At 43.0% G+C, this 128,751-nt stretch overlaps 3 protein-coding genes and 1 non-coding gene across 6 annotated transcripts; 2 read left to right on the top strand and 2 right to left on the bottom strand.

Moving 5' to 3' along the window:
* Nucleotides 1–9,702: 9,702 nt before the first annotated feature.
* On the bottom strand, nt 9,703–9,806 carry LOC123460427. Its single transcript, XR_006636991.1, has one exon. It is a non-coding gene; the product is annotated as a U6 spliceosomal RNA (small nuclear RNA).
* Nucleotides 9,807–12,515: 2,709 nt separating this feature from the next.
* Nucleotides 12,516–36,346, top strand: Coq10b (coenzyme Q10B). Its single transcript, XM_004653609.2, has 5 exons — nt 12,516–12,627; nt 20,384–20,533; nt 23,465–23,657; nt 29,037–29,138; nt 35,318–36,346. Exons 1-5 carry the CDS (start codon nt 12,533–12,535, stop codon nt 35,483–35,485), a joined length of 708 nt encoding a protein of 235 aa, XP_004653666.2. The 5' UTR covers nt 12,516–12,532; the 3' UTR covers nt 35,486–36,346.
* A 13,360-nt stretch (nt 36,347–49,706) lies between these two features.
* On the bottom strand, nt 49,707–63,458 carry Hspd1 (heat shock protein family D (Hsp60) member 1). The gene is made up of 12 exons (XM_045148178.1): nt 63,350–63,458; nt 62,216–62,391; nt 59,536–59,788; nt 58,726–58,808; nt 56,321–56,416; nt 55,362–55,455; nt 55,038–55,206; nt 53,415–53,514; nt 52,728–52,973; nt 51,178–51,352; nt 50,428–50,606; nt 49,707–50,332 (listed from the first exon to the last, which is right to left on the bottom strand). The coding sequence occupies exons 2-12, from the start codon at nt 62,387–62,389 to the stop codon at nt 50,180–50,182; spliced, it is 1,722 nt and encodes a 573-aa protein (XP_045004113.1). The 5' UTR covers nt 62,390–62,391; nt 63,350–63,458; the 3' UTR covers nt 49,707–50,179.
* Nucleotides 63,459–63,894: 436 nt separating this feature from the next.
* On the top strand, nt 63,895–127,491 carry Hspe1 (heat shock protein family E (Hsp10) member 1). 3 transcript variants are annotated; one of them, XM_045147680.1, is made up of 9 exons: nt 63,895–64,010; nt 64,584–64,748; nt 85,518–85,580; nt 104,649–104,749; nt 111,377–111,419; nt 111,617–111,703; nt 119,855–119,934; nt 125,217–125,328; nt 125,448–127,491. In XM_045147680.1, exons 1-9 carry the CDS (start codon nt 64,008–64,010, stop codon nt 125,577–125,579), a joined length of 786 nt encoding a protein of 261 aa, XP_045003615.1. In that variant the 5' UTR covers nt 63,895–64,007; the 3' UTR covers nt 125,580–127,491. The 3 variants fall into 3 exon arrangements, with proteins under 3 accessions (XP_045003615.1, XP_045003614.1, XP_004653664.1); XM_004653607.3 differs by lacking the exons at nt 63,895–64,010; nt 64,584–64,748 and adding an exon at nt 78,706–78,845; XM_045147679.1 differs by lacking the exons at nt 85,518–85,580; nt 104,649–104,749; nt 111,377–111,419; ... (2 more) ...; nt 125,217–125,328; nt 125,448–127,491 and adding exons at nt 66,434–66,523; nt 66,605–66,838.
* The last annotated feature ends 1,260 nt before the right edge of the window (nt 127,492–128,751 follow it).

The following is a 128,751-nucleotide window of genomic DNA, read 5'->3' as shown; positions in this document are numbered from 1 at the left end:
AATCTGAAACTTTATTCCTGGCCCAGAATTTTTTTCTTTTTTTTAGAACCAGGGCCTCACACATTGCATGCAAGCAAATGACCTATCAAATGAGCTACATCTTCAGCAGTGGTTTTTTTGGACCAGGGCTGGTAGGCCAGACTGGCCTTTAACTTCCTGTGTAGCCAAAGATAACCTTGAATTTCTGATTCTCCTGAAATTCTGATTCTCCTGAAAATAGGCATGTGCCAGCAGGCCCAGCTCTAAAACCTCACACTTAAATCAATATTTTAACATATATTTTGCAAATAGAGAAAGAGAATGGGCATGTCAAGGGCTCATGCCATTGCAAACAAACTCCAGACCCATTCTCCAGCTTATGTTTCTGGCTTTACATGGGTAGTGGGAAATTGAACCTGGGTCCTTAGGCTTTGCAAGCAAGCGCCTTAATTGCCGAACTTTCCAGCCCCATCTTATTTTTTGAGACAGGATATCACTGAACTTGGAGCTTACTGATTAAGGTAGACTATGTAGTGAGCTAGATCCTCCTGTCTTCCCTCTTCCCCCAACTCTGGAATTACAGGCACACACCACACACCTGACATTTTCAGACTTTGCTTTGAGTTAGCATACACCTTTTGTGAAAGATATATGTAGGAAATGATTTCTGAAGAAAAGCAAATATAGTAGTGTCCTTGCCTTAAATTTTTTATGGTACATGAGTCATTGCTTTTAACTCTGTGGTCATTGTGTCACCATAAAATGTGAAGTAGCTACAGTAAGTCTCCAATATTAAGCTTTCAGGGCAGATCTTAGTTTTATTTCTTTCATTTCTGACTTTTGAAATTTATTCATTTGCTAGAAGAGAGACAGAGAAAGAATGGATGTGCCAGGGTCTCCAGCCTCTGCAAATGCATGCATCACTTTGTGCATTTGGTTTTACATGAGTACTGGGGAACCAAACTTGGGTGGTTAGGCTTTGCAAGCAAGAGCCTTAACCACTAAGCCATCTCTCCAGTTCCCTTTTTTAAGACAAATAAAGCTGTAATTTTTTATGAATAGTTTTTCTGAGATTTTATTTTTATGTATTTATTAGTGACACAGAGAGAGAATGGGCATGCCAGAGCCTCCAGCCACTGCAAACGAACTCCAGACGCGTGCGCCCCCTTGTGCATCTGGCTAACGTGGGTCCTGGGTAATCGAGCCTCGCACCGGGGTCCTTAGGCTTCACAGGCAAGTGCTTAACTACTAAGCCATCTCTCCAGCCCAAAAGTGAAATTTTATATAATTTTTTTTTATTTTTTTGAGACGGGGAGGGGGGAGAACGAGCATGCTCGGGACTCCAGCCATTGCAAACCAACTCCAGCCATTGCATGCCACTTTGTGTATCTTGCTTTATGTGGGTACTGGGGAACAGAACTTGGGTCCTTAGGCTTTTCAGCCAGGCACCTTAACCACTAAGCCATCTCCCCAGCCCCCAAAGTGAATTTTTATTTATTTGCAAGCAGATAGAGGAGAGACAGAGAGAGAATGGGCATGCCAGGACCTCTAGCAAACAAATTCCAGATGCATGTGCCCCTTGTGCATCTGGTTTATGTGGGTCCTGGGGAATTGAACTTTGACCTTTGGCTTCACAGGCAAATGCCTTAACCACTAAGCCATCTCTCCAGCCCTCCAAAGTGAATTTTTTAAAATTTTTATTAGCATTATCCATGATTATAAAAAAAATCCCATGTTCCAAAGTGAATTTTTAAAAGCACAGATTATGTCACATTTCTTTTCTGCTCCTATCCATCTAAGCTTAAAAAAAAAAACAAAACAAAACAAGAACTTGGGAGAAAGAAGGAAGAATAGAGAGTACAGAAAGCGCTTGCCCATAGGAAGGCAGAAGTGAAAGATCAGCCAGACAGGTTTCTGGGTGGTGTCTCAAGAATTGAAATCTTCCAGAAAGGGTGTAGTCTTCTCCAAAGAGGACAACACAGCCATGTTTTTGGATACAAATCTTACTGTGTAGTCCAAGATGGCCTTGAGCTCATAGCAATCCAACTCCAGCCACTCAAGTTCTGCTGAGATTCCAAGCATGAAACACCACACCCAGTTCAGATCTCCTTACAGGGGAGCGCCCCTGGAAACACTGCAGAACAATACTGTGGGCTCTCCATCCTATGGCAAGTTTTGTTTTTCCAGTGGAAAAGTAGGCTCAGTAAATAGTCATTATAACAAAGACGTTTAGGCCTTGACTTTTTTTTCTTTAGATAGATAGATAGATAGATAGATAGATAGATAGATAGATAGATAGATAGATAGATAGATGGGCTGACCTGGCACTCATTCTGTAGTCCCAGGCTGGCCTCAAACTCATGGCGATACTCCTACCTCTGCCTCCCAACTGCTGTGATTAAAGGCATGCACCACTACACCCAGCCTATCTTTTCCCTTTTTTAGTACATTATTTATTTATTTGAGAGAGAATGTGTGAAAGAGGCAGAGAGGGAAAGAGTATGAGCATGCTAAGGTTTCTAGCCGCGGCAAATGAACTCCAGCTGCACATACTACCTTGCGTATCTGGCTTTACCTGGTTACTAGGGAATCAAATCTGAATCCTTAGGATTCACAGGCAAGCTCCTTAACTGCTAAGTCATCTCTCTAGCCCTCTCCCCCTTTTTTCTGACTAGCCTTGAACTCATGGCGATCCTCCTACCTCTGCCTCCTAAGTGCTAGGATTAAAGGTGTGCACCACTATGCCCAGCCCTAAAAGTATTTTTAAAATAACTTTTAAATATTTAAAAGAGCTGGATGTGTGCCTTGAGTTCAAGGCCACCCTGAGACTACATAGGGAATTCCAGGTCAGCCTGAGGTAGAATGAAACCCTACCTCGAAAAACCAAAATAAATAAATAGAGAAAAAGAGTCCAGATGCGATGGTACATGCCTTTAATCCCAGCACTTGGGAGGCAGAGGTAGGAGGATCACTGTGAATTCAAGGCTACCCTGAGACTACACAGTGAATTCCAGGTCAGCCTGAGCTACAGTGAGATCCTACCTCGATAAACCAAATATGTATATTTAAGACAGAATGAATATCCATGTCGGGAACTCTTGTCACTGCAAACTACAGATGCATGTACCACTTTGTGCTTCTGGCTTTACATGGATACTACAGAACTGAACCCAGGTTGACAGGCTTTGTAAGTAAGTGCCTCTGTGGTGATTTGAATTAGGTGTCCTCCATAAACTCATGTGTTCTGGAAGCTTGATTCCAGCTGATGGCAATTTGGGAGGTGGAGTCGTGCGGGAGGAGGTGTGCTGCAGCGCTGGACCCTTGCTTACCAGTTTCCCTTTGGTTCACTATCCTGTTCGCTCCCTGCTATGTCAAGGAATGCGTAGTCCAGTCTCTGCTCTGCCATCTTCCCCTGACATCATGGAGCTTCCCCTTGAGACTGTAACCCTAACAACTTTACTCCCTCTTGCTTTTTCTTTTCCTCCACTTGCTTTTCATTGGGTGCTTTGCACCTGAGAAGGTAACAACAGCCTTTAACTACTGTACTAACATTTATTAACCTTCCTGACACCCCTGTGAGGTAAGAAAACATATCCTATACAGTAGAAAACTGAGGGGAGGGGTGGTGAAAATTGAGGAAAAAATCAAGTAAACTTGCCCAAACTTGCTTGAGCTCACAAAAGCAGCTGGTAGAGGGCTGGACGTGAATTCAGAAGCAAGGGCTCTTGGTCCTCCATCCACACACTGGTGGACATTGCATGGATTATTTTATACAGTAAAGATCACTTACATGCAGGATAAAACAGAAAAATGAGTAACTCTGAAGAACATGTGAATGAAATAGAACATTAACTATCAAATGAGGGAGGCAAGAGCACAGACAGATGTGAAAGGTTGAAGTTAACATGAATGGCAATAAGCCAGACCAAGCAATCTTCGCATCAGTTTGGAAAAATGTAAACAGACAAGGAATCCTACCTCAAAACAAACAAAAGAATGCCAGAAGATGGGCTGGAGAGATGGTTCAGTGGTTAAGGCACTTGCCTGCAAAACCTAAGGATCCAGGCTCAATTCCCCAGTGCCCGTGTAAAACCAGATGTACAAGGTGGCACATGCATCTGGAGTTCATTTGCAGTGGCTAAAGGCCCTGGCACAACCATTTTCTCTCTATATTTCCTCTCTCTCTTATAAATAAATAAATAAAATGTTTCTTTTAATATTTTATTTACTTGAGAGAGGGAAAGAGGCAAAGTGAGAGAGAGAGACAGAGAAAAAGAGAGAATGTGTGCGCCAAGCCTTCCAGCCACTGCAAATGAACTCCAGATGCATGTGTCATCTTGTGCATCCGGTTTATATGGGTCCTGGGGAATTGAACCTAGGTCCTTTGGCTTTGCAGGCAAGTGCCTTAGCCACTAAGCCATCTCTCCAGCTCCCAAATAAAATATTTTTTTAAATTTTTATTTATTTATTTGAGAGCGACAGACACAGAGAGAAAGACAGATAGAGGGAGAGAGAGAGAATGGGCGTGCCAGGGCTTCCAGCCTCTGCAAACGAACTCCAGACGCGTGCGCCCCCTTGTGCATCTGGCTAACGTGGGACCTGGGGAACCGAGCCTCGAACCGGGGTCCTTAGGCTTCACAGGCAAGCGCTTAACCGCTAAGCCATCTTTCCAGCCCCCAAATAAAATATTTTTAAGGCCAGCAGATGTACGAGGCTTCTGTAATCCAAGGCACTATGCTGAGAAAGACAGAGGCAGGAGAATTTTCTAGAACCTCTGAAGCAGTTATGAACAAGGAGAGACCCTACCTCAAATGAGGTAGAAGACAAGGTTGTCGTCGGACCTCCACATGTATGCCATGGCACTTGCACACCCACACTTACACACACCAACACTAAAGGCAATGTCAGGGAACGTTAGGGAAGATGGGGCCGAAAGCACGAACGAACTACACAATTCAAAGGCAGGCTCTGGGTCGCTGTCCTCCTGGCATGAACCTGCTGGTGCATGATGACCCGGCAGTGTTTTCTGGTACCCTCACAAGGCCTGCACTGTTCTGAGCCCATCAACATTTTATTTTAATATATTTATTTTGGCTCTTCAAGGTAAGGTCTCACTCCAGTCCAGGCTGACCTGGAATTCACTACATAGTCTCAGGGTGGCCTTGAACCCATGGTGATCCTCCTACCTCTGCCTCTCAAGTGCTGGGATTAAGAGCATGTGCCACCACGCCCGGCCTTATTTATTTATTTATTTATTTTTATTTGAGAGCGACAGACACAGAGAGAAAGACAGATAGAGGGAGAGAGAGAGAATGGGCGCGCCAAGGCTTCCAACCTCTGCAAACGAACTCCAGACGCGTGCGCCCCCTTGTGCATCTGGCTAACGTGGGACCTGGGGAACCGAGCCTCGAACCGGGGTCCTTAGGCTTCACAAGCAAGCACTTAACCGCTAAGCCATCTCCCCAGCCCTTATTTATTTATTTACTAGAGAAAGAGAGAGAGGGAGAAAGAGCACGGGACAGGGCCTCAGACACTGCAAACGGACACTGCAGACGCATGTGCCACCTTGTGCATCTAGCTTATGTGGATTCTGGGAAATCGAACCTGGGTCCTTAGTCTTCACAGGCAAGTGCCTTAACTGCTAAGCCATCTGTCCAGCTTCCCTCATTAACATTTTAACATGGAGAATGGAGAAGGACAAAAAGGATGAAGACAGCCAGGCATGGTGGCACATGCCTTTAATTCCAGCACTCGGGAGGCAGCGGTAGGAGGATCACCATGAAGTCAAGACCACCCTAAGACTCTGTAGTAAATTCCAGGTCAGCCTGGGTTAGAGTAAGACCCTACATTAAAAAAAAAAAAAAAAGGAAGAACTACCTTGAAAGAAGAGGGGGAAAAAGAGGTAACTAGATGGGATCACAGTCAAATTCTAGTATGTTCATATGTGAAAGCAGAATTCAAGTTATCAGTTTAACACTTCTTGACCATGTACTTGAGGTCATGTTAATCTCTTTGGATACCACATGTGGCACAGCAAAGCAACCGAGGGCACTACTTGCATGAGTTTGTGACTGCTCACTAGCATCCTTCATGCTCTGTGTAGCATGATAGATAAATTTTGTGTGGATATGTTGAGTACCACCACCTCTGCACTCTACATCTTTTTTTTTTACAGAAAGACAGATTTTGGCTTGCCAGGGCGTCAGCCACTGTATTTAAACGCCAGACACTTGCGCCACCTAGTGGGCCTGTGCAACTTTGCTCTTGCCTCATCTTGTGCATCTGGCTTAAATGGGATCTAGAGAGTCTAACAGGCAAGCATCTTAACTGCTAAGCCATCTCTCTAGCCTAAGATAATGTGTCCTTGATTTCTCTTCTCTAGATTGAACAACATTTTTGCTTCTAAGAACACTCTGCTGGTGCATAGATTCTCCATAGATTCCTGCAGGTCTTCGTGTCTTGGTAGACAGAAGCACAAAGTGGCACATGCATCTGGAGTTTGTTTGCAGTGGCTGAAGGCCATGGTGTCCCCATTGTCTCTCTCTGTCTCTGCTTGCAAATTATATACATACATACACACATACATACATACATTCTCCTTTATCCTTGACAGCCACAGCTCTTAAAAAAAAAAAAGTTTCAATTAGAAATTGGGAGATAAGAAGTTTCTTCTTGGGCTGGAGAGATGGCTTAGTGGTTAAGGTGCATGCCTGCGAAGCCTAAGGTCCTAGGTTGGATTCTGCAGGTCCCACATAAGCCAGATGTACATGGTGGTGCATGCATCTGGAGTTCGTTTGCAGTGGCTACAGGCTCTGGCATGCCCATTCTCACCCTCTCTCCCTCCCTCTCTCTCCCTCTCTCTCTCTCTCTCTCTCTCTCCCTCCTTGTCCTGCTCTAATAAATAAAATAAATCTTTTGAAAAATTTTTTAAAAAGTTCCTTCTTTTTGCTTCTGTTTTTAAATTTTATTTTGTTTTTGAAATTTTCATATATATGTGTACATATATAATGCATTTTACCATATTTACCCACTTATTCTCTTGTATCCCTTCTCATTCTTGATAAAACTCTTCTTCCCAATTAGTACCATCCCACTTTCATGTATTTTTCTTTTTTGTGTGTTTGTTTTGTTTTGTTTTTTGAGGTAGGGTCTCACTCTGGCTCAGGCTGACCCGGAATTAACTATGTAGTCTCATAGTGGCCTCAAACTCACTGCGATCCTCCTACCTCTGCCTCCTGAGTGCTGGGATTAAAGGCATGCACCACTACACCCAGCTTTCATGTATTTTTCTATTTATTTGTGTGTATATGGGCATGCCAAGATTTCTTGCCATTGCAAATGGCTTTATGTGGGTGGTTGAGGAATTGAACCCCAGCCCACAGGCTTTAAAACAAGTGCCTGTAATTGCTGAGCCATCTCCCTAGCCCCTTATTTATGTTTTTCTGTGACCCACTGAGTTTAATTAGGGTTGTTTGTATGAACATGAGTGAGGGCAGCATGAGCAATTTACCAGTGGCTATACCACTGAGGAACATGACTCTTTCTCCGTCAACAACCATTAACTGTCAATAGCTCCTCTGAAAGGGATAGGAGGACCTCATGAGCCCCTCCCTTTTAACCTAGCTTTAACCCTTTCCAGTTGTGGTGATTTAATTCAGATGTCCCCCCTAAACTTAATTCCCAGCTGATGGAGATTTGGGAATTAATGCCTCCCGGAGGCAGTGTATTGTTGGGGGCGGGCTTATGGGTGTTATAGCCATATAGTGCCTCCTTGCTAGTGTTTGGCACACTCTCCTGTTGCTATTGTCCACCTTATGTTTGCCAGAGGGTGATGTCCACCCTGTGCTCATGCCATCATTTCCCCCTGCCATCACGGAGCTTCCCCTTGAGTCTGTATGCTTTTCCCCAAAAGCTGCTCTTGGTTGGGTGATTTCTGCCAGCAATGCGAACCTGACTGCACCACCAGTCTTGCTGGTTAGCTGTTCATGTCTGGCTACCTGCACTATAAGTGGAGCCTGTTGTCTAGGTCTTTCATCTTCTTTGAGTTGGCCCTTTCCTCCCTTAGCAAGGGCAGGGTTTGCCAGGCTAAGTGATGAATGACTTCACCCTAGTTGTTGATCTGGTGCCCAGAAGGAAAGGGAAGGAAAGTTCTTTCATGAAACACCTCTTGTCTTACAAGACAGAAGTGTCTGCATCTTTAAGAAAAGGGAGAGGCTGGAGAGATACTTAGTGGTTAAGGCATTTGCAGGAAAAGCAAAAGGACTGAAGTTTGATTTCCCCAGTACCCACATAAAGCCAGATGCACAAGGTTGTTCTAGTGGCTAGAGACCCTTGCATGCCCATTCTATCTGCCTCTCTCAAATAACTAAATAAAAGTTAAAAAAAAAATAGCCAGGTGTGGTGGTGCATGCCTTTAATTCCAGCACTTGGGGGGCAGAAGTAGGAGGATCACTGTGAGTCTGAGGCCAACTTGAGACTACAGACTGAATTCTAGATCATCCTGACCTAGAGTGAAATCCTACTTTGAAAAACCAAAAAATAAAATAAATAAATAAAATTAAAATGGGGGAGGGATACTAGCCTTTATAAATTTTTTAAACTTTTTTTTTTCCCCTCAAAGTAGGGTCTCACTGTAGCTCAGGCTGACCTGAAATTCACTATGTAGTCTCAGAATGGCCTTGAACCTCACGGCGATCCTCCTACCTCTGCCTTCCAAGTGCTGGTATTAAAGGCGTGCAACACCATGCCCGGTTTGGAATTTTTTATTTTAATATTTTTATTTATGTATTTGCAAGTAGAGAGAGAGAGAGAAGAGATAGAAGAATGGGTGCTGTAGGGCTTCCAGCAGCTGCAAACAAACTCCAGATGCATGTACCACTTTGGGCATCTGGCTTTATGTGGGTACTGAGGAACTGAACCTGAGTCATTAGACTTTGCAGGCAAGCACCTTAACCATTGAACCACCTCTCCAGCCCATCTCTCTTTAATTTTGATGTTATCATTTTTTCCTCCTATTATGAGGGTCTTGATTCTAGCTTTTTATCAAGGAAGACTGGCCCACTTCTATACAGGATTCAGGAGACTCTAGACAGTTATGTCCTTCCCAATCAGGACAGTCATTCTGTGTAACAGATATGCAGAAGCTGCAAGTTTCTACTTCTAAAGCTATGTTAATATTAAGTCCTGGATCCACCCACCAGCCTTTCCTGCACTGTAAGACTCTATATACTTCCAAGGACGCCCGGCAGCTCTTCCATTTAAGCTTTAATTGGTGATTAGTCACTTCTGGTCTTTCATTATGTTTCTCCAGTAGTTCAACAGAAGCTATTAGTGCTTCACACAGCACTGCCAGCTAGATGGCAAGTGACCGACGTCTAGACATCTCATTTCAGAGTCCACTTTCTCTGTATAATGTTTTGTTTATTTATTCATTTGTGAGCAGAGAGAGATATTGATAGATATAATGGACATACCAGAGCCAATTGCTGTTGCAAACAAACTCCCAGATGTATGTGCCACTTTGTGCATCTGGCTTGATGTACTGGGAAACTAGACACAGACTTGTAAGCTTGGTAAGCAAGCGACTTTAGCCACTGAACCATCCTCCCCAGCCTCAGACTCTATTTTCTTGGATCACTCCCGGAACCCAAGGTCTCAAATGTTGCCTTCCCTGTGAACCAGCATCTTTCTTCTTTCCTCCTCCCCTTCTTCCTCCTATTTTTTTATAATATGGAATACTTCACGAATTTGCATTTCATCCTTGCACAAGGGCCATGCTAATCTCTGTATCATTCCGATTTTAGCATATGTGCTACCTAAGTAAGCACTCCCCCGCTTTAAAAAAAAACAAAACAACTTTTATTTATTTATTTATTTGAGAGAGAGAGAAAGAGGCAGGGAGAGAGAGAATGGGTGTGCCAGGGCCCCAGCCACTGCAAACAAACTCCAGACACGTGCGCCCCCTTGTGCATCTGGCTAATGTGGGTCCTGGGGAATTGAATCAAGGTCCTTTGGCTTTGCAGGCAAATGCCTTAACCGCTAAGCCATCTCTCCAGCCCCTCCACCTCTTTTTATGAAGGCAATGACTTATTCTAGCCCAGGCTGACCTTAAACTCACTCTGTGGGCCCAGCTGGCCTTGAATTTACTGCAATCTTCCTACCCCAGCTTCCTGAGAACTGGGATTAAAGGTGAGTACTGGGTCTAAAGGCATGCAACCATATGCCCCACCATTTGACCTTTTCTTTTGTAGCACTGAAGATTAAACTCAGGGCCTCACTCATGCTAGACAAGTAAAATCTCATTTTCTCTCCTATGCAGTGAGGGTTGAACTCACATTTCCGCTTGTTTTTTTTTTTTTTTTTTTTTTTTTTTTTTTTTTTTTGAGAGTGAGAGAAAGAGAGAAAGATTGGGCACACTAGAGCTTCCAGCCACTGCAAACGAACTCCAGATGCATGTGCCCCCTTGTGCATCTGGCTATCGTGGGTTCTGGGGAAAAGAGCCTCAAACCAAGGTCCTTAGGCTTCACAGGCAAGTGACTAACCACAAAGCCATCTCTCTAGCCCTTGTTTTGGTTTTTTGAGGTAGGGTCTCACTCTGGCCCAGGCTGACTTGGAATTAACTATGTAGTCTCAGGGTGACCTCAAACTCATAGCAATACTCCTACCTCTGCCTCCAGAGTGCTGTGATTAAAGGTGTGTGCCACCACACCTGGCTTTTTTATTTAACATTTTATTTATTTCAGAGAGAGAGAGTTAAAGAGACAGTAGAGAAAGAATGAAAGAATGGGCGCATCAGGGTCTTCATCCACTGCAAACGAACTCCAGAACAGGTACCACCTTGTGCATCTGGCTTTATGTGTGTACTGGGGAATTGAACCTGGGTCCTTTGGCTTTGCAGGCAAGTGCCTTAACCACTAAACCATCTCTCTAGGCATGTTTGTTTGCTTTAACTTTTTCAAGCAGAGAAGTGAGAGAGAGAGAGACAGAGAAAAGAGAAGACAGATTGCAGGGTCTTCCATTGCAAACCAACTCCAGACATATGTACCACTTTGTGCATCTGGCTTTTCATGGGTACTGGGGAATTGAACACATGCCATGAAGCTTTGCAACCAAGTACCTTTAACCACTGAGTCATCTCTCCAGCCCCTCAGCCTTTTTAGATTGCACAATTCAGTAGTACTAATTATATTCAACAATTATCACTATCACCCCAGACAGACTCTGTGACTATTAAATATTAACTCATTTTGTTTTTATTGAAACAGGGTCCCAAGCTGGCATCAAACTCCTGATCCACTTGCCTCCACCTCCCAAATTCTGAAAATACAGGTATATGCCACAATACCTGGCAAAAATACACATATTAAAAAAAAAATATATATATATATATATATATATATATATATTAAAGGCATGTGCCACCACGCCGGGCTGTTTTGTTGCTTTTTGAGGTAGGACCTCACTTTAGCCCAGCTGACTTGGAATTCACTATGTAATCTCAGGATGAAGGAACTCACCGCCATCCTCCTACCTCTGCCTCCCAAGAGCTGTGTCTCAAAGTTGTGCCATACACACACACACACACACACACACACACACACACACACAGAGAGGGGGGGGTGTCATGTAGCCCAGGCTGGCCTTGAACTCCTTCCTGATCCTCCACAGGTGTGCATTACCACATTGGGTTTACGTAGTGCTTGGAATCAAATCCAGGTCTTATATGCTAGGCAAGCACTCTATCACCAGAATTACATCTTCAGCCCAACCCTCAAATATTTGTTGACTGTATTTAACCAACAATCTCACTTCTCAAAACTCAGATCATCACTATCTTTCTTTACAGGAACCTATAGCTTACAAAGGTTAAATACGAACCTGGGAATAAAAGTCTAGACTTAATCGATCCCTCAAAAAAGTGAGTCAAAGCAAATATGCGGAGGAGGATTTGTATGGAATAAGGGAAACAAAAACTATAAACCAACATCACATCAAATGGAAGGAGGGACTTGAGTTCACTTGATGTCTTCCCTGGTGGCACGACCTCGTGGTGCCCTCAGACAACCCCAAGGAGTAAGCACAGCACGAACCGTATTAAACAGTCATTACCCGGCAGGACTGTGCCAGGCTTGCCAGGCAGGTGCCACAGCGTGTGGGCCCAGCCTGGCGGGTGGGACAGTTACATAACGAGTCACCCAGGGCTTTCCTCCCGCCGCAGGGCGGGGCTCACGTGCCGCGCCTCGAGACCCGCACCAGCTCTCAGGAAAACCCCGGCAGTTGGTGCACGCTGGAGGGAAGAGTTCCAGCGCGCGGGAATTACATAAGTGCGCACGCGTGTGGAGACCTGCGCCCCTCTGATTGGCCAGCAAGGAGGGAGAGGCGTCCGTCTGGGAAGTTTGCGTCTGCTTGACGTAATCGGGAAAAGGGGCGTGTCTCACTGCTCACTGAGCTTGCTGATTGGCTGGCAGGCGCCGGAGCCCGCCAGTCCGGTCGGCCTGAGGGCGGTGCCCCGGAGTCTAGTCCCGGGGGTAGGACCGGCTTCCGAGAGAGGATCATGGCAGCTCGGAGTGGTCAGAGAGCGCTGGTGAGGGTGGTCTCGGGATGCCGGCCGAAGTCGACGACCGTGGGCGAAGCCCCGCGCCACGTCAGGTAAGAAGCGACCCTGGCAGCTCCGGGAGAGGGATTTTCCCCCAGCCCGGCGGCCCCGCACCGGGGGTTCCCTTCGCTGGGCGCTCGAGGACCCCGCGGCATCGCGCGCTTGGCCGGCGCCGTCCTGGGGTTGGCGTCGCCGCCCTTGCGACCGAGGAGGACGATGAGTCAGTGCGAGCGAAGCGGCTCTGCGAGCTGCCGATAACGTAGCGCCGCCGCGGGCGAGTGACCGGGCGGGTTCTTCCGGTCTCCGCCGATGGACGGACCGACGGCCTGGGGCCGGTGGAAAGTTTTTTTAACTCTGCGAGGAAGGGTGGCCGGCTCTGTGGGGCACGGGAGGGGTGGCCCGTCGGGTGAGCCGCCCTCCGGGCCTCGTGCGTGCCAGATGGTCAGGCGCCTCCCCACTTTCTGCTGGAGTTCTTTGACCCCGGCCATTGGATGCTTGCAAAACTGAACGTAACCGGCAAAGAGGACCTGGGTTTTGTTGTCACTCCCAGTGTAACTTTCGAGGCCTTGCCTGTAACCTTCAGCTAGATTCAGCCTTCCTGGTTGTTCCTTCAGGAGGTTTGCTAATGGAGATGGAGGTAGAGAAATAAAGGATGTTATACTTTTACTATTTTGTTTCCTGTAATCATTCTGGAAAAAAAGTATTTATAATGAATCCATATGTATACAACACAGGGTAGAGAGGAAAGACATAGATCTGTCTGAGCCCAGGACAGAAGTATCAACACTTCAGTTCTGAATCTTTAGACAAATATTAGATGAAATTTAAACCAGATATAAAAGAAAGGACCTAGCCGGGCGTGGTGGCGCACGCCTTTAATCCCAGCACTTGGGAGGCAGAGGTAGGAGGATCGCCGTGAGTTCCAGGCCACCCTGAGACACCATAGTGAATTCCAGGTCAGCCTGGGCTTGAGTGAGACCCTACCTCGAAAAAAAAAAAAAAAAGAAAAAAGAAAGGACCTCAAAAGGTATAATCGCAAAGGTGGTTTTCCTAGGGCGAGGCTTATTATCCATTGTACTCCATATGTGCTGACCCCTTGCAAGCTCCCCAAATGCGGGAAAGTACATAATTTGTGGTAGTGGGCGACTGCGTTCAGAACACAGCCCCATCATATTTTTTTTAGTTTAGCGAAATGTTATTAGATTAGGGATAGTACTTAAAAGAAGTAGGAGGCAGTTTCTCCAAAAACGGAAAGCCCTCCCTTCTTATTTTAGATTGCTTATACTACCTTGTTAAATGTTGTTTTGCTTCAAGCTACTTAGGAGGCTGAGGCAAGAGGATCACTTGAGCCCAGGAATCCCAGACCAGCTTGGACAACATTGAGAGACCTGTTGTAAAAACAAAAACAAAAAACCCGTAACAACAAAAATGGTTTGATTTTTAAAATACATCCTCAGTGTGTCCAAATATTCATTTCATGGTTTAACTATATACAACTAAGTGTATGGCTCCACATGTTTCTGAAAGTCTTGCTAGAGTGAACCCAGGGCCTTGTACATGTTAAGCATGAATTCTACCACCATACTCTATCTCTAGCCCTTTACTAGTGATAACGTGTAAAAAAGAGATATGCATTGGACTGGCAAGATGGCTTATCTGTTACAGGTGCTTGCTTACAAAAGCCTGTCAGCCTGGGTTCGAGTCCCAACACACCCACGTAAAAAGCCACATGAAGAAAGTGGCACAAGTGTCTGGCATTTCAGTTACAGTGTGGCTCGCGCGCGCGCGCACACATGCCCGCGTGGATATACATGCAAATACATTTTTAAAAATCAGTGCTGTCCAGGACACTATAACCATAACATTCACACTGACCTGCTGTGTTTGTTTAAACACATACAGTTCCTTAAGATTATAACCAGATTATATAATCTTAGGGAACCAATATATGAATCTGTTACAAAATTTAATTCTGAGCTGGTTGTGGTGGCACACGACTTTAATCCCAGCACTCGGGAGGCAGAGGTAGGAGGATCGCCAGGAGTTCGAGGCCACCCTTAGACTACATAGTGAATTCCAGGAGAGCCTGAGCTACAGTAAAACCCTACCTCGAAAAACCAAAAAAAAGAGAAAAGTAAGTTTCCTAGCCAATTTGGCACCCAGTTCACTATATTGGGCGAAGGCTTCATGGTGGCGGGGGGCGTATGCACATTTTTTGGTTACATAAATTAACCCATTTATTGCAGGCTTCTACTGGTCCTTCAGTCTTCTTTTTTTTTCAATTTTTTTTAATTTTTAATTTTAATTTTTGTTTATTTATTTGAGAGTGACAAGACAGAGAGAGAAAGAGGGATAGAGAGAGAATGGGCACGCCAGGGCCTCTAGCCACTGCAAACAAACTCCAGATGCTTGTGCCCCCTGTGCATCTGGCTAATGTGGGTCCTGGGGAATCGAGCCTCGAACCGGAGTCCTTAGGCTTCACAGGCAAGTGCTTAACTGCTAAGCCATTTCTCCAGCCCTTTTGTTTTTTCAATTTTTATTAACATCTTCCATGCTTATAAAAAATATCCCATGGTAATATCCTCCCTCCCCCACTTTCCCCTTTTAAATTCCATTCTCCATCATGTCCTTCAGTCTTCTAGTGGCAGTCTTAACTGTGACAGCGAGGGCATGTTGTAGGTCCAGGTCCCACCAGCAACTTCCATGATTATAAAAAATACCCCATGGTGACACCCACCCTCCCCCATTTACCCCTCTGAAACTCCACTCTCCATCATATCCCCTTCCCATCTCAGTCTCTCTTTTACTTTTGATGTCTTGATCTTTTCCTCCTCTTATGATGGTCTTATCAGGTAGTTCCAGGCACTGTGAGGCCATGGATATCCAGGCCATTTTGTGTCTGGAGAGAACATGTTGTATGGAGTTCTGTCCTTTGGCTCTTACATTCTTTCTACCACCTCTTTCGCATTAGACCCTGAGCCTTGGCAGGTGTGATACAGATACTGCAGCTCTGAGCACAGCAGTCATTTCTTTCTATGATACCTTCTGAGTCATCCCAAGGTCACTGCTATCTGAAAAGAAAAGATTCTGAACCAAAAGTGAGAGTAGTATTAATATAAGGGTGTGAACATTAACAGAAGTGCTTACTGGGCAGTTTGATAAGCATAGTATATACATTTGGCCAAACACCAGCAACCCCTAGGGCTCATGACTACCCCTGTTTTACGTTTTCAATATCAGGGATGTATTCCCTTCCCATGGAGCAGGCCTCCAGTCCAATTAGAGGGCAGTTGGTTTCCCCCACAACAGACATGCCACTATTGCACCCATTGGCTCATTTGGCCTGCCTCCACCAGCCACCGTTTTCATGCAGGAGCCACAGTGCTTCACCTTGGTTTTGCCACAGAAGGAGCAAGTATATTTGGCATGCTGGCTGATTTCAATTTAAGGGGGAAATTAAAATAACTAATTATTTGATAAAGGAGAATAATGATCACTTTTATTGGCATAATCCTACTTGAGCAAATTCAGTAGGTAAGTAGGCTTGGGTGGGTCTGGAGAGATGGTTCAGCAGTTACGATGCTTGCCTGCAAAGCCTAACCAGGTTCAATCTCTAGTACCCTCACAAAGCCAGATGCACAAAATGGCTCATGCATTGCATCTGGAGCTTGTTTACAATGGCTGAAGGTCCTGGCATGCCCATTCTCCCTGTCTGTCTCTGTCCTCCCTCTGCTTGCAAATAAATAAATGATCAATTTAAAAAAAAAAAAAAAGGGCTGGAGAGATGGCTTAGTGGTTAAGGCATTTTCCTGCAAAGACAAAGAATCCCAGTTTGATTCTCCAGGACCCATGTAAGCTAGATGCACAAGGGGGTACAACCATCTGGAGTTTATTTGCAGTTGGCTGGAGACCATAGGGTGTCCATTCTCTTTCTCTGTCTCTTTCTCTCAAATAAATAATTTTTTTTAAGATTAAAAAAGGAGGCTTATTTACACATAACCAACCATATTTTTTTGTTTTGAGGCAAGGTCTCACTCTAGCCCATGCTGATTGGAACTCACCCTGTAGGGCCTCATACAACCATCCTCCTACCTCACCTTCCTGATTAGTGGGATTATATGAGGGATGTACTTTTTAATTTTTATTTAATTTTTTTGTTGTTGTTTTTTTCAAGGTATAGTCTTACTGTAGCCCAGGCTGATCTGGAATTCACTATGTAGTCTCAAGGTGACCTCGAACTCACAGTGATCCTCCTATTTCTGCCTCCCAAGTGCCGGGATTAAAGGTGTGTGCCATCATGCCCAGCCTGGCTTAGTTTTGAGGGAAAGTTTCATCGAGGTGGGGAAAATAATGACAGGAATTGACAGCTGGATGTCACATGTCCAGAGCATCAGAGAGGAAGTAGAGTGAACTGAGTGTGGAAAGAAGGGCTAGACTAAAATACTCCCAAGGCCTGCCACCTGCGACACACCTTCTCCAGCAAGGCTTCACTCCACAAAGCTCTACCAGTTGGGGCTGAGGTATAAAGGGTAAACATATGAGGCCGTGGGGGACATCTTACATTCAAACCATATTTGGCCCCTGGCTCCCATAGATTCATTGCCATCTCGCGGTGCAAAATGCATTCCATCCAATTTAAAAGTCTCCATACTCTTATCATTCCCAACACTGTTCAAAAGTCCATTCTCAAGCCGGGCGTGGTGGCGCACACCTTTAATCCCAGCACTTGGGAGGCTGAGGTAGGAGGATTGCCATGAGTTCGAGGCCATCCTGAGACTACATAGTGAATTCCAGGTCAGCCTGGGCTACAGCAAGACCCTACCTCGAAAAACCAAAAAAACAAAACAAAACAAAAAGTCCATTCTCTGCAGGCGTGGTGGTGCACGCCTTTAATCCCAGCACTCGGGAGGCAGAGGTAGGAGGACTGCTGTGAGTTTGAGGCCAGCCTGAGACTACATACTGAGTTCCAGGTCAGCCTGGGCCAGAGTGAGACCCTCGAAAAAAAAAGTTTATTCTCATCTGAAACTCAAAATATTCTCTTAACTGAGCCTTGGAAAATTAAAACAAGTTGCATACTTCAAACACATAATGACACAAAGTAAATATTCTTACTCCATAAAGGTGGAATGGGGCATGGCAAGGAAAGATTTGACCAATGCAAGATCAAAAACAAGCAGGGCAAACATCAAATCCTGGATTTGTAGCGTCATGTCTGGCACCTAGGATTATTGAATAAATCCTTTAGGCTCCAGAAAGCTTTAGCAGCTCTGCCCCACCAGCTGTGCTGCTTACTTCCAGGGCAGAATCCATCCCAAGCCAGCATCTTTTCTTGGCAGTCATCCTGTCTCTGGCATCCCTGCTATCTTGAGTTTTCTGTCAAACTGTAGTTCTTCCCCCCACCCCTTGGTTTTTCGAGGTAAGGTTTCACTCTAGCTCAGGCTGTCCTGGAATTCTCAGTGATCCTCCTACCTCTGTGCACCACCTCGCCCAGCTCCATAGTTTTTCACAGCTTTGCACAATTCCTTCACAGGACCATCTTGCAGGTTCTTGAACCCTCCTTCATACTGCTTTAGCAGCTCTCCAGGACCTTTGTGTCTCTTCATGGGCTTTCAAGATTTGCAAGCAAGCACTTTTTTTGGGGGGGGGCGGGTTTGCAAGGTAGGATCTCACTCTGGCCCAGGCTGACCTGGAATTCACTATGTAGTCTCAGAGTGGCCTTGAACTCAGCGATCCTCCTAACTCTGCCTCTCGAGTGGATTGAAGGCATGCGCCACCACACCCAGCTTGCAAGCAAGCACTGTTAACTGCTGAGCCAGCTCTCCAGTCCCAATACATCTAAATCTAACTTTGCTCAAATTCTCAGGACACAGAATGCAGCCCGCCCCCTTGCTGGAATACCACACGAACTACTAGGCCAGTTCCCAACAAAATACCTTTTTGCTCCTCTGAAACTTGAGCCTTCACAGTCCACATTTCTGTTAGCATTTTGGTCTTTCCAACTCTCACCAGAATGACCCTATAAGGTCTGCTTATAGTATTGTAAAGCTTCCAAAACCAGTTCCAAAAGACTAAAAGCCACATACTGAGTTAATCACAGCAGTGGCCTCATAACTCTACCTGGTACAAGTGAGGGTAGGTTATTAACACCCCAAGGCTGTTCCTCCAGTGACACAACTCCTTCAGAAGGGCTCCACCCACCAAAGGCTCTACCAGCTGGGGATTAAGTATGAGGCCTAATCATGAGCACATGAGGCTATGGAGGATATTTTATATTCAAACCACCACTGGGCTAATTTATTCATAAATCTTTGCTGATTTGCATTATAAATGGATATATATATATATGTATTTGTATGTGTAGTTGTGTGTATGTTTTTTATTTTTTGTTTATTTACAAGATAGAATGGGCACTCCAGGTTCCTCCAGCCATTGCAAATGAACTCCAGAAACATGTGCCACCATGTACATCTAGCTTATGTAGGTTCTGGGGAGTAAAACGTGGGTCCTTAGGCTTTGCAAGCAAGTGCATTAACTGCCAAGCCATCTCACCAGCCCTGTTTACCCCCCCCCCCAAGTTAGGGTTTCACTTTAGCTCAGGCTAACCTGGAATTCACTATGTCAGGGTGGCCTCAAACTCATGGCTTTCCTTCTGCCTCTGCCTCCCAGTGCTGGGATTAAAGATTTGCACCACCACACCCAGCTAGCCCTGTTTACTTTAAAAACTATTTTTTTTTCTTCCTTTTTGAAGTAGGGTCTCGCTCTTACCCAAGCTGGCCTGGAACTCACAACAATTCTACCTCTACCTCCTTAGTGCTGGGAATAAAAGAGTGCACCACCACACCTGGCTTTATTTTTTTTAGTTTTTATTTATTTGCAAGCAAAAAGTGGGCATGCCAGGGTCTCCTTCCACTAAACGAACGAACTTGATGCATGTGTCACTTTGTGCATCTGGCTCTACATGGGCACTAGGGAATTGAACTGGGACCATCAGGGTTTGCAAGCAAGTGTTCTTAACCACTGATCCATCTGTCCAGCACCCATGGAATTTTGTTGTAGATAAGGTTGGCTTTAAACACACAATGATCCTCCTATCATTCTGCCTGGCAGATAGTCTTTTTTTTTTTTTTTTAAGTGTTTCAAGGTAGGATCTCACTCTAGCTCAGGCTGACCTGGAATTCACTGTGTTGTCTCAGAGTGGCCTGGAACTCATGGTAGTCCCCTTACTTCTGCCTCCCAAGTGCTGGGATTAAGGTGTGAGCCACAACACCCAGCCTGGAACCCTTGTAAATCAGATGCACAAGGTGGCACATGTGTCAAGTTTGTTTACAGCAGCTTAAGGTGCTGGCACGCCCATTCTTTTTTTAAAATTTTTATTTATTTATTTATTTGAGAGCGACAGACACAGAGAGAAAGACAGGTAGAGGGGGAGAGAGAGAATGGGCGCGCCAGGGCTTCCAGCCTCTGCAAACGAACTCCAGATGCGTGCGCCCCTTGTGCATCTGGCTAATGTGGGACCTGGGGAACCGAGCCTTGAACCGGGGTCCTTAGGATTCACAGGCAAGCGCTTAACCGCTAAGCCATCTCTCCAGCCCGACGCCCATTCTTTTTATCTGCCTCTTTCTCCCTCTCTCAAATAAATAATAACAAAAATAAAAATATTTTTCTGTATCTGGTATGTCTTGTGTATATTTTCAGCAACATTGCAAAATTGCAAACCCCTCTAATTTATCCCTTTATGTAATATCTACATATTTGTGCTTTCTCTTAAGTTTTTAGTCACTCTGAATGTGGTCATTTTTCTCATTTTAGATATTTAGCTTCCTGCGGTATACTGATGAGCAGAACCCTTCCACTGCATTCCTCGGTTTTGCCTAAAGAGATAAATGCAAGAACTTTCTTCAAAATCACAGCACCATTAACAAACAAAAGAAAAGAATATTCAGAGAGAAGAATTATAGGGTTTGTATATAATAGTGATTTCATTAAAAGAGTACATTCATCATTTCCTGTAGACTATTGCATTATCTTCTTCCAGATCAAATTGCTTTTCCTAGGTTAGCCTTTCCATAGCTCTTGCTATTTTCTTTATAAATATTGTTGAATGAATATAGTTATATGTTCACTGTATAAGTAGATTTAACCTTGACATACAAAAGGAATAATTTATGACATGTATTTTTTTTTCAAGGTAGGGTCTTCCTCTAGCCCAATTTGACCCGGAATTCACTTTGTAATCTCAGGGTGGCCTCAAACTCACACTGATACTCCAACTTCTGCCTCCCGAGTGCCAGGATTAAAGGTGTGTGCTGCCACGCCCAGCTGACAAGTATTTTTTTACATGATTATATATGTGTGAGTGCACATGTGCATGGGTGCACATGCATGTGTGTGGAGACCAGAGGCTGATGTTGGCTGCCGTTCTTAATTGCTGATTTACTGAAGGTGGTTCTCTCACTTGAACTGAGGGCTCGCCCATTCTGCTGGTCTAGCTAGCTTGCGTTGGGGATCCCGTCTCCACCTCCTGAGCTATGAGCCACCAGGATTGATGAGCATTCTGGAGATCTGCACTGCAGTCTGCATGTTTGCTTGGCAAGTGCTTTATCCCTGCAGGATGAGCCATTGCCCCAGCCCTACGACATGCGTTGTCATTCTTGATTTTAATGACTAGTTAAAACATCTATAAATGTACTAATTCTATTGTATTCCAAAAATATCCTTTGGTAATTTAGCGTATGATTACGTAAATTAGTATATAATTTTGTGGTGAATCATACTTGAACTTCTTGAACTTACATTCAGTATCTATTTGTGTGTGTGTGTGTGTGTGTGTGTGTGTGTGTGTGTGTGTGTTTTAATGTGGCACTGGCTGGCCTGGTGCTTGCTGTTTAGTTCAGTCTGACCTCTGATCTCTTGACAGTCTTCCCACTACCTCAGACTCCTGAGTGCTAAGATTACAGACAGCCAAGAAAAGTATATATCTTATTCTCATTGTTCAAATTGACTTCTGTGTATGTAAAGCTTTGTCTTGTTTTTGTTCATTTTTTGTTTATTCATTTAAGCCCTGAAGCTTACTGATTTTTATTGTTTTTTTTGCGGGGGGGGGGGGGTTCAAGGTAGAGTCTCACTGTAGCCCAGGTCTAACTTGGAATTCACTATGTAGTCATAGGCTGGCCTCTAACTCACAGAGATCCTCCTACCTCTCCTGAGTGGTGGGATTAAAGGCATGGGCCAACATGCCCAGCCTATTTTACATTTTTGTGTATAGGAAAGCTGTTGATCTTTATGTATTTCATAATATGCCACCTTACTGGATTCTGAATTGACAATCATATCTACATATCTTTCGTATTTTCTGCTTCAATTTTAATACTTTCAGAACAGAGTTATATAGCATAGTGACATCTTAGTGGTATTTCTTGCTCTGATGGGAATACTTCTGGTATTTCATCATCCATAGAGAGAATTACTCCATTTCTCCTTTTATTGCTAGTTAATATGGTTATAATAATACATTGTTAGTATTAAGCCATCTGTATATCCATGTTGGAGTGCTCAGTTTATACAGTGGTGGAAATTGACCCAGAGCTTCATGCATGCTGACAAGCATTCTACCCTCTAAGCTACGTCCCCCGCCCAGCGCTTGTGTGTTTGTGCTTAATGGGGTCTTGGTCTGTGGTCCAGGTTGGTCCTTTCAGATGTGAATATTTATTCACTCAATTTTTGGGGTATATGGTGTATGCACATTTAAGTAAATATTCATGCATCATGTCAGGGTCTTACCTGTGGCAGCCACAGGAAAATATATCAGGCCCCTCTCCAGCGCTTACCTGCCTCTTAACTAGTTGGAACAGAGCTTACTGATTCTGGAGCTTACCACTGGTGAGCCCTAGTGATTTCCACTTTGTCCCATAGGACTGGGGCTAAGAGACATACGGGCCATGTAGACATAGCTATTTGCATAGTTTCTGGATATTCAGACTCAGGAGGTCTTAGGCCCTCATGCCTGCACAATAAACATACTGTGAGCCATATTGCTAGCCCTTGGGATTTTTTGTTGTTGTTTAAAATATTTTATTTATTTGTTTATTTTAGAGAGAGAAAGAAAGAGTAGCCCTAGGTTTTGATTTTCCAGACAAGGCCTCACTAGGTAGTCCAGGCTGACTGGAATTTTTGTTGTTATTTATTTAAGTTGATTTGAGGTACTGTCTTATTCTACCTGCCCTGTAACTGAACTGTAACTCATTCTGTAGTTCAAGCTGTCCTCAAAGTCATGGTGATCTTCCTACCTCAGCCTCACAAGTACTGGGATTAAAGGCATGTACCACCATGCAGGACTTTAAACTCTTTTTTTTTTTTTTTAATTTTTATTAACATTTTCCATGATTATAAAATATATCCCATGGTAATTCCCTCCCTCTTAAACTCTTTATTTTTCTTTCATTTCTTTTTTTTTTTTTTTTTTTTTGGTTTTTTGAGGTAGGGTCTCACTCTAGCTCAGGCTGACCTGGAATTCACTGTATAGTCTCAGGGTGGCCTTGAACTCACGGCAATCCTCCTACCTCTGCCTCCCGGCTGCTGGAATTAAAGGGGTACTCCACCATGCCTGGCTTCTTCCTTCCTTTCCCTTCCTTTCCCTTCCTTCTCCTCCCTTTCCCCTCCTTCCCCTCTTCCACACCTGTATGTCATATCCAACCATAATGGGCTTCAAAATTAAGACCTCTAATATATCTCTACTGCCCTTTTACTTTCTGTGTTGGCTTGAACCCATTCATTCCATCATGTGAGTCAATATGTGTACCAAATAATTTACAATTCGGTTTTATTTGTATTCATTTTCAAGCACATATTTCAGAATTAGTTGTTAACAATGTTCATCTTTCCATTTTTAAGGTATTCAATGCAGGAAATGTATGATGTAGTATCAGGAATGGAGGACTACAAGCATTTTGTTCCTTGGTGCAAAAAATCTGACATACTATCAAGGAGATCTGGATATTGTAAAACACAATTACAGATTGGGTTTCCACCTGTTTTGGAGCAATATACATCTGTAGTAACCTTGGTAAAACCACATTTGGTAAAGGTAATAATTTTTTTTCTAAGTATTTCTCAAATATTAATTATGTTCCAAATATCAATTATATTAAATGGGTTAAATAACATGTAAAAACTTAGAAAGATATCTCTACACCTGAGCATGGTGGCACACACCTTTAGTAGAGGAAGGAAATGGGAAATATTTCTTCTTTTTTGTAAGTATTTTGTATGAGAGAGAGACAGAGAGAGAATGGGAGTGCCTGGGCCTCCAGCCACTGCACACAGACAGACAAATGCACCACTTTGTGCATCTGGCTTACGTGGGTCCTGGGGAATTGAACCTGGGTCCATAGGCTTTACAGGCAAGTGCATTAACCACTAAACCGTATCTCCAGCCTGCCTTTTTTTTTTCTTTTCTTTTCTTTTTTTTTTTTTTTTGAGGTAGGGTCTCACTCTAGCCTAGGCTGATCTGGAATTCACTGTTTTCTCAGGGTGACCTCAAACTCATGGTGATCCTCCTACATCTGCCAAGTGCTGGGATTAAAGGCATGTGCCACCACAACTGGCCCTATTTTATTTTATTATTTTTTGTTTATTTATTTATTTGAGAGCAACAGACACAGAGAGAGAATGGGTGCTCCAGGGCCTTCAGATAATGAACTGCAAATGAACTCCATATGCATGTGCATCTGGTTTATGTGGGTACTGGGGAATCGAGCCTCAAACCAGGGTCCTTAGGCTTCACAGGCAAGTGCTTAGCTGCCAAGCCATCTCTCCAGCCCCTATTTTATTTTATTTTTTATTTATTTATTTATTTTGGTTTTTCGAGGTAGGGTCTCACTCTAGGTCAGGCTGTCCTGGAATTCACTCTGCATTCTCAGGGTGGCCTCGAACTCATGGCAATCCTCTTACCTCTACTTCTGCCTCCTGAGTGCTGGGATTAAAGGCGTGTGTCACCACACCTGGCTCCTATTTTATTTCTTAATTGTGTTATTTTATACAATTGTTCTATCTAAATAGAAGTTAGAATATGAATGGAGCCAGGCACGTTGGCACATGGTTTTAATCCTAGCACTTGGGACGCAGAGGTAGGAGGACTGCCACCCTGAGACTACCTAATGAATTCCATGTGAGCCTGAGCTAGAATAAGATGCTAACTTGAAAAACTAAAAAAAAAAAAAAAAAAAAAAAAGAATAGGAAATGGGAAACTTTCTTTTCTTCCCCTTCTCCCCTTTTGCTGAGGCCTATTGAACCACAGGAAATATCACTTGGGCCACACAAGTTTGAACAGTTTTCATCTTTTTTGTTCTCGAGTTTTTCATCTTTGAACTATTTAAAAAATATACTAAGAACCAAACAAAATGAAATTGGTGGCTGGGAAGCAGACGCAGGAGGATCTCTGTGAGTTATAGGCCAGTCTGAGACTACATAGTGAATTCCAGGTCAGCCTGAGCTAGAGTGAGACCCTACCTCAAAAAAAACACAGAAAATGCTGGGCATGGTAGTGCATACCTTTAAACCCAGCACTGGAGAGGCAGAGGTAGGAGGGGCATTGCTGTGAGTTTGAAGTCAGCCTGAGACTAATTCCAGGTCATCCTGGGCTAGCGTAAGACCCTAACTCAAAAAAAAAAAAAAGAGTAATAGAACAACATATGTTTAGTTTTTGATTGCCTCTAGGTTCTATATTTATTTATTTGTGTTTTTTTTTTTCTTTATATATAAGCAGAGAGGGAGAATGGGGTGAGCCATTCCAGGTACATGCACCACTGCATCTGACTTACCTGGGGTGTGTGGCTTCACAGTCAGGCACCTTAACCACTAAGCCATCACTCCAGCCCTTGCTTTCTTTACCCAGTAAGCCATCTTGGTCCACCATAAAATATAATAAAATCAGTGTATTCAATGGAACAGCAAAAGCCATATGGAATTTTCCATGAATGATTAGCTACCTGGAATGTACCCATGACTTAATATGTCAACAATTCTAGTCTGTCTAATCTCTAAGGGGCAGAAGGCCTTGAGAATTTTCAGTAGATACCATTTCAATGAATCTTTTTGTCTTTTGTTTTGCTTAGTGTCTCAATACATAGATAGGAACAAGATGCTAACTTGAAAAACCAAAAAAAAAAAAAACAAAACTCAACTATGTAGACCAGGCTGGCCTAGAACATACTATCCTTCTGTTTCAGGCTCCTGAATGCTGGGGAGACAGAGTTCAATAAATCTTTTTGTTAGTTTTATTTTGTTTTTAGAGTCTCATTCTAGCCCACACTGACCTGGAATTCACTGTATAGTCTCAGAGTGGCCTGAACTCATGGTTATCCTCTTATTTTTGCCTCCTGCATGCTGGAATTAAAGGCATGAGCCACCATACCCTGCTCAGTAAATCTTTATTGCCTAATTCCTAGTAGAAACACATGCTAGTTTACTTGGATGAGTAGAGTCATTTTATCTAGAACAGCCAGAAGGGTCAGTCCAAATAGTTTTCACTGTGTACTGTATCTTTGTTGTTAGCAGTAAGGGGTTTGGCAGTGAACAGACCATAAAGAAATCATGTGTCCTTGGACTAGGTCATCTAGGACTACTGCTGTGGTGCAGCTCTGTGAAAATAGTCAGAGGGAGGTGTTACAATATTTCGAACATCTATTTCTCCTTTAGTGTTAAATTTCCTATAGGCTTCTAATGTGATTACAAAGGGCATAATATGTTAATGTGAAAATTGGCCCTTAGCATGTGTGAGGCCCTGGGTTCAATCCCCAGCACTTTTTTTGTTGTTGTTTTTGAGGTAACATCTCACTCTAGCTCAGGCTGTCCTGGAATTCACTGTGTAGGCTCAGGGTGGCCTAGAACTCATGGTGATCCTTCTACCTCTGCCTCCTGAGTGCTGAGATTTAAAGGCATGTACCATCTCACCCAGTTGACCCCCCCCATAAAAAATAAATATGAGGGCTGGAGAGATGGCTTAGCCATTAAGGTGCTTGCCTGCAAAGCCCAAGGACCCAGGTACAGTTCCCCATTACCCACGTAAAGCCAGGTATACAAGATGGCACATATGTCTGGAGTTCATTAGTGGCTAGAGGCACTGGTGCGCCCATTCTGTCTATCTGCTTCTTTTTCTCTCAAATAAATAAATAGATAAAAGCTTTATTGAACTATACTTATAAAACAGAACATTTTCCCTTCTTGTTTGTTTTTGAGGCAGGGTTTTACTATGGTTTTTTGTTTTGTTTTGTTTTGTTTTTTTTACTAGGGTTTTACCATGCTGTCCTAGAACCCACAGTGTAGGTGAAGCTGGCCTGGAACTTGCTTCTATTCTACTGCCTCTGCCTCCTGAGTGATGAGATCCAGAAATTAGTCCAGAAAAAGGCCCTGTGTTTTATGTTTAGGGAGGTCTCAGCTAAAAAGAAAAGGGATTTTACTTGGAGAAAAACTAGTTTGCCTATTCAGGTCTTTATTTGGGTAGTGTTGGTAGTGATTAAAGCCACAAAGGGAAAATGTAATCTCTTTAGGTGAATAAGTTATCAAAGAAGCCAGGCATGGTTGTGCCCACCTTTAAAGTAGGAGTATCGCTGTGAGTTCAAGGCCACCCTCAGACTACATAGAGAATTCGAAGTCAGTTTGAGCTAGAGTGAGAGACCTTGCCTCAAAAAACAAACAACAAATAGGTTGATATTGTATATATGTAATTACAATGATTGTAATGGGGAGGTAATATGATGGAGAATGGAATTTCAAATGGGTAAGTGTGGGGGTGGGGAGGGAGGGAATTACCATGGGATATATTTTATAATCATGGAAAATGTTAATAAAAATTTTTAATTAAAAAAGAAAAACAACAAAGCCGGGCATGGTGGCACATGCCTTTAATCCCAGCACTCAGGAGGCAGAAGTAGGAGGATTGCCGTGAGTTCGAGGCCACTCTGAGACTCCATAGTGAATTCCAGGTCAGCCTGGGCTAGAGTGAGACCCTACCTCGGAAAACCAAAAAAAAAAAAAAAAGTTATCAAAGTAAAGGAATAGCCTTGAGTGTCTCAGTATATGCATAAAGAGTTAAAAACTAGCCTGCTATGGTGGCACACCTCTTTAATCCCAGTACTTGGAAGGCAGAGGTAGAAGAATCACAGTGAGCCCAAGGCCACTCTGAAACTACATAGTGAATTCCAAGTCAGCAGGGGCTAGAGTAAGACCCTACCTCAAACCTCTCCCCCCCCCCAAAAAAAAAAAAAAAAAGCTAAAAGCTTAATGCTTAATTTAGGAGGAATTTGTAGACTTGGAACATCCCAGAGTTTCATGCATGCTGGGCAAGTGTTTTACCTCTGACCTACCTGTCCATCTTTATACAAAAATTTTAAATGGCCGTTGAGGGAAGTTTGTAGATACTATTCTTTATTTTTATTTTTATTTTTTTTTAGATACTATTCTTGAGGTCAGTTGTCTGCTAGTATAGTGTTGCCCATATAATACCTGAGGATAAACTCAAGTCTAGGTCATAACTATGGTCTGGATACCCTTTTTCACATTTTACACGTTTCAGTCTTTTTTTTGAGGTAGGATCCTACTCTGGTCCAGGCTGACCTGGAATATTACTATGGAGTCTTAGGGTGGCCTCACAGCAGTCCTCCTACCTCTGCCTCCCAAGTGCTAGCACTAAAGGTGTGCTCCACCACACCTGGCTCAGTCATTTTTTGAATGATTTACAGTAATAATGAGTAAGATGGACTGCACATAATTATGGCTAAATATTGTGTTTCAAGGTATACACACATACACACACATATAAAGTTTGGCTGTAGTGGTAGTGCACACCTTTAATCCCAGAGGTAGAAAAATCACTGTGTTTGAGGCCAGCTTGGAGCTATAGAGTGAATTCTAGGTTAGCCTGAGCTACAGTGAAACTCTACCTGAAAAAAAAAAAAAAGAATAAAAATTTAAAGAAAAAAACACATAACAAAGAAGAGGTCAGAAAGAAATGGGTCATGCTGAGGATATGAACTAGATACTGTAAAACCTGTCCACCACTTCAGAGTAATAATATAAAATGGGTTACTTTACTACTTAAGGAAATACAGTGCAGTGGCTTAATTCATTTAGTATGATATGTAAGTAGCAGAACTTGAAATGTTTTCATTAAGTGCCACATGCTAATTGATTGTGCCACTGGAGCTCCTTGAAATATGTTTTCAGATGAGAGAAATTTAAGTAGTGCCGTGAGTGAGAGAGTGGAAAGGAGTACAGTTGGCAGTGTTGGGAATCACAGAACAAAAGATAATGTCTCCTTTTGTTAGGAGGTTACTGTTATCTTCATCTCCTGTGGTCTGACTTATAGACATCATTACTTTTAAGAGAGAAAAGCCTCAGTTGAAGCCGGTTCTTGTCAAAGGCATTTAACAGTTTTTTGGTTTTTTTTTTTTCATTTTGTTCTAGGCATCATGCACTGATGGGAAACTTTTCAATCACTTGGAGACTATTTGGCGTTTTAGCCCAGGTCTTCCTGGCTACCCAAGAACTTGTACCTTGGATTTTTCAGTAAGTAACTATGAAGTTTTGCTGTTTCACATACAAAATTGGTGAGCTGGTTTAGTGGTTAAGGCATTTGTGTACAAAGCCAAAGGACCCAGGTTCTATTCCCCAGGACCCAGATAAGCCAGATAGATGCACAAGGTGGCACATGCATCTGGAGTTTGTTTACAGCAGCTGGAGGCCCTGACACACCCATGTTTCCTCTCTGTCTCTTTCTCTCTGTCAAATAAATAAATAAAATTAATATAAAGTGAACTTGGTAATGAATAAGTAATAATTCAGCCTGGTACAGTGGCACATACCTATAAACCCCAAATTGGAGAGGCTGAGCCTGAAGGATTGCTGCTACAAGCTTGAGGCCAACCTGGGCTACGTAGTGAGTTCCAGATCAACCTAGGCTCATTCTCCAGAAAAAAAGGGGAAAAAAGCCAAGCATGGCAGCGCATACCTTTAATCCCAGCACTCAGGAGTTAGGAGGGTCACTGTGAGTTTGAGGCCAACCTGAGACTACATAGTAAATTCCAGGATAGCCTAGGCTAGAGGGAAACCCTACCTCAAAAAAAAAAAAAAAAAAAAAAAAGGAATAAAAGAAAAAGAAAATACATTTTTGTTGATTGGTTAATTTGAATGTGTGTGTGTTTGTTTATTTATTTATTTATTTTTGAGTTAAGGTTTCACTCTAGCTCAGGCTGACCTGGAATTCACTATGTAGTCTCAGGGTGGCCTTGAACTCATGGCGATCCTCCAACCTCTGCCTCCCAAGTGCTGGGATTAAAGGCATGCACCACCACACCTGGCCCTATTTTTAACTTTTCTTGTGTTATAATGTATATATTTTTGCATCTTGGATTAAGTTAATGCTCGGATTTTCTAGCTAGCTGTGTATTCAATTGATTTAATGTAATATATTTTCAGGGTAGGACCTTAAGGTGTTAGGTGTGGCTCTTAAGACTCTCAGAGTATCTACAAAGATGTTCTTAGGGGTTGAGTTTCCCTGCTATAGGAGTATTCAAGCAGGCTGAGTGGAATAAAATACAGGTAGATTCTAAAATTTAACTAAACACTGTATACATTCAATCAAAAACAGCCCCAAGTATGTATACAAGAGTAGTTATTATAACGACCAGATCCTCTATCAACAAAGAGGTTAAGATTTCTGGTCTGTTGAGGGATCCAAGTCAGCTTGCGACCAAGTGAGACCCTTCCCTGGTGCAATCCCAGTTGCCTTGAATGATTTTGGTCTCAGTCAAGTTGCTGCCTGGGCCGTCGGCTGCTGTTCTTCTTTCTGGAGCTGGGCACTTGCTTTTCCTGCGGGGCAAACCGAGCCTGGCAAGTGTGGCCCTGCAGATCAGCACCCCTGCTGCTGGAACTGCTGCTGCTCAAGCTGCCCCTGCTGGGACTGTAGCCACTGCTGCTGAAGGTGTTGCTGCTGGACCCACCGCTGCTGCTGCCTCTGCTGCTGCTGTAGCTGCCACTGCTGGAGCCACCACTGCTGCTGAAGCTGCTGCTGCTGTGTCCACTGCCGCTGCTCCCCCTGAAGCTGCTGCTGCCGAGTCTGCCGCTGCTGCCACTTCTGGGTCTGCTGCTGCTGGGGCCGCTGATGTTGCTGCCGAACTCTGCTCCTGCTTGGGTCCCGCTGTTGGCGTGGCCGGGTCCTGGGCCGCTGCTCTGTTCCCGGAGCTGGGCTCAGGCAGTGGGGGTGGGGAGGGAGCCGCAGCTGCTCTGGTTCTCTCGCTGCTCCAAGCGTTCTTCTACATCACGGTCTGCTCCTCCGTTGCTCGCTGCCGCTCTCCCCTCACGTTTCCCGAGTTGCGGAGAGCGCGGTGTGAGGGGAAGCGCCCGCACCTGGCTTTTCCTGCGGCTCGAGCCGAGTCTGGCGGCTTTCTGGTGCGCCATGGCCACGGCGGTTGGCCGAGCTGCCGGAGCCGCTTTTCCCGCCTGTGCAGGCTCTGGATGCTCTGGAACTCTTCTACTTCTCCGCTGCCACTTCAATTTCCTATACACCTCACTTTTTAGTAAAAGTGTGTATTTTGCTGAGATTTTTTGGTCTTTTTCCCCCCTAGGCTGCTTTGGCGTGGTACCTATGCTGCCATCTTCCATGAGCCCACTTATTATTTTTAACTTTTCAAAATATTTTTATTTATTTATTTGACAGAGAGAGAGAGAGAGAAAATGGGCATCATGCCAGAGCCTCCAGCCACTGCAGACAAACTCCAGACACATGGGCCCCCTTGTGCATCTGGCTAATATGGGTCCTGGGGAAACGAACCAAGGTCCTTTGGCTTTGCAGGCAAACGCCTTAACTGCTAAGCCATTCCTCTAGCCCTTATTTCTTTTTTTGAGGTAGGATCTCTTTATAGCCCAGGCTGACCTGGAATTTACAGGGATCTTCCTACCTCTGTCACTCAAGTGCTAGGATTAAAGGTGTGCACTACCAGGCATGGCCAATTTTCTTATTAAAAAAAATTTTTAGGCCAGGTAGTTGGTGGTACACACCTTTAATCCTAGCATTCAAGAGGCAGAGGTAGGAGGATCACTGAGAGTTTGAGGCCACCCCTGAGACTACATAGTGAATTCCAGGTCAGCCTGGGCTAGAGTGAAATTCTACCATGAAAAACAAAAACAAACAAACAAAAAATTTATTGGGCTGGAGAGGGGGTTTTTTGGGTTTTTTTTTGTTGTTGTTGTTGTTTTGTTTTTCAAGGTAGGGTCTCACTCTAGCTCAGGCTGACCTGGAATTCACTATGTATTCTCAGGGTGTCCTCAGTCTCATCGTAATCCTCCTACCTCCCAGGTGTTGGGACTAAAGGTGTGTGCCACCATGCCTGACTTGGGCAGGAGAGATGGCTTAGATGCACAAGGTGACTCGTGTCTGGATTTCATTTGCAGTGGCTAGAGGCCCTGCTAGGCCCATTTTCTCTTGCCTGTTTCTCTCAGAAATAAATAAAATATTTTAAAAGCATATATAATAAAAATATTTTTAGTCATTTGACAGAGTCAGAGTATGGTCACAGCAAGGCCTCCTGTAACTGTACTACATGAACTCCAGGTGCATGTGCTAACTTTGTCCATCTAGCTTATGTGTTTACTGGGGAATTAAACCTGGCCCATCAGGCTTTGCGAGCAAGGGCCTTTAACTACTGAGTTATTTCTCCAGCCCATTTCTGAATATTTTTACACACTAGTGCTTGAACTTTTTTTTCTGTTCTGTTTCTTGTAGCAGTGAATATTCGTTCCTCTTTATGTTTTTACTTTTTGTGGGGATGTAACTCAGTGGTAAAGTATCTCCTTTAGGGGCCTTGAGGCCCTGGGCTTCATCTTCAGTAGGGGGGAAAAAAAAGGATACATGTCCCATGTCACAATTCTATTACCAGCCTAATATTTAAACTTTTAATATTTAAATTTTTTTGTTTTGTTTTTCCATCTCATTCTAGCCCAGGCTGACCTGGAATTCACTATGCATTCTCAGGTTGACCTCAAACTCACTGCATCCTCCATCCTCAGCCTTCCCGATGCTGGGACTAAAGGCGTGTGCCACTATGCCTGGTGATATTTGAATTTTAAAATAAATTTTATTTATTTATTGGAGAGAGAGACAAATAGGTAGAATGGGTGTGCCAGGGCCTCTAGGCAGTGCATATGAACTCCAGACGCATGAGCCACCTTGTGCATCTGGCTTACATGAGTACTGGGGAGTTTTGAATCTGAGTCCTTAGGCTTCACAGGCAAGTACCTTAGCCACTAATCCATCTCTCCAGCCCTAAAGATTAACCTTATTAAGACTTTTTCCTTTTATAAGAGAGGGAGCGAGAGAATTGGTGTGCCAAGCCCTCTAGCCACTGCAATTAAAATCCAAGCTTATGGTTTACTTGGTGCATGTGTGAGACCTTGTGAGTTTGTGTCACCTTGTACATCTGCCTTACATGGGACCTGGAGAGTCGAATATGGGTCCTTAGGCTTGACAGTCAAATGCCTTAACTGTTAAGCCCTTAGTAAGACACTTAAACTTAGTAAGATGGTATGCATCTGGAATTTGTTTGCAACAAGAGGTCCTGATGTACCCATTCTCATTCTGCTTATAAGTAAATAGTAAAAGTTAAAAAAAGAACTTAGTTTTTTGTGTTTAAAATTAACATCAAAATAAGTCTATACATTGTATGTTAGATGCAGAAATAAAATTCAAGGGAGAAATGATTTTAGAATCTTAGGAACTCATAACTTCATGTTCATAGCAGCTTAGCTTTAACTTAAAGCCACTTCTGTTTTGCCAACAGGTAATGAGTTCTCCGTGCTTGCAGTTCAGATTTTGAATCTTAAAAGACAGTGGTCATGGGGCTGGGTGAGGTGGCACACGCCTATAATCCCAGCACTCAGGAGGCAGCGGTAGGAGGATCATTGTGAGTTTGAGGTCACCCTGAGACTATATAGTGAATTCCAGGTCAGCCTGGCCTAGAGTGAGACCCTACCTTGAAAAAACAAACAAACAAAAGAAAATGGTCATGTGGTTAAAAGCTTTATGCTTGTTTCAGATCTTGAGTTGATTCCATTGACAACCTTGAGCTAGGCATGGTGGTGCCTGCCTGTAACACCAGCACTTGCTTTAACATGCATACAGCCCTGGTTCAATTTCCAGCACCTTGGGACAGAGGAATTCTTTGTTCTTGATTCCTCCATATAGGACAGTGTTCATGCTGGAAACTGGGTATTTCAGGTGGAGCTGGGTGGGTTCATCTACATGAGGTTTGGGCACCTGTCAGAAGAGGGGATCTTTCCTGCTGTGTGCCCATCCTCTGCTGTCACAGTAAATCCAAGGAATCTTATTTTAAGGCAGAGAGCCTTGTTTGTTTCTATAGTAAGTTTAAGAAAACTGTTAACATTGTGAATACATTAATCATTCTGATGTGGTTGTTTTTGTAGCTCTACCATTTAACTAAATCTCCAGCCTACTTTTAATTTTTTTTGATATATTTTGTTTATTTGAGAGAAAGAGGCAGAGAGGGAAAGAATGAGCACACCAGGGCCTCCAGTCACTGCAAATGAACTTCAGATGCATGCGCCATCCTTATGTATCTACCTTACATGGGTCCTGGAGAATTGAACCTTGATCCTTTGGCTTTGCAGGCAAACACCTTAACTGCTAAGCCATCTCTCCAGTCCCCACTTTTAATTTTGAGAAAGTCTCACAAAATGACCCATGCTGTCTTTAGCCAAGGCTAGGCCAGCCTTAACTTGGATCTTTTGCCTCAGTCTTTGACCAAGTAGCAGACACCAGGACTAGCTAGCTTAGCTCTTTTAAGCCCTTGATTTTTTTTTAATTTTTTTTTGTTCATTTTTTATTTATTTATTTATTTGAGAACAACAGACATAGAGAGAAAGACAGATAGAGGGAGAGAGAGAATGGGCGCGCCAGGGCTTCCAGCCTCTGCAAACGAACTCCAGACGCGTGCGCCCCCTTGTGCATCTGGCTAACGTGGGACCTGGGGAACCAAGCCTCGAACCAGGGTCCTTAGGCTTCACAGGCAAGTGCTTAACCGCTAAGCCATCTCTCCAGCCCCTTGATTTTTTTTTTTTTTTGATTTAAAATTATGTTTTAGCTGAGCATGGTAGTGCACACCTTTGATCCCAGCACTCAGGAGGCAGAGGTAGGAGGATCACCATGAGTTCAAGGCCACCCTGAGACTACATAGTGAATTCCAGGTTAGCCTGAGCTAGAGTGAGTCCCTACCTTGAAAAAATAAAATAATTGTTTTCATTTATTTATTCATGATAGAGAGAATGGGCATGCTGGAGCCTCTAGCTACTGCAAACTAAGTCCAGACATATGTGCCACCACATGCGGGCTCTGGGAAATAGTACTTGAGTCCTTAGGTATTGCAGGCAAATGCCTTGACTTCTAAGCCATCTCTCCAGCCCTGTGTTTGGTTTGTCTAGTTGGGTTTTCACTCGAGGCTAGGCTGATCTGGAATTCACTCTCTAGTCTCAGAGTGGCCTCAAATTCATGGCAATCCTACCTCTCCCTCCCAGGTGCTAGCATTAAGGCACCCTTGGTTTTTTGAGATAGAGTCTCACTATGTAGCTCAGCTAGCCTCAAACCCCCAGTCCTCTAAAGTACTGGGATTACAGCTGTGTGCCACCATGTTCAACACAGAAGGATTTTACTAAAATAATTTTTAACATTTTTCTAGATTTCTTTTGAATTCCGCTCACTTCTGCACTCTCAGCTGGCTACACTGTTTTTCGATGAAGTGGTAAAGCAGATGGTAGCGGCCTTTGAAAGAAGAGCATGTAAGCTATACGGTCCAGAAACAAGCATACCTCGGGAGTTAATGTTTCACGAAGTTCATCACACATAAAGGAAGAACTGCAGTCACCACCCTTTGACTTGGGTTTACTCACTTTTAGGAGGTGCTTTCATGGTTCATTTTTAGAAGTCAGAAAGCACTTGTTAAACCCAGCTTTGATTATTAACCTGCTGTGTTGAAACTTTGCACATAGAATATGGACCCATTTGTATATAGAATTATTTCTTCAATCAAGTGTAATTCAAAGCATGTGTGTATTAGCAGGTTCCGCCTTAATAATGGGATGTCATCTTTATTGCTAGAATTCTATACCACTCTTTGAAGAGCACGGGTTGGAACTGTAATTTAAACCTTTATCACTTAACTTGAAGTTAGCTGAGATAGTCCCACGATGTGTTATTTTAGCCATATCATGTTTAAGTTATTAAGCTCAGAGTATTTGTAACTTATTGTTTTAGGGCCTTCCACATGTCTTAGAATATTTCAGTAATCACATATTTAACATTAACACATTGAAAGTACTGTTAATGAAGGTTTCCTGGCACTTTTGATATTTTCAAGTTGTTCTTGTGGATAGTAGTAGGTAATTCAGTGCTGGAGTGAGGTTACCTCGTAGATACATTGAATGGTTTACTTTTGTTGTTTTTCTAATAAGTGGTCCAGAGCTTTAAGCTATGTTTCCAGCCATTACAACCTTCTCCCAGGTGCATTACCTACTCTTAATAATGCTGATGACATGTCAAATCTTGGCTACCACAGTAGGCAGCAGATCAAGTCTTTAGCAATATGCCTCCCTATTTTCTATTTATTGTATATATTCACTTTCAATAATATATTCTTGACTGATATTTTTTTAAAAACAAATCAATGTAAGGGCTGAAGTAGTAACTTTAAATAAAGTTAATTTGTTTACTTCTTGTACAGTTACTTTGGTTGTTGAAATCTTGTGTATTGTTCTCATGTGTTTTAGGTAAAAATCAAGTGCTTATAATATTTTATGTCTTACAAGTACTTTTATAGGGCAAGGCCCAACCTGGGTTTGGTCCCCACCGCTGGGGAGGAAAGCCTTTCATAGAAACAGACTGATGCATCTGGACAAAATTCAATTTCCTTTAATCAGTATTGATCCTCTTCCCACTTTATACTCAATAATTTTTTGGCATGAAGTTTTCAATCATAGTGCTGTCCTCACATCAGCAAGGGACCTTAGTAATTCTCCATGTAACGTAGTATATACATATGAAAGAATTTGTTCAATAAATTTCTTTTGAGGATTGTATTCATTACTTCTTTCATTGTTGTGATAAAATTTCTGACAACTGCAACCTAAGAAAGGAAGATTTTTTTGTTGTTGTTTTTTCTTTTGCTCACTGAGGATACAGTCTGCAATGTCAGGGAAGTTATAATGTCAGGGCTTGACAGCTGGTCATATCTGTTCCACAGCAAGGAAACCAAGAGAACGCTGGCGCTCCGGTCACTTTTTCCTTTTTATTAAATCCAAAATGCCAGCACATGGAGTGAGGTCACTTGCATTTAAGGTGGATCTTCCCAATCCCATTAACCTTTTCTAGAAAATCCCTCATAAACAGGCCGAGATTTGTCTCTAAGGTGACTGTAGATCCCATCAAGTTGAAAATATTATCTATCACAAGAAGCTACCTGTTTTCTCTAAGATACTGGCTCTCCAATGGTGGTAAACTCACATGGAAATTGGTGCATTTTCACAAGTCAATCTCTTCATACTTATAGATAAGGTATGTGTCCAGAGCATAAGTAATCTACAAGGATTATGTGTCTTTAAGTGACAGAGGTTTTGGTGTTTTGTTTTGGCTTTCTCACACTAGCCCAGGCTGGTTTGGAATGCAATATGTAGCACAAACTGGTCAGGAACTTCTGTAATCCTCATGTCTTGGTCTTTGCCCAGAGCTAGGAATACAGGTATGGGTTTGTTATTTTGGTATTTGAGGGAAAGTGTCATGCAATATAGGCTGGCCTCAGAACTCATTATGTAGCCATGAATTCTGACCTTTAACCTTCTACCTTCCAAATGCTAAGAATACAGGTATATGCCACCATATCTAGTTTGTGGCTTTGGCATTTTTGTCTGTCTTTTTTTTCTTCCTTCCTTCCTTTCCTTATTTATTTATATATTATTGACGACATTCATGGTTATAAACAATATCCCATGATAATTCCCTCCCTCCCCCAACTTTCCCTTTTGAAACTCCACTCTCCATCATATCCCCTCCCCCTCCCAATCAGTCTCTTTTATTTTGATGTCATGATCTTTTACCTCCTCTTAAGATGATCTGGTGTAGGTAGTGTCAGGCACTGTGAGGTCATGGATATCCAGGCCATTTTGTGTCTGGAGGAGCATGCTGTAAGGAGTCCTACCCTTCCTCTGGCGCTTACATTCTTTTTTTGCTGTTTTGTTTTGTTTTTATTTTTTTCTCAATTTTTATTAACATATTCCATGATTATAAAAAATATCCCATGGGAATACCTTCCCTCCCCTCCTTTCCCCTTTGAAATTCCATTCTCCATCATATCCCCTCCCCATTTCAATCATCCTACTTACATATATACAATACCAACCTATTAAGTACCCACCTCCCTTACTTTCTCTTCCCTTTATAACTCCTTTTTAACTTACTGGCCTCTATACTGAGTTTTTTCCTTCTCACGCAGAAGCCCAATCATCTGTAGCTAGTATCCACATGAGGGAGAACATGTGATGCTTGGCTTTCTGGGCCTGGGTTACCTCACTTAGTATAATCCTTTACAGATTCATCCATTTTTCTGCAAATTTCATATCTTCAGTTTTCTTTTTCTTTTTTTAATTTTTTTTGTTTATTTGAGAGCGACAGAGAGAGAAAGAGGCACAGAGAGAGAGAGTGAGCGCGCCAGGGCTTCTAGCCACTGCAAACGAACTCCAGACGCGTGCGGCCCCTTATGCATCTGGCTAATGTGGGTCCTGGGGAATCGAGCCTTGAACCAGCATCCTTAGGCTTCACAGGCAAGCACTTAACCGCTAAGCCATCTCTGCAGCCCTATCTTCATTTTTCTTTACCGCTGAGTAGAACTCCATTGTATAAATGTGCCATATCTTCATTATCCACTCATCAGTTGAGGGACATCTAGGCTGGTTCCATTTCCCAGCTATTATAAATTGAACAGCAATAAACACAGTTGAGCACGTACTTCTAATCCTTGAAATAAGTCCTTAGGATATATGCCTAGGAGTGCTATAGCTGGGTCATATGGTAGATCAATCTTTAGCTGTTTTAGGAACCTCCACACTGATTTCCACAATGGCTGGACCAGATTGCATTCCCACCAACAGTGTAGAAGGGTTCCTCTTTTTCCACATCCCGCCAACATTTATGATCATTTGTTTTCATGATGGTAGCCAGACTGACAGGAGTGAGATGGAATCTCAATGTAGTTTTAATCTGCATTTCTCTGATGACTAGTGATGTGGAACATTTTTTTAGATGCTTATATGCCATTCGTATTTCTTCCTTTGAGAACTCTATTTAGCTCCATTGGCTCTTACATTTTTCCACCACCTCTTCCACAATGGACTCTGAGCTTGGAAGGTGTGATAGGGACATTTCAGTGCTGAGCACTTCTCTGTCACTTCTCAGCACCATGGTGCCTTCTCAGTCATCCCAAAATCACTGCATTTTGAAAAGAGAAGGTTCTCTAACAAGTGAGAGTAGCATTAATATATGGGTATGAATATTAAGAAAAGTGGTTACTGGGAAGTGTGGTGCATTTAGCCAGACAGCAGCAGACCTTAGACCCCTAGGGTTCATGACTGTCTCTGTTGTAGGTTTTAGTATTGGGGATATATTCTCTCCCATGGAGCAGGCCTCCAGTCCAATTGGAGGGCAGTTGGTTTCCCCTACAACTAAAGTGCCATTGCACCTGTTGGCTCATTTGGTCCAGCTGGCCAAATATAAGGCTTGCATAGTCCACTATTGAGTATCTTCACTGGTGATTTCTCTCTCTTCCCATTGAACTGCATGCAGCGTGGCTCTTTCCAGCTTTCTCTCAGCTGGTCTACATGGAGAAGGTTTTCAGCTCAGCTCCAGCAGATTTCTCAGTGATGTTGCAGCCTAGGTATGTGGAGTCTTCAACAATTTGGTCTTACCATCTATTCCTGGTGGGATACCAAGGGCCTCAGCAATGGCTTGTAATGTCTGGGGGCATCAGGGACCTCCCTGGCCAACAACTCACTGGAAGGTATCCCATCCCTGGCACTAAAAATTTTCTGGTAACAATCTATGGCTCCTGTGTGTTCCATTTTCCCAAAAAGTAGGTTTCCATATGAGTTATCTATATCCTCTTAGACTTTTTTGTTTGTTTGTTTTTTGAGGTCGAGTCTCACTCTGTCCAGGCTGACCCGGAATTAACTCTGTAGTCTCAGGGTGGCCTTGAACTCATGGCGATCCTCCTACCTCTGCCTCCCGAATGCTGGGATTAAAGGCATGTGCCACCACGTCGGCTTCCTCTTAAGATTTTGATTGGCTCTCCCTCCATCTCTTCTCCTGATCTTACTTAGGATTTTTCACCCCCATTAATCTGTTGTTCTACTTATATATATACAATACCATCTTACTAAGAAGGATCCTGCTTTTCTTTTGGTTTTTCAAGGTAGGGTCTCACTCTAGCCTAGGCTGACCTGGAATTCACTATGTAGTCTCATGGTGGCCTCAAACTCAAGACAATCCTCCCCCTCTGCCTCCCAAGTGCTGGGATTAAACGCATGTGTCACCATGCCTGGCTGGATCCTACTTTTTAACCCAGTCTGCCAGCCTGTCTTTTGGTTGGTGCATAGAGGCTATTGACAATTAAAGAGTTATTATTGAAAGATGCATGTTTATTTATGCCATTTTTCTTATTTTGTAGTTCTTCCAGTTTTACCTTCGCTCTCTTGTATTAACTAATTTTTGAGTATGGTTTGTTTTTTCTGGGTTCCTTATATGTGTGCTTTTCTTTCTCTTTAGCATGGAAGATCCTTCCAAGTATTCTCTGTAGAGCTACTTTTGTCTTCAAATATTCCTTTAGCCTGCCTTTGTTGTGTCCATTTGAATGGATAGCTTTGTAGGATAAAGCAACCTTGGTTGACAGTTGCTATCTTTTGAATTACATCATTCCAAGCCCTCTGGTTTTTAAAGTTTGTGATGAGTAATCTGCTGTGATCCTGATGGGCTGCCTTTGTATGTAACTTGATTTTTCTAACTGCTTTCAATATATTTTTTTTGGTTTGTATGTTTGGTAGTTTGATTATAATATGCTGAGGAGAGGTACTTTCCAGCTTATGTCTGTTTGGTGTTCTAAAGGTTACCTGTATCTGCATTGGCACCTCTTTCCCAATTTGGGGGAAGTTTTCTTCTGTGATTTTGTTGAGGATGCCTATTATGCCTTTGGAGTGAAATTCTTCTCCTTCTACTATGCCCTGAATTCTTATGTTTGATCTTTTCATAGTGTCTCGAATATCTTGAAATTTCCATTCACACATTCCTTTTAGTTTGTCTTTTTCTTTGTTGGACTGCATTAGATCTGCCACCTGGTCTTCTAGTTTAGATATTCTGCCCTCTCCTTCATCCATTCTACTGATGAGATTTTCTCTTTTTTTAAGTTTTTTATTTTTATTTTTCTCAATTTTTATTAACATTTTCCATGATTATAAAAAATGTCCCATGGTAATACCCTCCTTCTCCACATTATCCCCTTTGAGATTCCATTCTCCATCATATCCCCTCCCCATCTCAATGAGTCTCTCTTTTATTTTGATGTCATGATCTTTTCCTCCTCTTATGATGGTCTTGTGTAGGTAGTGTCAGGCACTATGAGATCATGATAACCAGGCCATTTTGAGTCTGGAAGAGCACATTGTAAGGAGTCCTACCCTTCCTTTGGCTCTTACATTCTTTCCATCACCTCTTCCGCATTAGACCCTGAGCCTTGGAAGGTGTGATCGAGATGTTACTTGGTACTCCAGACACTTCTTTCCAGGACTATGATACTTTGTGAGTCATTCCAAGGTCACTGCCCTGATGAGATTTTCTACAGTTTATTTCATTGGCTGTGTTCTTTCTTCACTGCTAATATTTCTGACTGGTTTTTTTAAAATTTTTATTAGCATTTTCCATGATTATAAAAAAATATTATATGGTAATTCCCTCCCTTCCCCCTCCCCCCGGTTTTTCTTTATTATTTCTGTTTCCTTATTTATGTCATCTATTGACCTCCTTATTTCATTAAATTGGTTTCCTTTGTCTTCTTTCATTACTTTGATTTCCTCTTTGATTTTTTAAAAATTTTTTAATTTTTATTTATTTATTTGAGAGTGACAGAGAAAGAGGCAGAGAGAATAGGTGCACCAAGGCCTCCAGCCACTACAAAGGAACTACAGACGCCCCCTTGTGCATCTGGCTTACGTGGGTCCTAGGGAATCCAGCCTCAAACTGGGGTCCTTAGGCTTCATAGGCAAGTGCTTAGCCACTAAGCCATCTCTCCAGCCCCTCCTCTTTGATTTCTTTGAACACAGCTATAATCATTCTTTTGAAATCTTTATCAGGCATTTCCTCTAAATCAGTCTTCCTGGAGGTCATTTTTGATACATTAATACTTTTTGGTGGATTTATATTGTCTTGATTTTTGTGTTTCTTGTGTTATAATGTACATATTTTTGCATCTTGGATTAATTTAATGCTTGGATTTTCTAGTCGTCTGCAGTATTATTAGATGCATCAATCAATCAATCTGATGTTATATATCTTCAGGGTAGGAGCTTAAGGTGTTAGGTATGGCTTTTAAGACTCTCAGAGTAACCACAAAAGTGACCCCTTAAGTATGCTGAATGGAACAAAATATAGGCAGATTCTAAAATTTAAACAATGTATACCTTCAATGAAAAACAGCATAAAGTATTTATGAAAGAGTAGGTATTATAACAAAGTCACAATCCCTAGGGATGTGTGTTGCACACCCTTAATCCTGTGAACTAGGAGGCTGAGATTCCTGGTCTGTTGAGGGTTCCAAGTCAGTTTGTGACCAAGTGAGATCTTTCCCCCAACAAGCGACAGAAGAGGAAACAAAGGCACTATAAATCAGGAAGCAACAAATGACAAGCCCAAGATATAGCTTATTTGAAAATGGTAAACCCAACCATCCATCATATTTAACACATACATAATTTCTCCTAACATGGAAGGTGCAATTAGAACTTCCAATGCAAGCCTATATACCAGGCTTGCTTGGCAGGTACTGACCTGGTGTAATCTCAGTTACCTTTTGGGATGATTTTGGTCTCCATTGTGCTGTGCTCCTGCTTGGGACTCTCTTTACTGTGCTCAGGCTGGGTCGCTGCTCTGATGGCCTGTGCTGGCTGCTGTGTAGGTGAGCTCCCTTCCCCACCCAGGTCACTGGTGTTTGCTGGCGCTTGTGCTGGCAGCGGGGGAAGGGAGGCTGTGGGTGGTGGCTGATGTTCACGCTGATCCTCGAGAACCTTTTCTTTGGGAGCCACTTCTCCGTTGTTCTGTGCTGTCCTTTCTTCATGTTTCTTGAGTTTGTGAGGAGGCTGGTGTGAGTAGAGAATCTTCTCACCTGGTTCTTCGTGGGGCTCAGGCTGCGTCTTACAGCAGTGGCCACGTGGAGCCAGCGCTGCCACTGCTGGAGCTGCTGCCTCCTATGTGGGCTCTAGACACTCTGGATCTCTCCTACTGCTCTGCCCCAGTTGATCGTTTCTTATACACCTCACTTTTTAGTAGAAGCGTGTATTTTGCTGGGGTCTTTTTTCACCTCACTTTTTAGTAGAAGTGTGTATTTTGCTGGGGTCTTTTTTGAAAGGGAGGGACCTTTTTCTCCCTTAGGCTTCTTTGACATGGTTCCTACACCATCATCTTGACTGGAACTTTTTTCATTGTGAGGGAGACAAGGTCTCACGAGCCAGACTATCTTCCAACCTGATGCTCCTGCCCACACAGCCCCACAAGGACGCGTCTCTACACCTCGCTACAAACATTCAACAACCCTTTGAAGGAAATTCACCTATCACATACACTTTACAGACAGTATGCAGAAAGATCAGAGCTTAAATAACTTGTCCCACATAAAGTTAAGACAGAGGGCATGGTTTTTTTTTTTTAATTTTTTGTTCATTTTTATTTATTTATTTGAGAGTGACAGAGAAAGAAGCAGAGAGAGAGAGACAGACAGACGGACAGAGAGAGAATGGGCGCGCCACGGCTTCCAGCCACTGCAAACGAACTCCAGACACATGTGCCCCCTTGTGCATCTTACTAACGTGGGTTCTGGAGAATTGAGCCTAGAACCTAGGTCCTTCGGCTTCGCAGGCAAGGGCTTAACCACTAAGCCATCTCTCCAGCCCTGTTTTTTTTTTTTTTTTTTTTTTTTAGTCTAATAATGAAACTGTGACTGGCAGACCTACAATTTGGTATCTATGACTTCCCATAGAGGGAGGGAGAAGAAACCCACACCAGAGGGTACACATCAGTAAATGACCAGAATATTGATGGCATGGAACTGGGAAATAAGAAACTTAGAGGGCTGGAGAGATGACTTAGCAGTTAAGGCACACACCTACAAAGCCTAAGGACCCCAATTCTGCAAGTCCCATGTAAACCAGATGCACATGGTGGGGCATGCATTTGGAGTTCTTTTGCAGTGGCTAGAGGCCCTGGCATGCCCATTCTCTCTCTCTCTGTCTCAAATAAATAAAAATAAAATCTTAAAAAAATTAGAAATTGTTTTCCTTGTTTTTTTACCTGATTGAGGACATGAAATTTGCAGCTACAACTGACATTTTTTTACAGTCACAATGATTTCAGAGAAGCCACCTCAAAAGTTAGCAGCAGCATCAGGTGAGTGAGGAAGCTTGTGTGTTCCCAGCTTGCACTGCGGGTTATATGAGAGCAGACTGACGTCACTTCTACTTAGGCACTATTTGTTGCCACACCTTTATCTTATCTCCCGGGTGGGCCTCGGATGTGTCCACTATAGACCATGGGCTGCCCTGCACACTCACCCTAGGCCATCCCATCATTTCTCTCCTCTCCTTTTTAAAATATTTATGTGGGGGACACAGAATAGGTGTGCCAGGCCCCCCAGCTGTTCCAGATACATGCGGAACCTTGTGCACCTAGCTTGCATGCGTCCTGGGGAATAGAACCTGGGTCCTTTACTTTTGCAGGCAAGTGCCTTAACCACTAAGCCATCTCTCTAGCCCAGCCCCCTTTTTTGTTTGTTGTTCAAGTCTAGCCCAGGCTGACCTGGAATTCACGATGTACTCTCAGGGTGGCCTCGAACTCAGTGATCCTCCTACCTCTGCCTCTTGAGTTCTGGGATTAAAGGCACATACCACCATGTCTGGTTTTATTTCTCTTCTTAGGGTTTCTTAATAATAGCCTGAATGTAATGTATTGGATCCCATTTTATTTTACTCCTTTTTTTAAAATTTATTTATTTGAGAGCGACAGACACAGAGAGAAAGACAGATAGAGGGAGAGAGAGAATGGGTGCGCCAGGGCTTCCAGCCTCTGCAAACGAACTCCAGATGCGTGCATCCCCTTGTGCATCTGGCTAATGTGGGACCTGGGGAACCGAGCCTCGAACCGGGGTCCTTAGGCTTCACTGGCAAGCGCTTCACCGCTAAGCCATCTCTCCAGCCCTTATTTTACTCCTTTTAAGTGCTGGAGGAAATCCTCCAGTGACTTCCCGAGAATCTAAAGTTTTAGCTTTTTTTTTTTCCCGTCACCATGCCAGGCTAAATTTTAGCTTTTTGTTTTGTTTTGTTGTTGTTTTATTTGTTTTATTTATTTGAGAGTGACAGACAGAGAGAGAGAGGCAGAGAGAGAGAGAGAGAGAGAGAGAGAGAGAGAGAGAGGGGAGAGTGGGCGCCCCAGGGCTTCCAGCCTCTGCAAATGAACTCCAGATGCGTGCGCCCCCTTGTGCATCTGGCTAATGTCAGTCCTGGGGAATCGAGCCTTGAACCAGTCTTCTTAGGCTTCACAGGCAAGCGCTTAACCGCTAAGCCATCTCTCCAGCCCCAAATACATCTTTTTAAAAAGCTAAAACTGGGCTGGAGAGATGGCTTAGCGGTTAAGCGCTTGCCTGTGAAGCCTAAGGACCCCGGTTCGAGGCTCAGTTCCCCAGGTCCCACGTTAGCCAGATGCACAAGGGGGCGCACGCGTCTGAAGTTCCTTTGCAGAGGCTGGAAGCCCTGGCGCGCCCATTCTCTCTCTCTCCCTCTGTCTGTCTTTCTCTGTGTCTGTTGCTCCCAAATAAATTAAAAAAAAAAAAAAAAGTATTTGCAGCTGGGTGTAGTGGCACATGCCTTTAACCCCAGCACTCGGGAGGCAGAGGTAGGAGGATCATCACTGTGAGTTTGGGGCCACCCTGAGACTACATAGTGAATTCCAGGTCAGCCTGGGCTAGAGTGAGACCCTAAGTCGAAAAACAACAAAAAAATGTATGATGAGATGGTTTAGTGATTGTTGCAGGTACGTTCACATTGCTGGCAGAAAACACTCAACCAAGAGCAGCCTGTGGGAAACAGAATGTTTATTTTGGCTTATAGACTTGAGGGGAAGCCCCATGATGGTAGGGGAAATGACAGCATGAGCAGAGGTTGGACATCACCTCCTGGCCAACCTCAGATGGTCAACAGCAACAGTGTGTGCCACACACTGGCAAGAGGAAGCTGGCTATAACACACATAAGACTGCCCCCAGTCCCGAGGTGGCTTTAATTCCAAGTTGCAATCAGCTGGGGACCTAGCATTCAGAACATCTAACTTTATGGGGGAATCCTGAAAACTACCACATTCTGCTCCTGACACCCGGCCCCCATAAACTGATATGTATGACGTAAAATAAAACGCATCCAGTCCATCTTTTTTTTTTGATTTTTCGAGGTAGGGTCTCACTGTAGCACAGGCTGACCTGGAATTCACTATGGAGTCTTAGGGTGGCCTCGAATTCACAGCAATCCTCCTACCTCTGCCTCCCGAGTGCTGGGATTAAAGGCGTGCACCACACCTGGCCACCCAGTCCATCTTTAAAAGTCCCCATAGTTGGCTCAGGGTCCATTACAGAAGAGGTGGTGGAAAGAATGCAAGAGTCAAAGGAAGGGTAGACTCCTTACAACGTGCTCCTCCAGACACCAAATGGCCTGGAGATCCATGACCTCACATTGCCTGACACTACTACCTACACAAGACCATAGTAATGGGAAGAAAAAGATTATGACATTAAAATCAGAGAGAGATTGATTGAGGGGGGTGGATATGATGGAGAGTGGAGTTTCAAAGGGGAAAGTGTGGGGAGGAAATGAATTACCATGGGATATTGCTTATTGAAATTGTCAATTTAAAAAGTACCCATAGTGTTTAACAGTCCCAATATGTTCAAATATCCTCCTAGTCCGAGGTCTTTCAGCTGAGCCATAATACCAAAAAAAATCTCTTAAGGGGAGGGAGGGTACTACCATGGGATATTTTTTATAATCATGGAAAATGTTTTTAAAAATTAAGAAAAAATAAAATTTAAAAATCTCTTAATAGCCCAGAATATGCATTCATACTGCAAAAGATGGCATCAGACATAACAAAGAAATACCTCAATCAATACAAAATTTAAACAGGCAAACATCAAACTAGCTCCAAGTCCAACTCTAGCCAGTGTTTCCATGTCCATTCTAACCAACAATTCTCTGGAGTCCAATTCTGCCTCTCCAGCTAGACTACTCAGTCCTGGCAAACTTCATCCGGGCCCAGCAGCTCTCCTTAGCAGCCGTCTTGCCACATCATGTCTACTGGGTCTCCACTGCAACCCACGGTCTATCCTCACGACTCCATCAGGTCTCCATGCAAGCAATATTGCTTCACACTCCATGGCCATTTCCAAAACACAACACGGTGCTGCAAATTCAATGACCCTCTCTTGCCTGCATTTCTTATACTCCACAATACCAGGTGGGGTGCTAATTTGTTAATTTGGGGGGGAATAAAGCAGACTGGATAGAACAGGATACCCATCAGCATTCAGGACCCCTTTCAAAAGACTGTATTTTTTCTGTTGTCCCAATGCAGATCAACTCATACAGTTGCAGCTGAATGGGCAGCAGTTTTGGTGCCAATTATTTTTAAAATATGTATATTTTTTAAAAATATATTTTATTTATTTGAGACAGAGAAAGGCAGAGAGAAAAAAATGGGCATGCCAGGGCACTGCAAAAAACACCAGATGCATGCGCCCCCTTGTGTATCTGGCTAACATAGGTCCTGGAGAATCAAACTGGAATCCTTTGGCTTTGCAGACAAACGCCTTAACCATTAAGCCATCATCTCTCCAGCCCCTAAAAAACATATTTTATTTAAGGGGGGGGATGGGCGCGCCAGGGCATCCAGCCACTGCAAACAAACTCCACCTGGCTTATGTGGGTCCTGGAGAATCGAACCATGGTCTTTTAGCTTTGCAAGCAAACACCTTAACTGCTAAACCATCTCTCCAACCCCAATTTTTTTCCTGTGCCGTATCTCTCTACTTACACCAGTCCATTTCTATGCAATGCAACCCTGCACAGGTACTCAAAACATGGTCATTAACAGCAAGCCTTTCACAAAAACTGCTTCTAGCCCATCCAGGCAAAGCCTTTTCTCACCCTCATAAGCCAAACCTCAGAATCCATTTTTCTTACTGCATTCAGGTCTTTCAGCTCTGACCAGAATTCATCAAGCTGTACTTGTAATCTCTTAGAACAAGGTTTCAGATTCCTCCACATTCCTCCTACAAAGCGTCTGCAAAACACAAAAACCATAGTCAGGTTTCTAGCAGCAATGACACCACTTCCTGGTGCCAACTATATATATACTGTTGGAGGCAGGTTCACATTGCTGGCAGGAAACACCTGACCAAGAGCAGATTGTGGGAGAAAAAGTTTATTTTGGCTTACAGATTTAAGGGAGGGGAAGCTCCATGATAGCAGGGATTAAACAATGGCATGAGCAGAGGATGTACATTACCTCCTGGCCAACCCCAGATGGACAATAAAGGAGAGTATGCCAAACACCGGCAAGAAGCAGCCTGCGCCCCCACCAATACACCGTCTGCAGGGGACTTTAATTCTAAATTTCTATCAGCTGGGGACCTAGCATTCAGAAAAGTTTTAGTTTATGGAGGACAGCTGAATCAAACCACCACTGTGGTTAAAGCACTTGTCTGTGAAGCCTAAAGACCCAAGTTCAATTCCCCAGTATCCCCTTAAGGCAGATGCACATGCATCTAGAATTCATTTGCAGTGGCCGGAGGCCCTGGTGGACTCATTCTGACTCTTCCTCTCAAAATTTGCAAACAGGGAGTATGGGAGTAGGGCCTCCGGCCACTGCACATGACTTGAGATGTATGGGACCCTTTATGCATCTGGCTTTACATGGGTACTGGGGAATCAAACCCAGGTGGTTAGGCTTTGCAGGCAAGCACCTTAACCCCTAAATTTAGCTTTTGTTTTTTTTTCGAGGTATGGTGTCACGTTAGCATAGGCTGACCTGGAATTCTCGATATAGTCTCAGGGTGGCCTCGAACTCATGGTGATCCTACCTCTGCCTCCTGAGTGCTGGTTAGAAGGCATGTGCCTCCACGGCTGGCTAAATTTAAGTGTCTGAATATTGTTTCTGACTTGGAGAGGGCAGGAATTTAAACCACAGTAGTTGTGCATGCCTTTAAACCCAGCACTTGGAAGTCAGAGGTAGGAGGCTCACCATGAGTTCGAGGCCACCCTGAAACTACAGTGAATTCTAGGTCCACCTGGGCTAGAGACCCTACCTGGGGAGGCGGGGCAGAGCAGGGCATGGTGGTGCATACCTTTAATCCTAGCACTCAGAAGACAGGTAAGGACAGGAGGATCACTGAACTCAAGGCCATCCTGGGAGTAGAGTGAAACCCTACCTCAACCCCTTTAATCAAAGCACCTGGAAGGTAGAGGCAGCAAAATTTTTCTAATTCCAAAGACTGTTGATGGTCAACTCTATAAAGTATCCTGGTGTCTTAACACATGCCATTCATTTAATAATCCTACTTGTCCTGTTTCTCTCCCTAACAACCAGCTAACCTAACATCCAGATGGTTCTTACTCCTAGCTCCTATAAAATCCTAGAGTCTGACCTCTTAAAATATGTAAATTCACCAGATGTGAGAGTTTTATTTCTCCTATCTTCTAGAGCATGGAAAAGCTAACACAATGATTAACTTTAAACAGATTTTTATTACACAAAGGTTGTCACATAATTGGATACTTGTCTACTTTGTACAATTATTCTTACTCTCCACAGAAAGGCTGCTTCTGAACTTATCTGGCAATGGCAAGCACTGAAATCCTGACTTGAACAGAATTGTAGTAGAAATGCCTCATTGATTTAAGTTGAAAGCAGTACATTGGTACACGGCTCTTGCACCCAGTATCAGGAATGTACAAATGTCTTTTTTATTAAAAATACAAAATAAATTATCTGTAGGCATGGACAAATGACAGCAGTAAACCAGTATATATTGTCAACTAAAACCAGTAACTGATGGTTATAGTGATTTGCTTAAACATCAGCCAGCCTTTTCTTCAGTCATTTTCTTCAACTGACTTCTCTGAAGTTATTGATGAGGAATCCTGCCTTTGAGCTTCCTGTCACAGTTCATTACGAATGGCAAAGCACTATTCTAGGACTTAGAACATGCCCCCTCCCATACCACCACCCATTCCTCCCATTGCACCCATTCCAGGGTCCTTCTCTTCCTTGGGAATTTCTGTGATTACAACTTCTGCTGTAGTTAGCAGGGAAGCCACCCCAGCAGCATCCATTAAAGCAGTTCTTACAACCTAGAAAAAAATTAACAAAATGATTAACAATGAAACTTCCTCATGTCTTAAGAGTGAGCTGTCCAAAGAATTTTAGGGAGTGTTGAATTATTTACTTTTGTTGGATCGATGATTCCCTTCTCCACCATATTCACAAATTCTCCAAGCATAGCATCATAACCAACTTCTGAGGAACTTTGCAGGATTTTCTCAACTATCAAAGATCCTTCAACACCTGCATTCTTAGCAATTGTCATTGCAGGGATTTTGAGTGATTTTCTAATAATGTCTATACCTACAAAACAAATTTTCACAAATTTTAGTTCTCTTCTGGCATTATAACACAACGCTATTTTGAGAGGAACTTGTCTAATACTACCATAGGTAAATCACCCCCCTTGAAAATTGTGATACATTAGCTACCTCTAGCAACAGCAATACAGCTACTCTAACAGAGACAATAAAGCCACAAACTGCTAGCAAGATGGCGAAACAGTTAAGGTGCTTGCCTCTGAAGACTAAGGACCCATGTTCAACTCTCCAGGTACCATATAAAGCACATGCACAAGGTGATGCATGTGTCTGGAGTTCTGACTGCAGTGGCTAGAGGCCCTGGAGAGCCAATTCTCTCATTAAAAAAAAAAAAAAAAAAGGCTGGAGGGATGGCTTAGGAGTTTGCCTGCAAAGACAAAGGACTCAGGTTTGATTCCCCAGATCCATGTAAGCCAGATGCACAAGGTGGCACAAGCATCTGGAGTTCATTTGCAATGGCTACAGGCCCTGGCATGCCCATTCTCTCTTTCCTATCTCACTAGGCTTGCAAATAAATAAAAGGTTTTTTTTAAAAAAAGATAATCTTTCTTTACCAATTTTTTGATCTTCATTAACAGGCTTTAAAGAGTCCAAGGCTGGAGTGCAGCGGAGGAGAGCACAGCCGCCCCCTAGAACAATGCCTTCTTCTACAGCTGCTCTCGTAGCATTGAGGGCGTCTGTAACTCTGTCTTTCTTCTCATTTACCTCCACATCGCTTGTTCCACCAACCTGCAGGTAAGAATTACACTTAAATTTCTTGTAAATTACCCGATTTATTTTCCCATTTATGTAGTTTCTTATATAATTCTTACATAAATTTCCACAGTAAATCCTTTCCTTGCTGCTTATTTGCATGGAAGAAACTTATGTTCTGTTGTTCGTACCAGTCTTCAGAATCGGTGCCTTTTCTGTAGTTTATAACTTTTCTTTTTGAGATAGGGTCTTGCTCTAGTTCAGGCTGACCTGGAATTCACTATGTAGTCTCAGGGTTACCTCGAACTCTCTGCAATCCTCCTACCTCTGCTTCCCAAGTGCTGGTATTAAAGGCAAGCACCACCACATCTGGCTTTCCTTTTCTTTTATTTTTTATTTTGAGGTAGGGTCTCACTCTAGCTCAGGCTGGCCTAGAATTCACTACGTAGTCTTGGGGTAGCCTTGAACACATGGGGATCCTCCTACCTCTGCCTCCCGGCCCCGTTTATAACTTTTTCTTAATCAGTGTTAGAATCCTGACTTTTATACCCTTCTTTTCCAAATAAATTCTCACTTACTAAATAAAAAATAATAATAAAAATCCAGACATGGTGGCACATGCATTTAGTCTCAGCACTCGGTAGGCAGAGGTAGGAGCATTGCCATGAGTTGGAGGCCACCCTGACACTACATAGTGAATTCTAGGTCAGCCTGGGCCAGATCAAGACCCTACACCTCAAAAAAAAAAAAAAAAAAAAACCCACAAATCCACTTAATATGGTCTCCCTCAGTTCAACTTGGTAACTCTTGAGCTGATGTGGTAGCACATACCTGTGACCCTAGCACTTGGAAGGCTGAGGAAGGAGGATTATTCTTTGAGTTTGAGCTGAGCCTGAGCTACAAAGATTAAAACAAAATACAGCTGTGGTGAGTAGTGGGTCTCATAAAAGGCTGCCTTTAGAGGTGTTCCCCTAAACAAACATCTCTTTCCAGGGCAACTTCTCATAGTACAAGTTGAATGTCAGAAGAAATGGGGTTGGGGCATGGTGTGGCACAGTTTAAATGTTTACATTCAGAAAAAGGAAAGGCAAGGGAGGAACTTGTTTAGCACTCATGAGGCCCCGGGATAAACCACCAAAATAAAGTAAGTCAGCCTGGCCTACCTCGAAAAACAAAAAAAATAATAAAAGCCAGGCATGGTGGTGCATGCCTTGAATTCCAGCACTTGGGAGGCAAAGGTAAGAAGACTGCAGCGAGTTCAAGGCCACCCTGAGCTAGAAAGAGACTACCTGAGGGGGAAAATAATGTTGGTGAAGAAACCATATGCTAAAAATTTTATTACCTGTTTATTAGTACTAGCAATTATAATAGAAACAATTGTTCTGAACTCAGACCAAACACTGAACCTCACCTTCAGCACAGCTACTCCATCTGAAAGTTTTGCCAGTCGCTCATTCAGTTTTTCCTTTTCATATTCACTAGTTGTGGTGTCTAACTGCTCTGTTATTTCTTGAATACGTTTTTCAATTTGAGTTTTGTCACCTTTTCCTTTCAAAAGCATGGCATCATCCTTGGTGACAATGACCTCTCCGACTTTCCCTAAGTCATGAGGCTGAACATCTTCAAGATTTAGGGTCAGTCCCTCTTCTCCAAACACCTACACAAACATTGAAAGGTATTAGTTACAGCGTCTTTTGTTAGGCCGAGTTTATTAGTAGTCAATATAGGTATTTTCATACAAACACTGAGAGTCCCAAACCACTGATAATTCAGAGCAAGGTCTGAACAGTCTTCCATTACATTTCCACTCCACACTGTCTTGACAATTAAGACTAACATTACTTAAGAGAAAATATGCAAGGGTCACACTTACTAGTAAGACTCAGGACTAAATTGTAAGCCTCTGTCCTTTCCATCATACTTCTTTCAATATGTAGTCATTATCCAAATTTTTAGACCAGACTCATACCAAATTAAAGAGATGAAGAAAACAGTAATCCACCCCCCCAATACCTACTTGTGAAACTGTACACATCTTTTAGATATGAAAGAACAAATAGCACTGAGAAAGCAAACATCACAACATTTATTTACTTACTGCACCACCAGTAGCAATAGCCATATCCTTAAGCTGGTTCTTTCTATTGTCACCAAAACCCGGAGCTTTGACTGCTACAACCTGAAGACCAACTTTTAACCTGTAAAGAACAGTTAATTATAGTAAGATATAAAATGAAGTAAAACAAAAACAAAAACTCTAATTCCCCTTAAGTTCTAGTACTAATGAGATTTCTCAGGACTCTACATTGCAGTTAGATAGCTGGACCCAGAAACACAAACCAACTGCAAAGCATCAAATCCAACAGTAATCTAATAATCATCTACTGTGTGAGTTCCACCTAATGTTTTAAGTTATTATTAAAGCTAAGTTTGAAGCCAGGAGTGATGACAGATGCCTTCAATTCCAGCGCTCAGTAGGCTGCACAGGAGGATCACCTTGAGTTCAAGGTCAGCCCTAAATACAGTAAGTTCTCAAATAATGGTAATACTAGCAATAAGTCAAAGTAGGAGGAAGACTGGAAGTTTAAGGCTATTCTGTACTCAAAGTGACCCTGCCTAAAAAACAATTAGGCACTTGTCTTTAAGCCCAGCACTTGGGAGGCAGAGGTAGGAGATTACCATGAGTTCGATGCCATCCTGAAACTACCTAGTGAATTCCAGGGTCAGCTTTTACTAGAGCAAGACACTACCTCAAAAACTAAACACCTGAAAGGTCAGTTTGAACAAGCAATGTTCTGAATTCATTCCTTTATAAATCTAACACAATGTTGACAGTTTAAATTTGCCCGAAAAAGTTTACCAAGTTAACAAATATTTAGATTATGCAATCAAAGCAACAAAATGTAAAACAGAATATTAAAATTAAAGGAACAGCTGGCTGTGGTGATGCACACCTTTAATCCCAGCACTATAAACCACCATGAGTTTGAGGACAGCATATAGCTAGAGTGAGTTCTAGGTCAGCCTGATCTAGGTTGAGAGCCTACCTTGGAAAGCCAATAAAATAAAATTAAAATCAGAAGTTGCCTGCAAGGCCTGTTCATTTAAAACTGTTGGATCAGGTCTAAGTAAGAAACTTGCTCTCTGTATTTTTACTGTAACAAAAGTGTGAAGTTTTAATTCTGAAATACTTCAAAATCCCAAGACTAGGAAGATGATAAATTTAAATATCTACAAAACTGTCTATAAGATGAATATTATCTGCCTTAACCTCATTTATTTACTCATTTATTTCAGAGCACTTATTTAATGTTTAATAATATGCTTAATACCAGCAAATACAGTTCACTCTGAGTTTATTTACTTTTATTGTCTTTCTTACTATCTGTTCTTTTTTTTAATAGCGCTAGAGATTAAAGCCAGGGTCTCATCAATGACACATATTCTACCATTAAACTATGTCATGCCCATATAAAGATACATAACTCAAGCAAAAACTAGGAAAGCACACACATACTAAACAGCCTACCTCAAAACTGCAAGGTGCTACTTAAAAAGACATCATCATGCCAGCGTGGTGGCTCACATCTGCACAAGTTTGTTCAGATGCATGGAGCACAGGGAAGTGATGTCAAATGGACACACATAATGGACATCACTTCAAACAACAAGATAAACAATTCTTTCACCTAGAATGTAAATCAATCACACCATGCATTACCTATTTAAGACTAGTGTACTTAGAGCTTCACCATCAACATCTTCAGCAATTATGACTAAGGGTTTACGGTGAGCATTTGCAATTTCAAGAGCAGGTACAATGGACTGGACACTAGAAATTTTCTTTTCACTCAACAGAACATAGGCATCCTGGAATTCACATTTTTGACCTGAAAAAGACAGAAGTATTTCAAAACAAACTTTAATGATACCAAGAAACCAAATGCAACTTATTTCAAATAACTAAATCAAGTACCAATACAATTTAAAATAAATCAGTGACTTTATTTTTCCCTACTAACTTTTGGAACACTACGGCTCTTACCTTTTGATGTGTTAATAAAGTATGGTGAAATATAGCCTCTATCAAACTTCATGCCTTCAATAATTTCTAATTCATCATTCAGTGTTTTCCCATCCTATGAAACGTCAAAGTATTAGGTGAGTGGACTTCAGTGAAGAAACACAAAACTTGGAATGATACATCCCCATGATCATAAGGAAGGAACATGTAAAATGCTTCTGAACTACCCAGCTCTACTTGCATACAAATTTTTTTATTCTTTTCATTTTTATTATTTTTTTTATCTTTTCACAATTTTTATTAACATTTTCCATGATTATAAAAAAATCCCATGATAATACCCTCCCTCCCCCCGCACTTTCCCCTTTGAAATTTCATTCTCCATCATATTACCTCCCCATCTCAATCATTCTACTTACATATATACAATACCAACCTATTAAGTACACCTCTCCCTCCCTTCCTTTCTCTTCCCTTTATATCTCCTTTTTAACTTACTGGCTTCTGCTACTAAGTATTTTCCTTCTCATGCAGAAGCCCAATCATCTGTAGCTAGGATCCACATATGAGGGAGAACATGTGGCGCTTGGCTTTCTGGGCCTGGGTTACCTCACTAGCATACAAATTTTTTAAATGCACATTTGAAGCTGGGCATGGTGGCACATGCCTTTCATCCCAGCACTTGGGAGGCAAAGATAAGGGGGATTGCCTTGAGTTCGAGGTCACCCTGAGTCTGCATAGTGAATTCCAGGTCAGCCTGGACTAGAGACCTTATCTTAAAAAAATAAAAAGCATATTAGAGTAACATCCTGCTAGCTGAAAGCCCAGCATCTAAGGTAGGAAAGATTTATTGTAGGAAACCAAAGCTACTAACACAATAAGCATCATGCTCTAGGGGAAAAAATGAACATTCTAGCAGAAACAGATGGATTTCATTTTAAATATCTAGACAATATTATTAAAACAAATCCCACACTTGCCTTCACTGTGATGACACCCTTTCTTCCAACCTTTTTCATTGCATCAGAAATGATGGTTCCAATTTCTTTGTCTCCATTAGCAGAAATTGTAGCAACCTGAAATTAGTCAAGTTATTCTTTTTTTAAATTTTTTAATTTTTATTAACATTATCCATGATTATAAAAAAAAATATCCCATGGTAATTCCCTCCCTCCCCCCTGACACTTTCCCCTTTGAAATTCCATTCTCCATCATATTACCTCCCCATCTCAATCATTGTATGGTTACTCTTTAATATCAAATGGCAATTAAAGAAAGGTGTGGTGGCTCACACTTTTGATCCCAGTAATCAGGAGGCTGAAGTAGGAGGATCATGGTTGTGGTGGTTTGATTCAGGTGTCCCCCATAAACTTAAGTGTTCTGAATGCTAGGTTCCCAGCTGATGGATATTTGGGAATTAATGCCTCCTGGAGGGAGTGTATTGTTGGGGGCGGGCTTATGGGCTTTATAGCCAGTTTTCCCATGCCAGTGTTTGGCACACCCTCCTGTTGCTGTGGTCCATCTTATGTTGGCCAGGGGGTGATGTCCACCCTCTGCTCATGCCATTGTTTTCCCCTGCCATTGTGGAGCTTCCCCTCGAGCCTGTAAGCCAAAATAAATCTCTTTTTCCCAGAAGCTACTCTTGGTTGGGTGATTTCTACCAGCAATGCGAACCAGACTGCATCAATGGTGAATTTGAGGACCACATGGACTACAGAGTGAGTTCCAAGTCAGCTTCAAAAACCAAACAGGAGAGCTGGGCGTGGTGGCGTATGCCTTTAATCCCAGCACTCAGGAGGCAGAGGTGGGAGCATCACCTTGAGTTCGAGGCCACCATGACACTACATAGTGGATTCCAGGTCAGCCTGGGCTAGAGCAAGACTCTACCTCAAAACTCACCACCCCCCCCCAAAAAAAGGGAAGAAAAGGTACAAGTAAATAGAGCAGAGGCTGGCTAACCAAAACTTGAGTATGTGTATTAATAAAGTTTTGTTTTTCCCCAATATAAGTGGTGGCTGGAGAGATGGATTACAGGTTAAGGCATTTGCTGGCAAAGCCCAAGGACTCTGAGGTTCAACTCCCCAGTACCCACATAAAACCAGATGCCTAAGCTGGCACATGTATCTGGAGTTCATTTGCAATAGCCAGAGGCCCTGGCCATTCTCTCTCCCTTTCTCAAATAAATTACTGAAAAAAAAATTTAATATATTTATTTTATTTATTTAAGAGAGAGAATGGGTACACCAGGGCCTCCAGCCACTGAAAATGAACTACAGATACATGTATCCCCTTGTGCATCTGGCTTACATGGTTCCTGGAGAATAGTACTGAGATCCTTTGGCTTTGCAGGCAAATGCCTTAACAGCTAAGTCATCTCTCCAGCCCAAAATAATGAAAAAATTTAAGTGGTGCATGCAGTTAGTGTTCTTAATCTGCTTTCCATAGTAACTTCTATATTGAATTCCATCCAGGAAGGGGAGTTATTGTGACTTAATTGTTGTAATGAAGTATTGGTTCTGTGTTCAAATTCTTTTCCCCGTTTTCATACATTTAAATATAGAGCTCCTGTGACAGAAAGAGCGAAAGCCAGGCATGGAGGCAGGCACATGCCTTTAACCCCAGTACTTAGGAGGCAGAGGCAGGAGGATCACTTTGAGTTCAAAGCCAACCTGAGTCCAGTGAATTCCAAGTCAGCCTAGACTAGAGACCCTACCTCCTCCTCAAAAAAAAAAAAAAAAAAAAAAAAAAGCTTATTTGGACTTGGAGTCACTTGTCTTACTTGTCTTTTATGTTGAAGGACCTGGGTTTAATCCACACAGGACAGGGTAGGGTGCATTGACAATGGCTAAAAACATATTTATATGTATACAAAGGAACTTTACATCCAGGCAAAACTAGTAACGATAGTTTACTAATAACCAAAATATGGTTACTGAATTCATTTTTTAGCAGCAAAAAGAGAAAGAAAAAAAATGCTTTCTAGACTGAAGAGATGGCTTTGTTGGCAAGTGCCTTAACTGTTAAGCTAAAGGATCCAGGTTCGATTCCCCAGTACCCATGCACAACGTTGTGCATTCATCTGGAGTTTACTGCAGTGGCTCAGTCTCTCTCTCAAAACACACACACACACACACACACACAAAACCAACCCCACAAACAAAGCAAAAGCTTTCAAAAGTTGATAACTGAGCCATGTGCAATAGCACATTAAAGGCATGTGTGATAGAACAAGCCTTTACTCCTAGCACTTGGAAGTCAGGACTGCAGTGAGTTTGAGGCCACCCTGGGCTAGATAGAGCAAGACTCTACCTTGAGGGGAAAAAAAAAGGTTATCCTGACATTAGTCTTATACACACAAGTAATTCCACTTTTAAGATGTCCTTACCTGAGCAATTTCCTCAGGTGTTGTCACAGGTTTAGACTGCTTCTTAAGTTCAGCAATTACAGCATCAACAGCCAACATTACACCTAATTCAAGAACATGCCATTATATTATTCTCTCATGGCTTCCATGCCAAGTAGAAATTTTCAGATTCATAAGAAGTATTTTAATGCCAGTGTACTTCCTAATCTTGTGAACTAAGAAGGAATGCATGGGAACAGTCAAGTCCCTCAACAAGAAAATTTGGAAAATTAGACTTAAGACAGGTATGGCATGGCTTCTGGTGGTGTAACCTCAGCACTGCAGAGGTTGAGGCAGAAGTTTAGGGCCAGTATGCTACACAACCAAGACTGAAACAACAATAAAAAAGGATGTGTATATAACTTCATAACTCTCACCATGCAGGCAATGAAGCCTAAGGACCCAGGTTCAATTCCCCAGTACCCATGCAAACCAGATGCACAAGGTGGTGTATGCATCCAGAGTTCATTTGCAATGGCTAGAGGCCCTTGTTTGCCCACTTTCTTAAATAAATACATAAATAGCCTCAGCCAGGTGTGGTGGCACACACCATTAACCCCAGTAGAGGTAGAAGGATTGATTCAAGAAGCCAGCCTGGGCTAGAGTGAAACCCTACTTGGAAAAACAAAACAAACAAAAAAACACCTCTTATCACTCAAACCCAGCTTACGTAAATTAGCCCCAATCCAATCATGTTGCTTGTTTCCAATATAGTAAGCACTCTTTCCAACAAGCTGAATTCTCAGCAGTGAGAATTTCTTGTGCTTATACTGGCAATGAAGAGACCCTTACCTCTCCTGATTTCCACTGGATTAGCACCTTTGCTGATCTTCTCAAAACCTTCCTTGGCAATTGAGCGTGCCAGTACTGTAGCAGTGGTGGTGCCATCCCCAGCCTCTTCATTCGTGTTATTGGCAACATCCTGAACCAGTTTAGCTCCAATATTTTTATACTTATCCTTTAAGTCAACTGCCTTTGCAACAGTCACACCATCTTTTGTTACTTTAGGACTTCCCCAACTCTGTTCAATAATTACTGTTCTTCCCTACAATGACAAAGACAAAAACATGTGATGGAATCACATGCAAAAATGGAATTAAGACCAGTCTACAGTACTAACACGAATCTCAAAAGCAAGCTCATCAACATTCATAAGTATACAGACAAAACAACCTCTGCTCCTTTCAAAAGAGTAACTGAAGCCGGGCGTGGTGGCGCATGCCTTTAATCCCAGCACTCGGGAGGCAGAGGTAGGAGGATTGCCATGAGTTCAAGGCCACCCTGAGATGACACAGTTAATTCCAGGTCAGCCTGGACCAGAGTGAGACCCTACCTCCCCAAAAAAAAAAAAAAAAGAGTAACTGATTGAGGTATCATGGTCACTAAAAGATGACATCTCAGAATAAAAAAGCACACATGACCAGCTATACAAAACTCCCCAAAAGCCGGGGATGGTGGTGCAGGACTTTAATCCCAGCACTCGGGAGGCAGAGGTAGGAGGATCTTTGTGAGTTCCAGGTCAGCCTGGGCTACAGTGAGACCCTACCTCAAAAAAACAAAAACAAAAAAACTCCCCAGAATTCTTCCTACCTTTTATACTGAAGCTTTGGTTGGTGCTTGTTACTATCTAGTGCGCTTTAAAAAATTCACTTATGGGCCAGAGATGGCTTTGCAGTTAAATGCTTGCCTGTAAGCCTAAGGACCCTGGTTAGAGGCTCAATTCCCCAGGATCCAAGTTAGCCAGATGCACAAGGGGGCACACACTCTTGCAGTGGCTGGAGGCCCTGGCACGCCTATTCTCTATCTGCCTCTTTCTCTGTCTGTTGCTCTCAAATAAATAAATAAAAATAAACAAAAAACTTCACTTACTAACTGTGTGTGATGGCTCACACCTTTAATTCCAGCACTTGGGAGGCAGAGGTAGGACTGCAATGGGTTCAAGGCCACCCGAGACTACATAGTGAATTCCAGGTCAGCCTGAGCTACAGTGAGACCCTACCCCTTAAAAACATCACTTATTAAAAGTTGATCAACCAGTCAGGTAAGAACAGTGTGGTCTTCCAGGTTCATCCAACAGAAAACAAGGCACCTTCAGTATTGGTAACATGTGACTTTCAGGTAAACTGCTACTTTTTCGTTTTGAGTGTATTCAGCTTATTTTATGTAATTGTCCTGATCATTTTGGACATGAACAATTTGAAACAAAACCACCTGACTGTGAACCATGTCCGGAGCCATTCTCAATGTACTAGTAAACTGAAAAATCTAAACACATGCCAGCCATGGTTGCGTACACCCATGATCCTAGGCTCCAGAGAGGTGGAGGCAGAGGATCAGGACTTCCAAGGACAGGAGATCTTGTCTCACAAATAATGAAACCCTGGAACAGGAAAAATGGCAGCAAAGAAATTGAATAAAGCTAGTATGAATATGGGAAGGCAGAATCGGAATCCACAGCTTTCCAAAGGCAGTTCTGCTGGAGAGGTGGCTCCTGGTGTACCCATTCTCTTTCTCAAATAAATATATTTAAAAGCAGTTCGAAGCTGAGCGTAGTGGTTCATGCTTTAATCCCAGCAGTCAGGGAGGAAGAGGCCACCCTGAGACTACAAGGTATGCTCTTGCTCTAGCCCAGGCTGACCTGGAATCCACTATGTAGTCTCTAGGAATGGTGGCGGTGGTGCCAGTTGCAGAACAATGTAAATGTACTCAATGCCACTCAAGTGCACTTAAAATGGCAACTTTGTTATCTTTGTACTAATGTATGCAGACACTGTATTTCAATACAATAAAAAATGTACATGGCCGGGCATGGTGGTGCATGCCTTTTATCCCAGCACTTGGTTCAAGGCCACTTGAGACTACATAGTGTATTACAGGTCAGCCTCAGCCAGAGTGAGACCCCACCATGAAAAAAGCACAACAACAAAAAAAACAAAACTGCATGTACAAGCATCCATTTAAGTACTGTTACACTCTTCCCTCTATACCTTCAAACTACTGGGAAGGGATCCAAAATTTAATTCAAGCGGGCAAACAAGATTAATTATACCTCAAGTTTAAAAAATGCTCTTTGAGCTGGGGCGTGGTGACGCAAGACTTTAATCTCAATACTTGAGAGGCTGAAGCAGGAGGATCACCGTGAGTTCAAGGCCACCCTGAGACTACATAGTGAATTCCAGGTCAGTCTGGGCTAGAGTGAGACCCTACCTCGAAAAAACAAAAGAAAAAAAAAAAAGCAACAACAAAAAAAGAATGCTCCTTGAGCTGAGTTACTACCCGATGACGTCACCTTCACCTCACACCTCAGAAATCTGTCTAAAGAAGTTTTAGGGCCATTGCTTGAAACATACAAAAACCAAAACCAGTAGCCTGGAACTTAGGCAAACCTGATTCTCCCACTAAAGTATTAACTATTACTCTTGCGTCAAGAAGACCTTAATCAACATACAATTACAGCAAAGTATACTAATACCTTTGGCCCCATCGTAACGGCTACAGCATCGGCTAAAAGGTCTACACCTTGAAGCATTAAGGCTCGGGCTTCCGCACCAAATTTTACATCTTTGGCATAAGCCCGAGTGAGATGAGGAGCCAGTGCCCGGGACACTGGTCTCATTTGTCGTAGGACTGTAGGCAGTCGAAGCATTTCTGCGGGGAGGTGGGGAGAAAACAAGTAGATGATCAACACTAGTGTAACCCGTGAGTCGCAGGACAAACATGTCCACCTGTGTTTCAGAACATGGAACGCTGGACGAAGGCCTGGCTGACCTCTGCCAATCAGCTCGGGGCCACACCACACCGGCGATGCAGCTTCGGAACATCAGCCGCCAGGGCTAGGTTAAGCAGGCCGCCCCCGCACCTGATCTAGCAAAAGAAAGCCCACGAAGCTCCCTCGCACGGCCACCTACCACTGCAGTGGCGAACAAGTTAATCTTTCACTGCTAAAATGGCCTTGGGCACAGACCCACTGCAAACGGGTCCCGTGAAAAGGCAAGCTAGCGGAAGCGCAGCAGGTTACAAACCCGGGTCGGGTGCCCAGGGGGAAGTCCCAGCCCCTCCTGACTGTGCAAAAACCGCTCAGAAAGTATGAACTGTCTCCCCTCGGGGTTAGAGCAGCAGAGCAGCTCGCAAGGCCGCGATGCTGGGCATCGGCTCGGCCCACCCGCAGCAGCTGCTCCACGTGGGTGTCCTTCCTTCAAGACGCCCCGAGCAAGGTCAAAAGTGGAGGCGCTGTAGCTCTGCTGCCAATGGGGCGGGGGAGGGTGGGCACCAGGCAAGTTGCTCCGCCGCGGAGACCACCCTTCTCCTGTGCCCAGCAGAGCCGCAGGCACGGGTGGCACCGGAGGGCACAAGTAGCAGAATGCATGTGCCCAGCAAGCCAGCCCCCCCCACACACCGCCGCTTCCTCCATTCCGCGCATGGCGCGGTCCACGGTGCACGTGATGGACAGCCGCATGGACCCGCCGGGGCCTGGGCCTGCCCGCCTGCAAGCAAGGCCAGCGCTGGGAAGCGCCGAGCGCCGCCGCGCCAGGCCCACTGCGATCGGGCTGGCTGGGGAGAGAAGGCCGCGGGTCCCGGCCGAGGCTGCGCGGGGCTGGCTGCGTACCTGCGGGGCGTCGGCAAAGGGGCACGCGGCGAGACGGGCCGTCGGCGGCGAGTGAGAGACGGAGCGCACGGCGCACACGGCAATGAGCGCGTGTCCCCTCCTCCTCCTCCCTCCCTCCCCCGCCCCGGGCCCGCGCGCGCGCCGCTCCGCCCCCTCCCCGGCCGCCGGCCCGGCAATCCGCATGCGGCGCGCGCAGGCTCCGCCCACCGCTCGCCGGCCGGCCCGGGCCCCGCTCCAGGCTTCCTAGGCTAGTTCCCGGGCCGCGCTCCTTTCCAGAACTTTCCGGAAAGAGCCGCGCTCAGGGACGGTCAAGGGTCAAATCGCGTCATTTCCGTAGGGGTGGGGGAAATCGTTCTTTCACCTCGGCCGGCTGCCTAGAAAAGCCTAGAAGGAACTCTTTTCTTTTTTTTTTTTTTTCTTCCGCCTCCGGGTGTCCGCCGCGCCGCCGAGTCCTCGCGACCAATCACCGCGCGCGCTGGCGTCGCCGCCCTCTCCCCCCGCCGAGCGGCCGGGGCGGGGGCGCGGGCCGAGCGCGCATGCGCGGACGGCGGCTTTTCCCCTTTTTTTTCACGTGTCCCTCGGTCCTGCCCGTCTGCAGGTCTCTCTCTCCTTGCGGTGGCGGCGCGAGAGCGGAGTCCGAGCTGCGGCGGCGAGAGTCATGGTGAGTTAGTTGCTCGTGGGCCCTGCTCAACCCGACGCGCACGGAGAGAGCACCCGCGCCTCCCTTCGAGCCGCCGCGTCCACTCGGTGGCCGGTGTCCGCCCGGGTCTCCGCATATGCGAGGCCTGACCGAGCATTTTCCTCCGCCGCGGAGGTCTTTGCACGCACGTGCGCCGCAGGGGGCGGGAACGCGTGCGGCGGCCCACCTGCCCGTGCAGGGTCTTTTTGATGGGTGTGGGTTATCTTGGAGAGAGCGTGTCTTCAGGCACGAAAATTGACCCTCAGTGTTGCCCGAAAAGTTACTGAAAGCACACACACGGGGGAAAAAAAAATGTTTGACCTTGGCGTTAACGAAGGTTGTCGTTAAAGTGGTCTGATTGCAGATAAAGGAGCCAACAAAGATCTTTAGCAGACATAAGGAATGGGAATGAAATTTGGCTTGTAAAGTGGGACGTTCGAATGCATTTCCTAAGGGAATAATCTGAATTTTTGAAAGCCAAAATCTGTTACGGGTAAGGCCCGTAAGTGGCATCACCTGTTGAGCATTATTACATATTAACATTTCTCTCTACAGGCGGGACAAGCATTTAGAAAGTTCCTTCCGCTCTTTGACAGAGTGTTGGTTGAAAGGAGTGCAGCTGAAACTGTAACCAAAGGTGGCATTATGCTTCCAGAAAAATCTCAAGGAAAAGTATTGCAAGCAACAGTAGTAGCTGTGGGATCAGGCTCTAAAGGAAAGGCAAGTTGGGCTACAGTGGGACTGATGTTCGTGGGGGAGAGGGGTTGGAAAAAAGTCCTGGGTTGTGATTAAAAGTAGCTTTTTAAACAGTTGATGCCACCTAAATTCACATTTAATCTCATTTTGAGGAAAATGACTGAAACTCTTCTTGTAAATTGTGAAGTTTATTACAAGATAAAAGTATACATTTGAACGAATTTTCTGATATCCCAGGCTTGATGGCCCATGTCTATAATCCCTGCACTCTGGACGATTACAGGGAGTTTTAGGCTGCCTTGGGCTAAAGAGTGACACCCAGTCTTAAAAAATAATAAAATTAAAATATTCCTTGGTAGCTTAGTCTGACAAAAGAATGTGCTGCACAAACTCTGGGGGCTTTTTAAAAATTGAAGAGCTGGAAAGCCAGGCGTGGTGGCGCACGCCTTTAATCCCAGCACTCGGGAGGCAGAGGTAGGAGGATCGCCATGAGTTCGAGGCCACCCTGAGACTCCATAGTGAATTCCAGGTCAGCCTGGGCTAGAGTGAGACCCTACCTCGAAAAATCAAAAAAAAAAAAAAAAAATTGAAGAGCCGGGCGTGGTGGTGCATGCCTTAATCCCAGCAAAGGTAGGAGGATCACCTTGAGTTCGAGGCCACCCTGAGACTACATAGTTAGTTCCAGGTCAGCCTGGACCAGAGTGAGACCCTACCTCGAAAAAAATAAGAAACAAAAATAAAAATGAGAGAATCCTGGCTTGTTGATTACATTTGTGGTCCTATCCCTGGGGGTGGTGGCTAAGGGCAGGAGTATCCAGAGTTAAAGGCCAGCCGAGGCCACCATAATGAGACCCTGTCTTGGGAAAACAAGAAAAGCGAGTGGACAGGAAACAGTTAATTTAACCTCTGACACTGAAAATTCCAACCTTAAACCCAGTAAAAGGCTTGCCTTCAGCAAGCAGTGGGGTTTGAGTTTGATCCTCGGGGTTTTTTGTTACTTTCAAATGCAAGGTATGATAGCACACATTTGTGATTCCATTCCTGGAGAGGTGTTTTCTGCCTCCCTAGCCAGTCTAGTCTACTTGGCATAGTCCAGGCCAGTTAAAGACCCTGTGCCAAAATGGATGGAGTTCCTGAGGAACCATTCCTGAAATTGCACACACTGAAGAAGTCAGATGGATCTACCCTTGATGTTCTCCGGTTAACTTGACAAACTTCAGTCTCAGTGAAGGTGTTTTGGGAAGTGAACATTTTGTCTATCCAGGTGTGCCTTGAATGAAGACAAGTAAATTAAATCACCAAATAAGTACGCTAAATACAGGATTTTTTATTTTTTTATTTTTTTTTTTGGTTTTTCGAGGTAGGGTCTCTGGCCCAGACTGACCTGGAACTCACGGAGATCCTCCTGCCTCTGCCTCCCAACTGTTGGGATTAAAAGCGTGCACCACCACGCCAGGCTTTACAGCAGCTTTTTTTGTTTTTCGAGGTGGGGTCTCTGGCTCAGGATGACCTGGCATTCACTATGGAGTCTCAGGGTGGCCTCTGCCTCCCGAGTGCTGGGATTAAAGGCGTGTGCCACCACGCCCGGCTACAGCAGTTTTTAAAACCATATGAAAATGATCAAATAGCCAGGCATGCACACATACAGAGAGAGAAAACTCTAGATGTCTTTGGCTAACAAGCAATCTTGTTGTTGTTCAATCTTTAAGGGTGGAGAGATTCAACCAGTTAGTGTGAAAGTTGGAGACAAAGTTCTTCTCCCAGAATATGGAGGCACCAAAGTAGTTCTAGACGACAAGGTATGTAAATAACATTACATGAAGTGGGGCTGTGTTTGCTTTTACTGTCATTAAGAGCTAATAATTTGTGTTTGTTTGCAGGATTATTTCTTATTTAGAGATGGTGACATTCTTGGCAAGTATGTAGACTGAAATCACCATTGAAATGGCACCATATGAAGCTGCCCATTCCACTGAAATTCTGAAATGTCTCATGTAAATAATTTCCATGCCTTTTATAATAAACTGGTGATATCTAAGCAACTGACATCCATTGTCTCAAATTTAGTTTCACTGTACTGTTATAAATATTTCCAAATAAAATAATGTAAATGAGTGGATAGTCTTTATTTAATAATTTAAAGTGGGTTTTGTTAACCTTCAAGTGTGTTATAGAGATGTTTCAAACGGGTTTTTGTTTTTAAATTTTTTATTTATTTGAGGAAGATGCAGATATAGGGAGAATGGACACTCCAGATGGATGCACCACCATGTGCATCTGTCTTAGGTGGGTCCTGAGGAAAACCTGGATCCTTTGGCTTTGCAGGCAAGTTCCTTAACTGCTAAGCCATCTCTCCAGCCCCTCAAATAGGTTTTTCTAGGTAAATGAGATTTCACAATCAATATAGTGTTTTATTGATGATATAATACAATGCCATAGATAAACATGTAGAACATAAAGTCTGCTGGGCTGGAGAGGCTGTTGACAATGCTGTTGGTTGTCTATCAGAACTCGACAGTAAGATCCTGTTGCTGAATGCAGCACTGAAAATCAAATGAACTGAGCTGTAAGCTACTTGTCATATGCTGAAAAGTGCTATGCAGCCTGCTGGAGGAGAAAAGGGTTTTAAATAGTAGGCTACACAACAGGCCACTAGGCAAAATGTTCCTCCTGGTGCACTAGTGGCACGTGTATTACAGTGAAATTGACTGCTCTCTGCATTTGAGGCCCACTGTAGTGGGGAGTGGAATTCATTCCTGGCACTGAAAACCTTGTCAAAAACCTATGGCTGAGAAGTCACAGGTCCTGGGGTGGAAGCAACTACTTTGGCTCAGCTAAATGGATATACTGTGTTCATCAAATTGCCCATAAAGAGCAGGGCATGGGGCTGGAGAGATGGCTTAGCGGTTAAGCGCTTGCCTGTGAAGCCTAAGGACCTTGGTTCGAGGCTTGGTTCCCCAGGTCCCACGTTAGCCAGATGCACAAGGGGCCGCACGTGTCTGGAGTTCGTTTGCAGAGGCTGGAAGCCCTGGCGTGCCCATTCTCTCTCTCCCTCTATCTGTCTTTCTCTCTGTGTCTGTCTCTCAAATAAATAAATAAAAAATTAAAAAAAAAAATAGCAGTGCATGGTGGAGAGGTAGGCTATGGTAGGAGGATCGCTGTTTGAGGGCAGCCTGGGCTAGACTGAGACCCTAGCTCAAAAGAAGCTAAACAAGCCGGGCGTGGTGGCGCACACCATTGATCCCAGCACTCGGGAGGTAAAGATAGGAGGATCATGGAGAGTTCGAGGCCACCTTGAGACTACATAGTGAATTCAAAGTCAGCCTGAGCTAGTGAGACCCTACCTTAGGGGAGGAGGGAAGCAGAACAAATTGCCCTCAATATGTTTATGCGCACATGTTAGTGCTGCTGTCACTTTTGGTTAGAAAAGTTTCTCTTCAGTTGGTGATGACTGTTGGGGAGACTCAAAACTCATCAGCGTGCTGAAAATCAGTGACTATTCAGTGTTTACCACTAAATGAGACCTCTATCACCTCCAAAGCTCGGAGCATTGTGGAATAGGGAGCAGAAAGAAAAAGCGAGGGCTGGAGAGATGGCTTAGCAGTTAAGGTAAGACTAAGGACCCCTATTCCCCAATACTGATGTGAGCCAGATGGACAAGGTGGCACACGCATCCATCCGGAGTTTTGTCTGCAAGTGGCTGGAGACCCTGGCATGCTCTTTTTCCTTCTAATAAATGAAAAAATATGAGAGCCAGAGGATAAGAAGTGCTTTGGAGCACTGTTCAGACATGAAGTAGCTCTTGCATCCATGACCTCACGGCAGCTGTCATTACTTGCATAAGACCTGAACAATTCTGGCTATCAACATTCTGTCATGGATGACTGAGGGGCTAGGTATTAGTTGGAAAGAAGAAAGGGTTCAGTAGAAGTGGGTGTAGAGGGGACAAAAGAGGGTAATAAGAGGAATCAAAATATATTATTTGCACGTGTGAAATTATCAATAAAAAGTTACGTCCTGGGCTGGAGAAGATGGCATCTGGAGTTCAGTTCGTTTGCAGTAGCAGGAGGCCCTGTCATGCCCATTTCCATTCTTTCTTATTCTCTTTCTCTGCTTGCAAATTTAAAAAAAGTCTGGAGGGTGGTGCACACTTAATTCCAGCACTCCAAAAGCTATAGGAGAATTGTCGGTGGGTTCAAGGCAAGCCTGGCCTGGCTTACATAGTTTCAGGTCAGATTGGACTAGAGTGAGACCCTGCCTCAAGAAAATGTAAATAGGGCTGGACAGATGGCCTAGCGGTTTAAGTGCTTGCCTGCAAAGTCTAAGGACCCAGGTTGGATTCTCCAGATGCACAAGGTGGTACATGAATCTGGAGTTTATTTGCAGTGGCTAGCGGCCCTGGTACACTCTCTCAAATAAATAAATAACAAAAAATGTAAATGAAAAAGAACATTTGTAAAAAGAATGCAAAAGGGAAGTGATAGTAGGCACCCAGTGGGGCTGCTTCAATATTTACAGCATTCTATGTTATATAGTACTCTATACACTGCCCTTTCCATTCTTTTTGTTTGTTTGTTTTTTCGAGGTAGGGTTTTACTTAATTCCAGGCTGACTTGGAATTCGCTAGAGTCTCCGAATGGCCACAAAGTCCTCCCACCTTTGCCTCCCAAGTGCTGGGATTAAAGGTGAGCAGCAACACAGCCAGCCCCTCTGCACTCATTTTAAAACTCGGGAAGGATCCTGCAGGCTTGGAACCTCATCACTCAGGAGGCAGAATCAGGAGCATCGCTGCAAGTTTGAGGCCAGCCTGGTCTACATAGTGCGTTCAAGGACAGCTACTGCTACATTGCAAGGCTCTACCTCTAAGTAAATAACATTCTTGGGGCTGGAGAGGTTGCCTGATGTGGTTTAAAGGTGGTTTCTTTCTTTCTGCGTTTTTCGAGGTAGCCCAAGCTGACCTGGAACACACTATGTAGTCTCAGGGTGGCCTCAAACTCACAGCAATCTTCCTACCTCTGCCTCCCAAGTGCTGGGATTAAAGGTGTGCATCACCAGACCCGGCTTTAAAGGTGCTTTCTTGTAAAACCTAGTGACCTGGGTTTGATTCCCCAGTTCCCATATAAAGCCAAATGGACAAAGTGGCACATGTGTCTGGAGGTTGCTTGTAGTGACAAAAGACCCTGACACGCACTTTCACTTTCTCTCTCAAAATAAATAAAATAATATTCTCCCTTCCCCCTGCCACAAGAGCTAAGGGCCAAAGCCAGATCCTTGTGTTTGCAAGGCAAGTGTTCTATTAGCACTGAGCTAAATCCCCAAGCCCAATAAAATAAGCTTTGGAAGAAAGTTTCTACATCTTACACATCTTCATGCTTTTCAGCATTTAACCCAGTGTCTTGTATTTCAGTTAATGGCCAACTACATACAAGAGAGTGGTTTCATAACAATGTATTACCTAGTGACCTCACAGCCATCTTTGGTTGTGCAAGTATAACCTGAAATAATCCATGACAGGTTTTTCAGAATGTATTCCTATTGTTAAGTGACACACAACTGTGTTTAGTTTTAAAATTCCCTCCAGGGGGCTAGAGAGATGGCTTAGCGGTTAAGCACTTACCTGTGAAGCCTAAGGACCCTGGTTCAAGGCTCAATTCCCTAGGACCCATGTTACAGATGCACAAGGGGCCGCACACATCTGGAGTTTGTTTGCAGTGGCTAGAAGCTCTAGCGCTCCCACTCTCCTCCCTCTCTCTGTGCCTCTTTCTCTGTCTGTTGCTCTCAGATAAATAAGCAAAAACAAATAAATACATAAAAATTCCCTCCAAAGCAATCCAGGTGTGGTAGTGCATACTTGAATTCCAGCCCTATTTGCAGGAAAAATCTAGAGTTCAAAGCCAGTTTGGGCTAAAGGCAAAACCTATCTCAAAACAACAAAATTCTCCCAATTGAATTTTGTTTTGGATATTTTGGATTAAAAAAATTTTAATATATTTATTTATTTATTTGAGTGAGAGAAAGAGGCAGAGAGAGGGAGAGAGAGAGAGAGAATGAGCATGCCAGGGCATCCAGCCATTGCAAACAAACTCCAGATGCATGTGTCACCTTGTGCATCTGGCTTACATGGGTCCTGGGGAATAGAACCTAGGTCTTTTGGCTTTGCAGACAAATGCCTTAACTGCTAAGCCATTTCTGTAGTCCTATATTTTGGATTTTATTTATGACACTTTATAGTTATATATTTTCTTCTAAACTTCAAGAGACCTCCATAAATATTCTTGCTTTCATACTCTGTGAGGGAAAGAATACTGTGCACAATCTTCATTACATATGAAGAGACATTTATTTGGCAGCTTGTTCAAAATCTTGTAATCAACTGGCAAGAGAATCAGAATTTTCCGAATGCTAGCCTAGCACTTTTTCTGCTGTTCTATACTGACATGTGAATAATCACTTTTACCTGTAACATTCCAGTAACCCTTTATTATATGTCATTGCATTGCTGATTAAGATCTTTTTAAAGCAATATTTAATTGTTTAAATTATTTTCAAGCAAAGAGAAAGAGAGGAGAGAGAGAGAGAGAGATAATGGACATACCAGTGACTCTTGCCACTGCAAACAAACTCCAGATCCATGCACCATTTTGTGCATCTGACTTTATGTGGATACTGGAGACTCAAACCCTGGCAGTCAGGTTTGCAAGCAGGCTCCTTTAACCACTGAACCATCTCTCTAGGCCCTCATTAAGATCATCTTTCTGCCAGGTATGGTGACACACACCTTTAATCCCAGCACTTGGGAGGCAAAGGTAGGAGGATCACTGTGAGGTCAAAGCCAGCCTGAGATCACATAGTGAATTCCAGGTCAGCCTGGGCTAGAGTGAGAACCCCCACCTAACTATCTTGAAAAACAAACAAACGAAAATAAATAAGTAAAAACAAAATAAAATTCTTCTTTCTGTTTTCCTCTTCTTCCCACCCTCTTGATTTGATTATAAATGTCCCCCATAGCCTGATGTGTTTTGAATGATGCCTAATTGGTGGCAATTTGAAAAAGTTGTGGAGCCTTTGGGAGGTGGAGGCTTGCTGGAGGAGCTGTGTTATGGGGGCAGAGCTAAGTCATTGACTACTTCTTCCAAGCTGATGTGACAAAATGTAATGCCCTTCTGTCTTGCTTGTGCCATGTTTTTCCCCACTACAATGAAACTTACACTTGAGGCTATAAATGGGGAGGTAGGAACAAACCTTTCTTCCCATAAACTGTTTATGGTTGGAGTGTTTTATCTCAGCCACAAGAAGGTAACTATAACACCAATCCCTCTTCTGTATTTGCTTTGCTGAGGACTGAACTTTTTGCTGGCGGGGCCAGCATGCAATCACTCTGTCACTGAGCGATACCACCATCCTTGATTAAGCTCTTTTAAATTTCTCCCCAACTGCCCACCCGATGCAGCCCAGTTTTAAAATTTTCATGTTTGGAGGTTACACTGTGCAGACCAACAGGAAAGAAAATGTGAAGGTTATGAAGTACAAACATTTCAGCTTTAAAGAACAAGGCCCTTTCTGTGAGCAAGGCCAGGGTTGACATCACCATTGGACTTTTCAAAGAAAATGAATTGGTATTTGCTTCTGAGGGTTTTTTTTTTTTTTTTTTTTTTTTTTGAGACAGTCTCATGTACCTCAGATTGGCCTTGGACTCCTGAACCTTCTGCTTCTCAAGTGCTGTTTGCTCCCAAATTTAACATTCATTCATATACTTTTTATTGTTTTTATATTTTTGTTGTTTTTCTTTTTTTTTAATTTATTTTTATTTTGAAAGTGACAGACAGACAGAGAAAGAGGCAGATAGATAGAGAATGGGTGCATCAGGGCCTCCAGGCACTGCAATTGAACTCCAGATGCATGCGCCCCTTGTGCATCTGGCTTATGTGAAACCTGGGGAATCAAGCCTTGAACCAGGGTCCTTAGGCTACACAGGCAAGCACTTAACCACTAAGCCATTTTTCCAACCCTTTGTTTTCCTTTTTTTTTTTTTTTTTTTTTTTTTTTTTAGGTAGGGTTTCATTCTAGCTCAGGCTGATCTGACCTGGAATTTACTATGTAATCTCAGGGGGGCCTCGAACTCATGGCAATCCACCTACCTCTGCCTCCTGAGTGCTGGGATTAAAAGCATACACCATCACTCCCGGCTTTGTTTTCCTTTTTTTTTAAAAAAAAAATATGTTTATTTGTTTGGGAGAGAAAGTATGGGCACTCCAGGGCATCCTGCCACTGCAAACAAGTCCCGGATACATGTGCCACTTTGTGTATCTGGCTTTATGTGGATACCAGGGAGCTGCTGTCAGGCTTTGCAAGCAAGCACCTTAACAACTAAGCCATTTCCCCAGCCCACTGTCTTCCTTTTAAGTGGTCTAAAATCACTTAGCAAATCTGAAATTAAAGATTTATTTTTTTAAAAGCCGTGCGTGGTGGCGCATGCCTTTAATCCCAACATTCAGGAGGCAGAGGTAGGAGGATCTCCATGAGTTCAAGGCCACCCTGAGACTACATAGTGAATTCCAGGTCAGCCTGAGCTAGAGCTAGTGAGACCCTACTTCCAAAAACCAAATAATAATAATAATAATTACTCTCTACACTCAGGGTAATTTCCACAAAAATCTGAGAAATTTTAAACTTATATTTAGAATGAGGTGGAGTGTACAGAAGGCCTTCCTAAGACTCTAATTGCTCACAGACCCCTCCCTCCTGTCTCTGGTAGAAATGCAATTCTTGAGTGTGATTTATCTTAGGCCCTCACTGTATTTAGTGTAAGAATTGGTAACTTGTGCATGGCCTCATTGCTAGACTAAACAGGCGGTAAAAGCCTTTGCATACTTGTGCCTCAGTGTCTGCCATCTTTCTCATTGTTGTGATGAAATACCTGACTAGCACAATTTAAGGAAGACAGTATTTGGGCTCACAGTTTAAGAAGGGACACAGTGCATTATGGCCAGATAGACATGGTAGCAGGATCCTGTAGTATCTTTGACAGCCAGTGGCAGAAGGGCCAGGGCCTCTCCATGGAAAGAAGACAGGCACAAGAGAACACTTGGGCTATAGAAAGAAGACACCATGAGAAAGAGCCTGCGTGTTGTTTCTCCTCTGTCCAGTGCAAACCCAAAAAGACTCAGATGTCCTCCACTTTCGGTAGAACGCACCTAGGTTTGTGGGGCAGAGAACTGGCACCGGGCTCTTTGCAGGCGTCTGCCTCCCCCAAACTTGGGCTGTTTTTTCTACTCATTTATTTACAAGACACTGTAGCCGAAGGACCTTTATTTAAAAATATTACCAGTTGCCAGGCGTGGTGGTGCACGCCTTTAATCCCAGCATTTAGGAGGCAGAGGTAGGAGGTCATCATGAATTCAAAGCCACCCTGAGACTACATAGTGAATTCCAGGTCAGTCTGAGCTAGAGTGAGACCCTACCTCGAAAAACAAAACAACAAAAACAAAAAAAATTACCAGTGTAGGACTTGAGATGTAGTTCAGTTGCTACAATGCTTACCCTGAGTTCAGTCATTTGTACTGGAACTGGAGGTGGTGGTATGTCCCTGTAAGCCCCAAACACAGGAGGCAGAAGCAGGAGGATCAGAAGTTCAAGGCTAAGCTTGAAACTTGAATGAGTTCAAAGATAATCTGGCTCTCTTTGTCTCAAAAAAAAAAAAAAAGAAAGAAAGAAAGAAAAGAAAAAAAATTACAGGGCTAGAGGGATGACTTAGTGGTTAAGGCACTTGCCTGCAAAGCCAAAGGACCCAAGTTCAATTCCTCAGGACCCACGTTAGCCAGATGCACAAGGGAGCACACATGTCTGGAGTTCGTTTGCAGTGACTGGAGGCCCTGGCACGCCCACTCATTCTCTCTCTCTCCCTCTTTCTCAGTCAAATAAATAAAATATTTTTTAAATTACAAAAAATAAAATAAAAAAGAAAATAAAAGCAGGGTGTGGTGTGGTGCATGCCTTTAATCCCAGCACTTGGGAGGCAGACATAGAAAAATTTCTGAGTTCAAGGTCACCCTGAGACTACATAGTGAATTCCAGGTTAGCCTGAGCTAGAGTGAGACCCGACCTGGAAAAACAAAAACGAATACACACACACACACACACACACATATATATAATTAACAGTGTGTATATATGTCTTCAGGAAAAAATCATATGTGCAAGCCAACTTCCATTTTTCAAATCCTTTTAAGCCATGTTCTAAGTCTCTGACAGCCATTCCATTTGGATCTACTTCACTAAACCTTTCCTCTCCTCTTTCATCTTTGGAGATTATGAAATGACCTTTCTTTAGACACATTTATCTACGGATAATGGATATTGGATAATGGATTTTTTTCTTGTGCAAATCTAGCTGACCAGGAACTCACTCTGTAGTTGCAGGCTGGCCTTGAAATCATGGAAATCCTCCAACCTCAGTCTCCAGAGTGCTGGAATTAAAGACATGCACCACCATACCTGTGTATGTGAGCTTTTTTGTAATTGCTTTGATCTCAGTGCTTTTACTTATTTTTGTATTTTAATTTTAGTTATTTATTTTAGATAAGAAAGAGAGTGAGCATGGGTGTGCCAGGGCATGTGCCACCTTGTGTATCTGGCTTATGTAGTCCTGGGGAATTGAACCTGGGTTCTCTGGCTTTGCAGGCAAGCGCCTTAACAGCTAGGCCATGTCTTCAGATCTCAGTCCTCTTTATAGGTCTGTTTAAATGGTTTATTTCTTCTTTCTTTAATTTTGGTAGGTCATATATATATATCTAGGTATTCATCTATTTCTTTTGGATTTTCCAACTTAGTGGGGTTTATGTTCTTAAGGTATGTCTTTATGATTTTTGTTTTGTTTTTCGGTAGTGTCACTCTGACCTGAAATTCACTATGTAGGCTCAGGGTAGCCTCAAACTCACAGTGATACCCCTATCTCTGTCTCCTGAGTGCTGGGGTTAAAGGTGTGGGCCACTATGCCCGGCTATGTCTTTATGATTGTTAAAGAATGATTTTTATTTGTTTATTTATTACACACACACACACACACAGAGAGAGAGAGAGAGAGAGAGAGAGAGAGAGAGAGAGAGAGAGAGAGGGCATGCCAGGGCCTCTAGCCACTGCAAACGAACTCCATCCAGATGCATGGGTCACCATTTGCATCTGGCTTATGTGGGACCTGGGGAATTGAATGGAGGTCCTTTGGCTTTGCAGGCATGTACTTTAACTGCTAAACCATCTCTCCAGCCCCCCTTTATAATTTTTAAAACATCTTTGGTATCTGTTGTAATGGTACCCTTTTCATCTCTAATGTTACTGATTTGGGTCTTTTCTCTCTTTTGGTAAGTTTCATTAAGGATTTATTAATCTTGCTTATTCTTTCAAAGACTCACCTGTTGTTTCAGTGATACTTTGTATTGTTTTTTTGTTTGTTTCTATTTCATTAATTTCTTTCCTGATATTTATTATTGCTTATGCTTAGCACATCTTTAAAAAAAATTTTTTTTTTATTTGAAAGAGAGAGAGGCGCAGATTGAGACAATTGGTGCACCAGGGCCTCCAGCAACTGCAAACAAACTCCAGGTGCATGCACCACCTTGTGCATCTGGCTTATATAGGTCCTGGGGAATCAAACCTGAGTCCTTTGGTCTTACAGGCAAGTGCCTTAACATCTAAGCCATCTCTCCAGCCCTCATGGTGATCCTCCTATCTCTTCACCTGAGTGCTGGGATAAAAGGCGTGCCACCACGCCTGGTTCTCCTTTTCTTTTTAAAAACTGTTTCCTATAAAAAAAAAAAGATGAAGATCTTATCAAATATGCATTAGAGCAAAAAATTAAAACTGAAGGCATTTAGTGTTGATTGTCAAAGGCATTATTTAAGCTCATTGACATATCCTGAACTCCTCAAAGTATCTAAACATTTTTATATTCTTTTGATTTCTCAGACTATACTTACACTTTTTTTCTTAGAGACAGATGTCACCTGTATAACTTGCTCTGTATACAATCAGCTAAGGATCAATGCTTTTGCCAACTACTCTTTTAAAAATAACTTGAAGTCATAAACAACTGCAAAAATGAAGATGTTTTTAAATAATTATTTTTTATTAACAACTTCCATGATTGTAAACAATATCCCATGGTAATGCCCTCCCTGCCCCCACTTTCCCCTTTGAAAAAAAAAATTTTTTTTTTTTTGGTCTTTTGAGGTAGGGTCTCACTCTAGCTCAGGCTAACCTGGAATTCACTATGTAGCCTCAGGGTGGCCTCGAACTCGTGGTGATCCTCCTACCTCTGCCTCCTGAGTGCTGGAATGAAAGGTGTGTGCCACCACGCCCAGCAACAAGATTTTTTTAAAAAAGATTTTATTTTTACTTATTAGAGACAGAGGGGCACACCAGGGTCTCTAGCCACTGCAATCAAACTCCAGATGCATGTGCCACCATGTTCATCTGGCTTACATGAGACCTAGAGAATTGAACCAGGATCTTTCAGCTTTGCAGGCAAATGCCTTAACCGCTAAGCCATCTCTCCAGCCAAGATTTTTTTTTTTTAATTCATGCGCCAAACGAAGACTTCTCATCAGTCGAGCCGTTCTAATAAACAAAACAGCATTTCTACATAAACATACAGCACATAGGAATGCAAACATTCTGAGATCACCTTGCTGAAATATTGTGCTTGTCTTTACAGATTTCAGTCTCACTATTGCACAGGCTTCCTGCAGATGAGAGCTTAATGCACAAATTTTGATCTCGTTGAAACCAACTGTTCTATATATATATATGTGTGTGTGTATATATATATATATATATATATATATATATCAGAGTAAATGTCCAAACAAAATTGGTTTTTAAATCCCAAAACTCAAGTCCAGAACACAAAGGCTGGTCCCTAGCTTGTGCTATTTGGGAGGGTGTGTAACCTTTGGAACTGTGGCCTAGCTAGCAGAAGTGGGTCACTGGGACTGAGTCTTGATGGTGATACCAGCTTCTGGTTTCAGCTCGAGCTCTGCTTAACTGCCAAGATGTGAGGAACTGGCCCTTCATGCTCCTGTAGCTATGAACGGATTCCCCACCATCATGTCCTAAAACTGTAAGCCCAAAGTGCTAAGCTTTCATTACAGTTTTGGGGGTGGGGAAGATAAGAGTCGTGCTCTGTAGTCCCCCACTGCTCTCAATTCAAAGCAATCAGGCTCCAGAGTAGTGGGATCAGAGGTGTGAAACCCCCATGCCTGTCCTGGATTTCCTCACCTAATAAGAACACAACAGTTAAAACAGGAAATTTTGGAAGCATATAAAACACATCAAGGACTCTTCATTTCCTCCTCCTGCTTCGATTTGCCAACCGCGGGCTAATTTCAAGTCTGTAACGCACAATTGCAAACGTCCAGTTTCTATCTCGTCATCCGCATCTGCGTCCATCTACGCTCGCGCGCACGCGCATACACTTGTCATTGAGAAGGTCCTTGCTTGGAGGTCAGCAGGATGACATAGAACATTTAACAATCAACCCTCCAGGACTGATTTCAGACTGGGACACTTTCATGCAGGCTCTGTGAAGCGCTCCCCGACAGCTCCGTTTCCTCCTTTGATCTCTTGGGCGGATTTTGGAGAGGTGCGCCTCTCTGGGGTGTTAGGTCGCACGTGAGCTTGCCGCAACGGTAGCCATTGTGCAAACTCTGCCGGTGTAACGAAAGCTCAAGGGCAGGCACCCACGTATGACGCAGGCAGGGCACGCTGCGGCTGCAGTCACGATACCCCGCTCCCGCCCGCGGATTTGGAAAGAGCTGTGCGCTCCGAGGTCAGCCTTGTCGTGGCACCTTGGCCTGCGCCCCGCCCGCCATTTCACCACACGCCCCGCCCACTCCGCCATTGACCCCGCCTCCTCCTCCCGGCATGCCCCGCGCGGGCCACGGCTGTTCCTCTGGGCCCCGCCCCTCCCCGCAGCCGCGACGGAGAACGCCGCCGCGCCCCGCCCCTCGCGCTAGCTGCCGGCCCCCACATCCGGGTACCGATTTCAGTCGCCCAGACTCTGGCACTATGGTCATGGCGGAGGGGACGGCAGTGCTAAGGCGGAACAGGCCAGGCACGAAGGCGCAGGTACCGTCTCCACACCTCTCCCGTCACGGAGCTCTGGGCGCAGAACCAGATTGAGCCGGCCGCCGAGAGGGAGGCTGGGGCGGGCGGCGGGGGCGCTGTGCCCGGCCTGCTCTTCCGGAGCAGCAGCCCCCGCGGCCAGCCGAACCGCCCGCGGCCCTCGAGGCCTGCAAAACGCCGAGCCCCGGTGCCGGGGAGGTCCGCGCGGGGCGCGACGGTGCCAACGCGGCGGGAGGCTCGGCCTGTCACCGCGGCCGCTGGCTCCGTCCTCCTACAGCTCCGGCTGACCGGCGCCCGAGCTCTGAGGACGGCCAGGTGGACAGCCGGGCTCTCCCGAGATCGGGGCCGGCGGCGTCGGAGCTGGTGTTGACAGAGCCTCCCTCGGCCGGGCTGCCGGTGCCCGCTTGGCCTGTGACGTACCGACCTCTGTCTGCTCCCATCCCGGTCCAGCCGGATGCAGGTGGAGGTAATTGGCATCCTCCTCCCTGCTCCGGTGGTTCGCGTTTGGCCACCACTCCCTAGTGTTTCCCTGCAGCCTTTCTCTGGTCCAGCAAGTTTAGTTCACCATGTTACGACTTGTTAGATGTCATTCCTTGCGAATTTTCTTGCTAATACATGTGGAGAATAGTCCGAGAACGAACTGATTTTAGTATGCCTTTTAGTAGAGGCCCTGGTAGTAAATGGGTGCTTGTTTCGGTATTGCTGCTTACCATTTGCAAAAGCTGGGATGCTTCACTTAAAAAAAAAAAAATCAAATTGATGTTCAAAGTTGATATGAAATGGGTTTAAAATGTAATTTGCGGTAGATGATACTTATATTGCCCAACTTTGCTATTCCTTGCAGTTTACTGAATAAACTTTGTGTTGAAAAAATGCAATTAAAATATTTTTATTATTTGCAAGGGGAGAGAGAAAGAAAAAATATAAATGAGAGAGTATAGGTGCCTCAGGAGCTTAGCCTCCGCAAACGAACTAGATGCAGGCGCTACTTTGTACATCTGGCTTTACGTGGGTACTAGGGAATAGAACCCAGGTCGGCAGGCTTGTAAGTAAGTGCTTTAACCGCCGAGTCATTACCCAAAACGCAATTTTTTTCTTTTTGGTGGGTGGTGGTGGGGGTTCGAGGTAGGGTTTTGCTCCAGCCCAGGCTGACTAGTTATTTACTGTGTAGTCTCATGGTGACCTCGAACTCATGGCGATCCTCCTACCTCTGCCTCTTGAGTGCTGGGATTAAAGGCCTGCACCACCATGCCCGGCAGTCTCTCATTTTTATTTTATTTTTACTTATCTTTTAGAAATTAAACTTCCATGAGTGTAAACAATATCCCATGGCAATTCTCTCCCTCCCCCCACTTTCCCAATTGAAACTCCATTCTCCATCATATTCCCTCCCCCTCAATCATTCTCTTTTATTTTGATGTCATCATCATTTCCTCCTATTATGATGGTCTTGTGTAGGTAGTGTCAGGTACTGTGAGGTCATGGATATCCAGGCCATTTTGTGTCTGGAGGAGCACGCTGTAAGGAGTCTTATCCTTCATTTGGCACTTAACATTCTTTCCCCCACCTCTTCCGCAATGGACCCTGAGCCTTGGAAGGTGTGATAAAGGTATTGCAGTGCTGAGCACTCCTCTTTCACTTCTCAGCACCATGATGCCTTTTGAGTCATCCCAAATTCACTGCCATCTGAAAAGAGAAGATTCTGTACCAAAAGTGAGAGTAGCATTAATATAAGGGTATGAACATTAAGAGAAGTGCTTACTGGGCAGTGTGATAAGCATAGTATACACACTTAGCCAGACAGCAGCAGACATTACTCCCCTAGGGTTCATGACTACTTCTGTTGTAGGTTTTCAGTATCAGGGATGTATTCCCTACCATGGAGTGGGCTTCCGGTCCAATTAGAAGGCAGTTGGTTTCCACCATGACAGACATACCAGTATTGCATCCGTTGACTAATTTGGCCTAATTGGCCAAATATAAGGCTTACAGTGTCCACTGTTGAGTATCTTCACTGGTGATTTCTCTCTCTCTCCCCCCCCCCTTTTTTTCCCCCCCCGAGGTAGGGTCTCATTCTGGCCCAGGCTGACCTGGAATTCACCATGCAGTCTCAGGGTGACCTCGAACTTAGGGCAATCCTCCTATCTCTGCCTCCCTAGTGCTGGGATTAAAGGCGTGCACCACCATGCCCGGCTCTCTCTCCCATTTTTAAAGATTTTATTTTTATTTATTTATTACAGTCAGGGAAAGTAGGAGAGAGAGTGAGAATGGGTATACAAAGGCTTCTGGCTCCTGCAAATGAAGCACAGATGCATGTGACATCATGTGCATTTGGCTTACATGGAACCTGGAGAATTGAACCTGGGTTCTTAGGCTTTGCAGGTATCCACTTTAACCTCTAAGCCATCTCTCTAGCCTGGTCTCTCTCTCTCTTTCTCTCTCTTTTTTAATTAATTAATTAATTATTTTATTTATTTATTTATTTATTTATTTATTTATTTGAGAGCGGCAGGCACAGAGAGAAAGACAGATAGAGGGAGAGAGAGGGAATGGGCGCGCCAGGGCTTCCAGCCTCTGCAAACGAACTCCAGATGCTTGCGCCCCCTTGTGCATCTGGCTAACGTGGGACCTGGGAAACCGAGCCTCGAACTGGGGTCCATAGGCTTCACAGGCAAGCGCTTAACCGCTAAGCCATCTCTCCAGCCCTTTTTTTTTTTTTTTTTTTTTTTTTTTTTTTTGTGGTAGGGTCTCACTCTGGCCTAGGCTGACCTGGGATTCACTACGTAGTCTCAGGGTGGCCTTGAACTCACTGTGATCCTCCTACCTCTGTCTCCTGAGTGCTGGGATTAAAGGCGTGTGCCACCATGTCTGGCTCAGTCTCATTTTTTAAGAAAAAAAAAAATATTTTGTGGGGGCAGAGAGAGAAGTCGAGAAAGGAAGAGAGAAAGAAAAAGAAAGGGCCCACCCAGGCCTTTTGACACCACAAATGAATTCCTAAAGAATGTACCACTCTGTGTATCTCCTTTATGTGGGTACTGGGGGAATCAAGCCCAGGCTGGTGGATTTTGCAAGCAAACAGCTTTAGTCAACTGCTGAGCCATCTCCATAGCCATCTTTTTTTTTTGTGTGTGTGTTTTTATTTTCAAGGTAGGTTTTCACACTAGCCCAGACTGATCTGGAATTAAAAAAAAAATATTTTTTTTTATTTATGCGAGAGAGAAAGAGAGTGGGCACACTAGGGCCTCTAGCCACTGCAAATGAACTCCAGATACATGTGCCACCATGCGTATGTGGCTTATATGGGTTCTTGGGAATGGAACCTGGGTCCTTATGCTTTGCAGGCAAGCGCCTTAACCACCAAACCATCTCTCCAGTCCCTCCCCCTTTTTTTAAAGACATTTAAAACTATTTGAGAGCGAGAAAAAGGCAGAGAGACAGACAGATACTGGGTGTGCCAGGGCCTCTGGCCCCTGCAAATGAACTCCAGATGCATGTGCCACCTTGTACGTCTGGTTTACATGGGTGCTGGTGAACTGAACCTGGATCCTTAGGCTTTGCAGGCAAACACCTTAACTGCTAAGCCATCTTTCCAGCCCCCTCTCTCATTCTTTCATTTAATTTTGGTTTTTCGAGGTAGGGTCTCACTCTAGTCCAGGCTGACCTGGAATTCAGTATGTAGTCTCAGGGTGCCCTCGAACTCTCGGTGATCCATCTACTTCTGCCTCCCGAGTGCTGGGATTAAAGGCATACACCACCATGCCCGGTTTCTCTTTCAGTTTTTGAGAAAGGAACTTGTGTTATAGTCTGTGCTGGTCTGGATATTTCAGATATCCCTGCTCAGCCTTCCAAGTTGAAGAACTTACAGGCATAAACTACCCAGTCACTTTTCATTTTCTTAAATTTTTATTCATGTGCATTCTTAAAATTTTCTTTTTTTCTCCCCTCAGTTTTAATACTTAACATAAGACAACAAAAGTAAAGATTATTGGGCATTGTTTTTTTTTTTAATTTTTTGTTTATTTATTTATTTTTATTTATTTGAGAGCAACAGAGAGAGAGAGAGGAGAGTGGGCACACCAGGGCTGCCTAGCCACTGCAAATGAACTCCAGATGTGTGCGCCCCCTTGTGCATCTGGCTGATGTGGGTCCTGGGGAATCGAGCCTTGAACTGGGGTCCTTAGGCTTCACAGGCAAGCGCTTAACCGCTAAGCCATCTCTCCAGCCCAGGCGTTGGTTTAATACTCCTGCTCATTTTACCCTGGAGACATGTTTTGAGGACCAACTATAAGGCAGGAATTGTGCTTTCTATTAAGGATGCATAAAAGTCTCACTGGTGTTGCAGGAAGGTCAAAGGTTCAATGTCCATGTGAAATATTTAGTGAGATATAGTGAATTCCAGTTCAGCCTGGGCTAGAGAGAGACCCTACCTCAAACAACAACAACAAAAACAGGCTGGTGTGGTGGCACATGCCTTTAATCCCTGGTAGCACACGCCTTTAATCCCAGCACTCGGGAGGCAGAGATAGGAGGATGGCTGTGAGTTCAAGGCCACCCTCAGACTATATAGGGAATTGCAGGTCAGCCTGAACTAGAGTGAGACCCTACCTCAAAAAAATAAATAAATAAAAAATAAAAACAATCCTGGAAGCCATGGTGGGCTTCTGTAATCCCAGCATGCTGCTGGCAAGATGGGAGAATTTCCTGCAGCCACACAGCCCATGTGGCAAAACAGCAGAGTGAAATCTTTATGGTAGAGTGAGGGCCAGAGAGAATCCCGCTTCAAATGAGGTAGAAGGGTGAAGATTGGCCCAAAAGTTGTCCAAGCTTCTCACACAAACTGCTAGCCCAGTCCAAGCAAAGACCCTCATAAGCCAAACCTCACAGTCCATAGTTCTTACTGCATTCAGGCCTTTGAACTCTGACCAGAATAGTCCACCAAGCTGTACTTACAGCACTGCAAGGTGTCTCTTAGGCCAAGGTTTCAAATTCTTGCACATTCCTCTTGAAAATCAGGTCCAAGAGGCCAACACCACACAGTCAGGTGTCTAGCAGCAATCCCACTTCTCAGTACCATTTACTGTTGCAGTCCGGTTTGCATTGCTGGTAGAAATCATCCAACAAAGACCAGCTCCTGGAAAAAAGAGCTTTATTTTGGCTTACAGGCTTGAGGGGAAGCTCCACGATGGCAGGGGGAAATGATGACATGAGCAGAGGGTGGACATCACCCCCTGGCCAACGTAAGATGGACAATAGCAACAGGAGAGTGTGCCTAATACTGGCATGGGGAAATGCTGTAATACCCGTAAGCCCTCCCCTAACAATACGCTCCCTCCAAGAGGCGTTAATTCCCAAATCTCTATCAGCTGGGAATCTGGCATTCAGAACACCTAAGTTTATGGGGGACACCTGAATCAAACTACCACAGGGTGCTTGGTTGCAAAGTCTGCTAGCATGGGTTCAATTCCCCAGCCACCCACATAAAAGCTAGATGGGCATTCATTTGCAGCAGCAAGAGACACTGGTGCATGCCCGTATAGACACACATACACAAATAAATAAAAATAATAAAACCATTGAGTAAAATTCCTTGAATTTATTTTACTAGGAATTATGTTGTAATGGGTTTTTATCCACTCTAGTGTGAGCTTTGGATCTTTATTAAAAATAGAGATTAGGGGGCTGGAGAGATAGCTTAGCAGTTAAAGTGCATGCCTGTGAAGCCTAAGGACCCAGGTTTGATTCTCCAGGACCCATGTAAGCCAGATGCACATGGTGGCACATGTGTCTGGAGTTTGTTTGCAGGGGCCAGAGGCCCTGGCCTGCCATTCTCACTCTTTGTCCCCCCCACCCCGGTCTCTGAAAAATAAATAAGTAAATCTTAAAAAAAAAATAGAGATTAGGGCCGGGCATGGTGGCACACACCTTTAATTTCAGCACTCAGGAGGCAAAGGATGGAGGATCGCTGAGAGTTTGAGGCCACTCTGAGACTACATAGTAAATTCTAGGTTAGTCTGAGCTGCAGTGAGACCTTACCTCAAAAAATCCAAAAAACCAAAACAAACAAACAAACAACCCCCCCCCCCCAGAAAAACAGAGATTAGGGGTGGAGGGATTGCTTAGCGGTTATGGTGCTTTGCCGTAGGACCCAGGTTCAGTTCTCTAGGACCCCATGTAAGCCAGATGCACAAGGTGGCGCATGCGTCTGGAGTTCGCTAGCAGTGGCTGGAGGCCCTGGTACGTCCATTTTCTCTCTCTTTCTCTTGCTCCCCCTCTTTTTCTCTTTCAGATTAAAAATAATAATAATAATTTAAAAATATATAAATTAGCTGGCCATGGTGGCACATATCTTTAACCCCAGCATTTGGGAGAGAGAGGAAGGAGTATCACTGTAAGTTGAGACCATATAGTGAAATCCAGGTCAGCCTGGGATATAGGGAGACCCTTCCACGATAAACAGAAAACAAAACAAAACCATGCACGCCTTTAATACCAGCCCTCGGGAGGCTGAGCTAGGAGGTACTTTGAGTTCAAGGCCAGCTGATGCTACAGAGTAAGTTCGAGGTCATCCTGAGCTAGAGTGAGAATTTACCGTGAAAAACAATAGAGATTAATAACAGCATGACTGTATCCTCTATAATTTTGTATGTTTTCTAACCATGAGCTTATTTTTTATAGGATTTCTATAATTGGCCTGATGAGTCATTTGAAGAAATGGACAGTACACTTGCCGTTCAGCAGGTAATAATAAGTTTTTTTATATAGTTCTACTAACGTAAAAACATCTTTGGCATAGTTGAGTATTTCCATTTATCTTTTATATTTATTTATAAGAGAGAGAAAGAAGATGAATAAATATGAATGGGCACACTGGTCTTCCTGCCACTGCAGACAAACTCCGGAAATGTGTCATGTTGCATATCTGGCTTTATGTGGGTACTGGGGAATGGAATTTGAAGCTGGCAGGCTTTGTAAGCAAGCACCTTTAACCACTTAGCCATCTTCCCAGCTGAGTATTCCCATATAGTTTTTGGAACAGACAAGCTTATACTAAGTTAATGGAATGCCTGTTTAAAACTTTCACAGAGGGCTAGAGAGGTTGCTATAAAGCTAAGGACCCAGGTTCGATGCCCCATTATCCTGTAAGCCAGATGCACAAAGTGGCCCACCCATCTGGAGTTCGTTTGCAGTGGCTAGAGGCCCTGGGGCAGCTATTCTGTCTCTTAACTGCCTCTTTCTTTCACTTTCTCTCTTATATAAATAAAATATTTTTAAAAACTTTAATAGAAAAAAGCACATTAATCAAGCTTCATTTTATCTTATTTTTTATTTTTATTTATTTATATAACTTTTGGTTTTTCGAGGTAGGGTCTCACTCTAGCCAAGGCTGACCTGGAACTCCCTATGCAGTCTCAAGGCGACCTTGAATTCACAGTGATTCTCCCACCTCTGCCTCCTGAGTGCTGGGATTAAAGGCGTGAGCCACCATGCCTGGCTTATTTATTTATTTATTTTTTGAGGTAAGGTCTCACTGCAGCTCAAACCAACCTAGAATTCACTTTGTAGTCTCAGGGTGGCCTTGAACTCACGGCGATCCTTCTACCTCTGCCTCCTGAGTACTAGGATTAAAGGCGTGCGCCACCATGCCTGGCTCAAGCTTCATATTTTAAAAAATTTATTTATTTGACAGAGAGATAGAGAGAAAGGAGGGGGGGCTGGGGGAGGAGGAGAGGGAGGAAGAGGGAATGGGTACCAAAAGGGTTTTTAGCCTCTGCAAATGACCTCCAGATATGTGTGCTGTCTTGTGCATCTGGCTTACATGGGTTTTGGGAAATTAAATCTGGGTTCTTAAGCTTTTCAGGTAAGCACCTTAACCACTAAGGTACCTCTCTAGCCCTTCATTTTATTTTTATATTATATTTATTTATTTATTTTAAATGTTTTTTAAAATTTACTTGAGATTGAGAGAGAGAGAAAGGTAGAGAGAAACTGGGTGTGCCAGGGCCTGTAGCCACTGCAAATGAACTCCAGATGCACATGCCACCTTGTGCATCTGGCTTACGTGAGTCCTGGGTAATAGAACCAGGGTCCTTCGGCATTGCAGGCAAGTACCTTAACCACTAAGCCATCTTCTCCAGCTCTATATTTATTTATTTAATTTAAGACAGACGTGAGTATGGGTAAATCAGAGCCTCCTGCTGCTGCTGCAGACCCGAGGGCAACTTTGTATCTGGTTTTATGTGGTTATTAGGATGTCAAACCCAGGTTTCAGGCAAGTGCCTTTAACCACTGAGCTTTCCAGCCCCCAAGCCTAAAGTTTTTAAAATATATTTATTTATTTATTTGAGAGAGAGAGAGAGAGACAGGCAGACACAGATAGAGAATGGGAATGTCAGGGTCTCTAGCCATTGCAAATGAACTCTAGATGTATGCACCACCTTGTGCATCTTGCTTATGTGGGTCCTGGTGAATCAAACATGGGTCCTTTGGCTTTGCAGGCAAGCACCTTAACTGCTAAGCCATCTCTCCATCCCCCAAGCCTCATGTTAATATGCTATGTTAAATTATAAACAGACCTAAATATATATTAATGAGTTATACTAATCTAGGGTACCAAATTTGAACTTACAATAAATTAAAATACACATTTATTTTTTAAATTTTGTGGTTATTTTCATTTATTTATTTGAGAGTGACAGAGAGAGAGAGAGAGGCAGAGAGAGATAGAGAGAGCAAATGGGCACACCAGGGCCTCCAGCCACTGCAAACAAACTCCAGATGCGTGCGCCCCCTTGTGCATCTGGCTAACGTGGGTCCTGGGGAATCGAGCCTCGAACTGGGGTCCTTAGGCTTCACAGGCAAGCCTTTAACCGCTAAGCCATCTCTCCAGCCCCAAATATACATTTATTGAATGATAAATTAGAAAAACAATTAAACAGAAATAAAATGCTAAGTTGGTAGCTAAGCCCTTGATTCTGTTTCTGAGAGTTACAGCTTCATGTTAGTTAGTAGTTTATAACTTTATACCCCTCCAAATATGTGAGGGTTAAGCCAGGCATGGTAGCGCATGCCTTTAATCCGAGTACTCTGGAGATTGAGGTAGGAGGATCACCATGAGTTTGAAGCCAACTCGGTCTATAGAATGAGTTTTAGGTCAGCCTGGGCCAGAGTGAGACTGTATCAATTCTCATTTCCCCTAAGAAAATGTGAGGGCTGAGATATTTCCCTTTAGGTTATTATTCTGATGGAGATGGATTTCTATGTAACATGTTTAGTTTGAACAGCCTCTTGGGAGATTGTTCTATTTTTTTTGAAAATCAGTATGTATTGTGTAAGATTTTTTTTTTTCTTTTGAGCCAGGGTCTCACTCTAGCTCAGGCTGACCTGGAATTCACTATATAGTCTCTCAGAATGGCATCAAACTCTCAGCAATCCTCCTACCTCTGCCTGTGCTGGGATTAAAGGCATGCGCCACAATGTCCAGCCCTGTAAAAGGAGGTTTTTTTTTTTTTTAAGGAAAATGGTAGTTATTGCATACTGTATAGAAATAATATCCATGGCTAGTAATATGTATAATAGTGTATTTTGCTAACCCTAATTGCATTAAGAGGTTAACAAAAAAATGTTAGAAATTAGTGTATACTGGGCAGGGGCTTTAGCTGTAGACGTAGTTCAGTGGTAGTACAATTGCCTAGCATGCATAAGCTGCTAGGTTCCATTTACCGCTCCTGTACAAAGCAGGTAATATTATTTTGAAAAGAATAAAAGAAAGATGCTCATGTAACAAAAACATAAGACAGCCTTTTATCCCAGCACTCAGGAGGCAGAGGTAGGAGGATCGCTGTGGGGTGGAGGGCACCCTGAGACTACAGTAAAGTTCAGGTCAGCCTGGGCTAGAGTGAGACCCTACCTCAAAAAAAAAAAAAAAAAAAAAGCCATAAAGAGATTGGGATTTAATAGTATGTTGGATTACATACTAGTAAGTAACAATTTTATTTTATTTTTATTAGTTTGACAGTGCTAGGGCTGAAATTTTAGGGCCTCTTACTTGCTAGGTAAGTACCATTAAGCTCTATCTGCAGGCCTACAGCTACCTTTTGATTATGTTACATGGCATATCTTTTTCAGTCCTTTTAACCTACTTATATTACTATATTTGAAAGGTTTCTTGGAGCCAATTTATAATTGGGTCATAGTTCTTTTTTTTTTTTTTTCAGCCTGGGGTCAACACCTCCAATCCTTTTATTAAGACCAACACAGCCATGTGTCATAGTTGACACGCCACTGCTCTAACCAAACACCACAGTGGCTCAGAAACAATGGTAGTTCACGTTTCACAGTTCTGGAGGCTTAAAGTCCAAGAGCAGGCACTTCAGACTTGGTGCCTAGTGAGGACTGCTTCCTGGGTCACAAAGGGCCTTGTTTTTGGTGGACCTCACATGGAGGAGGGGTGGATACACTCTCTGGGGCCAGGGACACAGAGAGTTCCATTCTTGTGACCTAATCACCTACAAACACCAGCTTGACTGAGCACATGCTTTCACGTGTGGATTTGGGAAACACACAAATATTGTTTTGTTTTGTCTTAGTCCATTTTGCTGCTTATAAAAAGGAACATCTGAGGGATGGAGAGGTGGCTTAGCGGTTAAGGCAGTTGCCTAAGAAGCCTAAGGACCCAGGTTTGATTCTCCAGGTCCCACGTAAGCCAGATGCACATGGTGGAGCATGCATCTGGAGTTTGTTTGCAGTGGCTAGAGGCCCTGGCATGCCCATTCTCTCTCTCTCTTCCCCCTCTGTGTCTAATGACTAAAATCTTTTTTTTTTTAAAAGAACATCTGAGATGAGGTTATCTGTAATGACAAATCTGGCTCTCAGTGGTGGAGGCTGGGAGGGGGTAGTAAAGATCAAGGAAGCCTTTACTGATTATCACTTGGTGGAAGAGACAGAGACACATTTTCTTTGTTTTTTTTTCATATTTCTTTTTTAAAATTAATTAAGTTGAGATAGAGACAGAGAGAAAGAGGTAGACAGAGAGAGAGAGAGTATGGGCACACCATGGCACTACCACTGCACATGAACTCTAGATGCATGCACCACTCAGCGCATCTGGCTTTACATGGGTATTGGGGAATTGAACCCTGACCATAAGACTTTTAAGCAAGTGCCTTTTTTTTTTTTGTTTTTTTGTTTTTGAGGCCAGCCCAACAGACTGACCTTTTTTTTTTTTCCAAAGAGAGAGAGAATAGAGAATTGGCATGCCAAGGCCTCCAGCCACTACCATCTAATTTTATTTTATTTTTTTTTTGTTGATTTTTTTTTAAAATTTTTATTAACATTTTCCATGATTATAAAATATATCCCATGGTAATTCCCTCCCTCCCCACCCCCACACTTTCCCATTTGAAATTCCATTCTCTAACATATTACCTCCCCATTACAATCATTGTAATTACATATATACAATATCAACCTATTAAGTATCCTCCCTTCCTTTCTCTACCCTTTATGTCTCCTTTTTAACTTACTGGCCTCTACTACTAAGTATTTTCATTCTCACGCAGAAGCCCAGTCATCTGTAGCTAGGATCCACATATGAGAGAGAACATGTGGCGCTTGGCTTTCTGGGCCTGGGTTACCTGACTTAGTATAATACTTTCCAGGTCCATCCATTTTTCTGCAAATTTCATAACTTCATTTTTCTTTACCGCTGAGTAGAACTCCATTGTATAAATGTGCCACATCTTCATTATCCACTCATCTGTTGAGGGACATCTAGGCTGGTTCCATTTCCCAGCTATTATAAATTGAGCAGCAATAAACATGGTTGAGCATGTACTTCTAAGGAAATGAGATGAGTCCTTTGGATATATGCCTAGGAGTGCTATAGCTGGGCCATATGGTAGATCAATCTCTAGCTGTTTTAGGAACCTCCACACTGTTTTCCACAATGGCTGGACCAGATTGCATTCCCACCAGCAGTGCAGAAGGGTTCCTTTTTTTTCCACATCCCCGCCAACATTTATGATCATTTGTTTTCATGATGGTGGCCAATCTGACAGGAGTGAGATGGAATCTCAATGTAGTTTTAATCTGCATTTCCCTGATGACTAGTGATGTAGAACATTTTTTTAGATGCTGATATGCCATTCGTATTTCTTCCTTTGAGAACTCTCTATTTAGCTCCATAGCCCATTTTTTGATTGGCTTGTTTGATTCCTTATTATTTAACTTTTTGAGTTCTTTGTATATCCTAGATATTAATCCTCTATCAGATATATAGCTGGCGAAGATTTTTTCCCATTCTGTAGGTTGCCTCTTTGCTTTTTTCACTGTGTCCTTTGCGGTGCAAAATCTTTGTAATTTCATGAGGTCCCAGTGGTTAATCTGAGGTTTTATTGCCTGAGCAATTGGGGTTGTATTCAGAAAGTCTTTGCCAAGACCAATATGTTGAAGGGTTTCCCCTACTTTTTCCTCTAGCAGTTTCAAAGTTTCCGGTCTGATGTTAAGGTCTTTAATCCATTTGGACTTAATTCTTGTGCATGGCGAGAGAGAAGAATCTATTTTCATCCTTCTGCAGATATATATCCAGTTTTCAAAACACCATTTGCTGAAGAGGCTGTCTCTTCTCCAATGAGTATTTTTGGCATTTTTATCGAATATCAGGTGGCTATAGCTACTTGGGCTTACATCTGGGTCCTCGATTCTGTTCCACTGATCTACATGTCTGTTTTTGTGCCAGTACCATGCTGTTTTTGTTACTATGGCTCTGTAGTATAGGTTAAAATCAGGTATGGTGATACCACCAGCCTCTTTTTTGTTGCTCAGTATTATTTTAGATATTCGAGGTTTTTTGTGATTCCAAATGAAGTTTTGGATTGTTTTTTCTATTTCCATGAAGAAAGCCTTTGGAATTTTGATAGGGATTACATTAAATGTGTAGATTGCTTTAGGTAAGATTGCCATTTTCACAATATTGATTCTTCCAAGCCAGGAACAAGGGATGTTTCTCCACTTTCTAGTGTCTTCTGCAATTTCTCGCTTGAGTGTTTTAAAGTTCTCATTGTATAGATTCTTTACTTCCTTGGTTAGGTTTATTCCAAGGTATTTTATTTTTTTTTGATGCAATTGTGAATGGGAGTGATTCTCTGATTTCATCCTCTGTGTGTTTGTTGTTAGCATATATGAAGGCTACTGATTTCTGTGTATTTATTTTGTATCCTGCTACATTGCTGTAGGTTTTGATCAGCTCTAAAAGCTTGCTAGTAGAGTCTTTAGGGTCCTTTATGTATAGAATCATGTCATCTGCAAATAATGATAACTTGATTTCTTCTTTCCAATTTGTATCCCTTTTATGTGTGTCTCTTGCCTTATTGCTATGGCTAAGACTTCCAAAACTATATTAAATAAAAGTGGGGACAGTGGACACCCTTGTCTTGTTCCTGATTTTAGTGGAAAAGCTTCCAGTTTTTCCCCATTTAGTAATATGTTGGCTGTAGGCTTGTCATAAATAGCCTTTATTATATTGAGATATGTTCCTTCTATTCCCAGTCTCTGTAGGACTTTTATCATGAAGGGATGTTGGATTTTGTCAAATGCTTTCTCTGCGTCTAATGAGATGATCATGTGATTTTTGTCCTTCAACCCGTTTATGTAATGTATTACATTTATAGATTTGCGTATGTTGAACCATCCCTGCATCTCTGGGATAAAGCCTACTTGGTCAGGGTGAATGATCTTTTTGATATACTCTTGTATTCTGTTTGCCAATATTTTGTTGAGAATTTTTGCATCTGTGTTCATGAGGGAGATTGGTCTGTAATTTTCTTTTTTTGTTCTATCTTTGCCTGGTTTTGGTATCAGGGTGATGCTGGCCTCATAGAAGGAGTTTGGTAGAATTCCTTCTTTTTCTATTTCCTGGAAAAGCTTAAGAAGCAATGGTGTTAGCTCTTCCTTAAAAGTCTGGTAAAATTCAGCAGTGAATCCATCCGGGCCTGGGCTTTTTTTAGTTGGGAGATTATTGATAACTGCTCGGATCTCCATGTTTGTTATAGGTCTATTTAAGTGATTAATCTCATTTTGATTTAATTTAGGTAGGTCATATAATTCAAGGAAATCATCCATTTCTTTCAGATTTTCATACTTTGTGGAGTATATGCTTTTATAGTATGTCCCTATGATTTTTGAATTTCTCTGGAATCTGTTGTGATATTACCTTGTTCATCTCTGATTTTATTAATTTGTGTCTCTTCTCTCTTTCTTTTGGTCAGATTTGCTAAGGGTTTATCAATCTTGTTTATCCTTTCAAAGAACCAACTCTTTGTTTCATTAATTCTTTGGATTGTTCTTTTTGTTTCTATTTCATTAATTTCTGCCCTAATCTTTATTATTTCTTCCCGTCTACTGATTTTTGGTTTGCCTTGTTCTTCTTTTTCCAAGGCTTTAAGGCGAAGCATTAGGTCGTTTACTTGCGACCTTTCTAATTTCTTAATATAGGCACTTAAGGCTATAAATTTACCTCTTAGAACTGCCTTCATTGTGTCCCAGAGATTTGGGTATGTTGTGTTCTCATTATCATTTGACTCTATAAATTTTTTGAGTTCCTTTTTGATTTCTTCATTGACCCACTCATCATTTAGTAGTGTATTGTTTAGTTTCCATGATTTTGTGTATGCTCTATAGCCTGTCTTGCTACTGATTTGTAGTTTAATTCCATTGTGGTCAGATAGAATGCAAGGAATTATTTCAACTTTCCTGAATTTGTTAAGATTTGCTTTGTGTCCTAATATATGGTCTATTTTAGAGAATGTTCCATGTGCTGCTGAAAAGAATGTATATTCTGCAGCCTTTGGATGAAATGTCCTGTATATATCTGTTAGGTCCATTCCTTCTATGACCTCATTTAGTCCAGATGCCTCTCTGTTTATTCTTTCCCTGGATGACCTGTCAATTGATGAGAGTGGGGTGTTAAAGTCACCCACCACCACTGTGTTTGGTGTTATCTGTGACCTTAGTTCTAATAGTGTGTGTTTGACGAATTTGGGAGCCCCCATGTTAGGTGCATATATGTTTAGGATTGTAATGTCCTCCTGTTGGACTGTGCCCTTAATCAATATAAAGTGACCTTCCTTATCTTTCTTGACTAACGTCAGACTAAAGTCTACCCTGTCTGATATTAGGATAACAACCCCTGCTTGTTTTCTAGGCCCATTTGCTTGAAACACCGTCTTCCAACCTTTCACCCTAAGATAATGTCTATCCTTTGTAGAAAGGTGAGTTTCTTGGAGACAACAAATTATAGGATCCTGCTTTTTAACCCAGTCTGCAAATCTATGTCTTTTCGTTGGGGCATTGAGGCCGTTGATATTAAGAGATATTATTGAAAGGTGTGTATTTATGTTTGCCATTTTTGTGTGTGTGTGTGTGTGTTTCTGGTTCTACCTGTGCTCTCTTCTGTTAACTGGTATTTGAGTATAGCTTGTTTTTTCTAGGTTCCTTATATGTGTGCTTTTCCTTTTGTTCAGCATGGAGGATTCTATCAAGTATTTTCTGTAGAGCTGGTTTTGTCTTCAAATACTCCTTTAACCTGCTTTTGTCATGGAATGTCTTTATTTCTCCATCTATTTGATTGGATAACTTTGCAGGATAAAGTAACCTTGGTTGACAGTTGTTATCTTTCAGAACTTGGAATATATTACTCCAAGCCCTTCTGGCTTTAAAAGTTTGTGTTGAATAATCTGCTGTAATCCTGATGGGCTTGCTTTTGTAGGTAACTTGATTTTTCTCTCTAACTGCTTTCAATATTTTTTCTTTGGTTTGTGTGTTTGGAAGTTTGATTATAATATGGCGAGGAGAGGTTCTTTCTGGGTTTTGTCTGGCTGGGGTTCTAAAGGCTTCCTGTATCTGTATTGGCACCTCTTTCCCAATTTGGGGGAAATTTTCCTCTATGATTTTGTTGAAGACACGTACTATGCCTCTGGAGTGGAGTTCTTCTCCTTCTAATATGCCCTGAATTCTTATATTGGATCTTTTCATAGTGTCCCGAATATCTTGAAATTCCCACTCATACTTTTCTATAAGTTTGTCTTTCTCTTTGTTGGACTGCATTAGGTCTGCCACCTGGTCTTCTAGCTTAGATATTCTGTCCTCTCCCTCATCCATCCTACTGGTGAGATTTTCTACAGAGTTTTTTATTTCATTAACTGTGTTCTTCATTGCTAGTAATTCTGACTGGTTTTTCTTTATTATTTCTATTTCCCTATTTATGTCTTGTATTGCCTTCTTTATTTCATTAAATTGGTGTCCTGCCTCTTCTTTGATTCCTTTGATTTCCTCTTTGATTTCCTCTTTGATTTCTTCTTTGATTGTTTTCATGTGTTCTTTGACCTCATTGAACATATTTACAATCATTCTTTTGAACTCTTTCTCAGGCATTTCCTCTAACTCTTTCTCACTGGAGGACATTTCTGATGCATTGATACTTTTAGGTGGATTTATATCGTCTTGCTTTTTAGTGTTTCTTGTGTTATAATGTATATATTTTTGCATCTTGGATTAAGTTAATGCTTGGATTTTCTAGCTAGCTGTGTATTCTTAGCTGTATCAATTGATTTGATGTAATATATTTTCAGGGTAGGACCTTAAGGTGTTAGGTTTGGCTCTTAAGACTCTCGGAGTATCTACAGAGATGTTCTTAGGGGTTGAGTTTCCCTGGTATAGGAGTATTCAAGCAGGCTGAGTGGAATAAAATACAGGTAGATTCTAAAATTTATCTAAACACTGTACACATTCAATCAAAAACAGCCCTGAGTATATATGCAAGAGTAGGTATTATAAGGAGCAGATCCTCTATCAACAAAGAGGTTAAGATTTCTGGTCTGTTGAGGGATCCAAGTCAGCTTGCGACCAAGTGAGTCCCCTCCCTGGTGCAATCCCAGTTACCTTGGATGATTTTGGTCTCAGTCAAGTTGCTGCCTGGGTCGTCGGGCTGCTGTTCTGATTTCTGGAGCTGGGCACTTGCTTTTCCTGCGGGGCAAACTGAGCCGCTGCTGCTGCCTCTGCTGCTGCTGGTGTAGCTGCCACTGCTGGAGCCACCACTGCTGCTGAAGCTGCTGCTGCTGCGTCCACTGCCGCTGCTCGCCCTGAAGCTGCTGCTGCCGAGTCTGCCGCTGCTGCCACTCCTGGGTCTGCTGCTGCTGGGGCCGCTGTTACTGGTGCTGGAGCCGCTGATGTTGCTGCCGAACTCTGCTCCTGCTTGGGTCCCGCTGTCAGCCCAAGTTGGCGTGGCCGGTCCCGGGCCGCTGCTCTGTTCGTCGGATCTGGGCTCAGGTGGTGGGGGAGGGGAGGGAGCTGCAGCTGCTCTGGTTCTCTCGCTGCTCCACGTGTTCTTCTACCTCGCTGCCACTCTCCCCTCACGTTTCCCGAGTTGCGGAGAGCGCCGTGTGAGGGAAAGCTCCGGCACCTGGCTTTTCCTGTGGCTCGAGCCGAGTCTGGTGGCTTTCTGGTGCTTCGCGGCCGCGGCGGTTGGCCGAGCTGCAGGAGCCGCTTTTCCCGCCTGTTCAGGCTCTGGATGCTCTGGAACTGTTCTACTTCTCTGCTGCCGCTTCAGTTTCCTATACACCTCACTTTTTAGTAAAAGTGTGTATTTTGCTGAGTTTTTTTGGTCTTTTTCCCCCCAAGCTGCTTTGGGGTGGTACCTACGCTGCCATCTTAACCGGAAGTCTCTACCATCTAATTTTAGACGTGTGCGCCACCTTGTGCACATGTGAGACCTTGCACACTTGTGTTGCTTTGTGTGTCTGACGTATGTGGGACCTTGAGAGTCGAACATGAGTCCTTTGGTTTCATAGGCAAGTGCTTTAATCGATAAGCCATCTCTTCAGCCCACCATCTTATTAAAACATTTTATTTATCCATTTCATAGAGAGACAAACAGAGAAAGAGAGAGAGGGAGAGAATGGGCGTGCAGGGCCTCTGTTTTTGGGGTAGAGTCTCGCTTTAGGCCAGACTGACCTGGAACTCACTATGTGCTCTTGGGTTGCCCTTGAACTTACAAAGCTCCTTCTATCTCTGCTTCCTAAGTGCTAGAATTTAAGGCATTTGCCACCACAACACTCAGGCAGAACTTTTTTTTTTTTTTTTTTTTTTTGTGGTAGGGTCTCACTTTAGCCCAGGCTGACCTGTAATTCACTATGTAGTCTCAGGGTGACCTCTAACTCACAGCAATCCTCCTACCTTTGCCTCCTGAGTGCTGGGATACCTGATTTTCACAGACCCCATAGTAACAAAAACAGCATGGTACTGCCACAAAAACTGACATGTAGATCAATAGAACAGAACAGAGGACCCAGATGTAAATCCAGGAAGCCCCAGCCTTATGATTTTGGACAAAAATGCTAAAAATTCATTGTAAAACAGACAGCCTCTTTAACAAATGGTGCAGGGAAAACGTCTATATGTAGTCTCAGGATGGCCTCAAACTCTTGGCAATCTTCCTACTTCTGCCTCCCAAGTGCTGGGATTAAAGGCATGCACCATCACGCCTGGTCTTCTGTAATTTATTTTTATTTTTATTTATTTATTTGTTTGACAACTTCCATAATTGTAAACAATATCCCATGGTAATTCCCTCTCTTCCCCTACTTTCCCATTTGAAACTCCACTCTCCATCATATCCCCTCCCTCTCTCAATCAGTCTCTGTATTTTGATGTCATGATCGTTTCCTCCTATTATGATGATCTTGTGTAGGTAGTGTCAGGTACTGTGAGGTCATGGATATCCAGGCCATTTTGTGTCTGAAGGAACACGTAAGGAGTCCTACCCTCTCTTTGGCTCTTAAATTCTTTCTGCCACCTCTTCTGCAGTGGGCCCTGAGCCTTGGACCCCTGTAATTTTTAATATAGGCGTGTAAAGGTATAAATTTCCCTCTCAGGACTGCCTTCATTGTGTCCTAAAGTTTTTGTATATTGTGTTATCTGTGAATTTTTGAGAATGAGCGCATCAGAGCCTTCAGCTGTTGTAAATGAACTCCAGAAGCATGCGCCACCTTGTGCATCTGGCTTATGTGGGTCCTGGGTCCTTTGGCTTTGTACATTAGCATTTTAACTGCTAAGACATCCCTTTAGCCCAAGTTTCTGTGAATTTTTTGATTTCTTTTTGTTTTATAAATTTTTTTGTTTATTTTTTATTTATTTGAGAGTGACAGAGAAAGAGGCAGAGAGAGGGAGTGAGGGAGGGAGGGAGGGAATGGGCACACCAGGGCCTCTAGATACTGCAAAGGAACTCCAGACGCATATGCATGTGCCCCCTTGTGCATTTTTTTTTGAGGGGGAGGGGGGATGGGGCAAAAGGTTTATTTTGGCTTAAAGGCTTAAGGGGGAAGCTCTGTGATGGCAGGGGCAAATGATGGCATGAGCAGAGGGTGGACATCATCCCCTGGCCAACATAAGGTAGACAATAACACCCATAAGCCTTGCCCCCAACAATACACTCCTTCCAGGAGGCGCTAATTCCCAAATCTCCCTCAGCTGGGGACCTGGCATTCAGAACACCTAAGTATATGGGGGCACCTGAGTCAAACCACCACAGGGTTGATTCTTTAGTGTCCAAGGGCAACGTTTGCATTGCATTTTTTTTTCAAAAAATTTTTAAAAATTTATTTATTTGGAGCAACAGACAGAGAAAGAGGCTGATAGATAGATAGAGAATGGGCACGCCAGGGCCTCTAGCCACTGCAAAGGACCTCCAGATGCATGTGCCCCTGTGCATCTGGCTAATATGGGTCCTAGGGAATCGAGCCTCGAACCGGGGTCCTTAGGCTTGACAGCGCTTAACTGCTAAGCCATCTGTCCAGCCCTTTTCAAATTTTTATTAACAACTTCCATGATTACAAAAAATATCCCATTGCAATACCCTCCTTCCCTCCACTTGGTATGCTTTTGAAAAATTAATTTATTTTTATTTTTTTGGTTCTTATTTTTTTTCCTCAAATAATTATTTTTTAATTTTATTTATTTATTTGAGAGAGTGTGACAGGCAGAGAGAGAGAGAGAAAGAATTGGGCACGCCAGGGCCACTAGCCTCTACAAATGAACTCCAGACACATGTGCCACCTTGTACATCTGGCTTTACATGCGTACCGGGGAATTGAACTAGGGTCCTTAGGTTTTTGCAGGCAAGTACCTTAACTACTTAGACATCTCTCTAGCCTTTATTATTTGTTTTATTGTTTTGGTTTTTCGAGGAAGGGTCTTATTCTGGTCCAGGCTGACCTGGAATTCACTATGTATGAGGTCTCAGGGTGGCCTCAAACTCATGGTGATTCTCTCCCCCCTCTGCCTCCTGAGTGCTGTGATTAAAGGCGTGCACCACCACGCCCAACTTTTAATTTATTTTTGTTGTTGTTTATTTATTTATTTGTGTGTGTGTGTGTGTGTGTGTGTGTGTGTGTTGGCATGCCTGTGCCAGCAGAGGTGAGAGGACAACCTCTGATTGTCTTTTGCTCCTCCTCCACTTTCTTGAGACGGTGGGTCTCTTGCCATCGTGGATGAATACCAGACGAGCTGGCTCAGGAGTTTAGACTCTCCTGGCTCTGCCTCCCACTGTTGCAGATGTGTTGGGGATCACAGACGCATGTCTGGTTTGTGCTCTGCTTTACGTGGGTGGCCGGGAAATGGAAGTCAGGTTGGAAGGCTTTCCAAGCAAGTACCTTTAACTGCTAAGCCATCTCCCCAGCTCCTGACTTTTATTTTATTTATTTATTGGTTGATTGATTTTTGGTTTTTTGAGGTAGGGTCTCACTCTAGCACAGGCTGACCTGGAATTCACTCTGCATTTTCAGGGTGGCCTCGAACTCACAGCAATCCTCCTACTTCTGCCTCCCGAGTGCTGGGATTAAAGGCGTGCGCCACCACACCCAGCTCTGACTCATTTTAATTAATTTGTTTTTTATGAACAACTTCCATGATTGTAACAATATTCCATGGTAATGCCCTCCCTTCCCCCACTTTCCCATTTGAAACTCTATTCTCCATTATATTCCCTCCCCCTCAATCAGTCTTTCTTTTATTTTGATGTCACGATCTTTTACCTCCTATTATGATGGTCTTGTGTAGGTAGTATCAGGCACTGTGAGGTCATGCATATCCAGGCAATTTTGTGTCTGGGAGCACGCTGTAAGGAGTCCTACCCTTCCTCTGGCTCTTACATTCTTTCCGCCACCTATTCCACAATGGGCCCTGAGCCTTGAAAGTTGTTACTGAGATACTTCAGTGCCAAGCACTCCTCTTTTACCACTTCTCAGCACTATGGTGCCTTCTGAGTCATTCCAAGGTCACTGCATTTTGGAAAGAGAAGCTTCCTTAACCAGAAGTGAGAGTAGCATTAAAATAAGGGTATGAACATTAAGAGAAGTGCTTACTGGGCAGTTTGGTACACTTAGCCAGACAGCAGCAGACATTACTCCCCTAGGGCTCATGACTACTTCTGTTGTAGGTTTTCAGCATCAGGGATGTATTCTCTCCCATGGAGCTGGGCCTCCAGTCCAGATAGAGGGTAGTTGGTTTCTACTATGCAGACGTGCCACTATTACACTCGTTAGCTCATTTGGCCTGCCTGGCCAAATATAAGGCTTGCAGTGTCCACTGTTGAATATCTTTACTGGTGATTTCTCTCTCTCCCATTGAACTGCATGCAGAATGGCTTCTTCCAGCTCTCTGTCAGCTGGTCTACATGGAGAAGGTTATTAGCTCAGTTCCAGCAGGATTTCTCAGTGGCCTTGCAGCCCAAGTATTTGGAGTCTTCAGCAATAGGGTCTTACCATATATTCTTGGTGGAAAATCAAGGGCATTGGCAATGGCCTGTAATGTTGTGGGGGCATCAGAGACCTCCCTGTATTTTTTAAAGTATTTTTTTAACTTTATTTTTATTTATTTATTTGAGAGAGAGAGAGAATGGGCATGCTAGGGCCTCCAGCCACTGCAAACAAACTCCAGATGCTTGTGCCCCCTTGTGCATCTGGCTTACTTGGTCTTGGAGAATCGAACAGGGATCTTCTGGTTTTGCAGGCAAACACCTTAACTGCTAAGCCATCTCTCCAGCCCTTTAAATATTTTATTTATTTATTTGCAAGCAGAAAGAGAGAGAGAGACAGACAGACAGACAGACAGAAATGAGCACACCAGGGCCTCCTGCTGCTGCAAACTCCCTGCCACTTCATGCATCTGGTTTACATGGGTACTGGGGAATTGTACTTGAGTAATTAGGCTTTGCAGGCAAGCACCTTAACTGCCGAGGCATCTATCCCATCCTTATTTATTTATTTGGTTTTTTGAGGTAGGGACTTCCTCTAGCACCAGCTGCCTCTGACCCAGGCCGATCTGAAATTCATCATGTAGTCTCAGGGTGGCCTTGAATTCTCAGCAGTCTTTCTGCCTTTGCCTCTCAAATGCTTGATTAAAGGCGTGCAACACCATGTCCGGCTTTATTTTTGTGTTTTGAGGGGGTCTTTTTCTAGTTCAGGCTGACCTGGAATTCACTCTGTAGTCTCAGACTGGCCTTGAACTCCCGGTGATCCTTCTACCTCTGCTTCCTGAATACTAGGATTTAAAGGTATGTGCCATCATGCCTGACATCTTTTTTTTTTTCTTTCTTTTTAAAGGCTGGGTTTCACTCCAGCCTAGGCTGACCAGGAATTCACTATGTAGTCTCAGGGTGGCCTCAAACTCACGGTGATCTTCCTACCTCTGCCTCCCAAGTGCTGGGATTAAAGCTGTGTACCCCTACTCCCAGTTGAATAATGGGTATTCTTCATGGCTCTCTTGATGAGGGCAACAGTGTAGGGTCTCTCTGTTTCTGAGTTCACACATTTGTTACCACAAAGGTTTCAGGGTCCCTAAACATCTGCTGGAGGTTTTATGCAGTTATGGGATACTTAAGCCTGTTTAATCAAAATCTGTTTACAGAATTCAGTTTGATTATCTGCTCCAAAAGCACTGATAGCTTCCTTCTGTAACCTGACCTTTAGAAACATTTACAAACATGGAGTTGATTTACAGTTTTGTTTTCTTTTCCCTTACCACTCTACCAGGGATTGTTTTTGTAAGTAGGCAAGATGAAGAGCCTTCCAGAATGTGTCATCCATACCAGCATACCACGTTAGCACACATGAACCCAAACACATACACAATTAAACTGTACATAATTTTTTAAAAAAATCATAGGAAGGGATTTAAATAAGAATTCAAGCCCAGTGTAGTGGCACATGCAGATAATCCCAGCACAAAGAAGACCTTGAGTATGTACTTAATGCCAGCCTCCACTACATGGTGAAATATTGTGTCTAGGTAAATAAATGTAAATGAAATTAAAGTATATTTACATTTGCTATGCTTTATGAAAATTGTAATTTTTATTTTTTAAAAATATTTTTGTTTATTTTTATTTATTTATTTGAAAGTGACGGAAAAAGAGAAAAAAAGAGACAGATAGAGAGAATGAGAATGGGTGCGCCAGGGCTTCCAGCCACTGCAAATGAACTCCAGACATGTGCGCCCCCTTGTGCATCTGGCTAATTTGGGTCCTGGGGAATCGAGCCTTGAACCAGGGTCCTCAGGCTTCACAGGCAAGCGCTTAACTGCTAAGCTATCTCTACAGCCCTCTTGGTTTTTCAAGGTAGTATCTCATTCTAGCTCAGGCTGACCTGGAATAGTCTCAGGGTAGCCTTGAACTCACGGTGATCCTCCTACCCCTGCCTCTGGAGTGCTGGGATTAAAGGCGTGTGCCACCACACCTGGCTGTAATTTTTATTATTTATTTATTTATCTATTTATTTTTGTTCATTTTTATTTGAGAGTGACAGAGAGAGAGAGAAAGAGGCAGATAGAGAGCGAGAGAGAATGGGCACACCGGGGCTTCTAGCCATTGCAGACAAACTCCAGATGTGTGTGCCCCCTTGTGCATCTGGCTAATGAGGGTCCTGGGGAATTAAGCCTCAAACTGGGGTCTTTAGGCTTTACAGGCAAGTGCTTAACTGCTAAGCCATCTCTCCAGCTGTGTAATTTTTTTTTTTTGCTTATTATTATTTATTTATTTATTTGAGAGTGACAGATAGAGAAAGAGGCAGATAAAGAGAAAGAATGGGTACGCCAGGACCTCCAGCCTCTGCAGACGAACTCCAGGTGCATGCGCCCCCTTGTGCATCTGGCTAACGTGGGTCCTGGGAAATTGAGCCTCGAACCAGGGTCCTTAGGCTTCACAGGCAAGAGCTTAACCGCTAAGCCATCTCTCCAGCCCAGCTCTGTAATTTTTATTTTCAAAAAATATTCTATTTATTTATTTATTAGAGAGAGAAAGAGGCAAATGGAGAGTAAGAGAGAGAATGAGCCGGGCTGGTGGCACACACCTTTAATCCCAGCACTTGGGGAGGCAGAGGCCACCCTGAGACTACATAGTGAATTAAAGGTCAGCCTGAGCTAGAGCGAAACCCTATCTCAAAAAAACAAATACCCCCCCCCCCCCAAAATGAGTATGCCAAGGCCTCTAGCCATTGTTAACCAACTCCAGACACATGTACCACCTTGTGCATCTGGCTTTACAGAGATACTTGGGAATCAAACCTGGGTTGTTAGGCTTTGTAGGCAAGTGTCTTAACTGCTGAGCCATTTCTCTAGCCCTAATTTGCATTTTGATCTCAGTTCTGGTCATGATGAATAATCTTTTTTGTTTTGTTTTGTTTTCGAGGTAGGGTCTTGCTGTAGCCCAAGCTGACTTCAAACTCACAGTGATCCTCCTACCCCTGCCTCCCAAGTGTTGCAATTAAAGGGTGCACCACCATGCCTGGCTGATGTATAATCTTTTTTGTAGTGAAACTGAATTGGAAAATAAATGAGTTAATTCCTATTTTTTGTTTTATTTTGCTTTGTCTTTTTGGGGTAGGGTCTCACGGTAGTAGCCCAGGTCGTTATGGAATGCACTATGTAGTCAGGCTGGCCTTGAACTCACATCAGTCCTCCTGCCTTTGCCTCCTGAGTGCTAGGATTAAAGGTGTGTACCTCCATGCCCAGCCTCTTTTTTTCTTTTTGGTTTTTTGAGGTAGGGTCTCACTCTGGCCCAAGCTGACCTGGAATTCACTGTGTAGTTTCAGGGTGGCCTTGAGGTCACAGCAGTCCTCCTACCTCTGCTTCTAGAGCACTGGGATGAAAGGCATGTGCCACCATGCTGGCATAACTCCTGTTTTCTGAGTTGCTCATTATGATTCTAAACTTCTTTAAATAAAATATTTTATTTATTTATTTGAGGGGTAAAGAGGGGGAGAGAGAGAATGAGAGAATGGGCACACAAGGGCCTCCAGTCACTGAAAATGAATTCCAGACACATGCACCACCTTGTGCATCTCACTTATGTGCTTCCTGGGGAATTGAACCTGGGTCCTTTGGCTTTGCAGGCAAGAGCCTTAGTCACTAAGCCATATCTCTAGCCCTCTAAGCTTGGTTTTTATTTTAAAGACATTTACTTATTTATTTATTTATTAGAGACAGAGGGAAAGAGAGTAAGAATGGGTATGCCAGGGCCTCTGGCCATTGCAAATGAACTCTAGATGCATATGCCACCATGTGCATCTGGCTTACTTGGGACTTGGAGAATAGAACCTGGGTTCTTTAGGCTTTACAGGCAAATGCCTTAACCTCCAAGCTATCTCTCCAGCCCCTTATTTTAGAATATAACTCAAAAGTTGAACCACAATGGCAGTCATATACTCAAAAATGTATAGATTCAGCATATCTTAATTAACCATAAGAACTTTTTATTTATAGTATATTCAACAGAACATAAGGGCGGATTGCTCCAATATTGACAAAATTCTTGAACCACCTGAGGGCCAAGATGAAGGTGTATGGAAGTATGAACATCTAAGGTAGGTTTTTATGAGATTTCAAAATAGTAATAACAGTTCTAGTTTAAAAAAAAACCCTTAAATATCTACCTTTGGTAATTATGAGTCATGAAAAAAATTTACTATATAATTGCAGACCAGGTCATATTTTTTACTTTTATGTCTTAGTTTTTTTTTGAGACAGGATCTGGCCTCCCAACTGCCTGAGGCTGGCCTTAAACTGCTATTCTCTGCCTCTACCTCCCAAGTGCTGGGATAATAGGCATGTGCTTCCATGCTCAGTTTTGGTATCAGACTTTTTTTTTTTTAACTTTTCATTGACAACCTCCATACCTATAGACAATATCCCATCATTATAATCCACCTCTCTACTTTTTTAAGTTACTGTGTGTCTATATGGGTGTCTGTATGCCACTGTGTGTGTTGTGTGTGTGTGTATGTGCTACATAGATTACTTTGTATCTGGCTTTGCAGAGGTGCTGGGGATTTGAACTCTGGTCAGCAGGTTTGTAGAGCAAGTGCTTTTAGTCCATGAACCATGTCTCCAGCCCCAATATGAAACTCTTAACATTCCACCTCAGCCTCCTCAGTGTAAGGATTATAGAAATGATTCATGCCTGAGTTTTTTTGGGGGTGCTGGTTATTGAACCCAGTACCTCATTCATGCTCACCACACAACTAACCTCACCCCTTGCTGTGCATATTGTTTTTATTAAAAGAATAGTGAGAGGGGCTGGAGAGATGGCTTAGCAGTTAAGGTGCTTGCCTGCAAAGCCAAAGGACCTAGGTTTGACTACCCAGTACCCACGTAAGCCAGATGCACAAGGGGGCACATGCATCTGGAGATCATTTGCAGTGGCTGGAGGCCCTGGTGCGCCCATTTTTTCTCCAACTACCTACTTCTGTATCTCTCTCTACCTGCCTATTTCTGTATATCTCTCTGTATCAAATAAATAAATAAAAATAAAATAAATCTTAAAAAATAAAAAAAAGATAGTGAGAGCCAGTAATGGTGGTGTACACCTTTAATCCCAGCATTCAGGAGGCAGAGGTAGGAGGATTGCCATGAGTTCGAGGCCACCCAGAGACTACATAGTGAATTCCAGGTCAGCCTGGGCTGGAGTGAGACCCTACCTTGAACTCCCCTCCCCTCCCCACACACAAAAGAATTATGAGGCCTGATTTTAGTGTACGCGTTTTGGTTTTGGTTTGTTTTGGTTTGTTTTGTTTTCGAGGTAGGGTCTCACTCTAGCCCAGGCTGACCTGGAATTCACTATATAGTCTCAGGGTGGCCTCAAACTCATGGCAATCCTCCTACATCTGTCTCCCGAGTGCTGGGATTAAAGGTATGTGGCACCATGCCTGGCTAGTTGTACATGTTTTTAACTTAAGATCTAAGAAAAGATTTTCTTCTCTATTTAACCTATGCTATAGGGCTAGAATGATGGCTCAGCAGCTAAAGGCACTTGCTTGCAAAGTCTGACTGCCCAGTTCAGTTCCCCAGTGCTCACGTAAAGCCAGAGGCACAAAGTGTGGTGTATGTATCTGGAGTTCATTTGCAGTGGCTCATTCAATATTTTGATAACTACAAAATAAAAGACTTCTAGGACATAGACTTCTGTCTTACATTGGTGACCTTGGTATCTTGTAAATTCGTCCATTCCTCTAAAAAAATACTGGGAATTGGCATGGTGACACAAGCCAGTGATCACAGCACTTAAGAGAGGAAGACAGAAAGATCAAGAGTTCAAGGCAAGGGCTGGAGGGATGGCCTAGTGTATAAGGCACACGCCTGTAAAGCCAAGGCAAACCTAGGCTATATGTCAGAAAAGCAAACAAAACAAAATACCACATAAACACACAGACATACATAGAATTTACTGGGTCTCGGGCATTGTATAGGCCACACTTTCAGTTTGCCAGTTTTTGAAAGAAATGCAAAAAAAATCAAATGCTCATTAAATAACAAAAGTTAGCCAGGCGTGGTTGCACATGCCTTTAATCCCATCATTTGGGAGGCAGAGGTAGGCGCCATGAGTTCAAGGCTGCCCTGAGACTATAGAGTGAATTCCAGGTCAGCCTGAGCTAGAGTGGGACCCTACCTTGAAAAAAACAAAACAAAACAAAAAAACTCAGTCTCTTGGGCTTGCCTCAACAACAAAAAAGAAATTACATATGATAGGCTTCCAGTGTATTTTAATCCATATGTAGAAAAACAAATTGCATGTAAACTGTAGTAACCTTGAAGAAGATAGTGGAAGTATGTAGAATTTAGATTTTCTATCTCATATTGGGCAACTTTTTTTTTTTTTTTTTTTGTAGTACTAGGGATTGCATTCATACCAGGCAAGTACCTTGTCACTGAACTAACTCCTCCCCAGACCCTATAAAGGGCAATTTTTCAAATGCTTTTTGAACTGTTGACATTTTTAGTTGATTTTTTTTTTTTCTTTTTTGAGACAGTCTCACTCTGTAGCCCAAGCTGGCCTGAATTGTATCATGTAGTCCAAGAAGACTTCTACATGATGATGATCCTCCTGTTTCAGCCTCCCAAGTGCTGGGATTTACAGGTATGAGCAGTCATGCCCATTATTTTAAAGACATATAAGATTTAAATTTGTGACAGAATTTAGCAGCTGGGTATGGTAGTACATGCTTATAATCTTAGCAGGAAGAATGTGTTTGAGGCCAGTCTAGGCTACCGAGCAAGATCTTACCTTACCAAAGTAGAATAAGGCTGGGGATTTAGTTCAGTTGGATATGCAGGCCCTGCCATTTGGTCTTTAGTACTGGGGGAAAAAACAAAACAAAAACACAAGGGAACAAAACAGAATAAAACTAGAAAAATATTTAAGTATAAAATATCTATTCTTGAGGCTGGAGAGATGGCTTAGCGGTTAAACGCTTGCCTGTGAAGCCTAAGGGCCCTGGTTCAAAGCTCGATTCCCCAGGACTCATGTTAGCCAGATGCACAAGGGGGTGCACACATCTGGAGTTCGTTTGCAGTGGCTGGAAGCCCTGGCGCTCCCACTCTCCTCTCTCTATCTGCCTCAATAGCTATTCTACAAAAAAGTCTTCTGTATAACTGCATATAATATATACGTTTATTTGTTTACAGGCTGAGAGAGAATGAGAATGGATATTGGCATGCCAGGGCCTTCTGTCACTACAAACGTGTGTGCGCGAGTGTGCCAAGTACTCTTGCTGCTACAGTTGAACACCCAGATGCATGTGCCATTTTTTTGTGTCTGTTTTATGTGGGTGCTGGGGAATTAATCTTGGGCCAGCATGCCTTGCAAGCAAGACCCTTTAACTGCAGAACCATCTCTGCAGCCCCAGACATTTATTCTCTGTGCCAACAATTTACTACCTGTCATTTTTTTTGTTTGTTTTGTTTTTATGAGGTAGGGTTTTACTGTTGACCTGGAATTCACTGTGTAGTCTTAGGGTGACCTCGAATTCATGGGTGATCCTCCTACCTCTGCCTCCCGAGTGCTGGGATTAAAGGCATGTGCTACCACATGTGGCTTCAATTAAAAAACAAAACAAAAAACAAAAACAAAATCCCAGGCAGGGCATGGTGGCGCATGTCTTTAATCCCAGCACTCGGGAGGCAGAGGTAGGAGGATCACCCACGAATTCGAGGTCACCCTAAGACTACACAGTGAATTCCAGGTCAGTCTGGACTAGAGCGAAACCTTACCTAGAAACACAAAAACAAACAAACAAACAAAAGAACAAGCTTTTATTAGAATCTTTAAAAAAATTTAATTTATTTATTTGAGAGAGAGAATGTGCACACCAGGGCCTATAGCCACTGCAAATGAACTCCAGACACATGTGCCACCTTGTGCATCTGGCTTATGTGGGCTGGAGAATCGAACCTGGGTCCTTTGGCTTTGCAGGCAAGTACCTTAACTACTAAGCCATTTCTCCAGGCCACTCTGCAATTGCATAGTTAATTCCAGGTCAGCCTGGACCTAGTGAAGCCCTACCTCGAACCCCTCCCCCCCAAAAAAATAAGAAAGAAAAGGAAAGGACTGGGTATGATGGTGCATAGCTTTAATCCCAGCACTTGAGAGGCTGAGGTAGGAGAATCACTAAGAGTTTGAGGCCACCCTGAGACTGTATGGTGAATTCCAGGTCAGCCTGAGCTAGAGTGAGACCCTACCTCAAAAAACAAACAATAAATAAAAAATAAAAAAAGAAAGGGCTAGAGGGATAGCTTAGTGGTTAAGGTGCTTGCCTACAAGGCCAAAGGACCCATGTAAGCCAGATGCACAAGGTTGTACATGTATTTGGAGTTGTTTGCAATGGTTGGGGGCCCTGCCGTGCCCACTTTCTCTTTGTCTCTCTGCCTTGTCTCTCCCTCAATTAAATAAATTAAAAATAAATAAAAAGGAGGAGCCAGGCGTGGTGGTGCATGCCTTTAATCCCAGCACTCGGGAGGCAGAGGTAGGAGTATCGCCCGAGAGTTCAAGGCCACCCTGAGATGACAGTGAATTCCAGGTCAGCCTGGGCTAGAGTGAGACCCTACCTCGAAAAACCAAACAAGTAAAAATAAATAAATAAATAAAAAGGAAAAAGGCCAAAAAAAAAAAAAAAAAAAAGCTGGGCGTGGTGGCACATGCCTTTAATCCCAGCACTTTGGGAGGAAGAAGTAGGATGATGGCCATGAGTTCAAGGCCACCCTGAGACTACATAGTGAATTCCAGGTCAGCCTGAACTAGAGCAATACCCTACCTCAGAAAACAAACAACAACAAAAAAAAAAGAAAGAAAGAAAAAATGGAAAGAAGGATGTCTTTGAGATTCTTTAAAATATTTCTTTTCTTGGGCCCAACATGGTGGCCCATGCCCTTTTCTAGGCAGAGGTAGGAGGATCACCATGAGTTCAAGGTCAGCCTGGAACTACAATGTGAGGTCCAGGTCAGCCTGGACTAGAGTGAGCACCTTACCTTAATAAAATGTATATAGGTATGCTTGTATATATGTTTTTTACTGGACTGAAGAGATGGCTCTGCTGTTAGGTGCACTTTGGCTCAAGCATGAAGACCTGAGACTGCCAGAGTTCAGATCTCCAGATCACACGTAAATAGCTGGGAGGGGCTGTGCTGGCTTGTAACCCCTGTTCTGCAGGGGAGCAGAGGCCCAAGCTCTGTTGAAGCCCTTTAAGTGCTGGAATAAGTAAAAAGAGGCTGTGGTTGAAAACAAGACAAGGTAGAAGGGTGATGGAGCAGGAAACTCCATGTTCCAGTCTGCCCACCGTAGGTGAGGTATGCCCACCACAGGTGAGGCCAAGTGTATGGGCCACAATAAAGGGCATGTACATGTGCACAAACCACATCACACTACACACATGCACAGCAGTAAAGAAACAAATAAAATAAAGAAGTATATTTATGTGTATACGTATGAGAGAGAGAGAGAATATAAAATAAATGGTCATGCACCATGAGGGGCAGGGTGGAGGTCAGAGGACAACTTTGAAATGTGTGTAGTCATAGTGTCTCTGACCCTTGAGCTTTAGATTTTTCTGGTTCCTTCTCTTGTCATAGGTCACTGGAGTCACTTTGTGTCTGGCTTTGCTCTGGATAAATTGAACCTAGGCCAGCCAGCTTTGCATACAAGCTCTTTTAACACTTGAGCCAGCTCCCTAGTCCAAGATTCTGTTTCTTCCTTCTTTTTTTTCCTCCAAGGTATGCTCTTACCCTAGCCCAGGTTGACTTGGAATTCACTATGTAGTCTTAGGGTGGCCTCAAACCTCTATCTCCCAAGTGCTAAGATTAAAAGTGTGCATCACCACACCCGGCTTTCTTTTCATTTCTTATTCTAGTCCCCCCCTTTTTTGCTTGTATATATATGTGTATTGATGGTTATGTAGACAGGGTGGCACTGTGGCAGAGGTCATTGATCTGTGTTGGCTAGAGAAGAATGGGTGTTCCATTCCATTGCTATTCTGCCCAGTCTTGTGTGTGTGTGTAAATATATATATTTACACACATATATACACATGTATATATATAATTTATTTATTTGAGAGAAAGAGAATTGGGTGCACCAGGGCCTCTAGCTCTACTGTAAATGAACTCCAAACACATGTGCCACTTTGTACAGCTGACTTTCGTGGGTACTGGGGAATTGAACATAGTTCCTTAAACTTCATAGGAATGTGCCTTAACTGCTAAGCCATTTCGAGCTGGGGTCTCTTACTAATACCAGAGATTGCTGTTTTTTTTTTTTTTTTTTGGTGCGTGTGTGTGTGTGTACGTGTGTGTACTGATTCCCTGGTCTCTACTCCCTTTTGTGGGACTGATGTTACAGGCATGTGTGGGCCATGCCCAGCTGTTTACATGGATTCTGAAGATTTGAACATTGGGGGTTTTAAGCACCCTTGGTTCCTCATTACAGGAGGTACACTTAACCATTGAGTTATCTCTCCAGGCAAAGATTCTCCTTTGAAAGTAAATATTCTGAAAGTAACTTGAGCCAGCTGGTGAGATGTGCCTGTAGTCCCAGCTACCTGGGAGTCTGAGGTGGGTGGACTGATTGAGTTCATTTGTTCAAGATCATCCTTGGGAACATAGTGAGACCTCCATCTTTAAATAAAAACAAACTTGGAAGATAAATATAATTTTTGCATTTTCAGGCAATTCTGCCTTGAACTAAATGGACTTGCTGTGAAACTTCAGGTAATCATTTTCTTTATGTTAAAAGCTATAAATTGAAAGTTCTGATAGTTGTCTGTTTTTATAATTCTATATACTTACAGAAGCTTATCATATTTTAAGATTATTTCCTTAAGCTTTACATAGAATGTAGTATAACCTAAATGACAAACCTTTTCATTATTATTTTGTATAATAAGTAATATAATTATTTTTAACAGAGTGAATGCCATCCAGATACATGTACTCAAATGACAGCAACTGAACAATGGATTTTTCTTTGTGCAGCTCATAAAACTCCAAAAGAGGTGAGGATTAATGAAATTAATGACTAGAATCATCGTAGTCTAAATCTCCCAAGACACTGGTGGGTAAGGTTTTAGAGTTTTTAATTTGTGATTCATTTTGTTGCAAGAATAGAACCTGAAACAGAGCCTGATTTAGGATTTCCTAGCATTATTAGCATAATTTCTCCTTATTTGGCAATTGAGTTAGATAGAACTTGCTTTTGTGTTTTATTTAATTTTTTTATTTAAAGAGAGATAATGGGCATACCAGGGCCTCTAGCCACTGCAAACTCCAGATGTATATGCTACTTGGTGGGTACTGGGAAATTGAACCTGGGTCATTAGGTTTTCCAGGCAAGTGCCTTAACCACTGAGCCATCTCTCCAGCCCCTGCCCATTTTTAAAAAAATTATATTTATTTGAGAAAGAGGCAGAGAGAGAGAGAGAGAAAGAGGGAGAGAATGGGTGCTCCAGGACCTCCAGCTGCTGCAAATGAACTCCAGATGCATGCGCCACGTTGTCTTATGTGGGTCTTGGGGAATTGATCCAGGCTTCTTTGGCTTTGTAGGCAAGCACTTTAACCGCTAAGCCATCTCTGCAGCCCCCAGCCCACTTTTAAAAAAATACTTTGTTTATTTGAGAGTGACAAAGAGAAAGGCAGATAGAGAAAGAGTATGGGTGTGCCATGGCCCCTTGCCACTGCAAAAGATCTCCAGACACATGTGCCACACCAGGCTCTCCATGGGTACTAGGGAATCAAACCCAGCCATTGGGCTTTGCAAGCAAGTACTCCAGCCCATTTTTTGAAGCAAAATCACTCTAGTATTGACTGATTTGGAACTAACTCTGTAGCTCCGGCTGGCCTTGAACTCATAGTAATTCTATCCAAACTCTCCAAGTGTTAGGATTAAAGACTTGGGCCCATTATGCCAGGTATTACTGTATTTTTTTTTCTTATAAATAATTCCTTTCTAGTATATGTGTACATTTACTTGTCAAACAAATATCTTTTACACCTATTCTGTTTAAGCTATGCATTGAATTTCCTATCATGTGCATGTCTTTTAAATTTGTACTATTTAAGTTGGGTGTACTGGCTCATATCTGTAAACTCAGCATTTGTGAGGCTGAGGTAGGAGAATCATGGAGAGTTTCAGATACAGAATGAATTTCTGATCAACCTTAGAGCTTACAAAGTCTGTGGCCTGGACTCAATTCCGTAGTACCCACATAAAGCCATATGCACAAAGTGGCACATGGATCTGGAATTCATGTGCAATAGCAAGAGGCCTTGGTGTTCAGGTACACTTTCTCTTTCTCTCTGTCAAATAAATAAATAAAAATATAGATAAATAATAAACTCACAGTAGCACCATATATCACACCAACTGTGTTGGCAAAATACAAAGAAAATATAGTAACACATAGCCTTGAAGTGGACAAGTAGAAACCTCCAATGCTGCTTTGTCAGATGCTGAAGGCATTGAGAAAACAGTGTGATGGCTCTTCAACATGTGTAGAGTGTACATACTAGTTACATTCACGGTTATATACCCAAAAAATGAAGAGATGTCTTCACAAAGACTTGGTATGTGAGTATTCACAGTTGCATTATGATAGCTGAAAAATGGAAACAACCAACACTCACCTCCTGATGAATGGAGAAGCAGAATGTGTTACCCATGCAGTGGAGTCTACCACAGAAAGGAATAACGTCAAAAGAGGGATAAAAAACACAGCATTTTGTATATATTGAAAACATTGTAGGCTGAAAGCTTTTTTTTTTTTTTTTTTGGTGGGGGTGGTTGGCATTTAGAGGCAGGATCTTGCTGTAGGCCAGGCTGAACTAGAACTCACTGTAATCCCAAACTGGCCTTGAACTCTTGGCAGTTGTTGCACTCCGGTTCGCATTGCTGGTAGAAATCATCCAAAAGCAGCTTGTGGGGAAAAGGGTTTATTTTGTCTTACAGGCTAGAGGGGAGGCTCCATGATGGCAGGGAAAATGGATGGCATGAGCAGAGAGGGTGGACATCATCCCCTGGCCAACATAAGGTACACAACAGCAACAGGAGAGTATGCCAAACACTGGCCTGGGGAAACTGGCAATAACACCCATAAGCCTACCCCCAACAATATACTCCCTCCAGGAGAAGTTAATTCCCAATTCTCCATCAGCTGGGAACCTAGCATTCAGAACACCTAAGTTTATGGGGGACATCTGAATCAAACTACCACAGCAATCCTCTTACCTGTGCCTCCTAAGTACTAGGATTAAAAGTACGTGCCACCACTCCTGGCTTTCTTAAAAGTGTTTGAGTTAACAAAAGGATTGAAGTTCTGATTGGTGCTATACTATGGATGAGCTTTTATAACCTATGTGATAGCTGGACTTGGTGCTCACACTTATAATACCAGCACTTAGGAGACTAGACAGGAGGATCACTATGAGTTCAAGGGCAGCCTGGGCTAGATAGAGATCAAACACACACACACACACACACACTGAAAAATACAAAAGTAATAAATGAGAAAATCTGTGTGAGCCGAACGTGGTGGTGCACGCCTTTAATCCCAGCATTTCGGAGGATCACTGAGTTCAAGGCCACCCTGAAACTACTTAGTGAATTCCAGGCCAGCCTATGCTAGAGTGAGACCTTACCTCAAAATAAAGCAAACAAACAAAAAGAAAACCTATGTGAAGGAAAGAATACAAAATGCCACATTGGCTTTTTTCTTTTTAATTTAGATGATTTATTTTTATTTAATTTTGCTTTGACATAAAGTTATAGTGTGCAGTGCAGGCTGGCTTTGAATTCACAGTATTTCCCCTGTCTCTGTCTCCTGTAATGTAATTTTTATGATGTATCTAGAATAGGAAGAGGTGTGTGAAGTGGCATATGCTTGTACATCCAGCACTTGGGAGGCCAGGCAGGAGGATTGCTGCAAGTTGAAGCCATCCTGGTCTACATAAGTAGTTTCAGGTGACCCAGGCGTCGCTAGCAAGACCTTGTCTCAAAAAACCAAAATGATAGAGTGAGACCCTACCTCAAAAAACCAAGGGGAAGCTGGGTGTGGTGGTGTACACCTTTAATCCCAGGTTTTGGGAGGCAGAAGTAGGAGGATCACAGTGAGTTTGAGGCCACCCTGAGACTTCATAGTGAATTCCAGGTCAGCCTGAGTTAGAGTGAGACCATACCTTGAAAAACAAAACAAAAACCCAAGTGGGAAAAAATGCAAAATAAAAACCAGTAAAATGTTAAAAAACAAAACACAAAAAGAGTAAAACAGAAAAGGAAATCATATGAAACAGAAAGATTAACTGCTGCTTAGAAATGAGAAGAGGGAAGGGTTGTCTGCTGGTTCATTCAAGGCTTGTTTTAGGGGATCGTGAAAGCTGTACCAGCTTTCTACTTCTGGCCTCACTGTGTCAGAGGTTTCCAGCCATGCTCATTTGGCTCCATCATTGTGGACCTAATAAGGTGAGATCCAGCCTCATAGAAGGAAACATGTGGTAAGGCAGACAGCATACAATCTGGCATCCAGGATCAAGGAGAAAGGAGTCAGGGTCCCACTGTCCCCTTCAAGGATGTGCCTCCATCTAGCCACCTCCCTAAAGCATCACCAGTTGAGGACTAAGCCTTTCAGCACATGAGCCTTTGTGGAGTCTTTCCATATCCAAACCACAATAGAAACCTGGAACTTAGTAGATGTGGTTGCCCAGTGTTAAGGAATAACTAAAATTGGGCTGGAGGGATGTCTTAGTGGTTAAGTACTTGCTTGTGAAGCCTAAGGACCCCGGTTCAAGGCTCAATTCCCCAGGACCCACGTTAACCAGATGCACAAGGAGGTACATGCACCTGGAGTTTGTTTGCAGTGGCTGGAAGCCCTGGAGAGCCCATTCTCTCTCTCTACCTATTTCTCTGTCTGTTGCTCTCAAATAATTACATTTTATTTAAAAAAAAAAAGGATAGCTAAAATTAACTAAAAACTGGGCGTGGTGGTGCATGCCTTTAATCCCAGTACTTGGGAGGCAGAAGTAGGATTGCCATGAGTTGAAGGCCACCTTGAGACTACATAGTGAATTCCAGGTCAGCCTGGGCTAGAGTGAGACCCTACCTCAAAAAAACAAAAAGGGAGCCGGGCGTGGTGGCGCACGCCTCGGGAGGCAGAGGTAGGAGGATCTCCGAGAGTTCGAGGCCACCCTGAGACTACATAGTGAATTTCAGGTCAGCCTGAGCCAGAGTGAGACCCTACCTCGAAAAACCAAAAAAAAAAAAAAGATGTGAGCCACGACATCTGGCTCATATATATATATATGGTGTGTGTGTGTGTGTGTATACACTTTCTTTTTTGTTTGTTTTTGGTTTTTCAAGGTAGGGTTTCACTCTAGTCCAGGCTGACCTGGAATTCACTACGTAGTCTCAGGGTGGCCTCGAACTCACAGCAATTCTCCTACCTCTATCTACCGAGTGCTAATTTTTTTTAAAGTTTAATTTTTTTTTAAACTTTGAGAGAGAGACAGATATAATGGGCATACCAGGGCCTCCAGCTGTTGCAAATGAATTCCAGCCAGCCACTTAAGCCACCTTGTGCATCTTGCTTATGTGAGTCCTGGGGATTTGAACCTAGGTTCTTTGTCTTTGCAGGCAAGTGCCTTAACCATTAAACCATCTCTTCTGCCCAACAATAATATTTTTTTAGGTTTTTTTTTTTTTGGTGTGTGTGTGTGTGTGTGTTTCATTTTATTGTTTTGAGGTAGAGTTTCCAGGCTGACCTGGAATTCACTATGCAGTGTCTGAGGGTGGCCTCAAACTCACAGTGATCCTCCTACCTCTACCTCCTGAATGCTGGGATTAAAAGGTGTGCACCATCACACCTCACGCCTGACCTTGTTATTTTTCTTTTTGGTCTTTTGTTTGTTTGTTTGTTTTCAAGGTAAGGTTTCATTCTAGCCCAGGCTGACCTGGAATTAACTACATAATCTCAGGGTGGTCTTGAGCTTGCGGTGATCCTCCTACCTCTGCCCCTCAAATGCTAGAATTAAAGGTGTGTGACACCGTGCCCGGCTTTATTTTTTATTTTTTTAATTTTTTGAGGTAGTGTCTTACTTACTTTATCTCACGCTAACCTGGAATTCACTCTGTAGTTCCAGGCTGGCCTTGAACGCCTGGCAATCCTCCTACCTCCACCTCCTGAGTGCTAGGATTTAAAGGCATGTGCCACTATGCCTGACTTTTATTATTTTTGGTTTTTCTAGGTAGGGTCTTGCTTTGGCCCAGGCTGATCTGGAATTCACTATGTAGTTTCAGAGTGGCCTTGAACTCATGGCGATCTTCCTTCCTCTGCCTCCTGAGTGCTGGGATTAAAGGCATGTGCTACCATGCCCAGCCTGACCTCCTTTTTTTTAAAAAAAAATTTTTTATTGACAACTTCTATATGACAGGTAATAAACCATAATCTCCTCCCATCACCCTCATTTTCCCCCTCCCAAATCCACCCTCCACTGACTCCAGGGACATAACTTATGTTCCTGCATCATTACACTTGGCTTGTTTTTGTTTTTTGAAACAGGGTCTTACTCTAGTCCAGGCTGCCCTCAAACTCAGTGATTCAATAATAAGTTTTTTTGATATATTGGTAAAATAAAATGCATTATTAGGGCAAGGGCATGGTGAAACACATCTGTAATTCCAATACTTAGGAGGGCTTCAACTTTAAAACCAGCTAGGACTTTATTCTGCGATCCTGTCTCAAAGAAGAAAACTGAAAATATTAAAATTGGGTTCTCCAGGACCAACATAAACCAGATAGATATACAAGGTAGTGCATGTGTTTGGGGTTTGTCTGCAATGGCTAGAGGCCCTGGCATGCCCTTTCCTTCTCTTTGTCTATCTGCCTCTTTCCCTCTCTCTCTTCTTCAAATAACAAGTAAAATTTTTTTTTCTAAATTGGGTTCTCTTTTTTTCTTTTATCCTGTCAATGTGCTTACTAGAAAATTTTTTTAAAGTTAATGTATGACTTGCATATGTCTATATAATCAAATGACCAATATGAGAAACAATGACTTGCAATATTTGTTTTGGAGCAGATCATCAGTATCTGCAAAAACATAAGTATCTTGAATTTATTTCTTTTTTTTTAATGAAGTGTTTTATTCTTGGTATTGTCTATTTATTTATTTAATTTTACTTAGGGTTTTTTTTTTTTTTTTTGAGGTAGGCTCTCACTTTAGCCCTGGCTGACCTGGAATTCACTGTGTAGTCTCAGAGTGACCCTGAACTCTTGGTGATCCTCCTACCTCTGCCTCCCGAGTGCTGCGATTAAAGGCATTTGCCACCACTCCCAGTTTAAGCTGTTTGATTTTTAAAAAAATCTTTTATTTACTTACTGTATTTATTTGAGAGAGAGTGGGTGAATATGGGCATGTCAGGGCCTCTTGGCACTTCATATGAACTTCAGACATATATGCTCCTTTGTTCATCTGGCTGTACATCGGTACTGGGGAGTTGAGCCTGGGCTGGCAAGCGTTGCAAGCAAGAACTTGTAACTGGAGCCGGGCGTGGTGGCGCATGCCTTTAATCCCAGCACTTGGGAGGCAGAGGTAGGAGGATCACTGTGAGTTCAAGGCCACCCTGAGACTACATAGTTAATTCCAGGTCAGCCTGGACTAGAGTGAGACCCTACCTCAAAAAAACAAAAAAACAAACAAACAAAAGAAAGAATTTGTAACTGTTGAGCCATCTCTGTAACCCATTGGTATTATTTTAGACAATGAATCCATTCAATAGAAATTTCCTATAGTTAAAAAAAAAATTCTTGGGGCTGGAGAGATGGCTTAGTGGTTAAGGCGTTTACCTGCAAAGCCAAAGGATACCGGTTTGACTCTCCAGGATCTACATAAACCAGATGCAGTAGGGGCACATGCATCTAGAGTTCCGTTTGCAGTGGCTGGAGGCCCTGGTCTGGTGTGCCCATTGTCTGTCTCCTTTTCTCTCTCTCAAATAAATAAATAAAAATTTTAAAAAATTCTTTTTTGTTTAGATAATCCTGTATTTGTCATTAACACTATTGCAAGCACTCTCTTAGTACTTATTTGAATGTGTAAATGCTAGCTTTAATCTTAGCATTTAAAAGTACTCTAGGCCTTTAGTCCCACTGGGGGGCAGAGGCAGGAGGATAACTGTAAGTTCAAGGCCATCCTGGGGCTAAAGAGTTAGTGCCAGATCAGTTTGGGTTAGAATGAGATTCTACAGTCAAAACAAAACAACAGCCGGGCGTGGTGGCACAGGCCTTTAATCCCAGCACAGGGGTAGGGGGGACGGGACGGACCAGGGGTAGGAGGATCATCAAGAGTTCAAGGCCTCCGTGAAACTGCATAGTGAATTCCAGGTCAGCCTGGGCTAGAATGAGACCCTGCCTTGAAAAAACAAAACAAATTAACAAAAAAAGAAGTGTATAGGAGATTTGTAACAGATAGCTTCAGGTTCGCTGAAATGAATTTCCAGACCAGGCATGGAGGAAGGGATATTTATGGAAGCTTACAGATCCAGGGGAAATTCCGTAGTGGTAGAAGAAGCTGGCCTGCCTTCACAGTTCCAAGCAAACAGGGAAGTACAAGCCAAAAACCAAAAGCCACACAGCACACTTCAGGAACTCCATCTAGGCACACTTTGCAGATATTTAGATCGAAATTTCAAATCTACCACCACACATAAGGGCTGGATCCAGCCCAGTGACACCTACTCCAGCCTAGTGGCTGCAGACCTAAGTTACAAACTGTAGTAAAACACTGAATATATTGGGGCCATCTCTTCAAACTACGACAGGCATTTTCAGATTTTTAAATCCCAAGGACTTTAGTCTGCTCACAAGTGGATTCAAATTTGAATCTTACATGAGCTGGTAGAGCTATGGAAAGGACAGGCTTGGGTACAAGAAGCAGGCCACTGTGATTGTGTCTTTGGAGGACATATATCACTATGATGAATTGAGCACCTTCTCTGCCGGTTCCTCCCATTGTGGTGGACTGAAACTGCTGTGAGCTAAAAGAAATTTCCTCCCTTGGGTTTCTTCTGTCAGGTGTCTGGTCACAGTGGCAAGAAAAGCAGATAAATGTACCTACTGTAAGAAATTGAGCTTTTTGCTAATGTATTTAAAAATTTTCTTTTCTAGTGTCCTGCTATAGACTATACAAGACATACTCTTGATGGTGCTGCATGCCTTCTGAATAGCAATAAATATTTTCCTAGCAGGTAAACAGAACTTTTAAACATGGTGTTAAACTTTGTGGAGTTCATTTAAAAGATTGATGTTTTAAAACTAAAATTGGGTTTTTGGTTATCTTTTATTTTCTCTAACTGTGATATACTTGCCTTATTCATTTTATTTAAATTTTGAAATTAGAGTTGTGCTTAAACAGCAGAACTTGGCTCCTAGAGCTGAGACCAGTCCAGTTAGTGCTAGTCTTTGCTGTTTTTCCCCTGGCTTTCCTGGACTCGGCTCCCTTATACAATGCTGCCTAAAGAGCGCTTTCCTTTTTTTTTTTCCTCTGAGGTAGGGGTCACTCTAGCCCAGGCCTAACTTGGAATTCAGTATGTACTCATAGGCTGGTTTCTAACTCACAGAGACCCTCCTTCCTCTACCTCCCTAGTGCTGGGATTAAAGGCGTGAGCCGCCATGCCCAGCTACCTCCCCCCCTTTCTGAGATAGGGTTTCACTGTAGTCAGGCTGACCTGGAATTCACTCTAGTCTCAGGGTGGCCTCAAACTCTCAGTGATCCTCCTACCTCTGACTCTTAAGTACTGGGATTAAATGCTACTATGCCTGGCCCTTTTTTATTTTTTAAATATTTTATTTATTTGAGAAAGAGAAAGAGGAAGATAGAGAGACAAAAGAATGGGTATGCCAGGGCCTCTAGCCACTGAAAATGAGCTCCAGACACATGTGCCACCTTGTGCATCTGGCTTATATGGGTCCTAGGGACTCGAACCTGGGTTCTTTGGCTTTGCATTCAGGTACCTTAACCGCTAAGCCATCTCTCCAGCCTGCCTGCCTGCCTTTCTCTCTATCTCTTTCTTTCTTTTTTAAATACTTCTGTTTGTAAGCAGAGAAAGAGGGAATGAGTGAGTGAGTATGGATGTGCCAGGGCTTCTTGCCACTGCAGGCAAACTTCAGCTACATGCAACACTCTGTGCACCTGGCTATACATGGGTACTGGAGAATTCAACCCAGTCCAGCAGCTTTGCGAGCACATACCTTTAACTACTTAGCCATTTCCCCAGGCCCAAAAGAATACTTTCTGAAGTTGGACTGCTTGTTTTTGAAGAATTTTTTTATTCTTTTAAACTTTTTATTTTATTTTTTTATTATTGTTTGAGAGAAAGAAAGAGGCAGAGAGAGAGAAAATGGACATACCAGGGCCTCTAGCCATTGCAAACGAACTCCAGACACATGTGCCACCTTGTACATTTGACTTATGTGGGTACTGGTGAATGGAACCTGGGTCCTTAGGCTTCCCAGGCAAGCACCTTAACTGCTGACCCATTTCTCCAGCCTCTTTTTAACTTTTAAAAATATTTATTTATTAGCACAGAAAGAGATTGAGTATGGGCCAGAGCCCCCTGCCACTGCAAACAAACTCCAAACACATGCTCCATCCTGTGCATCTGGCTTTGTGTAGGTACTAGGGAACCAAACCCGGGCCATCAGACTTTGCAAGTGCTTTAACCACTGAGTCATCTCTCCAGCCCGAACCATTTGTGTGTGTGTGTGTGTGTGTGTGTATTATATATATATATATTTTGGTTTTTGAGGTAGGGTCTCACTCTGGTCCAGGCTGACCTGGAATTAACTCTGTAGTCTCAGGATGGCCTTGAACTCATGGTGATTCTCCTATCTGTGCCTCCCCAGTGCTGGGATTAAAGGTGTGCGCCACCATGCCCAGCTCAATTTTTGTATTTTTGAGGTAGGGTCTCACTGTAGCCCAGGCTGACTTGGTACTCCATAGTTCTGGGCTGCCTCAAACTCACAGTGATCCTCCTACCTCTGCTCATGAGTGCTGGGATTAAAGTGTGCACCACCATGTCTGGCTCCTTATTCTTGCCTATAGATTTTTCTTTTTTAATTTATTTAATTTATTTGCAAGCAGAGAGAATGGGCACACCAGGGTCTCTAGCTTCTGCAAAATAACTCTAGTTTTATGTGCCACGTAACGCTTCTGGCTTTATGTGGGTACTGAGGCCTTTGGCTTTGCTACTTAACTACTAAGCTATCTCTCCAGCCCGACCAACATGCCTTTTTTTTTTTTTTTTTAATATTCTTATGTATTTGCAAGGAGAGAGAGAGAGAGAATAGGTACACAAGGGCCTGTTGAAACTGCAAACAAACTCCAGAAGCATGCACTACTTTGCATCTGGCTTTATGTGGGTGCTGGGGACTTAATCCCAGGCTATTAGCCTTTTAACTGCTGAGTCACCTCTCCAGCTCCAACATGCCTTTTTTAAAATATATATATATATATATATATTTTTTTTTTTTTGGTTTTTCGAGGTAGGGTCTCACTCTAGCCCATGCTGACCTGGAATTCACTGTGGAGTCTCAGGGTGGCCTCGAACTTATGGCAATCCTCCTACCTCTGCCTCCCGAGTGCTGGGATTAAAGGCGTGCGCCACCACGCCCGGCTATATTTATTTATTTTTAAGCAGAGAGAGAAAGAAGAGAAAGGAAGGGGTTAGAGAGAGAGACAGGCAGAGAGACATAGAGCACATGAACACCAGGGCTTCTTGCCACTATAAACAAATACCAGATGCATGTGCTGTCTTGTAAATCTGGCTTTACATGAGCACTGGGGAATTGAGGATGTCAGGCTTTGCAAGTAAGTACCTTTAACCTCTGAGCCATCTCCTCAGCTCCCAACATCCACCCTCATTTTTTGAGGCAGGCCCAGTAGACTGCCTTTGTATTTTTTAAATTTTTTTGTTGTGTCGAGGCAGGTTCTCATTCAAGCCCAGGCTGACCTGGAATTCACTCTGTATTCTCAGGGTGGCCTTGAACTCATGGTGGTCCCCCTGCCTCTGCCTCCTGAGTGCTGGGATTAAAGGCCACCATGCCCAGCTAGACTGCCTTTTTTTAATGCAAGAAAGAGAGAAGGAGAAAGAATTAGCATGCTAGGGCCTCCAGCCACTGTAGTCGAACTGCAGATGTGTGTGCCACTGTGTTGCATCACTGTGTGTCTGGCTTACGTGGGACCTGGAGAGTGGAACATGAGTCCTTAGGCTTCACAGGCAAGTGCCTTAACCATTAAGCCATAAGCCATCTCTTCAGTCCCCAACATGCCTTTATATACGGGTTTTTTGTTTTTTTTTGGGGGGGCGCGGTTTCGAGATAGTGTCTTGCTCTGGTCAGAGCTGGCCAGGAATTCAATATGTAGTTTCAGGGTGGCCTCAAACTCACAGTGATCCTACTTCTGCCTCCCAAATGCTGGGATTAAAGGTGTGTGCCACCATGCCTGGCCTAACATGCCCCTTCCTTCCTTCCTTCCTTCCTTCCTTCCTTCCTTCCTTCCTTCCTTCCTTCCTTCCTTCCTTCCTTCCTTCCTTCCTATCTATCTATCTATCTATCTATCTATCTATCTATCTATCTATCTATCTATCTATCTCATGCCAGGGCCTCCAGCTGCTGCAGACAAACTCCAGATGCATGCACCTCCTTGAACATGCCTTTTTTTTTTTTTTTTTTGAGATAGGGTTTTACTCAGGCTCAGGCCGACCTGAATTTCACTATGTAGTCTCAGGGTGGCCTTAAACTTACAGCGCTCCTTCTCTCTTTGCCTCCCATGTGCTGGGATTAAAGGTGTGCGTCACCACTCCCGGTTTGAACATGCCTTTTTATTTATTTTATTTTATTGTTTTTTGAACATGCCTTTTTAAAGCAAGGTCTTACTAAGTGTAGCCCAGCCTGGCCTTGAGCTTTTTTACAATCCTGCCTCAGCCTCTGAGATTATAGGTGTGTACCACCACATCTGGCTTGTGACTGGTCTTTTCTTTTACTAAGGTATTTGAGGGGCTGGAGAGATGGCTTAGTGGTTAAGGTGCTTGCCTGCGAAGCTGAGGAACTCAGGTTCCAATTTCCAGGTCCCATGTAAACCGGATGCACAAGGTGGCACATGCATCTGGAGTTAGTTTGCAGTGGCTAGAGGCCCTGGAGCACCCATTCTCATGCTGTCTCTCCTCTCGGTCTCTAATAAGTAAATAAGTAAAAATAAAATCCTAAAAAAAATATTGATATTTGGGCCAGGTATTCTGGCATAGGCTTTTCTTTTAATCCCAGCACTTTGTAGGGAGATAGGATTGCTATGAATTCAAGGCCAGACTAGGACTACAGAGTAAATTCCAGATCAGCTGCGACTAGAGTAGGACCCTACCTTGCAGAAGAACAAAACACACACAGAAAAGATACTTGAGGGCTGGAGAGATGGCTTAGCGGTTAAAGCACATGCCTGTGAAGCCTAAGGACCCAAGTTTGATTCTCCAGGTCCCATGTAAGCCAGATGCACATAGTGGTGCCTGCATCTGGAATTCGTTTGCAATGGCTAGAGGCCCTGGTGTGTCCATTCTCTCTCTCCATGTCTCTAATAAGTAAAAATAAATTAAAAAAAAAAGATATTTGATACGTGGTACAAAGTAAATGGATTTGGAGATTCTTCCCCCCCCCCTTAAATATGATTAGCTGCTAAAAGCTCATATTTAAGAGAGAGAGAGAGAGAGAGAGAGAGAATGAGTGTGCCTCTAGCTATTGCAAATGAACTCCAGACACATGGGCCACTTTGTACATCTGGTTTACAGGGGTCCTGGAGAGTTGAACCTGGGTCCTATGCTTTGCAGGCAAGTGCCTTAACTGCTAAGTCATCTCTCCAGCCCAAAGGACTCATTTTTGAAAATTATTTTATTTATTTATTTAAGAGAGAGAAGGAGAGAGAGAGACATAGGGAGAAACAGTGAGTCTGGGTATGCCAGGGACTCCTGCCACTGCAAATGAACTCCAGACACGTGTGCCATTTTGTGCATCTGGTTATTTGGATATTGGGAAATTGAGCCCAGGATGTTAGGCTTTTGTACGCAAGTGCCCTTTAACTGGTGAACTATTTCTCCAGCCCTCAGGGATTCCCTTTAACTGCATTGTGCTTTAACAAAGTTTCAGAAGCATAATACTGCATTTAACTTAGACATTATGGTTAAGTAGAAAGAACACTAGCAGCTGAATATGGTGACAGATGACCCAGCACTCAGGAGGCTGAGGTAGGGGGATTGCTATAAGTTCAAGGTCAGCCTGGGGCTACAGAGTGAATTCCAGGTCATCCTAGGCTAGAGTGAGACCCTACCTTGAAAGAAAAATCAACTAATTAATTAGTACTGTGGTCTTGAACAAGTCACTTATTTCCTCTTTGTCATTTTCCACACTTGTGAATTGAGAAGATTGTATTGTTCCTCACATTTTGTCCAGTCTGATGAATGTCTGATTACCTTTCTGTTTTTAGGGTTAGCATAAAAGAATCATCTGTAGCCAAACTAGGATCTGTATGCCGTAGGATTTACAGAATATTCTCACATGCTTATTTTCATCACCGGCAGATATTTGACGAGTATGAAGTAAGTATATTTTGGTAATTATCCTAAAGCATTCTTGCCAGAATGACGGTAACATACGTTAATACTATGTCAACGTTTTTGATTTTGGCTAATAAGATACATTTTTTTCCTTTCCACAGAATGAAACATTTTTATGTCATCGGTTTACTAAATTTGTGATGAAATATAATTTGATGTCCAAGGATAACCTGATTGTACCAATTTTAGAAGAGGAAGTTCAGAATTCAGTTTCTGGGGAGAGTGAAGCATGAAAGGAATCATCTAGAAAAATGTACTGATTACATAATTAACATCATGTACTGTATATATCATTTAGACACATCAATCATGTATCCATATTATAGCTTTTTTGTTTGGTATAGGTTTTTGTATGCTGTGTGTTGCCTTTCAAAATGGGAAATACGTTTTAAGTTATTCATGAGCTGTATATCACTGGTGTGGCACTTCATGGTTTTTAAATAAGATTAGTGTTACCTGTTTATAATGCCTGTTAATAAAAGAATTTACAGTTTGGTAAAATTGCTGCTAAACAATCATTGGATCACAATCCTCTTCAGATAAATCTATGAAAGAGTGGGCTTGAGGTTTCACAAAAGCATCTACTAAAGAGACAGTAATCTTTTCTTTGGTTTCACCCCAGAGTTTTGATATTTTAGAAAATTCTGTAGTATATAGTTCCACCTGTACTGTTGACTTTTCCAAAATGAGATAAAAGTGTTTTAAGATTTTGTTTGTAATTTTTTGATATGCATAACTGATTGTATATCTCCACATATACATGCAGTGAGGCATTAGTAATACTTAAATAATCTTACTATGCTACTACATAAAGTATATTCTGGGCCAGCATATTTGGATAGGATTTACCTTTTTGTAACACTGGTTATTAAACACATGGTAATAATGACAGGGCACCTACGTGATGTTCCTACTAGAAACCTGCTCTGCCCCTCTTCTCATTGCTTCTAATCCTCTCCCCAAACTACGCTACCTGAGAGGTTTAGTCACAAAGTATGATATAGTGCAGTAACCCTTATTTATATTTATATTAATTGCTTACAGATTATACCTCATACTAACAGCTACATTACACTACAGGAAAACTATTGGCATAGGCTCTTGCTTATCTTTGTGTTGGGAAATTGTTCACACTACTTAGAAAATGGTCTTTAATATAGTTTGATTGTTCCTCAATCTTTTCATCTAATCTACACAGCACTAACTAGACATAAAAAATAGTGTAATTATTTTATGCTCCCTTTCCAAAAGTTTCTGTTTGATTTACATGCACGTTAGATTATTTGCAGTAACTTACTTGTCCCAGTGGTGTTGATGAATACTCATGCTTCTGGATTTTTATAATTCAGTGTCTTAAGAACTTATGTGCAGATTTATAATCTGTTGGGTGAGGTTTTTCATAATGGGTCTTGATGACAAACTTGTATTGAGGCTTTAAAGGTTAACAGAATTGTCCATGTAGTTTAGTAAACATGTAAAACCACCTCTTAGCCAGATTTAACAAACATGAGGAGCTTCTTTTTCATTTAGAAGAGTTATTTTCAAATGAAGTTGCAAACACATTTATTTTGATTACTTTTCAAATTTGAGGAAATACTATGTGTTATATTATGAGACAAGTTTGTACAGAACAGTGTGAGAAGTAGTAGTGTACAGAGAGAGTGTGTGTATAGTTGATGCCTTTCCAAGGCTGCCTGTTGTTTTGACTTGAACAATACTACTCCAGAAGTTCAGTCATTACTGTACCACAACCCATAACTTGTCATGTGGGAAGTTTTATGTTCACAGTGAATGGAATATTGCTTGAAATCATGCATTTATATTAATGGCACCATAAACTAATGGGCATAGTACTTTTTAAGCAAATTTGCTGAATATTGGGAGACTAAGTTTTAAGTATATACAGCCTATACAGTTCTCTCTAGGTGTTCTTTCAAGTGGATTTCTGTCACTTGACTGTTCGTGAATATTTGAGCTAAGGTAGTGACTTGGATTGGTGATCTGGCTAAGTATTTTGAAACACATTGTGGATATATGGCTTAGTGTTAACAGGGATATAAAGTATGCTTTTTTTTTCTTACTCATTCCATCTTCCCTGTATTGTGTGCTTGGAATTGATCATAAAAAAAAAATCTCCAAAAGAAAGCATCAGTTTGTGGTCTTGCTTTTGTTTTCATCTTGACATCTCACTAATGTCATTGCACTATGAAGATGATTCATTTTGCTAGGTATAACCTCAATGGAATAGTTCCTAGACTTTTTTTGTTTTGTTTTTTTCAAGGTAGGGTATCACTGTAGCCCTCTGTGAGTCCATGTTGGGCTCGACCTCACTGCAATCCATTTTACCTCTGCCTCCGAGGTGCTGGAATTAAAGGTGTGTGCCACCATGCCCAGCCTATTTATTTACAGATTTGAAAAGGCGTAGGTACATAAGTAATATTAAAAATAAAAATAGCCAAGCTGGCCCGTCATAGTGAGGCACACCTTTAATCCCAGCACTCAGGAGGCAAAGATAGGAGGATTGCTGTGAGTTCAAGGCCACCCTGAAACTACCTAGTGAATTCCAGGTCAGCCTAGGCTAGAGTGAGACCCTACCACGAAAAACAAAACAAAGCAAATAGCCTGATGTCGTGGTTTTGCCTGGAATATTCAGCATTTTGGAAGCGGAGACAGGAGGATCAAGACTCTGAGTTCATCCTCGACCACGTACTGAGTCCAAGGTCAGATTAAGCTACATGCTCCTTTGTCAGAAAAAAACAAAACATTAAAAACAAGAAAATAGAATTTTGAGCCTGAGCCTGGCAGACATTGATCTTACACTGTCATTGTGCATGGGAGAAGTGGAAGATTCACAGTACCCTGTGAGTGGGAAGTGAGGTTCACTGTTTTACTTCCCCTGTGTAGATCCAGAGGTTAAAATTAGGTTTCTCTCCTGGGTGTGATGGCTCAGCACCTGTAATCCCAGTCCTGGGGAGCCTGGCCTGCACAGTGAGACTCTGTTTCAAAAAAATAAAACAATCCTTTTCGTAAAGGCATATAGACATCTCATTCTTTCTTCTCATATTTGGGGATCTAGCTAACTTAACCACGAAGGCCCACAGTTCAATTTCCCAGTGCCTACATAAAGCCAGGCGCACAAAGTGATGTATATATCTGGAGTTTGCAGTGGCAAGAGGCCCTGATACACCCATTGTCCCTCTCTTTCAAATATGTAAAAATTATGTAATTATGTAAAAATAAAACATTTTTTCCTTTATTTAAAAATTTTTTTTGTTCATTTTTATTTATTTATTTGAGAGTGACAGAGAGAGAGAAAGAGGCAGATAGAGAAAGAGAGAATGGGCACGCCAGGGCTTCCAACCACTGCAAACGAACTCCAGATGTATGCGCCCCCTTGTTCATCTG

Source organism: Jaculus jaculus, chromosome 4, assembly GCF_020740685.1.
Source record: "Jaculus jaculus isolate mJacJac1 chromosome 4, mJacJac1.mat.Y.cur, whole genome shotgun sequence".
Lineage (NCBI taxonomy): Eukaryota > Metazoa > Chordata > Mammalia > Rodentia > Dipodidae > Jaculus > Jaculus jaculus.
Note: the sequence above shows the minus strand (reverse complement) of the source record. Positions and strands in the feature narration are given on the sequence as shown.

Coding starts and splice junctions, on each gene's coding strand:
- Hspd1 (XM_045148178.1), bottom strand. CDS start 62,389: ATGCTTCGACTGCCTACAGTCCTACGACAAATGAGACCAGTGTCCCGG. Junction 51,353..52,727: donor ATGGAGTAGCTGTGCTGAAG/GTGAGGTTCAGT, acceptor TCTTACCTGCAG/GTTGGTGGAACAAGCGATGT. Junction 50,607..51,177: donor TAATGAAGATCAAAAAATTG/GTAAAGAAAGAT, acceptor TTTGTTTTGTAG/GTATAGACATTATTAGAAAA.
- Coq10b (XM_004653609.2), top strand. CDS start 12,533: ATGGCAGCTCGGAGTGGTCAGAGAGCGCTGGTGAGGGTGGTCTCGGGA. Junction 12,628..20,383: donor GAAGCCCCGCGCCACGTCAG/GTAAGAAGCGAC, acceptor TTCTCATTTTAG/ATATTTAGCTTCCTGCGGTA. Junction 29,139..35,317: donor CTTGTACCTTGGATTTTTCA/GTAAGTAACTAT, acceptor ACATTTTTCTAG/ATTTCTTTTGAATTCCGCTC.
- Hspe1 (XM_045147680.1), top strand. Junction 85,581..104,648: donor GTACACTTGCCGTTCAGCAG/GTAATAATAAGT, acceptor TTTTATTTATAG/TATATTCAACAGAACATAAG. Junction 119,935..125,216: donor AATAAATATTTTCCTAGCAG/GTAAACAGAACT, acceptor TTCTGTTTTTAG/GGTTAGCATAAAAGAATCAT.